The 144,179-nt window shown below is 42.3% G+C and overlaps 1 protein-coding gene and 1 non-coding gene across 3 annotated transcripts; one reads left to right on the forward strand and one right to left on the reverse strand.

Moving 5' to 3' along the window:
• Positions 1 to 1,007: 1,007 nt before the first annotated feature.
• On the reverse strand, positions 1,008 to 1,081 carry trnat-agu (transfer RNA threonine (anticodon AGU)). Its single transcript has one exon. It is a non-coding gene; the product is annotated as a tRNA-Thr (tRNA).
• Positions 1,082 to 1,444: 363 nt separating this feature from the next.
• Positions 1,445 to 108,702, forward strand: marchf6 (membrane-associated ring finger (C3HC4) 6). Of its 2 annotated transcripts, none has more exons than XM_043719241.2 (26): positions 1,445 to 1,618; positions 39,556 to 39,652; positions 42,393 to 42,466; positions 60,052 to 60,195; positions 61,942 to 62,014; positions 63,474 to 63,639; positions 64,390 to 64,609; positions 73,283 to 73,344; positions 74,939 to 74,971; positions 75,882 to 75,933; positions 78,624 to 78,682; positions 79,692 to 79,772; positions 80,864 to 80,932; positions 82,511 to 82,585; positions 83,923 to 84,057; positions 88,407 to 88,526; positions 89,146 to 89,246; positions 89,782 to 89,919; positions 91,031 to 91,235; positions 95,563 to 95,632; positions 96,467 to 96,648; positions 100,443 to 100,577; positions 103,031 to 103,120; positions 103,996 to 104,128; positions 104,960 to 105,095; positions 106,245 to 108,702. In XM_043719241.2, exons 1-26 carry the CDS (start codon positions 1,594 to 1,596, stop codon positions 106,327 to 106,329), a joined length of 2,760 nt encoding a protein of 919 aa, XP_043575176.1. In that variant the 5' UTR covers positions 1,445 to 1,593; the 3' UTR covers positions 106,330 to 108,702. The 2 variants fall into 2 exon arrangements, with proteins under 2 accessions (XP_043575176.1, XP_043575177.1); XM_043719242.2 differs by lacking the exon at positions 1,445 to 1,618 and adding an exon at positions 9,349 to 9,534.
• The last annotated feature ends 35,477 nt before the right edge of the window (positions 108,703 to 144,179 follow it).

The following is a 144,179-nucleotide window of genomic DNA, read 5'->3' on the forward strand; positions in this document are numbered from 1 at the left end:
ACATCAAACTGCAGATTTTGATTTCTCTAGTATACAAGCTCCTGGGGACATATAATGAAGTCTCATTAAATCTGTACTGGACATATTTTAACAAAGACTTTGCATGCGAGTTTGCTAAATAACTTGTCACCCTCTGTACCTTTTCAGCAATTGTTTCAGAAGGACTGAAAAGCTGGTCCCTGACTCCGTAATTATATTAAGTTCCATTAAAAAGAATAACAGGAAGTCATGAATATCTCTTTTCTCCCTGCATAAATATGTCACAGAATATGGATGAGCTGCCAAGAAAATGTTTCCAAGGAGATGACACTGTGAAAATATCTAAATGTAATCTAAAAGAATTACCGGTGTAATAATTTAATTCACAGATATTGACCAGTAAGCAGAACAAACCGAAAAAGATAGATGCAATTTAAGGCACTTGTATATTTTCCTATATATTATAAAAGGTATATTTATTTACACGACTAGCTCCAGGAGACTTATAAATTGTTTCAACAGACTTTTAACTGACCTAAGTTTTAACTGCTGAGATAGAATAAAGAAAAAGTACAGAATGAAGAGAAAAAGAAAATCATTTGCATTTTGCTGCAGTCGGGTCCTGATAAGTAAATGGTAGGAGCTATAAATGTGGTTTTCTGTTGTTTTATGAATTCAAGATTTGAGTTAATTTGCAGAAATTCTCTGCAACGCCTCAACTAAGACTCTTCCACTGTTACAGATGTTTTGCTGAGAAGACTCAAGGCGAAAGAAGAGATGCCGTTCTTGTTATTTCTTTTGAAGTGTTCATCAGCTGACACTTGACCAAAATGAAACTGCACTGGAGCGACCTCACACGGATTGATTTCGGTCACAGATTTACTGGTGTAAAACACATTCAATGCAAGAAAATGCCACCTGAGTACACACCGAAAAATGCTTAATTTAAAATGTAAAAGTTTAATGCATCATCTACGTTGTGAGTGGGAAATTGACAAACAGTGAAGTTGGAGTGGAAAATGAAACCTAGGCACCGCTGGGATTCGAACCCAGGATCTCCTGTTTACTAGACAGGCGCTTTAACCAACTAAGCCACGGCGCCACGATAGCCTTTTGACTCCAAGAGTACAAGACTCTGGTAGATCCGTGCAATTACTTGAAAAATAGTAATATATTAATGATACGCCTTTCCGGCTAGAACATTTATTATGCTACTCTTAAGTTTATCAACATACCGGTGCACCTTTTGTGCATTTCATATGTGAAGAGGGTGGGTACAGTGCTGTCTTTCATGTCATAATGTTTCCTTGCGCCCCCCTTGGCTGTCATTGACATGAGAAAGGAAAAGGAGCAGAGCCCCAGGAGCACGCGCAGCTCCGGGCCCGGCGACCATGGAACCCGGTGTAGCAAAAGCCCTTGGTCAGGTGACCAGTCCCAGTCTGCGAACCTCTTTCATTCACAGAGCCTGTCTCACTCACCTTTTCCTGTCGAATAAGATTCTCGCTGACTTGGTGTCGTTGCAGAATTCTGGGTCTTCTTCCTAACGCCGTTAAATCAGCATCCCTGAGGTTCCTCGCACCTGATTAAGGAAATACAAAAGAAAATTTAAAAAAAATGCTGGAAACGCTCAGCTGGTCAGGTACGTGTATGAATTTAGCTTTCTTACAATTGACATTTTTGACCAGAATCCAAAAACATTAGCTTGCCTTTACTGATGTCCACTGTTTTGTCTTCTAATGTCAAAGAATTGCCGTTGTCCTTCATTTATATGTAATTAAAATTGCAAATATTACAGCAATATTGTTTAAAAGTCAAATACGCATTTCTTAACGTATTTTTTAAAGAAAAATTCAGCGGTTTATGAGATCAGCAACGTTAAAAAACGCATTTGGCTTTACTAAGTTCCAGGAAGGGCTCTTCTAGAAACTTAAGCCATTTTTTTTAATCGCTTCACCTCCCAACTCCATCATGTCAGCATAGCAATGTGCTTGTACATCCTAAGGATCGGTTACTAATAAGCTTCTAAATCAACATCAGTTAGCCCTTAAGAACCATGTATCTCCCATAATGTTTCAGTAAAACATCTTGCATCAGTTACAAAACCCCCATTTATCCGTCTGGCTTTGCATCAAATTGTCATATTTTCCTCTTCACGCATTCTCTGGGTATTGTAAATGTTTTATTTCCTACTTAAATTGCTTTTAATATGACTTTTGTGATGCACCATTAGAATTTGTCTTCTGACCCTTTTCTCATATTCTACACCTGATTACTTTACAACGTTTTTATGAAGTCCTTGCTTTATGTCTGGAATGTACTGCCTAGGAGTGTGGTCAAGACAGATTCAGTTGTGGCTTTCAATGGGGAATTGGAGAGTTAAATGATGCAAAAATATTTGCCAGTCTTTTGGGGAAAAGGTGGGGACTTGGTCTGGCTGAGTTGCTTTTGCAGGAGTTCCCATTGCAGCATTTTAGGCAAACATCTTAAACTGAAATGTTGATCACATTTCCCCTATCATGAGGTCAGAAGTGGGGATGTTTGTTGATGGTTTCACAGCATTCAGTCTCAATTGTTGTTCCTCAGATAATGAAGCAGTCAATGAAATAAGACCTAGACAACATTTCAGGCTTGGGCTTAAGTGAGACATGGATGTCGCTTACCAAACAATCATTTCTCGTAAGATAGAATCTAACCATCTCTCCTTGATATTCATTGCCACTACCATCAATGATTACCACACCATCCACATCCTGGGAGTTACCATTAACCAGAGACTGAACTGAACCAGGCCCGTCAGATAAATACTTTAGCTATAAAATAGGTCAGAAGATGGGAATTCTGCAGTTAATATCTAGCATCCTGATCCTCCAAGGTCAATCCAATATATATAAAGAGACAAATGAGAGGTGTAAGGAAATACTTTCCGTTTGCCTGGTTGAATGCAGTTGCCAACAACACTGAAGAAGCTCTACACCACTTCACACAAAGTTGCCCAACAAATGAAGAAGGGTTATGAACGGATAGAAATACTATAATCTCTAGCAGTATACAGGAGTGTACAGCATGGTAGCATGTGAATGATAATCATTCTACCTCTCAGAGATTGATTAATTAAAGAAGGAAGCATCCACAGTTTCTAATATAACCTTGGGTCTTCTGAACTAATAATTGCTTGGTAGTATAGAATTTAAACATTGATAAAAGTTGACATGAAGTCAAAGCTTTTCATCTTGTATTCATCAGGACTAAAATGCAATGAAATCAAATTTGAAAAGCAAATAACAATTTAAACAGTATGAAAAGAGGATGCTGACTAGCTGTTAGCATGGGAAAGCTGCATGAAATGTTCTCTGTCATGCTTAGTTAACTGATTAAATTCCATCTAGGCAAGTCAATTCAGATTGGTCAGATTGTTGCCTTGGGGATACAGGAAGGATTGGCTGTTTCCAAAACTAACCCATTGAAAATGTTGCAATATATGGAACACGTTCACATATTGACAAAGAACGGTGCCCTGTGTATGGAAAAATATATCTTCTGATACGTGCAAATCAGTCACAGATTCTGACTGATAAATTGGTTTCCAGTTTAAGATTAATTTTTAGCATAAATATTAATTTATATTAAATTGTATCCAATAGCAGAATCACATATAATGTTGGACACTATGTTCAGAATTTTGCAAGCATGGACTGGTTGACCACAGTTGAGTACGTGGCACACAGCAGACAGTCCAAGGCACGTATGGTATGATCTAATCCACCATTTCCAAGGTACGGTCTACATACTTGACAGTTCACTGACACAAACTCATTCCATATTAATCAGTCAGACGGTGTACAGGACATCTCTTTGGCTTCCTGTTAGTGGAGAATACCAATCATGTGTCTACTGCAAAGCACCAGCATGAGACACATAGCTTCAACCTTTGTGGACTACTCATACACGTTGCTACCTATGGTTCACATGTTAAATTATCATGGAGTTAGCCATGTAGTGTCAGAAGATCCATTGAAGCTCCTGAAGAGAAATTTTTGAATCAATCTATTCAGAATTATTACACACCCCTGGAGCAGGTGGAATTTGAACCCAGGTCTCCTGGCTTAGAGGTAGCAACAATACAACTGTCACAAGTGCCCCTGATGTGAGTGAGAATTTCAGCAGGTTAAGTTGCTTGTGTGTTGCAAATTATTGTTTAAATTTACTGGCAGATGATTTAGCTAGATTGTCATATCATTTGTGTCGCCCTTGTTTTGAAGGTTCTCTTGTCGTAGACTGGTAGTGCCCCATCCTCTACATTGGGAGGCCTAGGTTCAAGTCCAAATTACCCCAGTGGTATTTTAGACCACCTCCAAACAGGTTGATTAAGAAATATCTACCCTTGGTTTGAGAGCATGCCTGAAGCCATTCTGACTTCCACTGGTTTGTTCAATAGAGATTATTTACTGACATTGAGAAATTCTGACAAGCAAACTGATGCGCTGGAACAAACATGAATCTACCCAAAAAAATATAGGCTTCGCCCTTATGGCTGCTATGTTGCAAATTAAGCGAACAAAGGGCAGGACTTATACAGTTAATGGTAGGGCCCTGGTTGATGTTGTCAAACAGAGATACCTCAGGGTTGAGGTCTTTGAAAGTTGCTTCACAGATAGTCAGGGTGGTTAAGAAGGCATTTAGCATGCTTGCCTTCATTGCTTAGACTATTGATTATAGGAGTTGGGATGCCATGTTAAGGTTGTGCAGGATGTTGGTGAGGTCATTTTTGGCGTACTGTATGCAGTTCTAGTTCACCCTGCTATGGGAAGGACATTATTAAATTGGAGAGGGTTCAGAAAAGATTTACCAGAATGTTGCTGGGGCTGGATGGTTTGAGTTATAAGGAGAGGCTGGATAAGCTGGGACTTTTTTCACTGTTGTTTAGACAGTGACCTGATAGAGTTTTATAAAATCATGAGGGACACAGATAAAGTGAATAGCAAAAGTCTTTTCCCTAGGGTGGGGTGTTCATAACTAGGGAGAAAGTGAGGTCTGCAGATGCTGGAGATCAGAGATGGAAATGTGTTGCTGGAAAAGCGCAGCAGGTCAGGCAGCATCTAGGGAAAGGGAGAATCGACGTTTCGGGCATTAGCCCTTCTTCAGGAATGGCTCATTCCTGAAGAAGGGCTAATGCCCGAAACGTCGATTCTCCTGTTCCCTAGATGCTGCCTGACCTGCTGCGCTGTTCATAACTAGGAACTACCAGATAAAGTGGCAGATGCAGGTACAGTTACAACATTGAAAAGACATTTGGATAGGTACATGAATAGGAAAAGTTTAGACGGTTCTGGGCCAAAGCCGGCAAATGGGACTAGTTTGGGAAACCTTATCAGTATAGTTGAGTTGGACTGCAGGATCTGTTTTCATCCTGTATGATTCTGTGACTTTAAGATCCTTTTTTTGAGTTTTCTTAAATGTGACAACATAGCTAGTATACATAAATTTGATAGGCTAAGGAGGAGGAACTTTCTTCTGATATTTGCCATACACGTTTATTGATGGCACAATCCCACAAGATTAGCTTTTAGTGCTGATCAAGTCAGCGGAATAAGATTTTAAAATGAGTTGTGCCCTTTAAAATAATATCACAGTATAATAGAATAAAAAGCAATAGAGGTTATTACAAAACAGTTAGTGTTCTAGCGGTATTAGCATTGAGTGTAATTATTGATTAATTGAAGGAGACAGCAAGGAATTTGGTCATTCTACTTTCTGAAATTTTATTCTCTGCACTACCATAGATTGTATGTCACTGGATTTAAAAAGTCAAAACTACTTTTTTTAAATCTCAAGTCATTGGATTTGAATGGAAATTATAGAGGGGCCACCAAAATTGGGTGGATACAACTGCTGAGAGATTTGAGGCCCATTTGGCTGTAGAGAGCCCTTTGAACTTTCCCAATTTAAATCAGGTAAATGTGAATTCCAGTTGTGGGTAACTCCAGAATAATGAACTGTGAACATAAGATAACAATAAACAAAGCAAATAATTTCTTTACACAGTGAAATGAGAATGTGAAACTTGCTGTCACGTAGAATGGTTGAAGAAGATAAAAGTGCACTTAAAAAGGAGGCTTAATGTCCATAGATAGGACAGGGGAATGAGACAACATGGAAGGGGGTAACTAAATTGGGAGGAGGCACTTCTTCCAAATGCTAACTTTTTGTGCTGGAGATTTCATGTAAGTGAGGTAAAAACAATGCCTGCAGATGCTGGAAACCAGATTCTGGATCAATGGTGCTGGAAGAGCACAGCAATTCAGGCAGCATCTGCTGCTCGTCGGATGCTGCCTGACTTGCTGTGCTCTTCCAGCACCACTGAACCAGATTTCATGTAAGTGGCTGTTGACATTATGAGGTAATGAGCTTCAAGGAGGACTTATCAGAAATCTCATAGATAATAAATTGCACTTACTTTTACTTGAGTGAGATTTCAAATTAAAATCAAATGTATGAATGTTATATATCTTTCTTCTTTTTTTTGTACCATCTGTACCTTGTACCCTATGACCAAACTAATGTGTTAGTGAGAACATATCAGATGCATTTCAAAATTGATCAGGTTTGCAAAGTGACTTGTGTGAATATCATTGCTAATATCATAATAATATTTATTAGCTGATTCAATCACCTTTTGTGTATTCTAATGATTTTTGTCCATCAATATATGAAAAAGGGAACATTTTAAGCAAAAGCTATACATCAGAATAGTTTGGGAAATAGTGAGTTTTGAGAAGATTTGTAGCTCAGGTTGGGTTTCTGGATGTAGGTTTGCTCGCTGAACTGGAAGGTTCATTTTCAGATGTTTCGTCACAATACTAGGTAACATCTTCAGTGAGTCTCCGGACAAAGTACTGCTGATGACTCCTGCTTTCTATTTATATATTTAGGTTTCTTTGGGTTGGTGATGTCATTTCTGGTTCTTTTTTCATGGAGTGGTAAATTGAGTCCAAGTCAATGTGTTTGTTGATAGAGTTCCGGTTGGAATGCCATGCTTCTAGGAATTCTCATGCGTGTCTCTGTTTGGCTTTCCCTGGGATGGATGTGTTGTTCCAGTCCAAGTGGTGTCCTTCCTTATCTATATGTAAGGATACTAGTGAGAGAGGGTCATATCGTTTTGTGGCTAGTTGATGTTCATGTATCCTGGTGGCTAGTTTTCTGTCTGTTTGTCCAATGTAGTGTTTGTTACAGTTCTTGCACAGTATATTGTAAATGACATTAGTTTTGCTTGTCTGTATAGGGTCTTTCAAGTTCATTAGCTGCTGTTTTAGTGTGTTGGTGGGTTTGTCGGCTACCATGATGCCAAGGGGTCTGAGTAGTCTGGCAGTCATTTCTGAGATGTCTTTGATGTAGGGGAGAGTGGCTAGGGTTTCTGGACGCGTTTTGTCTGCTTGTTTGGGTTTGTTACTGAGAAATCAGTGGATGGTGTTCATTGGGTATCCATTCTTTTTGAACACAGGTGATTTTCCTCTGCTCTGCAGTGTGTGGTGACTCATTGAAATAATGTTCTGATGCAGTTTATTTTGTGGATGTTGGGATAATTGCTTCTGTAGTTCAATATTTGGTCCTATGTGTTGTTTTCCTGTTGGTGCTGATTTGAAGTTCCCCATTGGCTGCTCGCTCTACTGTGACATCTAGGAGTGGCAGTTTGTTGTTGTTTTTCCTCCTCTTTAGTGAATTTTATGGCAGTGAGGGTATTATTGATGGTCTTGAAGATTTCCTCTAATTTATTTTGTTTAGTGATGACAAAAGTGTCATCCACATAGTGGACCCAAAGTTTGGGTTGGATGGTTGGCAAAGCTGTTTGTTCAAGTCTCTGCTAAGAACCCTGATATCAGAGATCCCATGCATCTTCCATTTGTTTGTCTGTAGGTTTTGTTTTTGAAGGTGAAGTTCAAAATGTATACATCAATCTGCATCAACCTTATCCTTATCTGTATGTAAGGGTATTCGTGAGAAAGGGTCATGTCGTTTTGTGGCTAGTTGATGTTCATGTATCCTGGTGGCTAGTTTTCTGTCTGTTTGTCCAATGTAGCGTTTGTTACAGTTCTTGCACGGTATTTTGTAAATGACATTAGTTTCGCTTATTGTCTGTATAGGGTCTTTCAAGTTATTTGAAGACTTTTCATTTTGTATTAAGCTGAGAACAAAGCAGATAGAGCCTCTCGCCTGAAAGTTGAGATTCCTGACAGCAGCACCACTTTTTAGTATGCCTTTAGTTCAGATATCCAGTTGATTTATTTATCCAAAGAAGAGACTTTAGATTGTAAATGTTGATTTTGTTTTTCTCTCCAGAGGGCTGCCAGAACTGTTGCACTTCTCCATGATGTGGTTTGCCTTGCACTTTGTTTTCGGGTCCGCAATGTTTAGTTTTTTTCTTATTAGTTCATGGAATTGGACATTGCTGCTTGTCCCTTGTTCCTGTTAGGAAGATGGTAGCAAACTGTCTTCTTGAATTGCTGCAGTCCACGCATTATAAGTAGACTAATGCATGTCGTAGGAAAGGAGTTCCGGGATTTTAACTGAGTCATGGTGAAGGAACAGTGATATATTTCCAATTCAGGATGGTGAGTGGCTTAAGGAATTTGTGGGTGGTGGTATTCCCATTTGTCTGCCACCCTTAACCTTCTAGATGGAAGTGATTGTGGGTTTAAAAGGTGTGGTGTGAGGATTGTTGGTGAGTTGTTATGGTGCATATTTTAATTGGTACACACCGCTGACAATGAGCAACTTCATAAGTCACATGACACCTGGTTATTTTCCAACAGGTTTATTTGAAATCACAAGCTTTTGGAGCATTGAAATATCAGGTGAATTGATGACTCTGAAAGCTTGTGACTTCAAATAAACCTGTTGGACTATAACGCAGTGTTGTGTGACTTGCTGACTTTCTCCACACCAGTCCAACACCGGCACTGCCACATCATGGCACTAAGCAACTGTTGTGGAGAGAGTGGATGTGGTTTGCCTTGACAAAGGGTCACTGAACTCAAAACGTAGGCACTGCTTTCTCTTAATAGATGCTGCCTGACCTGTTGAATTTCTCCAGCAATTTAGTTTTATTTCAGATTCCCAGCATCTGCAGGTTTTTTACAATTTTATTTTCGTCGTATGCTGGGTTGCATTCCAGTTAAGAGTTGGGGGAGGGAGTGTAAGCACACCTGAGTTGCAGGTACTGTATTTTGGGGTTTGGGAACATGATGCGGGACCCGTGGCTCCACCTGGAAAGTGTTGCCGCACCTCCGCGCAGGCTCCTGTGGGGGGCGCTGGGTGTGGGAGGGTGGAGACGTGTCGTAAACAGTGGCGGGCGGCAGTGTCGCGCCGCGGGCTCTTCTCGGTTCGTAGCGCCCGCCCTGGCGCAGTGAGGGCTGCGGCCGACAGGAGCCGCCCGAACGGCAGCAGCAACAGAAAGGAGAAGAGGGGCGAGGGCCCGAGGCCTGCGTAGGCCTCTCACACACACACTCTCTCGCTCTATCTCGGCCGTCAACACCGACAAGATGGAGAGCACCGAGGAGGGTGAGAGCGACCGTGGGGTTGCGGGGGAGGAGCCGAGGACTCGGGGGAATTGAACAGGCCGCTCACTGCATTCGGGGAAGGCCCGGAGGGAACGGGGTAGCAGGTAGACCTGGAGAAAGGAAAGCAGCGTTCGCCCAAAACAAAAACACTCTGGCGGCGCGGGAATTTTTCAGTTCAGAGGTTAAGATACCCTTCGCCCCCCTCCCCATTCCTCGCCCCCCCTCCCCATTCCTCGCCCCCCCTCCCCATTCCTCGCCCCCCTCCCCATTCCTCGCCCCCCTCCCCATTCCTCGCCCCCCTCCCCATTCCTCGCCCCCCTCCCCATTCCTCGCCCCCCTCCCCATTCCTCGCCCCCCTCCCCATTCCTCGCCCCCCTCCCCATTCCTCGCCCCCCTCCCCATTCCTCGCCCCCCTCCCCATTCCTCGCCCCCCTCCCCATTCCTCGCCCCCCTCCCCATTCCTCGCCCCCCTCCCCATTCCTCGCCCCCCTCCCCATTCCTCGCCCCCCTCCCCATTCCTCGCCCCCCTCCCCATTCCTCGCCCCCCTCCCCATTCCTCGCCCCCCTCCCCATTCCTCGCCCCCCTCCCCATTCCTCGCCCCCCTCCCCATTCCTCGCCCCCCTCCCCATTCCTCGCCCCCCTCCCCATTCCTCGCCCCCCTCCCCATTCCTCGCCCCCCTCCCCATTCCTCGCCCCCCTCCCCATTCCTCGCCCCCCTCCCCATTCCTCGCCCCCCTCCCCATTCCTCGCCCCCCTCCCCATTCCTCGCCCCCCTCCCCATTCCTCGCCCCCCCTCCCCATTCCTCGCCCCCCTCCCCATTCCTCGCCCCCCTCCCCATTCCTCGCCCCCCTCCCCATTCCTCGCCCCCCTCCCCATTCCTCGCCCCCCTCCCCATTCCTCGCCCCCCTCCCCATTCCTCGCCCCCCTCCCCATTCCTCGCCCCCCTCCCCATTCCTCGCCCCCCTCCCCATTCCTCGCCCCCCTCCCCATTCCTCGCCCCCCTCCCCATTCCTCGCCCCCCTCCCCATTCCTCGCCCCCCTCCCCATTCCTCGCCCCCCTCCCCATTCCTCGCCCCCCTCCCCATTCCTCGCCCCCCTCCCCATTCCTCGCCCCCCTCCCCATTCCTCGCCCCCCTCCCCATTCCTCGCCCCCCTCCCCATTCCTCGCCCCCCTCCCCATTCCTCGCCCCCCCTCCCCATTCCTCGCCCCCCTCCCCATTCCTCGCCCCCCTCCCCATTCCTCGCCCCCCTCCCCATTCCTCGCCCCCCTCCCCATTCCTCGCCCCCCTCCCCATTCCTCGCCCCCCTCCCCATTCCTCGCCCCCCTCCCCATTCCTCGCCCCCCTCCCCATTCCTCGCCCCCCCTCCCCATTCCTCGCCCCCCCTCCCCATTCCTCGCCCCCCCTCCCCATTCCTCGCCCCCCCTCCCCATTCCTCGCCCCCCCTCCCCATTCCTCGCCCCCCCTCCCCATTCCTCGCCCCCCCTCCCCATTCCTCGCCCCCCCTCCCCATTCCTCGCCCCCCCTCCCCATTCCTCGCCCCCCCTCCCCATTCCTCGCCCCCCCTCCCCATTCCTCGCCCCCCCCCCATTCCTCGCCCCCCCTCCCCATTCCTCGCCCCCCCTCCCCATTCCTCGCCCCCCCTCCCCATTCCTCGCCCCCCCTCCCCATTCCTCGCCCCCCCTCCCCATTCCTCGCCCCCCCTCCCCATTCCTCGCCCCCCCTCCCCATTCCTCGCCCCCCCTCCCCATTCCTCGCCCCCCCTCCCCATTCCTCGCCCCCCCTCCCCATTCCTCGCCCCCCCTCCCCATTCCTCGCCCCCCCTCCCCATTCCTCGCCCCCCCTCCCCATTCCTCGCCCCCCCTCCCCATTCCTCGCCCCCCCTCCCCATTCCTCGCCCCCCCTCCCCATTCCTCGCCCCCCCTCCCCATTCCTCGCCCCCCCTCCCCATTCCTCGCCCCCCCTCCCCATTCCTCGCCCCCCCTCCCCATTCCTCGCCCCCCCTCCCCATTCCTCGCCCCCCCTCCCCATTCCTCGCCCCCCCTCCCCATTCCTCGCCCCCCCTCCCCATTCCTCGCCCCCCCTCCCCATTCCTCGCCCCCCCTCCCCATTCCTCGCCCCCCCTCCCCATTCCTCGCCCCCCCTCCCCATTCCTCGCCCCCCCTCCCCATTCCTCGCCCCCCCTCCCCATTCCTCGCCCCCCCTCCCCATTCCTCGCCCCCCCTCCCCATTCCTCGCCCCCCCTCCCCATTCCTCGCCCCCCCTCCCCATTCCTCGCCCCCCCTCCCCATTCCTCGCCCCCCCTCCCCATTCCTCGCCCCCCCTCCCCATTCCTCGCCCCCCCTCCCCATTCCTCGCCCCCCCTCCCCATTCCTCGCCCCCCCTCCCCATTCCTCGCCCCCCCTCCCCATTCCTCGCCCCCCCTCCCCATTCCTCGCCCCCCCTCCCCATTCCTCGCCCCCCCTCCCCATTCCTCGCCCCCCCTCCCCATTCCTCGCCCCCCCTCCCCATTCCTCGCCCCCCCTCCCCATTCCTCGCCCCCCCTCCCCATTCCTCGCCCCCCCTCCCCATTCCTCGCCCCCCCTCCCCATTCCTCGCCCCCCCTCCCCATTCCTCGCCCCCCCTCCCCATTCCTCGCCCCCCCTCCCCATTCCTCGCCCCCCCTCCCCATTCCTCGCCCCCCCTCCCCATTCCTCGCCCCCCCTCCCCATTCCTCGCCCCCCCTCCCCATTCCTCGCCCCCCCTCCCCATTCCTCGCCCCCCCTCCCCATTCCTCGCCCCCCCTCCCCATTCCTCGCCCCCCCTCCCCATTCCTCGCCCCCCCTCCCCATTCCTCGCCCCCCCTCCCCATTCCTCGCCCCCCCTCCCCATTCCTCGCCCCCCTCCCCGCCGCCCCCCCTTCTCTCTCCCCCCCCCCCGCCCCCCCCCTTCTCTCTCCCCCCCCCCCGCCCCCCCCCCTCTCTCTCCCCCCCCCCCGCCCCCCCCCCTCTCTCTCCCCCCCCCCGCCCCCCCTTCTCTCTCCCCCCCCCCCGCCCCCCCCCTTCTCTCCTCCCCCCCCGCCTCCCCCCCCGCCGCCCCCCCTTCTCTCCTCCCCCCCTTCTCTCTCCCCCCCCGCCGCCCCCCCTTCTCTCTCCCCCCCCGTCTCTCCCCCCCCCCCCCCGCCGCCCCCCTTCTCTCTCTCCCCCCCCACCGCCCCCCCTTCTCTCTCCCCCCCCGCCGCCCCCCCTTCTCTCTCCCCCCTTCTCTCCCCCCCCCCGCCGCCCCCCCTTCTCTCCCCCCGCCGCCCCCCCTTCTCTTCCCCCCCGCCGCCCCCCCTTCTCTTCCCCCCCCGCCGCCCCCCTTCTCTTCCCCCCCTTCTCTCCCCCCCCCGCCGCCACCCCTTCTCTCCCCCCCCCGCCGCCCCCCCTTCTCTCCCCCCCCCCGCCGCCCCCCCTTCTCTCCCCCCCCCCCCACCACCCCCCCTTCTCTCCCCCCCCGCCGCCCCCCCTTCTCTCCCCCCCCCCGCCGCCCCCCCTTCTCTCCCCCCCGCCACCCCCCCTTCTCTCCCCCCCCCCCCGCCGCCCCCCCTTCTCCCCCCCCCCCCCCCGCCGCGAAGGAGGTTACCTCAGATTATAATGGGATCTAGATCAGATGGACCAGTGGGCTGAGAAGTGTTAGATGGACTTTAATTTAGATAAATGTGAGGTGCTGCATTTTCGGAAAGCAAATCTTAGCAGGGCTTACACACCTTAATGGTAAGGTCCTAGCAAATGTTACTGAACAAAGGGACCTTGGAGTGCAGGTTTATAGCATCTTGAAAGTGGAGTTGCAGGTAAATAGGATAGCGAAGGCGGCGTTTGGTATGCTTTGGTCAGAGTATTGAGTACAGGAGTTGGGAGGTCATGTTGTGGCTGTACAGGATATTTGGTTAGGCCACTGTTGGAATATTGCATGCAATTCTGGTCTCCTTCCTATCGGAAAGATGTAGTGAAACTTGAAAGGGTTTGTAAGGATGTTGCCAGGGTTGGAGGATTTGAGCTATAGGAAGAGGTTAAATAGACTAGGGCTGTTTTCCCTAGAGTGTTGGAGACTGAGGGGTGACCTTATAGAGGTTTACAAAATCAAGAGGGGCATGGATTGGATAAAATAGGCAGTTTTTTTCCCTGGGGTGTGGGAGTCCAGGACTAGAGGGCATAGTTTTAGGGTGAGAGGGGAAAGATATAAAAGAGATCTAAGGGGCAAAGTTTTCACACAGGGTGGAATGAGCTGCCGGAAGAAGTGGTGGAGGCTGGTACAATTGCCACATTTAAAAGCCATCTGGATGGGTATATGAATAGGAAGGATTTGGAGGGATATGGGCCAGGTGTTGGCAGATGGGACTAGGTTGGGTTGGCATATCTGGTCTGCATGGACAAGTTGGGCTGAAGGTTCTGTTTCCGTGCTGTACATCTCTATGACTGTTTGGCACTTGATTTTATTTTGCACACTGTATATGAAATATGTAGCATTGATAGAGCATGAATAATCACAATTTATTGGAAATGTTTGATTAGTACTTTGAGCTGTTGGGGAAATTCCCTAGATGACTGACAACTCATTGTTCTTAATTGAGCATTTGGGACTTTTTAAAAAATATTTATCTTTTATTTGTGATGAGTAGTTAAATCTAAGTGCCCTGTAGTATGGTATGGTTTTTGTCTGATTGTTTGTTTGGTTGAGGAATATAGGATTGCTGAGCTGAGTTGATCTGGCATTGTGTCTCAGTTGAAGGAAAGTGAAGCTTACATGCCCATGCCCATCCATTCCACAGCATCCACATCCACTTTTAAACTCGAACATACAAATCAAGGCTGATGCTGTTGTGCAGCACTGGAGGAGCTTCGCACTGTCTTTTTTGGATGAGAAGTTGCCTGCTTGGATGAATGTCAAAGATTCCAAAAACAACACTTTCACAAAAGAACAAGGGAGATTTGCCCCAATCTCTTGCCCAAGATGTATCTCTGTATCAACATCACAAGAACAATTTTGTTGGTCAATACCACATTACTGTTTCTGAAGTTTTGCTGTGTTTGATTGTTGTATTTCTACATTACAACAATGACTACACTCCAAACATACTTCATTCGCTGTGAAGTACTTGACGACATTCAATGGTTGTGACAAGCTCTTTATAAGTACAAGTCTATCTTTTTACTAGAGGTCAATCTGTCTGTTCTAGTTTTTTTTTTAAAAAATCCATGATGATTCGATGTGTTTTCAAATTTTGTATTGAAAAGGCTCCTGTTTTTACTACAGCTATTCTAAAACTTAAAAGTGGTGTCAGACTACTTCTGCAGGTGCGAACTGCATTGCATCTCGCAGTTACATTGATTTACACACACATTTGCTGGAACTTCACGCTATATTTTACCTTCCTTCCCTACAAAGGAAGGGTCAGTTGTTTTTGAAAGATGTCTGATTTTTTTTTTAAGTGTTCTAACTGTTGCAACTGTGTTCTAAGTGACTCACCAACTTAGAATTTTAGTCACTGCAAATTGAGCCAAGCAAATGAATTGATGAACTATTTGGTGAAGTGTGATTAAGCAATGTGTGACAATCTAGAATATAGGTATGCAGTTTTAATGTGCATAATGTGTTGTAACGATACAATGTACCTAGCGTATTTGTGATCAGCTGATCTGACAAAGCATCTTATAACCAATTAATATCTTTTAAAGTGCAGTCACTTTTAACATAGGAAATGCAGCAGCTAGTTTGTGCACAGTAAATTCCCACAAACAACAGTGTGATAAAGAGAGGTGATCTCTGTTTTTGTGAAATGTATTGAGGGATAAATATTGGCCAGGACTCTGGGGAGTACTCGTGCTCCTATTTGAAATAGTGTCAGGGGATCTTTACGTCCACCTAACAGATGAGGCCTCTTTTTAATGTAATCCAAAAGGTATCATCTCCAGCAGTGCTGCACTGACGCATCAGCCTAAACGCCAGTGCTCAAATCCTGAATGCATTAAACTTTCTCAACTCCAGTGAGAGTCTGTCAACTAAACAACAGCTGGCAAAGTCAGAATCAGTTTTTAAAGAATGCTGTTCTTTTGTTATAATGTATAAAAAATGCATAATTGTTGGTTTTAACTGAGGTTAATTCCACGTCTTTCCCCTTTGGTGTTCTGCCTTTCTGAGGCACTGAGGTGATTTACGACATTGCAGCTGAGATTAGGTAAATCAATATGTAGGGAGTTAAATCTGGCACCATCAAGTCTGGGAATTTTATATTATTCCAAGTGATTCATTCCACTTATTTTAACGATCAAGCCCTTTAGATACCTTGAGCTGAGATTATGGTAGTGCTGACTATTAAATGGTTTAATTTTAAGTATAGGTAGCTGCCAAAGGACTCAAAATGTCCTGGCTAAATGTACATTCCAGAAGCATGCACCATTTCAAGTTTTGGGCAGGCGAAAGGTTGGAAGAACACAGCAAGCCAGGGACCATCAAGAGATGCAGATGTCGACATTTTGGCTGTCGACTTCTGCACCTCATGAAGCTGCCTGGCTTTCTGTGTTCTTCCAGCCTTCTGTCAGTCTACTTTGGATTCAAGTATCTGTAGTTTTTTTTGTCTCTAACCATTTCAAGTTTGACAGTGATGCTAGATCACGGCTTTTGGAAAGACTTTTTCATGTGACAAAAAAAACAAGATTTCTAGGTTGACAATTCCTTCTCTGGAGGATTCTACTGACGCTGCATGATGATGGCAAAAATACATGATAACGTATTGACATCTTCTCACCTGACGTTATTTAAACATTTTTTTTCAACAAGACAGACACGTTACTTGGGCCCTTCAAGCTGTGAGCTCAGCCTACAAAGTGTTTGACTGATGTTCCCTGTCATTTTCGACAATATATTGGAACTGAGGGTCACTTGCTTCCACTCTGAACTAACAGCAATTGCAGTATCCAGTGATCCAATCTCTGATTATGCAGACTCTGTGTGCAGGTGGTACTTGAAAGTTGGGTGGCATGGTGGCTCAGTGATTAGCATTGCTGCCTCACAGTGTCAGGAACTCTGGTCTGATTTCAGTTTTGGGCCAACTGCCTGTGTGGAGTTTCCCCATTCTCCCCACATCTGCATGGGTTTCCTCCCTGTCTTCCAGTTTTTTCCTACAGTCCAAAGACATCTAGGAAATGTTGATTGGCCATGGTAAATTTCCCCAAAGTTTCTAAGGATGTGCAGGCAATGTGGATCAGCCACAGGGAATGCAGAGTTACAGGGAGGAGTGGTGTGCTCTTAGGAGGGTTGGCGTGGACTCAGTGGGCTGACTGACCTGCTTTCACGCTGTAGGGATTCTCTGATTCACTTGTGTAGGTGAAGTGTTTGGAAATTTGTGAATTTTCCAAAACCTCAACCTCACTTCTGGGGCACATCAGGGACACAGTGGTGCATTCCTGAATGAATCTTCTCCATATTTGGTTGGATGCAAGCCATGATCTCTCACCAGTCAGTGGGAATGTTTAATCTTTTCAGGGGTGTGTTGAGGACCTTCCTAATATATTTCCAATGTTCCACTAGGAGACTTTTGCCTTGAATTCGTTCCAAGTAGAACAATAAAACAGACAGGAATTGTGAAGATCTATTTAATAATGGATGTTTATTTAATGTAATCCAGAAAGATGCAGGTATATGCACTGGAGTAGTTTTTTTGATGGGTTGTTTCCAAACTTCTCAAATGGTAGAACCTGAACTGGTTTTGTAGTTTTATTGGACAATGGTTTGTGTGATCTTTGCCATCAGGTGCACTGATTAAAGTTTTTAAATCATGTGCTTGGTGGTCAGAGAATACATTTGCCATTGAATTATCTCAGATACCAAGAGATTGAGTTTGTGTTAATGCTGTACAGCCCAGAGGTTAGGTAAGATTGAGTTTATAATGTAAAAGTCTGTGAATTCCATACAAGGCTGGATTTTCAGTAGCTTGCAGAGGCTTTTCCAGTGCAACTCATCTGAAATCAGCCAAACTGTTGCAGAAGATGGAGTTTCAAATGTAAGTTTGGTACTGCATTCAGTTTCTGCAATCTTTTCTACTGGTTTAAAAAAGATTGGGCTAGAGGCTGGCCAATGTTGACTTAATCCACATGGCTAGTTTTAATTAATTGCACTAATCAGTATTCTTTTGAGGAACTTTAGGCATAAGAGCTTTTCAGTGTTAAAAAAATCAAATTCTCTACTTTGGGTATTTGAGTAAAACCAGTAATTGGTAAAAATGTTCTGTTTCTTGTCAGTAATTCTCAAAAATGTGAATTTGCATTGCTTAGCATTTTAAAATGAAATTGTTCATAGGATATTGGCATTGCTGAAGAAGTTGGTGTTTATTGACCAAACCTAATTATCTGTGAAAAGGTGTTGGCAGGCTCAGGTTTCTGCCATTCTGGAAGTGTAGATTTCTCTGCTGTTAGATAGGGTGTTCCAGGATATTGACTCAATGACAGTGAAGGAATAATGACCTAACTATCACCCTTACATTTAAAAAAAGGAATAATAAGCAATTATTTCTTTAAATAGTGTCCAATTGCACTGATTCATATAAGATTTTAACTTGGTGATCTTGCAATCATAACTTGAGCCAGTGCAATTTGTGTCTAGTTTGAAAATTCTGCCCCCATATTTTTAAATGGAAAGTTTGTGGCAGATTTGTTTTACACATTGACAAAGGTGATGATATGCATTTGACTTTACTTTTGCAACTATGCTTTGTATAAAGATAATACCTGATATTTCAAAAGCCTGGGACTTTCCCCCGTTACCGTTGAGATAATGGTAGTGAGCTGCCGTTTTAAAGCTGCTACACTCAAAATGTTGGTACACCTATGATGTCATTGTGCAGCAAGTACCGTAACTTTGATCCAGTGACAGTGAAGGAGTGGTGACTTAATTGGATATTGGTTTTGTATGAGAAACTTGGCAGTTGTGGTGTTTCCATGCATCTGTTGCCCTGCCTTCTACAGTCATGATTTTGGAAAATGGTGTCAAAGAATTATGGGTATGTTCATGCACTGCTGCACGTAGATGATATTGACTAATGTCACTCTGCATCTGTGGTAAAGGAAGCAAATGCTGATAGTGGATGGGGTGCTAATGTAGTGGGCTGCTTTGATATTGATGGTGTTGAGCTTTTTGAATATTGGTGGAGCTGCACTCATTCAAGCAAGTGGCAAGTATTCCATCACACTCATACCTTGTGCCTTTTAGATGATAGATGCACGTTAGTAGTGAAAAAGTGAACTGTATACCACAAAATTCCCATTCTCTGACCTGTCGTCACAGTTTTTATGGCGAGTCGAATTCCGTTTCTGCTCAATAGTAATCCCAGAATGTTAGTGGGGAATGCAGTGATGACAATGCTATGTCTTGAGATGGTCATTGCCTTGAATCTGTTTGGTGCACGTTACTGTGGGATCGTGTTCAACTAACAACTGAAATCAATGAGTGGTGAAAATAGCCTCTTTATTCAGCAATCACAGCACAATTTTGAGGCAGTCAGAGAATTCTAAAATACAGTTCTTACAAGAGCCCCTTTATAGACAATTCTTACATATATTAAAATCCATTACCGTTTTTACATTTTTTATCTATAGTACACAAAGGTTTGAAGGACTTCTGTCCTGTGAGACAGGAGATAGGTTAAAACATGTGCTGGGTTGTTACTTCTGATGGAATTGTGTGTCTGTTCGTTTGCTCATATAATCAAGAAGTGTCAGTTCTTTTGTCTTTTAAATTAGTAAATGTTAAAATACTAGGCCTATATGCTCTAAATTAGACATTACAATAAAAAAAGATGTTAAACCGATTACTGCAGCTGTGTGGTGAGATTTATTTACTATTTGCCGGTATGAGTTTCATTCATTCATGCAACTTCGTGCAAATGCTATTTTGTCAGTTAGTTTCTTAAAGGCTAATGGCCCAGTTAAAAGGTACTTAACAGGTACTTACTCTATTCACGTCCAGGAGATGGTAAGGGCTGATTAATGTTATGTTTTGTGGAGACTTGACCGGGATGGTACTGTTCTGCATTTTAATGGTTGGTGAGGGAGACTTATTGGGGATGATATTGTTCTGTATGCTGAAGTAAACATGCTTGTAGCAGAGGCTGATAAGGTGTGGGAATGCAATGATGGGTTTGAAAGGGTTGTTTTTAATTTTGGATTCTACAGGACTGTGGTTTTATGAATGAATGGAACTGTGCTATAATAAATAACAGGCTAGTAAAGGGTTATGAATGAATGAATGGGAGCCTGATAATGAAAATAGCAAATTGGCAAATGAGTTAATGAAGATAGCCTATAACACACTGCCTCATAACACAATATCTCACCATCCCCACTCCCACCCCACCCCCTTGATTCTATTGAGATCTCTTACAATCCTTATCCTAGCTTACAGACTTTCAACAGTTTGGCAACTACACTTCACAAAAAGAAAACATGTACTGTTGAAATAACAATAACAAACATCATGGTGGTCAGTCAGTGTCTGGTCCAGTTTATTGTGAGATATGAATCCAGGCCTCCTTTCCTTGGACCTTGACAGTACTGGTAAGATCCTTGCCACTTCACACCTAAAGGTTCCTTGTGGGTCTTTTTCACAAGAACCCATTCGGTTGGAAAAGTGTGGTACCGTCCCTCCAGCAAGTGGTGCCAGGCAGCCAATACCTGTGAGGGAGCAGAACTTGCAGCATTAGTTAGTACCTGACAGTAAGATAATAAGATGACAGTCTGCTGCATAGCAGGAGTCTGTGTAAAAGTTGGTAGACTAAGCCTCTGCTGCTCTGCAGGCTTCAGTCAGGGCCTGTAACTCTGCTGGCTGTGCAGATGCTCCATGGATAGGCTTCCCAATGTCATGACATTCAGCACTGTCGTGACAGCCCATCCGGTTTTCCTGCCAACTGTAGTTAATATCCATTCCCCACTTGCCTTTCACCTGGGCAGCACTGGGCTGTTTATAAGTGCTGTGTGTTTTTTATTAAAGTCCCTTTTTCCTGTTTGGTACAAGGTGGAGGTATTCCTATAAAAGTGGCGGGTTCTATTTTCAGTAAAGGACAGTCATCCTTGCCTTCTAGTTCTTCCCTTTCTACGTTTCTGCTGGACCATGTTACCCATCCATCTTTGAAATGTAAAGAGGAATTCAGCTGGGTGAGGATATCCATCCCGAGGAATGGCTGAACTACAGGTCCTACCATATAAAGATTACTAACTCGTGGGGGCTGAATTCAAGGTGTATGGGTTTGGTCCGTTTGATTTCAATCCTATCAGCTCCTGCTCCGTGAGTTGTTCTCACTGTCCCATCTAGCAGGACTTTGGTCTCATTCCTCTGGGATAGGCACGCCAATTCTGCTCCTGTATCCAAAAGGCAATGAATGTCCAGGTCGCCTGCCCTCCTGTTCACATGTAGTCTATCTCATCTTGCTGGCATAAAGCCAGTGGGAGCGTAGGGGGCACAGAGTGGGCTCTTTCAGTTTTTTGTCAACTTTAGCAGCTCCTACTGCTGTTGGATGGTTATCTTTTTAAATCGTTCTACGAGATTGGTGTTGCTCCCAGATTCCAGGGTCTCCTTTTCCTCATTGCTTTTTAGGCAACTTCTCCCTTTTCCTTTTTGCCAGCACCACCTGGCCAAGTGGCCTTCCTTCCCACAGACATAACATTTCCCTGGGGTTTGTCTTGGGTCTTCCTGGGGTTACTGGCAGTCTGTTTCATTTGTCCTGCCTGAAGGACTTGCTATTCAGTAGGGGGGTGGCTGGGCCCATCAAGTCATGGTAATTAGTACTGCTCTGGTCCCAATCCGGTTTAGTGAGTTTTAACATTTTAGTGAACTCTGGTTTAACTCTGGCCACAAAAGCAGATTTCAGTGGGTCATAATGGCGATATTCAAAATCCTTGTCATCCTGCACATTTGGGACTTCTGTATATTCTTTCCAGGTCATTCTAAACCTTTCCTCAATTTCTGTGACTTCTGTGGGTTTTTGAAAACAAGCTGTGGCTTTTGTCCAGTTGGTCTTATGTGGACTATACCCTTGTACACTGTTTTATTGCTGTCCAGCCAGCTTGCAGCTTCCATTACTCTCCAAGCGCACCTTTGACTGCCTCATGGAGGTGGCATCCGCCTCATTTAGTTACAATAACATTCAAAATTTGTACACCATTCCACAGGTGGAGCATATATATTCCCCTTAACCGATCTAGTCTTTCCCATGTCTTCATTGGCCCCTTCTTCAGGTGAGACATTTCTTTAGATCACCTGTCTGTACTCTTAGGAGTTGCAGATACTTGCACAGTGTACATTTCAGTCTGCAGTACCAGAACATCCTCCTCACTGTTATCCTCTAATCTCTGCATGACCATATTTTGAATGTTTACTTTCCTGGTTTTAAGGGGCTATAAAAATGATACACGGGATATACAGTCCTCGTCACTTTTCACTGCTAGAGTCCCTCTGTTTCCCAAGGGCAGTAGCTTTGTTTGTCTGAATCCCTTCGTGGCTATCTCGGGCGGTCGGGTACAAATTCTGAGAGAGCTTGGGAACCGGGGAAGAAACTGACCGGACTGTTATCTCATCCTTCAGTTTCTTGTTCTCTTTTTCAAGCTGCTGATTTTTAATGTGAGCTGTTTCCTGTTTGGATCTTTTTGTAACTGTTCTTGAGTTGCTTTTAATTGCTCTTTAAATTTGGTAACTTCACAATCATGGGCTGATCGGGACATGACTTCATTTCTCTGGCGAATTTGTCCCATTAATCCAAGGGACCATTTAATTCTGTCCTTATTTTTCTGTTGGGTGGTTTTCCCCAGACCTGTCTCATGTCATCTAGGGTCCACTGTTCTTGGGGCACATGGTTTCTGCTCGATTTTGGTTAGGGTCTTCCTAATGAGAACAGTACCTCAAGGTAGTTCTGCAACTGCCGCAGCATTTCTTCCACAGTTACGTCAGGAGGGACCCGCCAGCCTCTTGGACGTTGTAGGCAATTGCCTGGGGTCACTCATAATTACCCTAATTCACGTGTTGTAGGCACTTCCCTGCCATAGACCATGTTAGCCGGTCTGAAGTCTAGACGCAGGGGATTCGAAATAAAATAACCAACTCTCAAAAGGTTTGGGATCGCCTTCAGGGACTAGATCATAACTCTTAACAAGGAAGCTTTTTACCCTCTAACTGTCAGTAACCAGTCAGTTTAGCTGGTGTCCCCAGCGATTCTGTCAATTACGCCAAGTTGTGAGGTTGTGTTCAAATAATAACCAAAATCGGTGAGTGATGAAAATAACCTCTTCCTTCAGCAATTACAGCACAAGTTCAAGGCAGCAATAGAATCCTGAAATACTGATCTTACAAGAGCCACTTTTTACGCAGCTCTTACACATATCAAAATCCCATTACTATCGTGCTGCATCTTTTAATCTATAGCACACAAAGGTTTGAAAGGCTTCTGGAAGACAGGAGATGAGTTAAAACATGTACAGAGTGCTGGGTGTTACTTCTGATGGGATTAAGGGTGTTTATCTGATTTGCTTGTATAAACAAGGGGTGTCAGTTTTTTAATCTTTTAAATTAGTAAATATTAGTAAAAATACTAGGCCTATATGCTTTAAACAAGTTAGAAATCTTAAAACGAATAAAGGATATTAAACTGATTACTGCAGCTGTGTGGTGAGATTTATTTACAATTTGCAGGTATGAGTTTCATTCATTCATGCAATTTCATGTAAGTGCTGTTTTGTCAGCCAGTTTCTTAAAGGGATAATGGCCAGTTAAAAGGGCTAAATAATATTATGATGTTTTGTGGAGACACGACAGGGATGGTATTGTTCTGTATGAGGTAAAAGTGAGTACTGCAGCTCCGGGAGATTAGAGTCAAGAGTGTGATGCTGGAAAAGCACAGCATGTCAGGCAGCATTCGAAGAGCAGGAATATCGATGTTTCAGGCAAAAGCCTTTTATCAAGATTCTTGATGAAGGGCTTTTGCCCGAAACGTCAATTTTCCTGCTCCTCTGATGTTGCCTGACCTGCTGTGCTCTTCCAGCACCACACTCATGTTCTGTATGAGATGGTTGGTGAGGGAGACTTGATGGAGGTGAAATTGTTCTGTATACTGAGGTAAACACTGCTTGTAGCAGGGGCTGATGAGGTGTGGGAATGCAGTGATGGGTTTGAAAGGATTGTTTTAAACTTGGATTCTACAGGACTGTGGTTTTGTAAATGAATGAATGAGACCATGCTATTGTAATTAACGGGTTAGTAAAGGGTTATGAGTGATTGAATAGAAACATGGTATTAATGAATATTGCAAGCTGGTGAGTGAATTAATAAAGACCGGCTATAACACAATATCTTGCTCGAGTCGAGAGTGTGCTGCTGGAAAAGCACAGCAGGTCAGGCAGCATCCGAGGAGCAGCAAAATCAACATTTTCGGCAAAGACCTTTCATCTCAATGCACAACATCTCACACTACTTTTAAGCTGAAGACTGGATGTTGACTGCATCTTGCTGCATGAGAGCATAGGCTATATCAGTATCTTAAATGAAATTGTGCAGTGTTCTTGTGATGGAGGGAAGTTTGTTGATAAAGCAGCTGAAGATGGTTGGGTCAAGGATACTCCCCTGGAGAATTCCTGCAGTCATGTACTGCGACTGAGATGGTTGACCTCCGACAACCGCAGTCAATTTCGTTTGTGCCATGCATAATTCTAACCATTAGAGAATTTTCCCCTGACCCTTGTTGATGTTAGTTTTGCTAAGGCTTCTTATTGATAAAGCCAAACACACTAAAGGTGAGTGCTCATTTACAATCTGCCTGTTACAGGGTGGTAAGTTATATGGCAGCATCTGATACATTTCAGTAATGAGTATGTCGGGTATATTTTGATAATTGTGTCTCACCTTTGGTATCTAGCTACTGGGCAGCAAAATGCACATTTCTGATCATTAGAAAAATGATGTCTGTTGCCTGTCACAGAACCCAAGTCAACATTAAATGTAGAAAATCAAAATTGTAGCAATTGTCATCAAATTCACAAAATATGGCTTGGTCATAAAGACACAGGGTAGTTATGGAGTGCTGTTTTTCTGACTGGAGGTCTGTGACCAATGGTGTCCCACAAGGGTCAGTGCTGGGACTTTGTAATATATATAAATGATTTGGATGAGAACGTGGGTGGTCCAATTAGTAAGTTTGCAGACAACATGAAAATTGGAGAATTTGTGAATAGTGAGGAAGGTTTTCAAGGAATACAGCAGAATGTAAATCAGTTGGATGGAGAAATGGCGGATGGAGTTAAATCCAGGCGAGTGAGGTGACGTATTTTGGGAAGCAAATACATAAGGAAAGTATTCGGTAAATGGCAGGATCCTTGGGAGCATTGATATTCAGAGGGATCTTGGGTTGTAAGTTTCCATAATGCTTGTCTTCATTGGTCAGAGCATTGAATATAAATTCTAGCGAGTCATGTTGAAGCTGTGTAAAACTTTAGTTCGGCCACATTTGGAATATCGTGTGCAGCTCTGGTTGCTGCACTACAGGAGGGAATGTGTGGAGACTTTGGAGAATGTGCAAAAGAGGTATATCAGGATGTTAGGAGAAAATGCGGACTACAGATGCTGGAGATCAGAGTTGAGTGTGTGGTGCTGGAAAAGCACAGCAGGTCCAGCAGCATCCGAGGAACATTGCTGATGAAGGGCTTATGTCCAAACTGTTGATTCTCCTGCTCCTTAGATGCTGCTGTATATCAGGATGTTACTTGCATTGCAGTGAATTGTACAAACTTGGATTGTTTTCTTTAGAATGTCAGAGGCTGAGGGGCAACCTGATAGAAATATACAAATTATGAGAGGCATAGATTGGATAGTAGTATTTTTCCCCAAGGTGGAAATGTCTATTAGAGACCAGGGGTTTAAGGTACGGGGGGAAAGTTTAGAGATATGAGGCAAGTTATTTTTGCACAGAAGATTAAAGTGCCCTCGAAAACACTACCAGGGAGGTGGTAGAAACAAATAAAACAAGGAGTTATTTAGACAGACACGCACAGGTAGGAAGGAGAAGGTAAACTATGTGCACGCAGATTGGATGAGTTTAGATTGGCATCATAGTTGATGGAGATTTGGTGGGCTGAAGGGCTTGTTCCTGTGCTATACTGTTCCATGTTCTGAGTGACTCAAATCAGTGTGATTTCTTCACGATGTTTTTATCAAACCTTGCATGCATATACAACGCATACTGCCAACTAGCTCCTCAAACTTTGCACAGATTTCATTTGAAACGGGAGTAGCTGTGGAATATGAAGCAACTGCAAAGTTAATGTAAACGCAAGGTCATCATGGTCCCAGGGGACCTCATTGAGAGAGGCAATTTGTGGTGAGTTTAAGCTGAGCGGCATCACGTTTCCGGCAAGGGCTGAGATTGAGAAGATGGGACCTTGATGGTGACCACAGCTGGTATGGGATGTGATCCTGCACTGTTGGTGTCATTCTGTATTGCAAGCCAACTGTCCAGCCGACTGGGCAACTGACCCCCATTTAGTCATGAAGGAATTTGAGTGATGTGATCTTTTTGTATTTTAGTCTTGCTGCATGTACCAAAAGTAATTACAAGGCTATCTTGTCTCACACAAGGCTATCTTGTCACACACAAATCAATTGATTAAGCTGGAATTAGTTGAGCAATATGTCAAGCCTAGTCTCACTTAGCTTTAAAATGTATTTTTCTGCAAGTCTCACTTTTGTTTCGTGTATTAAATCAGATGAGTAAAATCTATGGTAGTGCACAGAAATTGTGTTTCCATATTAATTGTTGCCTTAACTGTGCCTCAGTTCCTTGTCTCCTGGATTTGTTCTATAAGGGTAATGACTTTTTAAAAAGTTGTTCAATTCCTGTAGTATTGTTGAAGGAGCAGGGTTCATTTTGTTTTTAACCAATGAAGAGCTGAAATTGAGCACTTGATAGTTCAATCATGTCGGGTGTTTTTTTTTCTCACCTCCATACTTGGAGACTAGTAGAGGCTGTGAAAAATCTACTCCCAGGTTTATGACTATTGTTTGCAAACAGCCATGAAGAAATGCTTGAAATTAGACAGAGTAACTCTTCTTGCAAGTCCTTGATAATTCTCCCTAATTTATGATGGAAGGTCCGTGATGTTTTCTTCGTCTGTGTACCACTACGAGGCATGATGATAAGGTTACATCATGTAACTTGGTGATGCAGCAGGTTGAAATGCATGTGCCATTTGAAATAACCAAAACAACTGTGTTTATAAAGCAGTAAAGCACCCCATGGCATTTAATAGGTGTGTTATCAAACAAAAAATTGATACTGTGCCAAATATGATTCAGCAGATGAGCAGAGCCATGGTCTTAAGGTTGGGCATTAGGGAATATCGTAAGGGAGAACAGAGGTAAAGAAGCAGAGTGTTTTGGATGGAATTCCAGAGCTTAAAGCCATGATAGTTGAAAGCATAGCTATTTGTACTGGAGTGATTAAATATAAATCTTCAAAAGGTCAGAACTGGAAGAGCACAGGCGTCTTGAGGTTTGAAATCTTTGTTCCAATTTTCATTCATAAAATCACTGTCTCTTGTTTGACATGTAGTTCCGGAGCAGAGACAGTCTCCCCTTCACTACCTCTCCCAAGTTCTCCAATGAAATCTCTATCCTATTCTGCTAGCCTTTGTACTTGATCATGCTACTTTCATGCTAAAACAGATTGACCTCAGTTAATTTGCTATTGAGGGAATCGTTAGGAAAATTATCTTGTTTTCTTACAGTCAAGGGTTGATATGACCCGAAATAAGACTTGTGCACACTTGAGGGAATTATAGTAATGTTCAGTTATCTTCATTATGCACACACCAAGCTTTGTGAATTATAATAACTATTGAGATCCGTTTATTGCTTTCACCCATTCAATCCTAATATTGTTCTACATATTATTAATTTCCAGCCACGTGTATTTTGCATGTTGTAAATTTCCATGGTGATCTTAACTGCTAGGACTTAGTTTCATACTGTGTAGTCTCTAACTTGGTGGTGTTTTAATGTTGGCTGTTCAGAGATACAGCATTGTCCTGAAAATCATATCTGATTAATAATTAGAGTCATAGTTGTACTACACGGAAACAGTCCCTTCGGTCCAAATCGTCCATGCTGACCATTTATTCTATTCCTGACAACCGGAAGCGGCAGAGATAAACCACTATAAATGCCGGAGGAAACAACACAGAAGCGCTTCACAGGAGGCTCCCAAGCACTGAGGATGTCGCTTAGACAGGGGACGAAACGTCTGCAACACAAATTCCCAGCTTGGTGAATAGAACGACAACAACGAGCACCCGAGTTACAAATCTTCTCAACTTTGAATCCTAAATCAATCTAGTCCCATTTGCCAGCATATCCTCTAAACCCTTCCTATTTGTACTCACCCAGATGCCTTTTAAATGCTGTAATTGTACCAGCCTCCACCATTTCCTCTGGCAGCGCATTCCATACACGCACCAGCCTCTCTGTGAAAACGTTGCCCTTTAGGTCTCATTCATATCTTTCCCCCCTCGTCCTAAACCTGTGCCCTCTAGTTCTGAGCTCCCCGATCCCAAGGAAAAGACTTTGTCAATTTATCCTATCCATGCCCCTCATGATTTAATAAACCTGTTTAAGGTCACCCCTCACCCTCTGCCGTTCCAGGGAAAACAGCCTCAGACTATTCAGACTCTCCCCATAGCTCAAATCCTCCAACCTGGCAACATCGTTGTAAATCTTTTCTGAACCCTTTCAAATTTCACAACATCCTTCCAATAGGAAAGAGACCAGAATTGCACTCAGTATTCCAAAAGTGGCCTAACCAACATCTGTACAGCCACAACATTACCTCCCAACTCCTATTCTCTGACCAAGAAAGGAAAGCAAACCAAATACTACCTTCACTATCCTATCTACCTGTAACTCTACTTTCAAGGAATTATGAACCTGCACTCCAAGGTCTCTTTGTTCAGCAACACTGCCCAGGATCTTACCACTAAGTATATAAGTCCTGCTCTGATTTGCTTTTGAAGTGCATAATCCCTTCTGAAATGATACTGTTACCTGGAGTCATTTATGATCAACTTGTGGACTTAAATAGCATGTGTGAGGAATTTCTCAGTCAAACGGATGAAGCAGACATTAAATACCCCACTTCAGGCCTGCATTTTATTCATCAGTAGATAAATGTTGATCCATTATAGTTGCTACTGGAAGACTGACATAAGCAATTTCCAAAGCTTATTAAAGAATGCACATGCATTTACATCTTTAATGCAGATGCAACCGCCCTCTTCAACAAATGGATACCAGCTAAAGCATACTGAGCCAAGGGCCAAACTGCAATTGGAAGTATGCAACTGATGGATCAGGTGTTAGCGAGTTTTGAGAAGATTTGTAGCTCAGGTTGACATCCTACATCCAGATCAGGTATCATTCTTTGCCAGAAGCATCCTAGGGAAGAACACCGCTTGTTACTCATCAGAGTGTTCAAAAGGCCAACACTGTTAAACCATGTCAACTGTTCGGCAGTCAACTATGAAGAAATCCAAAAGGCCTGAATGATATCAAGTTTTTTTTAACTTTATGGGTTCAGCAGATTGACTGTATGCAATTCCAGAAATGTAAGCTCCTAATGCCCAAAGACTAAGAGAAATACAACTGGTTAAGCTGATGATAATGCTGAGACTTGTGGTGCATGGATAATAATGCTACTGTGGAAGTAGTTACAAGGGTGGCTACTTCAATGAGGCATAGAGAAGCTGAACATCAACATGTTCTCAGTGCTGAAGCATTCAGTAAGTTACCCTCATTGTGCAGCTGTTTTCAACAGGCAACCAGTATCAATGAAAAAGTATTTGAGTTACTGGACTTTGGTTCCCTCTCCACAATTCTTGAAACTTTGTTGAAGGTATAACAACTGTCCTTCTTTCTTGAAAAATGTTTACCAGTGTTTCATGACTTTGGGACTCTTATGTTAAGAAGCTGGCAAATTAGGATTTTTCTCTGCAGAAGAAAGGAAAGACAAAGATTTAATAAGAGATATTCAAGGTCATGTTGGAGTTATTTAGACTAGTTGAAGAGTCATTATTTCCAGTGGTAGAAGATTTGTGCAACCCGTCGACTCCGATTTAAGTTGGTTGGCAAAACAACCAGAGATGAGGCACGGAAAAACATTCTTTTATCCTCCAGGTTGAACTGACCGAAAAGGCAGTGGAAGCAGATTAAATAGTAATATTCAAAAGTAATTGAGTAAGGACTTCAAGGAATAAAACAATTGCAGGGCTAGGGAAAAAAGTAGAGAAGTGGCATCAGTTGGACAGCTTCAAAGAACTGGAGGCACGTGGATTTTCTGAGTATAATTGCATTACTTCTGTAGGAGTTTGCTCTTGCAAATTTGCTGCTGTGCTCTTTACATCACTTTCTAGTGCATGAGATGTGCCAGCATTTAAGATGACTAAAGCGATCCATCCACAAATGTGCCGTGATGCCATTAATGTAAAATATCTAGATGCATTTCCAAAACGTTGTAATGCCCAAGTGACCTTCACTTACCTTGAGGCCATTTTGTCTGGTCAAAGGTGAGAATTGCCAAAGGGAACTCAGGATTAATGTAGCATCATTACTAATGGTGACGAAAGGAAAACCTGAAACTACCGTTGAGTATTCATTCAGAGGACAGAACTTATACACTTAATGGTAAGGACCTAGGGAGTGTTACTGAACAAAGAGAACTTGGAGTGCAAGTTCATTGTTTCTTGAAAGTGGAGTCACAGGTAGATAGATAGTGAGGAAGGCATTTGGTATGTTTGCTTTTATTGGTCGATGCATTGAGTATAGGAGTTGGGAGGTCATTTGCAGCTGTACAGGACATTGGTATGGCCACCTTTGGAGTCTAGTCGGTTCTGCCATAATGCAGGAGTTCCATTCTTGGGCAATATAAGAACATCACATAATTGCAGCACCATTTAAACTAATGGGGCCGGAATCAAATTAAAACCAATGTATACTTTAAAAGTTCACACTATAGAAACACTGCCCCCAATTCATCATGTTATAGCAAATTTGCACTAATGAAACGCATATTATTGCAGAACAATCTGTATTGCACGCAATTCTAGTCTCCCTGTTGTGAAATCTGAAAGAGTTTGGGAAAGATTTACAAGGATATTGCCAGGGTTGGAAGGTTTGAGCTATAGGGAGTTTCTGAATAGACTGGGGCTATTTTCCCTGGATCGTCAGAGGATGAGGGGTGACCATAGGGGTTTATGAAGTCATGAGGGACAAGGATAGGGTAAATGTTCAAGGTCTTTTCCCTCGAATGGAGGAATCGAAAACTCTTTAGTAGGTTTAAGGTGAGAAGGGAAAGATTTAAAAGGGATCTAAGGGACAACGTTTTCGCGCAGAGGGTAATGCATATGGAATGAGCTGCCAATGGAAGTGGTGGAAGCTGGTACAATTACAACATGTAAAAGGCATCTGGATGGGTATATGAATAGTGAGGGTTTAGTGGGATACAGGCCAAATGCTGATAAATGGGATTAGATTTATTTGGGGTAGCTGGTTGGCATGGCGTGTTGGACCACAGGGTTTGTTTCTGTGCCCATATATCTCGGACTCTATGACCCTAATTATTTTTATTGAAGATGGTTATGCTGGGCTTGCTCGTAAATTGTGGGGCGTAGATAAAAATGGACTTTAATTTTGACTTTTTCCTTAGCAACCTTATGTTGAGGATGTGACTGGGATTCCCTATAATCATGGGAATTTTATAGTTGTACATCAAACCTAAGATTACGCAATTTATTATATTTGTTTAAAAACAACACTAATTTTACACATGAGGTACTCCACCTAGCAGTGGCATTGGCCACGAAAGCAGCTTTTCTACATTGCTACAGTGACTACTGTTTAAGTGTTGCTTTGGTGGTAAATCATTTTGAGATGTCTTGTGGTTGTGGAAAGAAATATGCAGTATCATAGAATTTTACAGTCCAGCAGGAAGCCATTTGACCCTGCACTGTTACCCAGCTAGTTTCTAATCTCCAAACTTATTTGTGTAGCCCTCTAAATTTATATCATTTTAAAATATGTATCAGGCTTTTTTTTTTGAAAATTCCTCTGGAACCCATCTCCTCCACTACCACTCTCCTAGGCAGCCCATTCCAAATTCCAACAACTCTGAGTAACGAAGTGTCTGTTCATCTCACTCGTAGCTATCTTGCTGCCAGTCTTTGGAGTTGTGACTCCTGGTTACTGATATATCAACTAGTGGAAATAATACCTTTCTTTACTCTGTCAAAATTATTCATAATTTTGAACACCTCAATAAGATCACTTCTTAATCGTTTCCATTCCAAGGTAAATAAGCCCAATTTCTCTAATCATTCCTAAAATACCTTGTACCTGGTATTATTGTAGTAAATCTCTTTCACATTCTGTCCACGACTTTAACCTCCTTCAGTAAGGGTGGCGCAGTAGTTTAGTGGTTAGCACTGCTGCATCACCGTGCCAAGGACCAGGGTTCAATACCAGCCTTGAGCGACTATCTGAGTGGACTTTGCACATTCTCCCCATGTCTGCGTGGGTTTCTTCTGGGTGCTGCAGTTTCCTCCCACAGTCCAAAGCTGTGCAGGTTAGGTGAATTGGCCATGCTAAAACGCCCATAGGGTTCAGGGATGTGTAGGTTAAGTGCATTAGTCAGGGGTAAATATAGTGTAGGGGAATGGGTCTGGGTGAGTTACTCTTTGGAGGGTCAGTGTGGACTTGTTGGGGCGAAGGGCCACACTAGGGATTCTAAGATGCCCAGAATTGAACACAGTACCCCAAAGGTGGTCTAACTAATGATTTGTAGAGGTGTAACATCACTTCCTTGTTTTTTTACCAGCTGCCTCAATTGATGAACCCAGGGATTCTATAATCTGCTTGAACTGTTTCAACTTGCCTGGCCACTTTCAGAGAATCGTGCACGTGAACTCCAAGGTCCATCTGCTCCTGTACTTCCCTCAAGTTGTACCATTTAAGCCTCTGTAGTCTCCATATTTCTTCAACCAAAATGCATTACATCACATTTCGTTCATTGACGTTCAACTGCCAATGTTTGAAGTTTGGCCAACTTATCATTGTCCCCCTGAGTTGTTCAGCATCATCCTCAATTCTCTATTCTGTCTAGCTTAGTATCATTGGAAAGTTTGGAGATCTTGTCTTCAACATTGTGGTGAAACGGTTAAAAATTATGTCCCAATACATGTGTGAATCTAACCGGAATGGAGGTGTTGCTTAGTCCCGTGTGAATCTTATTACACACCTCCCCGTGTGAATCTTCTTATCTGTATGTAACCAGAATGGAATGTGTTTTTTAGCCTTGCTCTGCTGTTCACATGAATGTTTATATCTGGAAAAGAGTATATCAGCTGGAAAAGTCTCCAGTTCGGTGAGTCTGCTCCGGGGTTACGTTTAACCGCCGAGCGTGGGTTGTTGGCAACCGCTCTACGAGAACTGACGGCTCCCAGTTCCGGTAACATGTAGAGTGAGTATAAGCCAGACCCGTTGTAAGTATGAGACCTGGTTGTGGCGACGCTGCGGGGAATAAAATGCTCATATTCTAGCAGACTCGCCTCTTGGTCGTTTGTTCTGTGTCAGACTACTCTCCTACGAACCTGACCTTGAGAATTTTTTAAAACAAACATTAATCTCCAAATCGTTTATATAAACCAGAAAAAGCAACAGTTGCAATAATGATTCCTGGAGGACACCACTTTCAACTGGTCTCCAATCTGAGAATTTCCTAACTGTGCTTACCCTCTGTTTTCCATCTTTTAGCCAACTGCTAACTCATGCTGCCAAGGATCCATCAATCCCAAAAGTTTCTAATTTGCTAACCATCCTGCCATGTGGTATCGTATCAAATGTTTTCTGAATGTCCAATTATCCAATATCCATTGCACTATTCTCATCCACTGCCTGAGAGATGCTGTCAAAGAACTCAATTGAATTTGTCAGATGTAATCTGCCATGTTGGCTGTCTCATATTAACTTATTTCCAAGTGTATCTTTGTCTTGCCCTATATTTTGTTATCCATCAGTTCTCCCAGGCTGAATGGTCTGTAGTTTCCTGGGTTATCCATTGCCCATTTCATAAACAGTGGTGTCACGTATTCAACCCTCCAGTACCCCAAGACTAATCCTGTGTTCAGATGGCATGAAAAATTTCTGACAATGCTCTGCAATTTACTCCCTCAGAAATTTAGGATGCATTCTGTCTGGGGGTTTGGTGATGTCTTACCTGAATGTTGCCTGCCTTTTTAGTACCCCCTCTTTGTCTATCACTATGTCACTCAGTTGCTCAACATTCACATTTTCAACTAAGCCATTGTCACTATTTTCTAGTTTGGTAAAGAGAAGTAAAATACTCATTTAGTATCTCTGCCATACCCTTAGCTTCAGTGAGCAGCTTACCTTGCTTTTTCCTTATAGGGCCTACTCTATCCTTCACTAATCGTTTGCTATTACTGTGTTTGAAGAGATGTTACTATTTGTTTCAGCACAGCCTTTATTCCAACTTTAGTCAGTCTCCCTGGTCTTTATTGCCATTATTATTCTGGCATGTATCACTGGCCTTTTTCTTCTGTATTTTCTCATCAATATTTTCAGTTATCTAGGATATACTCACTTTGGCTACTCCGTATTAAATGTGCAAATCTCTTTTACCTTAATTGACTTGGGATTTGCTCTGTTTTGGAAATATTTCATTCAGATTTGCTCTGGAAAATTACATATGCACTGATTCCTACACCTGTTTGATAACTAACATTAGTTCTGTTTTATGCAGAAATCTTGCCTCTGCAGATAGGTTCTGTCTACAAAACCTACTTCATGGTGATAAGTATGATATCAGCCCACCCACATTTTTCTACCATGTTTTTGTAAAGGGAAATGCCTCATCATTATGTCTGCTCAGCATTCGCAGAGCTAACTTTGTTAAGGACTGCAGAATGCTCAATCCCAATTATTTTATTACTTGATTTAAAAATCACAACTGCTTTGAAACTCCACAATATTGTGGTTAGAGCCTGTTCTCCTTTTCTGCTTTACAGTATCTGATCTTCAGAGAGACATTATTGGCTGTGAAGTGTTTTAGAATGACCAATAACCATGGAAGTACTATGTCCAAGTATTTCTTTCTCTTTACCTAGCTCTCAGGTGAATGTCTATGACTAACCCATTATGCCCAGTCAGTTTCTGTCCTCCTTAACTTCCCTTTCAACATGGAACAGCATGGTGGCTCAGTGGTTAGCACTGCAGCCTTACAGCACCAGGGACCCGAGTTCACTTCAAGCTTCAGGCAACTGTCTGTGCGGAGTTTGCACGTTCTCCCCGTGATCTGCGTGGGTTTCCTCCAGGTGCTCCGGTTTCTTCCCACAATCCAAAGATGTGCAAGTTGGGTGAATTGAGTGTGTGGTGCTGAAAAAGCACAGCAGATCAGGCAGCATCTGAAGAGCAGGAACATCGACATTTCAGGCAAAAGCCATTTCTGATGAAGGGCTTTTGCCTGAAACGTCGGTGTTTCTGCTCCTCGGATGCTGCCTGACCTGTGCTTTTCCAGCACCACGCTTTCGACACTAATCTCCAGCATCTGCAGTCCTCACCTTTGCCAGGTTAGGTGCATCAGCCATGCTAAATTACCCATAGTGTTCAGGGATGTGTAGGGGATAAATGTAGAGTAATGGTGAATGGGTTTGGGTGCGATACCCTTCGGAGGGTTGGCGTGGTCTTGTAAGGTCAAAGGGCCTATTTCCACGCTGAAGGGATTCTATGAATTTATGAAATGCTCTATCTGCTAAATTCAATTTATACAAAGAAGCTTTCAATTATTGCATTGCTTTTCCAGATGCAATGCTTCTGAAAGTTCAAAAATATCACCTGTAAGGACTGTGCATTTAGTCAGTACAGCGCTTGTTACATGACACCACATGTGGCAATTGGATTACTGCAATAATATCTACTGGTTGCTCCTTAAGTTTCACTAATGTAGGTAGTTCTGGCATGACTTTCAATTTGGCTATAATGTCGCTGAAGAATTAGGGAACTGAGTTTTGGAGAAGGCTCACTTCCATTGGCAATAGCACAATTCAAACGAGGATCAGTTTGGGCACTTTGTCCTGTGCATGCGCCAATATGCACGCCACATTTTCCACACCATTCTACTTATACACCCATACCTGCATGTGTAACGTCGTTGCCAGTCTTTGTGCCGTTCTGCATGTGCACTGAAGATTGCGCCTGTGATCTGCGCATGTGTGATATCAGCACCTGTCTTTGTGCCATACTGCGCATGCACCAATGTTGGTTACCAATAGAGCAACTTTCTATGAGAGGTACTGTACAGAGAATAGCTTTCTTACATTTTTTTAAGTGTACTGTGTTAAATTTACTTTTTTATGGTTTTAACCTTCATTCTGGCTGTGCTTATACTTGGTGTTAGATCTTTGAGTGATTTTTGAGCAATGGTGAGTGATAGTTTTTGTTGGTCTGTCCCAACTCCACTTTTCCCATAGGCCCCATGATCTAATAAGTGATTTTCTATTAAGTGAGGTTTTGCTGGAACACACCTATGGTATTATCGGAGAGCTACTTGTATCACTGTATGTGAATCTTTTCACCTCATTCTCAATCCTTGGCATCAAGCATTATTGCCACTCTCTATTCTTTTTCTCCTGAATATCAGGAGAAGTTCATTTCAGAATCCCCAAGAATTGTCATAGATTTAGAGAGGTAAGAGAACTAAAACAAATGCAAGGAGTCAAGTGTTTAAGGGACAATCACTGCAAGAGGAATATGCAGTAAGACCGACCATATTTGGTAAGGAAGAAAGGTGTTTGCTACCTGAAACGCTGAATAAACAACTCAAACAGTGGATCCGATGGAAGTTGTTTTGAAGCATAAACAAGAACGACTGCAGATGCGAGAGCGCTGAAGAAACAAAGCAAGTCTCGCAACATCTGTAGAGAGGAAAACAATTAATGTTTCGAATCCAATGAGCCTTCTTCAGGATAGAAGTTTTGTATTGTGGAAACACAATCTTACAGGAGATTAATTTGCCAAATAATTGAAATGTGGCTTTAGAGGAGAAAGATCTGCTGAGTAGAAAAAGTAACAAATGAAGTGCTTGGAAGATGTGCAAAGAAATTTGTTGAATTTAATTAGAAAAGGTTAAAGTCCTGATAATATACATATCAAGAGGAAACTGACTTGTGGTAGATGTTAAAGAGGAAAGATTTCAAAGAAAAAGAAGTGAGACTGAATAACTATGTTGGTGGCATGAAAACTGAAGGAAGTTATTTTTAAATGAAAGGAATCTCAAGAAAGATGTAGAAAGACAATTGAGTTGAGGATTTGAGTATAAGTGATGGTGATGATGAAACTCCAATCCATGAAACTATAGAATGGGTTTATGTTTTGTACCATTCCTTGTTTACTCCTGACTTTTCAGACTACAGTTTAGCGAAGGAAAGTAAGATCAGTACAAATGTTCTCTGGTATTATCTTGTTGCATAGTTTTAAGTCCAATAATTGAAGTTGTGATAGCTTTTGAAGAAGTAATCTTAGTTGTTTAAAAAAAAACAATGAGAAAAAGTTATTTGTGATGAATACTAGGCTGTAGTTGAGCTATCACTGCTGTGGGATTGCAACATAATTCTCCTCGACCAAAAACACTGCTTCCTGAGATGTAGTATCCCATTCAACAAAAAACTGTATCAACATTTGAAGCCTAAAACCTCGGCAGTTCTCCAGAACTGAGCATGAAGTTCTTCCACTCTCTTTCTGAAATGGCCGGTAAGTTTAAATCATGATCTGCAGACTCTTCCGTTTTGTGGGCAGGGTGCTACTTGAAGAACCATACAGTTTGGAGTATTGTGTGGTCTCATGGAGGACTCTGCCTCACCACTATGCATTAATGACAAAATTCTTCAATGTCATTTGAATGAAACTTCTCTATTTTGGTTGGCCAGAAGCTGTGACCTTCCATGAATTGACAGGTATATTTGAACTGTTCACGGATACTTGAGGACAACCCTAAAGCATTTCTGTTGCCCCTGTGTGTCTCCTGACACAACAGAGCTCAGTTTAGAACAGTTGCTTTGGGTGTTTAGTGTCAAATAGGAATGACATATCTTGCCAGGGGTAGGTGATTGTTTTGGTGATGAGTATATCCACACTGGGACTGTTGGCTTGGGAGAGGACACTGCTGTTGGATGACGACTGGATTTGGAGAATCTTATGAAAGCACTGTCGATAGTATTTCTCCAATGCATTAAGGTGCCTCCTGCAGGTTATCCAAGTTTCCAAAGCATATAGAATTGTGAAGGGCACTAACATCCAACATTCCAGTAAGCAATTTGATCCCTGGGACTACACCATACAGGTCTGGTTGAAGCAAATTTTGGACCCTGGCTTGTGTTTGATTACTTTTGGTTATCATGCTGCTAAAGATCCTAAAATTGGCTTAATAGTTTTGGCCAGAAATAAAAAAATCAACTAAAATTGCTCATTATCAGTTGATTTGTTGGAAAGCTCAAATAAGATCAAGCTTGGCTGTAATGTTACATTGATTGATGAGGCCCACATAGTAAAATGGAGTAACGAAAAACTCTAGTGCTCATGATTTCAGTTTGGTTACTCCTGTAATCACCAGGTCACAGAATGATTGCCATATGTTGACTTTTTTTTATCTTACTAAATGAAAATGATTTATTAAAATTGAAAATGCTAGAAACATTCAGTGCGTCAGGCAACATCTATAAAACTGAATAGACAGCTTAATAGTTTAAGCTATGGTTTTCTTTTATTCTTCTAAGCTATTAAAACCTATTACCCTTTGCCAAATTTTCTTCCTTCACATCTCCCTGCAGCCTTTTCTCAACCCTTTCAACTCTTCACATGTTGGCATATGAACTTCATTTTTGATTTCTCTCATTAACAATCTTCTGTTTTCCACTTAAGCAACTTGTGAGTCATTCTAGCAATCCACCTTGGGCGGCACAGTGGCATAGTGGTTAGCACTGCTGCCTCACAGCGCCAGAGACCCGGGTTCAATTCATGCCTCAGGCAACTGACTGTGTGGAGTTTGAACATTCTCCCTTGTCTGCGTGGGTTTCCTCCGGTTTCCATCCCACAGTCCAAAAATGTGCAGGTTAGGTGATTTGGCCATACTAAATAGCCTATAGTGTTAGGCGAAGGGTTAAATGTAGGAGAATGGGTCTGGGTGGGTTGTGCTTCGGCGGGTCGGTGTGGACTTGTTGGGCTGAAGGGCCTGTTTCCACACTGTAAGTAATCTAATCTAATTTGTGATACTGTTAGGTGGCATGTAATTGCAGTGTAGTGTGAAGCTAATTATTTTGAAAGTTTATATTCAAAGCATTTTCTAATGTTATAATCTGTCAATGTCATTAGAAAGTGAGCATGGCTTTATGTTTTTGCATCCGAAAAGAGATGAATGGAGCTTTGCTTAGACTGTTAGACTTTGCAATTGGCACATTTTCACAGTGTGAAGTATTAGTAACACTTTGCTGTTATCAGCTGTGCATCATATATGGCTCAATAATGCACAGTTAGATATCTAGTCGTTTTTTGTTTTTTTTTCTTGATTAACTTTCAGTCTCAGTTAGCCCACATATACTTTATTTCAGTGACTTCAGGCAGTGTTACACAGTGATGCTGCACATAAGTGATTGGAGGTGGAAGAATGAGGTTTGGGAAAGGTCTTACTTGCAAATCTCCTGCAACTAACTTATTTGTCTTGTGCTGCTTGAGTCATTCTAAATAAAAAATGAGGAAGGGTTTTTCATTAAAACAATATTTTTCTGCTCTTTGAATGCTAATTGGGATTCTTCAGTATTTGCAGTTTAGTAAATTTATTTAATTTAACATTTCAGAATAGTTTATAGTGTAAGAGTTTACTGAAACTTAAATACTATAATGCTTTTCTTCTTCATACAGATATATGTCGAGTATGTCGTTCAGAAGGAACCCCAGATAAGCCACTTTACCATCCTTGTGTGTGCACTGGCAGTATCAAATTTATCCATCAAGAGTGGTAAGTTTGATATGTTGCATAATAGACTTTATCAAACAGAATTGTGCAGAACAGTTAAAGTATTGCAAATAACATGAAAACTACAAACAAGTTTCTGTCTACATTGGTTTTCTTGAATACAATTGCATAAATATTTGTACCAACTAATTTTGAAATATGTTTGTAGTTAATTAAAAGTCAAGAGTGTGGTGCTGCAAAAACACAGAAGGTAGGGTAGCGTCAGAGGATCATGAAAATCGATGTTTCGGCAAAAGTCCTGATTCAAGGTTCCTAATGAAGGGCTTTTGCCGGAAGCATTGATTTTCCTGCTCCTCGGATGCTGCCTGTCCTGCTGTGCTTTTCCAGCACCACACTTTGGACTCTAGTCTCCAGCGTCTGCAGTCCTCTCTTATGCGTAGTTAATTTAAAACCTACCCATTGGCAGTAGAGGTGGGAAATTAAAACAATATTAAATGGTTCCAAAGTGATTCAAATTATTCTATTTTGTTTATCTAATGACTGAAGCATTTAATTCTAATTAAATATTTGAATTGTTGCTGGTCTGGGATTTATTCACCCAACCCTCTCTCTCAGCCCAGGAGAAGTAAAATAATGATGATGCATAGGAAAGCCATTCAACACCACCAATGCTGCAGTGCTAGTTGTTTGGTAGATCTATCGAATTAGTTCCACTCCCCTGCAAGATTTAGTGCCAGCTAGAAAATTCTACTTAGTTAATATTTGCATCACAGTCTCCAACATTGTAGCACTCCCTTAGTACCACTTTAAAGCGTCTATCTGGAGTATGTACTCAAGTCTGTAGAGAAGAATAAATTTATAAATTTCTAGTCTGAGTGGGATTATTATAAACTAAGACAAGCTGAGAACTGAGCTGGGGGAAAGCAGTGGCATGGAGATAATGAGGCCCAGTTTTCTGAAGAGTGACAATCTTAAGAAGATTGTCGATCTGGCTTTTTTACGAGTGATGAGTTCAGTGCTTCTGAGTGAAGTACAGCGCCTCAAATAGAGCTGTACTTTTATTTTGTCATTTTGGTTCTTTGTACAGAGGGTGAACTCTGCCCCCTTTCAAGACAATCAGCTGCATATTTTAAAATTAAAGGCGCTGATGGTCACTTTGACAGCTGCTGTCAAACCATGAGTGCATTAACTATGTGTGATGTTAGGAGCTGGAACTGCAGTGTGTAGGGGTAGGAGCTGGAGGATATGATGTAGAATACTAGATAAATAAGATGCTAGCTAGGATTGCATACCAGGCAAGTAGGGTGCCAGCCAGCTAGGTAAGGGACCAGCTACTAAGTGGATAGGATGCTGTGAGAAGATGATAGGTGGGTGGTTATGTGATGTAATGTTTTGGGGGTGGGGGGGGGAGGAGGTGTGCTTGCATCCTTCATCTCTTCCCTTATCATTGCAGTTTGTTAGACCTTTTTGGTCCAAAATTTCTCCCAATCCTCAGACTTTAAGTAATCTGTAGCATTCTTAAAAGTCACTTTTCTCTTGCGGATTTGAGCTTTGGAGAAATGTTATCAGCAGCAAACCTTGTAATATTTATTTAAACACTAGCCATTACCTGTCTACTGTCAAATTTTTGCCTATTTTGCAAATCATCGATAGCCAATTGTCCTTCATACCCTCATAATTTCCTTTTGCTCAGATTTAAGACTCTAGTTTCAGAATGAACAATGTCACATTTGTGCAAAATTCTCCCATAGTGTGGTTACTATTTCCCAAAAGACCTTGCTCAACACCAAATCCAAAATTGTCTGATCCATAGGTGTTCCCGAAACCCATCTTGTGTACGCTCTAGGGATTGGTACTCTACCATAGTTGTGCAAAATTGGTTCACCCAGTCTATATTGATCTTGTGCTGAATATTAGTACTGCAGTTCAGTGTTCTGTTAACAAGTCCCACCAATATGGACTACCCTGTGTTGTTTCCAAGCTCTGCCCAAACAGATCTGACATCTTGAGCCTTCTCTCTAAATCCTAATCAATAATGAGTAGTTGTCTTGTCTGAGTAGAAGTGCCTCTTTTTTGTTTCTTTTATGTATTCTGTCTCAGCATGTTACTCGGTGAGTCTGCTGTTAGGTAAGATTTTTTAAAAATTTCATCGTTGAGCTGTCACTTATTCCGAAATTTGAAAAATTCCAAATTCTGAAAACCAGCTCATACATTTTTTACATTACTTACAGTGTGGAAACAGGCCCTTCAGCCCAACAAGTCCACACCAACCCGCCAAAGCGCAACCTACCCAGATCCATTCCCCTACATTTACCCCTTCACCTAACACTACGGGCAATTTAGCATGGCCAATTCACCTAACCTGCGCATTGTTGGACTGAGAGGAAACCAGAGCACCTGGAGGAAACCCACACAGACACTGGGAGAATGTGCAAACTCCACACAGTCAGTCGCCTGAGGCGAGAACCCGAGCATTTTGGATAAGGATTGTGTAACAGTACTGCAGTTTATACAAGTTGCAACTGCTGGAAATGAAACTAAACTATACACTGTTAAATATCTGCTTGCATGTAGTAGATACTGTGCAAATATAGTGTGTACAATGAGGATTCATTGAACAAAAATTAAAACAAACTTTATTAAAGAATGCATGTGGGAATAATACTGCTATTTTTTTTTATGGTATGGGAGAAGCTGTCTTGTTGGAAAATTATTTCTTTTTTTGTAAAGAGGAGTAAATATCCACGCTTGACAGTATTAATATTTTTCACTTTCTTTCCAGTTTAGTTCAGTGGCTCAAACACAGCAGAAAAGAATACTGTGAATTATGCAAACACAGATTTGCTTTCACACCAAGTAAGTACAGCGGCTAAGATCTCAGTTTTGTGTACTTTTTGAAGATTGTTCTGGTCCTGCTGATTTTCTGTCAATAATTATCTTAAGCCACACATTCCATACAGCTGGATGGTTGATCAAGGAACTTGCTTTGAGCCATTGATGGCCTGTTGTGGTCAGTTAGTTGATTTGCTTTTGTGTCCTTCCATATAGTAGTAGTATGGTTGGGATCGAGAATTTGGCAATGTCGGTTGTCAACTCTTGCGCTCTTCAGTACTGTTTGTTCAGGCCATGGTTTGAAATAGAGCATTCAGATTTCCTTTTGGAGATTGAATAAAGTGCTTGTATATTAAACAGTTGAGTTTCCATATTTTCACACATCAAGTTAACTTTGATTTGATCACAAAGCAGTATTGGGGGTGTTAGTTGGGGTTGCCCTGAGTTCCAGCAATGGAAACTGTTAACAGTTACAACTGTATTTTTGCTTTAGATAGCATAAACGGGATGAATGTAAACACGACAGATTATCAATGGTATCCAAACATGGCAAACGCTATATACTCTTGATCACGTCTTTTTATCTTGTTCAAATTACATACATGTTTCAATTTTGAACTGCAGTCTTCACAGATTTGTATTTGTTTCAAATTGGCATCAGGCAGTTGTGTACATATTATCATTTGGTAAGACTAAGGTTCACTAGTGGTTACTGGAATTGTCCAGAATAGAATTAGAAGCTTATAACTGGTCTTAATTCTTTTGATGAATATAGCGATGCTTTCTCAATATATGTTTGTATATCCAATGCAGAAATGGGGTAGAATGTCCCAGCAGGAGTTAAATTTAGAACCTTGGAAGCCATGATACTTTGAGTATTATGGAATGAATGTATGGTTACTAAATTTTTTTCAAAAGGGAAACCATCAACTTCACTGGATTTTTTCATACTTTCTATATCAAATACAAAGGAATTACCAAGATGGCATGTCATATCAAGCGCAATTAGGGACGGGCAATAGATGCTGGCCAGCCACCGATGCCCATGAACGAGTAGAAGGTTCATGTGCAGCTACAAAAATTGGAATTCTCATTTATTGTAATGAGGAATATAATATAAAATTACGAAAAGTTTGCTATATTGGTCAGATCACATCTGGAGTATTGTATACAGTTTGGCCTCCTTATTTAGGAAAGGACATGCTTGCATTAGAATTAGTTCATTCCTGGCTCACTTGAAAGATCTGGTGTTGAGGGCATTTTGTTTTTAGACAGTTGGAAATTTCCAGTGGATTTTAGAAGAATGAGAGGTAATTTTATTAAAACAGTTAAGATTATCTGGGGACTTGATAAGGTGCATATTGAAAGGTTCTTTTCTCATGTGGAAGAGACTAGGATGTCTTCCCATGTGGAAGACATTTAAGATGGTGATGAGGAAAGCATTTTGTTTGAGTTTCTAAACTGTGGAATTAATTCCCAGAGAGCAGAAGGAGCAGAGTCGTTGAAAATTAATACAGAGAGCGAATCTTGACTACAAGTGAGAGTTTCAAGGATTGGCCAAAAAGTGGTTTTGAGGCCATTGTCAGATCAGCTTGATCCTATTCAAGGATGGAGCAAGCTCAAGGAGCCAAATGGCCTACTTTTGTTTTTCACTTGTGTGTTTATATATTATCAAGTAACTTAAGCTTATATTCCTCATCTTCCTCTTCAACTTCAGTTGTTTTCTGAATGTGTCATTTAGTCATAGAGATGTACAGCAAGGAAACAGACCCTTCGGTCCAACTCATCCATGCCGACCAGATATCCCAACCCAATCTAGTCCCACCTGTCAGCACCCAGCCCATATCCCTCCAAACCCTTCCTATTCATATACCCATCCAAATGCCTCTTAAATGTTGCAATAGTAGCAATCTCTACCACATCCTCTGGCAGCTCATTCCATACATGTACCACCCTCTGTGTGAAAAAGTTGCCCCTTAGGTCTCATTTATATCTTTCTCCCCTCACCCTAAACCAATGCCCTCTAGTTCTGGACTCCCCGACCCCAGGGAAAAGACTTTGTCTATTTATCCTATCCATGCCCCTCATAATTTTGTAAACCTCTATTAGGTCACCCCTCAGCCTCCGACGCTCCAGGGTAAACAGCCCCAGCCTGTTCAGCCTCTCCCTTTAGCTCAAATTCTCCAACCCTGGCAACATCCTTGTGAATCTTTTCTGAAGCCTTTCAAGTTTCACAACATCTTTTCAATAGGAAGGAGACCAGAATTGCACGCAATATTCCAACAGTGGCCTAACCAATGTCGTATACATTCGCAACATGGCCTCCCAACTCCTGTACTCCATACTTTGACCAATAAAGGAAAGCGTACCAAACACTACCTTCACTATTCTAGCTATCTGCGACTCCACTTTCAAGGAGCTATGAATCTGCACTGCAAGGTCTCTTTGTTCAGCAACACTCCCTAGATCCTTACCATTAAGTGTATACGTCCTGCTAAGATTTGCTTTCCCAAAATGCAGCACCTGACATTTATCTGAATTAAACTCCATCTGCCACTTCTCAGCCCATTGGCCCATCTGGTCCAGATCCTGTTGTAATCTGAGGTAACCCTCTTCGCTGTCCACTACACCTCCAATTTTGGTGTCATCTGCAAACTTACTAATGTACCTCTTATGCTCGCATCCAAATCATTTATGTAAATGACAAAAAGTAGAGGGCCCAGCACCGATCCTTGTGGCACTCCACTGGTCACAGGCCTCCAGTCTGAAAAACAACCGAACACCACCACCCTCTGTCTTCTACCTTTGAGCCAGTTCTGTATCCAGTGGTTAGTTCTCCCTGTATTCCGTGAGATCTAACCTTACTAATCAGTCTCCCATGGGGAACCTTGTCAAACGCCTTATTGAAGTCCACATCCCAACCCAATCTAGTCCCATCTGTCAGCACCCGGCCCCATCCCTCCAAACCCTTCCTATTCATATACCCATCCAAATGTTTCTTAAATGTTGCAATTGTACCAGCCTCCACCACCACCTCTGGCAGCTCATTCCATATACACACTACCCTCTGTGTGCAAAAGGTTACCCTGTAGGTCTTTTTTATATCTTTCCCATCTCACCCTAAACCTATGCCCTCTAGTTCTGGACTACCCGACAAAGTCCAGGGAAAAGACTTTGTCTATTTATCCTATCCATGCCCCTCATAATTTTGTAATTTGCCATGGCAGGAAATATGCTGCTACTCCTATTCTTTTCCTGTCATTTTGAGTGACTAACTTAGATCAGTAATGATTTTTGCTACTAGTCAGAAAGCATATCATAATTTCAATGCATAAAGAGCGGGTAGTCTGGGGATTTGGGTTTTTTACTCGTAGAGTAATAGCGACTGATATGGTGGGGCCTGATTGCAGGGCTGGGTAAATCTCTGGGAAAGGAAGAGTTGTATTAGTCCTGGGAGCTGAGCAGGGGCACCCTTCCCTTTTGCATGCTAAGCTCTTGACAGAGTCCAGCTGGATCCACTTGTGACTGAGAGGTATCATTGATTTAATCAGAGGCCACATGGTTTAGTGCTGAACGAGGAATATTTAGTTCACAGCAAGGAAACATTGCTTTATTTTGGAGGCATTTTGCTGTGGTTAGTTATTTTTAGGAAATTTAGTGATGTAAAGGCTCTTGTTTCTCGGGGAGGATTGAATGCTGTCGTGAGGTATTTGTTGGATTTTAATGCTGTGGTGGGCTTCATGGGGGATAGGTTTGATCATGTGGTGTGGTATGGTATGAATGTTATAGATGGATTTAGATTTGTGATGAGACTTGGGGGTATTTAATGATGTAGTCAGAAGTTGTGGGGTTGTTTTGGAGGTGAAGAGCTCTGGTCTTGTCTTAGGCAGTTTAGTATGGAGGTGGCATTTTACTTATGGAGTTAAATTGCTTCAGGGTTTATTTTACTTTGATTTGTCAAAATTGATGTTCTATTAAGGGAAATTTTTGGCTAGGTGAAGTTTCATCAGCAGAGTATATCTGGAGGCCCAGGGAGTGGTACATCCAGAGATCAAGATTACATCTACATCTTTGACCTGGATTCTGTGGATTGATATATTTCTACATTCTCATGAAGAGTTAGTGGTTAAGGAAGTAAGGCAATTCAAAATCTGGAGAGGAGTCATATACAAGCAGTTTGTTTTCCTTCAAGCTAGCACCTTCCAACAGTTGCTGCAGTCAACTGATCTCCGCATGTTTAGGATTTTGTCTTTCTTCCACACATCGGTCAGTGAGGATCAGAGCTGGGTCCAGAGATTGAGAGTTGAAACTTTATTGCTGGAACAGCACAGCAGGTCAGGCAGCATCCAGGGAACAGGAGATTCGACGTTTCGGGCACAGGCCCTTCCTCAGGAATGAGCAGAGAGTGTTCAGCAGGAGAAGATAAAAGGTAGGGAGGAGGGACTTGGAGGAGGGGAGTTGGAAATGTGATAGGTGGAAAGAGGTCAAGGTGAGGGTGATAGGTCGGAGTAGGATGGAGGCGGAGAGGTCAAGAAGGAGACTGCAGGTCAGGAAGGCGGTGCCGGGCTGGAGGGATCCGGCTGAGACAAGGTGGGGGGAGGGGGGATGAAGAAACTGGTGAAGTCCAAGTTCATCCCCTGCGGTTGGAGGGTTCCCAGTCGGAAGATAAGACGCTCCTCCTCCGACCGTCGGGTTGTTGTGGTTTGGCGGTGGATGAGTCCAATGACCTGCATATCCTCGGTGGAGTGGGAGGGGGAGTTGAAATGCTGTGCCACAGGTTGGTTGGGTTGGTTCGTCCGGGTGGCCCAGAGGTGCTCTCTGAATCGCTCCGCAAGTAGGCGGCCTGTCTCCCCAATATAGAGGAGGCCACACCGGCTGCAGCGGATGCAGTAGATGATGTGGGTGGAGGTGCAGGTGAATCTGTGGCGGATATGGAAGTTTCCCTTGGGGCCTTGGAGAGAAGTGAGGGGGGAGGTGTGGGCGCAAGTGTTGCACCTCCTGCGGTTGCAAGGGAAGGTGCCAGGAGTGGTGGTTGGGTCGGTGGGGGGTGTGGATCTGACAAGGGAGTCGCGGAGGGAGTGGTCTCTACGGAAAGCTGATAGGGGAGGGGAGGGAAATATATCCTTGGTGCTGGGGTCTGTTTGGAGGTGGCGGAAGTGACGGCGGATGATGCGCTGTACATGGAGATTGGTGGGGTGGTAGGTGAGGACCAGTGGGGTTCTGTCCTGGTGGCGGTTGGAGGGGCGGGGCTCAAGGGCGGAGGAGCGGGAAGTGGAGGAGATGCGGTGGAGGGCACCGTCGACCACGTCGGGGGGGAAATTGCGGTCCTTGAAGAAGGAGGCCATCTGTGTTGTACGTATTTTGAACTGGTCCTCCTGGGAGCAGATGCGGCGGAGACGAAGGAATTGGGAGAATGGGATGGCGTTTTTACAGGGGGCAGGATGGGAGGAGGTGTAGTCCAGGTAGCTGTGGGAGTCGGTAGGTTTGTAGTAGATGTCCGTGTTGATTCGGTCGCCTGAGATAGAAACAGAAAGGTCTAGGAAGGGGAGGGAGGAGTCCGAGACTGTCCAGGTGAATTTGAGGTCGGGGTGGAAGGTGTTAGTGTAGTGGATGAACTGTTCAACCTCCTCGTGGGAGCACGAGGTAGCGCCGATACAGTCATCAATGTAGCGAAGAAAAAGATGGGGGGTGGGGCCAGTGTAGTTGCGGAAGATGGATTGTTCCACATACCCTACGAAGAGGCAGGCATAGCTGGGGCCCATGCGGGTGCCCATGGCTACTCCTTTTGTTTGGAGAAAGTGGGAGGATTGGAAAGAAAAGTTGTTCAGGGTGAGGACCAGTTCGGTCAGTCGAAGGAAGGTGTCGGTGGAAGGGTACTGGGTGGTACGGCGGGAAAGGAAGAAGCGGAGTGCTTTGAGTCCTTCGTGATGGGGAATGGAGGTGTACAGGGACTGGATGTCCATGGTGAAGATGAGGCGTTGGGGACCGGGGAAGCGGAAATCCTGGAGGAGGTGGAGGGCGTGGGTGGTGTCACGAACGTAGGTGGGGAGTTCTTGGACTAATGGGGACAGGACCGTGTCGAGGTATGCCGAGATGAGTTCGGTTGGGCAGGAGCAGGCTGAGACGATGGGTCGTCCGGGGCAGTCAGGTTTGTGGATTTTGGGCAGGAGGTAGAAACGGGCGGTGCGGGGTTGTGGGACTATGAGGTTGGAGGCGGTGGATGGGAGGTCCCCTGAGGTGATGAGGTTATGGACGGTCTGGGAGATGATGGTTTGGTGGTGGGGGGTGGGGTCATGGTCAAGGGGACGGTAGGAGGAGGTATCTGCGAGCTGGCGTTTGGCCTCAGCGGTGTAAAGGTCAGTGCGCCAAACTACTACTGCGCCTCCCTTGTCAGCTGGTTTGATGGTGAGGTTGGGGTTGGAACGGAGGGAGTGGAGGGCTGCGCGTTCCGAGGGTGAGAGGTTGGAGTGGGTGGGAGGAGTGTGGGAGTTCAGGTAGCGGTTAATATCGCGGCGGCAGTTTGCTATGAAGAGGTCGAGGGCAGGTAGGAGGCCAGCACGGGGTGTCCAGGTGGACGGGGTGTGTTGGAGGTGGGAGAAGGGGTCATCCCATTGACCTCCCATCCACCGCCTCCAACCTCATAGTCCCACAACCCCGCACCGCCCGTTTCTACCTCCTGCCCAAAATCCACAAACCTGACTGCCCCGGACGACCCATCGTCTCAGCCTGCTCCTGCCCAACCGAACTCATCTCGGCATACCTCGACACGGTCCTGTCCCCATTAGTCCAAGAACTCCCCACCTACGTTCGTGACACCACCCACGCCCTCCACCTCCTCCAGGATTTCCGCTTCCCCGGTCCCCAACGCCTCATCTTCACCATGGACATCCAGTCCCTGTACACCTCCATTCCCCATCACGAAGGACTCAAAGCACTCCGCTTCTTCCTTTCCCGCCGTACCACCCAGTACCCTTCCACCGACACCCTCCTTCGACTGACCGAACTGGTCCTCACCCTGAACAACTTTTCTTTCCAATCCTCCCACTTTCTCCAAACAAAAGGAGTAGCCATGGGCACCCACATGGGCCCCAGCTATGCCTGCCTCTTCGTAGGGTATGTGGAACAATCCATCTTCCGCAACTACACTGGCCCCACCCCCCATCTTTTTCTTCGCTACATTGATGACTGTATCGGCGCTACCTCGTGCTCCCACGAGGAGGTTGAACAGTTCATCCACTACACTAACACCTTCCACCCCGACCTCAAATTCACCTGGACAGTCTCGGACTCCTCCCTCCCCTTCCTAGACCTTTCTGTTTCTATCTCAGGCGACCGAATCAACACGGACATCTACTACAAACCTACCGACTCCCACAGCTACCTGGACTACACCTCCTCCCATCCTGCCCCCTGTAAAAACGCCATCCCATTCTCCCAATTCCTTCGTCTCCGCCGCATCTGCTCCCAGGAGGACCAGTTCAAAATACGTACAACACAGATGGCCTCCTTCTTCAAGGACCGCAATTTCCCCCCCGACGTGGTCGACGGTGCCCTCCACCGCATCTCCTCCACTTCCCGCTCCTCCGCCCTTGAGCCCCGCCCCTCCAACCGCCACCAGGACAGAACCCCACTGGTCCTCACCTACCACCCCACCAATCTCCATGTACAGCGCATCATCCGCCGTCACTTCCGCCACCTCCAAACAGACCCCAGCACCAAGGATATATTTCCCTCCCCTCCCCTATCAGCTTTCCGTAGAGACCACTCCCTCCGCGACTCCCTTGTCAGATCCACACCCCCCACCGACCCAACCACCACTCCTGGCACCTTCCCTTGCAACCGCAGGAGGTGCAACACTTGCGCCCACACCTCCCCCCTCACTTCTCTCCAAGGCCCCAAGGGAAACTTCCATATCCGCCACAGATTCACCTGCACCTCCACCCACATCATCTACTGCATCCGCTGCAGCCGGTGTGGCCTCCTCTATATTGGGGAGACAGGCCGCCTACTTGCGGAGCGATTCAGAGAGCACCTCTGGGCCACCCGGACGAACCAACCCAACCAACCTGTGGCACAGCATTTCAACTCCCCCTCCCACTCCACCGAGGATATGCAGGTCATTGGACTCATCCACCGCCAAACCACAACAACCCGACGGTCGGAGGAGGAGCGTCTTATCTTCCGACTGGGAACCCTCCAACCGCAGGGAATGAACTTGGACTTCACCAGTTTCTTCATCCCCCCTCCCCCCACCTTGTCTCAGCCGGATCCCTCCAGCCCGGCACCGCCTTCCTGACCTGCAGTCTCCTTCTTGACCTCTCCACCTCCATCCTACTCCGACCTATCACCCTCACCTTGACCTCTTTCCACCTATCACATTTCCAACTCCCCTCCTCCAAGTCCCTCCTCCCTACCTTTTATCTTCTCCTGCTGAACACTCTCTGCTCATTCCTGAGGAAGGGCCTATGCCCGAAACGTCGAATCTCCTGTTCCCTGGATGCTGCCTGACCTGCTGTGCTGTTCCAGCAATAAAGTTTCAACTTTGATCTCCAGCATCTGCAGACCTCACTTTCTCCTCCAGAGATTGAGAATCTGGGTTCTATAAAACCTTGTCTAGGCTACACTTGGAAGCTGGAATGTGAGAACTTCTAAACTGGCATGAATGCCAACCCACATTCTGCAGCAAGTGTATATAACTGACTAGGAGCTACACAACCTTTGTATCAACATCACTGTTTTACAAGAGATAAAGTTAGCTGTCATAGGCTGTATTTGTGATATCAGTTGAACTGACTGCATGGAGAACGTGCTGAGACCACCACGAGCGTAGTGTATAGCTTTAAGGTTAGAGGGGAAATATTTAAGAGACCTGATGGGTGATGTGTGGATGGAATGAGCTGCTGGAGGAGGTGGTGGAGGCAGGTACCATTATAACATTTAAAAGATATCTGGACAGGTATATGAATAGAAAGGATTTGGAGGGAAATGAGACAAAAGCTGATAAATGAGACTATCTGGTCAGCGTGAATGAGTTGGACCAAAGGTCTGTTTCTCTTCTGTATAACTCTGACTCAGTAAGTTATGCCTTCAGGGTGAATTCATTTTGGGTGTTGGAGCAGTCCAGAATGGTTGATGGCCAGCATGCCATCCAGGACTGGGCAAAATCAATAATAGACATTGCATTCCTGTAAAATGCTTGCCTAGCTAACAATGCTCACATCCTGTGAAAAGAATAATTGTTTTTATAAATGGCTTGGTTGACTGCTGCCTTGGTGATGATGCTCCCAAAGTGATTCTAAGTTAATGAATTTCAAGATATTGTCTTAACCCCATGTTGTTAGTTTAAGGTGTCATAAATAGATCAAAATTATTTTCAAGGACTCTTGAGACCTCTTCACAGATTGCCCTTTGTTTCTCAGGACCTTTTTTTGTTTTTAGATCCTTTTTATTTCTCACTAATGACTTAGTGCAGTTAGAAATATAATTACATTTTAATTTTATGCAGAATACTTTGAATTTCCTTCTTTAAATACAAAAAATAGGAGAGACTATTTATAAACTTTTACCGTGGAATGACCTGAAACCCTCATTTGTGCTCTGATTTGAAGTATTTGACACTCATCTTGTGCTCCTTAATCCTGAGGTTATGTAATGTTCCTCTGAAACGTCTGGAAACGTTTAATTATCTCAAAAATGCTAAATCAGTTTAATTTGCTGTATCGGACTTCATTTACTCAGATGTAAGTGCCACTTTCCTGCTTCCCCCATCTGCAGAGTAATTTTGCTAATGCTAAAACTTTATCCAGGTTGTGTGTTTACTAGCTGGCTTTGGCTTAAATTTCTGGAGCACATCATGCTAACTTCCATTCCTATCCCCAAATTGGGTGTTAACACTTTTGCTTCCTTCAGTCTTCCCTTTTAACAAGCTTAGCATGATCTGAGTGATCAATGGAGGAACAGCCTATTATAACTTGAATGAAAAATATGAATGTAAAATAATAAACCTTATATGATGTAATGTTTTATTCCTGTGTAACTTCTCATTACAAATGCACCAATAAAAGAATGGGGATTTCTTTTCAAAGATCATTATAATTCTAACAATCATTAAGATTTTTGATGCTAGCTACACCTAGAAAGTGTGTGTTCTGCTCGACTGTAAAGTTGCTTTTGGCATAGAATGCTACTGAATCTGTGCGAATTTTGTCCTTTTGTAAAGCTCCCATTCTCGATTCCTTACTTGGGTATCGGGTCGGAGAGATGGGTGTAGTGCTACGTTAGAGAGACGATAGATTGAGAATTAGACTGAGTATTGCTTCTGAAGGAGGCAAAGCCTTCAGATGCAATGTTCTCAGTCCAACACCCAATCATCTCTGAATGAGCAACATGTATATCTGATGATGTAAAAGCTTTTTGGAGCCAGCCTCAGGATCTGTGAAAGGAATGTCAGAATCACAGGAAGTGTTTTCAATGGTGGATGACCAGTTTCAGATTTTCATTTCACTTCCGTTTGCCATTGAAAAGGATAACTGAAAACATCATAAGTTCTACTTCTCTTTCATCCATTGGGGTCAATTTTCTTCCCAAATTGTTGCTCAGTGGGACATATTTTAATTGACAGTCGGGTGCAATCAGTAAAGTTCCCAGTCAAGTGTCAAGCCCAGGTGGTTCAGCATTTCAAAATATTGAAAAGAATGGCTAATGTAATCTGATCAGATTGTTTAATGTGAAACTGATAGCTGCACATCCACACTAAGCTTTGTAATTCTGCCCTAAGTACAAATGTCTTAAATATTGTAGGTTTGTGGGTAGCCCTGTTATCAGATGTTTATCCTAATCCCTTTCAAATAAAGGATCTTAGAAGAGTAAATCCAAGTCAAGGATAGGAAATAATGAAAGGTTAGTAAACATCTGGAAGTGAAAATTAGTTTAATGACTTGGGTGCAGTGCAAAATCAGTTTTGAGGTTGACCAGTATGTTTCCAAATTATAGTGAACCAGCTGTATATTTCTGGTATTTTATGTCCCTCTTTCAAATAAGGAAATGATTTTTTTTAGCATGTAAAGGACAAATTTAGACCATAATCGTGTCAAGAAATCTTCTCTTGACCTTCTCTAAAGGCAACAGCCTCTGTCCTCTAACATATCCGTGTCACTGAAGTATTTTGTCCTTGGAACTATTCTTGTGAATAAATCTGTTCTTGCACCCTGCCTCATGGCTTCACATCTTTCCTAAAGTGTGACGTACAACATTGCGCCAGTTGAGGTCAATCTCCAATCTACAATTTCATTACTTATGTACTCTGGCAGGTGAAACTGAACTCTGATTTTCTGGTCCAGAGATAATGATGCCATTGTTGCACCATGAAACCTTTGTGTCCAAGACCATGTAAACTGTTAATATGACAGCAGTGTTTTGCTAGACTGGAGGTAACAGGGTGGTGTTTGAAGTGTGATAGGGCCTAAGTGAAAATAGCATGGAGGGAGAAGTTAAAAATGCAGAGCACAGTAAAGGCAAAAGTCATGAATTGCACTCTGACAAGCATGGACTAAAGGGAGGGCTTATTGTATGATATATGTTGCATGAATCTGTTAAAAGTGTGAAATGGACCGAAAGGGAGATCACTCTTATTTTGAACTTGAACCTGCAAGCAAATTTCAGGCTTTAGTTGACTGCTGCAAAGATCTTAGCAGTTGACAAACTTGATATCCCTAAATTTGTCCATTTAGTGTCTTGGACTCAGAAGGATAAGTCAAAAGGACAAAACATTATAACTATTCCATGCTCCAGTACACAAGTTAATAATGTTATGGGAAACTTGCCAGTTTTGTTTTTACTAAAATTATGAATTTTTCTGTCTTGCCAAAAAATGAAATTGGTAATGTTGCAAAATGACTTGAATTATCAGCTTATAATTGGAGGTTATAAATGTAATGTTGGCACTTCTTTTCACTAACATAACACGCTTGAGAGCTGTTTGGTAATTTTGCTACCAGGATTTTGGTAAATGCTGTATGAAACTTACTGTATTCAAGAAAACTGTTGAAAAATATCTAAGCCCAAATTTTTTTTCCCAAAAAATTTGCGTTCTATCTGAGGAGTAATTTTCAATTGTAAAATCGGGGTGAATTTTCCCTGATTGTTCAGTGACTAATCATCTAGTGGCAGTGTTGAAAATAATTGAAAAGAATAACAGATTAATATGGTTTTTGTTTGGAGCGAATGGACAATTCAAAGTGCTTTGTAGCCATTGAAGTACTTTGGAAGTGGAATCATTGTTGAAATGTAGAAAATGTGGCAACCCAGTTAGCACTTCGACAAACGTCTCCGAAAAGGATTCTGATAATCAGTTAATCTGTTTCGGATATTGACTAAGGGATAAATAATAACCGGAACACTGGGAGTAATGCCATTTTCTTCCAAATTGTGTCGGAGGAATTATGTACATTCAACCAGAAAGGAAGTTGGGGTTTTCTAATTAACAGCAAATGAAGCTAATGAGACCACAGCTGTTTATAAACATTATGACACCACCTTTGGGCATATTGACATGAATAATCCTGTGTTAATTTTATTAAAATATAATGTTGTATTACTGTGCAGTATGGTAATTCTGAAGACCATAAGAAATAGGACCAGGAGTAGGCTGTTTGGCTGCTTGATCCTGCTCTGCCAATCACTAGGATCATGGTTTATCTGCCGTTAATCAATCTACTTTCCAGTCATTTACCATAACCCTTAATTCTTCTACTGATCAAGAATCTATCCATCTGAGCCTTAAATATGCACAAGGTCTCTGCCCCCACAGCTTTGTCAAGGAGTTCCAAAGACACAACTATCTGAGAAGAAATCCTGTTTGTGAGATCCCCTCACATCTTTTAAATTGCAATGAATGGAGTCCCAACCTGTTTAACTTTGAATATGAGACATACAGTGAATCATTCTAATGAACCCCCTCTGAACTGCCTCCAATGAAGTATCTGTCTTTAAATAAGAGGACCAAAACTGTTCACAGTTCTACAGATAAGATCTCGCTGGAACCTTGCACAATTGCAATGAGATTTCCCTCCTGTTGTAGTTCAAGCACCATGAAATAAGGGCCAACATTTCAAAAGCCTTCCTGATTATCTGCTGCACCTGTGTTAACTTTGTGTTTTGTGCACAAGATCACTCCAAGTCCTTTTGGGACACAAATTTAAGCAGTTTTTTGCTATTTACATTATACTGTTCTTTTGTTCTCCCTTCCAAATGAATGGCAGCATGCTTTCCTACATTATACTCCATTTCCCAGTATTTTATCCACTTGCCTTAACATATCAATATTTCTCTTACCAAAGCGTTTTATCATAGATGGAAATGTGTTGCTGGAAAGGCGCAGCAGGTCAGTCAGCATCCAGGGAACAGGAGAATCGACGTTTCGGGCATAAGCCCTTCTTCAGGAATTATGCCCGAAACGTCGATTCTCCTGTTCCCTGGATGCTGCCTGACCTGCTGCGCCTTTCCAGCAACACATTTCCAGCTCTGATCTCCAGCATCTGCAGACCTCACTTTCTCCTCCCGTTTTATCATAGAAAATATTTAAATATTTCAATTCCTTCATCTCAAGGCAAGATCTGAGAATGTGGTTTTTAAGGAGCTTTATGTCTAACTTTTCCATCTGCGCTGTTGCTGAGGCCTTGGTGATCCACCCAGCTGTGGATTTTTAGATTCACTGTAATCATACCCATTAATGTGGCAGATCTATATTATTTATAACTGCTTTGAAATATGAATGACAATCAGTGCTTCCTGACAATCAAATCTGAGCTGAACAATCAGCTCTTCCATTTTGACCTCATTACTATTTTGAGTGGGAGCAAGTTTCAGCAAATATGTTTTACCAATCCCTGGATGCTTTGTTCTCCCTAGTGTTGGGTTTGTTTTTAGTGAAAATTGAATTTGCTTTTTCACTAGCCAGACCTAAAGTTTCGTCAGTAATTAGACTAATAAAATACTACTAAATGTTGCTGCATAAGTGAAGACGACGTTTGGTATGCTTTCCTTTATTGGTCAGAGTATTCAGTACATGAGTTGGGAGGTCATGTGGCTGTACAGGACACTGGTTAGGCCACTTTGGAATGTTTTAATTAGATTAGATTACTTAGTGTGGAAACAGGCCTTACGGCCCAACAAGTCCACACTGACCCTCCAAAGAGCAACCCACCCAGACCCATTCCCCTACATTTAACCCTTCACCTAACACTACGGGCAATGTAGCATGGCCAATTCACCTAACCTGCACATCAAAGGACTGTGGGAGGAAACCGGAGCACCCGGAGGAAACCCACGCAGACACTTGGAGAATGTGCAAACTCCACGCAGTTGCCCGAGGCGGGAATTAAACCCGGGTCTCTGGCGCTGTGAGGCAGCAGTGCTAACCACTGTGCCACCATGCCGCCCTTGCATGCAGTTCTGGTCTCCTTCCTATTGGAAAGATGTTGTGAAACCTGAAAGAGTTCAGAAAAGATTTTGCAAGGATTTTGCCACAGTTGGACGATTTGAGCTATAGGGAGAGGTTGAATAGGCTAGGGCTGTTTTCCCTGGACCGTCAGAGACTGGGGGGTGACTTGTAGAGATTTATAAAATCATGAGGGGTATGGATAGGGTAAATAGACAAAGTCTCTTCTCTGGGGTGGGGGTGTCCAGAACTAGAGGGCATAGTTTAGGGTGAGAGGGGAAAGATATAAAAGAGACCTAAGGGGCAACGTTTTCATGCAGAGGATGATACGTGTATGGAAAGAGCTGTCAGAGGAAGTGGTGGAGGTAAGTAGAATTGCAACATTTAAAAGGCATCTGGATGGGTGTATGAATAGGAGGGGTTTGCAGGGATATGGGCCAGGTGCTGGCAGGTGGGGCTAGATTGGGTTGGGATATCTGGTCAGCACAGACAAGTTGGACTGAAGGGTCTGTTTTCGTGGTGTACATCTCTGACTCTGACGTTAGACAAGAGGTGCATTGAATTTTAGCTGTAGGGTGGTAATGAGCCTCTGTTAACTAAAGAGATGGTAGTCAGATGTATATTTGAAAGTCTCTGGACTGACCAATTCAAATACTTTTATCATTATTGCATTTATCTCATATTGGTCAGAAACAAATTGATGGTTTTTCCGTTTAAAAACTATTACAGCACAAATTTAACATCAACTTCTTCCATTTTGTACAATGCTGTTCTTTTTCAAACTTAATGTCTTCTAGAATAAGCACATCAAACAATGAATAAAATACATCAAGGCAGTCTAGTTTTTGAAGGTGAGGACGAGGTATGGCTCCTAACTGCCACTGAGAGATCGCAAGAAACAAGCAAATTTATTATGATTTTACTTCAGTTTTTAATTAAAATGCCGATGTATGTTTAAAAGTGGCCATTTTAATTTGCTAGAATGTTGTGTGACATGGAAGTTAATTTATTTAACATTCAACTGTACTGAACTTCCAAATTAATAATTCTAACATGGATTGATACCTTAATCCAACTATAGAGATTTTGTTTGGGCTTATTTGGATTGTACCAAAATTTCGTGTGCATATTGTACTTCCACAGCAATACAGAACAAAACTTGCATTAGCTTTAAATGTTAATCTATTTTCTGTGCTGTGTGGAGAACAGTTTCACAGAGATTTGGATTTTGCAGTTGTAATGATGACAAAACACTATTCATTGCCATTACCTTATGAAAGAGACTTGCAATAACTGCAGGTTTCTGCACATGCTGAGTTGCATATGGAAGTCCTAAAGTTGCTGCAAAGATCTCTCCCCTGCTACCCTATAAGATGCATTGTATAAATCCCTACAAACAGCAAACTTTAAAAATTACTGAATTGATGAAAATGTATTCTTTCACATTATTTTCAGTGTTAAATGTTATGACTAATGCAATACGATTGCACTGTCTCTCAAATCCATTCGTCAATAGGTCATAATATAAAACATTTTTTCTAACGACCAAGAAAGTCAATTAAATACCTTGTCCATATCAGGTCTTAAATGAGATCAATCAATTGGATTTCTTATTAAACACGATTTTGGTTTATTTTCAAAACAAAACTTAGTCAGTGAAGGAACAATAACACACAGTCAGCCCAATAGATGTATTAATGCTTATCCTTCTAAATATTCCAAAATACATATACACACGTTCTCAACCACTTTCCCTCCCTCCCCTCGTTTTCAGTATTGGGAGATATCAGCTGACATCTTGTTCTTAGCAGACTTCTCTCCAACTGAAATAGGTAAAAGAGAAACTTTCTTTCCAAGCTAGTCACTGTTCAAGAATGGCCTCAGCAAGGCTCTACTGTTACCAGTCATGTGATTTAGAAGAAGCTTTGCTTAAAAAGAGCCTTTAAAGAAACCACTCAATATTGATAAAACTTAAAATAAATTATTTTTGCATGGTTCTTCACAGCCTGATTCTTTCATGCCATGTTGAAGAATTTGATTATCTTAGCATTTAAAGATCTCCAAATGTTGCATGTGATTCGTGAAATATAATTTGTTTTTTTACATGTAGCACTGTAATAACACACAGCTAATGACACAACTTCTCTAGCCATGGACAACTTATTTTTTGTCAACTATGGTGAATTCCAGGGAATTTCTTCAAGTGTGTTTCATATTCATGTCATGTTTTATTTCTAATATCTTTGTCCTACTTGTCCACTCACTGGAAAATTTGAAAAAAAAGTCCATTAATTTGTTTACTGTATGGTTTGTATGCTGAGAATTCTTAAATGTGATTGCCCCTTGCCCTGCTTTGTTATTCCTTTTGCTAGATATTGTCGATCCCTTGACTTGGCATCAGATTTCTTTTAACATTTGAGAGGAGTGAAATTCACATGGGTTTGCTATGTTCTTGAGGGTAGGTTTCTTCAAGGTCACGAGCAAGTGCTGAATTTGTGCCAAAGTCGCAAAACATAAACCTGTAACTTTTTTTGACTCTTTCTTTCTATCCACAATGTCAGCTTTAGCTAGAAAGGTTCATTTCATGGGAGCAAGACTGAGTATAAACATTGTCCACAGAAAAGAAAGGACAGTGCATTTACCATTTGAGTTTGGTTTGTTTTTTTGGGTAAAATTATTCTGCAAGTGTTGAATTGAACAGCTCATTTAGCCGATTATGCAATATCTTGCTTGGTGCTATCTACTCTAATTCTCTTGCAGTGCTTTTTTCCTCCGCTTTAAATGCATTACTTAATGTCAGGGATTATAATTGTATTTTATAATTATGGTAAGTTTCTGCTTCACATTTTGTTTTAGTTTAACATTGTGAGCCAGTAGTATCCAATGCATATATCTAATGTTGCTAGCTTCCCTTTAAGTTCAGTTGTCACAGGCCCAAATGATGCAGCAGGTTAAACTTCATAAATTTTTCCATTTTAAAAGAAAGTTGCAGTGTGTGGAACTCCTTTTTCTGGAAATGAATTTTCAAGCTATCACCTTCCTGAGTATTTTACAATGAGCACTTTATATCCAAAAATATATTTCAAAGATGTTAGGCATTCTAAATAATCGTCTTTTAAAAATGGTTTTAATGAATATAAGCTTATTTTTAAAAAACTTGTTTCCTTTCCAGTTTATTCTCCAGATATGCCATCCAGACTTCCAATCCAGGATATTTTTGCAGGACTGGTTACAAGTATTGGTACAGCAATAAGATACTGGTTCCATTACACATTGGTGGCCTTTGCATGGCTGGGAGTTGTACCCCTCACAGCATGTAAGCATTAAACTACATTTAATAGCATTTAATACAGTTTCAAATCATTATTGACATGTACAAATGAAATTATAGTGCATTTTTATATTTTTGAATAGTTTTTAGAAAAGTTGGTTTGTTTTCTACATTTTATCTTAAATTTCCCAATTATGTTCCAATCTGAAACTTTTAAATTTAATGTTTTGCACTAAGATTAAGTTGGTCAATTGAAGTTACATAATGAGTTACAATAAAATTTTGAATGATATACAGTTGATTCTGCTATAACACGTTTCTTCAACACAAATTAGCTTTTAACGCAATAGGTCTATTTGTAGAAAGTGAACTGTCCTTACCTGTATTGGCTATAATGCAATTCCAGTCCCATGAGTTTAAATGGTGCTGCTGTTGCATGATTTTCTGAGAACCTGAGAATGGAACTATTGCGTTCTATCAGAATCAAATGTAGAGTCAAAGATGGCCCTCCAACCCATCATGTCCCTACCAGTTCTTTGTTAAGCCAACTCATTCTTCTCAGGAAATTGGTTCTCCAACTTTATTCATTCAAAAAGAATAATGGAATCTGTTGAATAATTGTGGAAAGTAAGATTGTATTTTTAAATCTTATTTCCTATCCCTTTTAATAGTTTTTCAACGTTGCTTTGAGTCTTGAGACTTGTAGAAGTTGATGAAGCATGTTACAATTAAAGACATTTTTGAGAAAATAAAATTAAATTCATTTCATTTATCTTATCTGAGGTGGCGATTAACTTCCAGTTTGTACATGTTCTACTGAATAAACAAGTCTTGATAAATATTGAACTATCTTAAAGTGTTATAAGATAATTTCCTTCATTGCATCCTGATTTAATCCATTAGATTGTTCACATCTATTTGACAGAACTTGGATATTGTCCATTATTTTAAATGAAAACTTTAATTTGTTCTTAATTCTGCTATGGCTTCTATTTTGTGGAAACTCTTTAAAAGTACCTTTCACTCCCTAGTCTCCATTTTGGCTTTTGTTGAAGCGATCATAGCATCAGTGTGTAGGGGTCTGGGATCGTATTACCATGATGCTGAGGAATGTTCCACTTTGAGCATGCCAGCGAGTTTGATGCACCACCCTCCTCCCCATAACTGCAAAGTTTAAAGCCAGATAACATAATTGAATTGGAGACCACTTGTGCTTGACGTAAAGGTCTGAGACAAAATATGGTTGTCCAAATTGATTGATTCCTCAATGCGGGAACTGTCCTTAGCTGACAACTAATTATGATTTTGACTGGATTATGAAAATGACTACAAAATAGCAGGTTATTCTGCATCTGTATTTGGACCTGAAAATGGTGTATTTTATGTTGAACATCTCTAACGCAGGTCTCCATTTCCCTGATTTCCCTCTCTATAATCGTTTGCAAATCAATTATCATACATAAAAGAAGAATGTTAATATGTGTATTCATATATTCATATTCAAGATGAAATTCCCGCAATGACTTGCGCAGGGTCTTTGGTACATTTTGCCAAATTTGACCTGTCTCTTCACTAAAATTTGACTGTTAGTAGTTATACATAATTTCTTCTACATTTTCTGATTTTCATTTGGAAATGTGCTGAGATCATCATTTTGAAATGTATATGCAAGGTGATGAGTGTGCCAAAATGGTGAATGCTTACTTGTAGGATGAAAATTTAAAATATTCTATTCAGAAAGACAATCATAGCTCAAGTGACATTTCACACTCCCTTTTTTCCTCTATTTAGGCCGTATCTACAAATGCTTGTTTACTGGCTCTGTGAGCTCACTGTTGACACTGCCACTAGATATGTTATCCACGTAAGTTTTTGTTTAAAAGTAATTTTATGTAACAGCATAAGTACAGAAAATATCTAGTTCCTTTAATATATTGAGACTTTAAATATTATTGGTTTCCATTCACTAACTGATTTGAAGTTTGAAATATTCTTGAATACATATGTGGTAACATAATCTTTTCTGTACCAGTTTTTGTATGCTTCCTGAATCATTCTGTACAATAAGAGCTGGTATTTATTCAGACTTTTTTCTATATAAAACCTGATCATGATTTCAGTTTATTTCTATACATTTTCTTCATATAGAGATGTCTCAAAATACTTCACACCAGTTATTTTCTTGAAATGTAGATACCTCTGGTATGGGGAAACGCAGCAATTGACTTTTAAACACTGCACTCCCGTGTGCAACTAGATAATTTCACGGCTAAGCTGTTGTCATGCTGGGTAGAAGGGAAATGTTGGCTGGGACAAAATAAAGAATTAACTCTGTTCTCTATAAACAACAAAAAAAAAGCATACTAATGTAAAGGGGAGGCATACCTGTGAAATGAACTATCAGAGCAAGGAATTATTTTGCCAACAGGGAAATAGTCTACTACTATTTTTCGGGCTGCAAACTGATTTGTCAAGTAAAAATTTATTCTTAGCAGCTAATGTGCAGTGATTATATTCAGCATTTCCCACCGACGTAAAGTTGGTTGTGCAACCTGATGTGATGGAAAGGTTTTAGAAGAAATGTGTCCAATGTTTCATCCTACAGTTCTCTGTCCTCCTGGTAACCACCAGTCCAAAGTGCCGAGCTTTGTTTCCATGTTCGGTCTAATGAATTTCTCGTCTGAAGCACAAGTACCATTAACATAATTTTTAATCCATCGTGCCAGTATGTTAGTGCCATGTTTCATTCCTTTTGTCATTTGTGCTTCCAAGGGAATGACTCTGCATTGCTGACTTGTCAAATGCTACTGTAGTGCATTCAGCTATTAATGATACTTGTTATTTTCAAACAACATAAATGTTATTGCAATGCTTTCGTTTTCCTTTATTTCCTCACCCTATGCAAATCTCCCTTTTGTCAGCAATTTCAATTTGGTTCTGTGAAATCAAGTTCAGAAGGTGTTTTTGAATGAATTCTAGTAATCAGTCCAAGTTAAACACTGGTTTTAAACAATTTCCGATGTGTTGCTTAATTTAACAATTGCACTTTTAGACCTTTCATAACTGATAGCACTTCTGGCTTCTTGTTCAAGGTTAGCCAATTTTGAACTTGTTTATTTTTAAATTTACCCATATGTGGGGAAGACTCCTTTAATTCAGATATGGAGCTACAGGTTTTATGAATTGTAAACTTTGAATCATTTGTTTGAGCCACATGGTATGTACAGATTTGCCCAGTTGTACATTATGCATTAAAATTTCAAATCACTTTTAAGTGTAGAACTGATTCTGCCTATTTAAACTTCTGTTCTGTATATTTCCAGAGAGAATCTGCTGGCAGACTCTTTGCAAGGTTGTTTTGTGGTAACATGCACACTCTGTGCGTTCATTAGCCTTGTGTGGTTGCGAGAACAAATTGTGCACGGTGGAGCACCACAGTGGCTGGAACAAAACCAGGCCCAACCGCCCAATGGAGTTGGACAAAATGAGGTAGGGGCTATAGAAATGAATTTTTGTTTTTGTTGCTGGAAGTAATAAGGAAGATGATGGGCAATGTATTTCAACCTTTACATGTGCTTCTTTCCTCATAATATATATTAACATTTTATTATTTGTATCCTTGTCTTGTCTATATTATGTTGTTCAGGATTTTAAAAAGTGATTTTCTATCTTCTAAAATCAAATTATTTTACATCTTTTAAACATAATCCTTTCAGTTTTTTTACACTGTTACTCTATGTAATTATCCATCAGTCCCAAGCAAAGTGCTCAGTGGTCAAAACATGAATCGTAAACAAGACTCTCTATACTACATTGTGATATTGCTCATTGTAATGCCAACTGGCTACATAGTACAGCAAATTCAGAAGCACTTATTGTTTGGCAAACTTATTACAGTAGATGAGTTATGTTAAGAAAAGGTTGTAGACTGCAATGAACTGCATCATGTAGATACAGACTGAGTAATAGTAATTAAACAAGTAAATATTTCTCTCTGTTTCCATAACGGTCATGTCTCAGCAGCGACGTTAGTACAGTGAATTTAAATGCCCACTTGTTCTTGTGCTGTAATTTGTATATAGGCTTGATGAGAGATACAAAGTTGAGAATTAGACTTTGGGTTTTGACCTTTCTACTCCTTCCCAACTGACCTGAAATCTTTAGAGCAAACCTATAACATTTATTCAAATGTTTAATTATTGAATTTTATGTAATTAATTAGCAATTTCAATCCTGCAGCCTCCAGCAGCTCCCAATGCTGCAGCTGAGAACCCCCAAGCTGCTCAACCAGCCAACCAGGCAGCAGAAAACCCAGCAGCTGGTGCTGCTGGGGTAGCTCCTGTAGAAGCTGAGAATGCCAATGTTCGGGTAGACGAGGGTGAGAATGAGGATGATGAAAATGATGATGAAGATGATGCTGTAGTAGAAGATGGAGCTGATGCCAACAATGGTGCTCAAGGTATTATGGGTATATCAGTAGAATGTGACTTCAATAATTTAAATTGGTGCAAACCTTTCCTCTTCCAAATCCAAGAAGAATACTTTGGTGGTAACGCGTTAGTCAAGAGGTAGGCATAAATCTGTTCATTTAATCAATGATGTCCTTCTAAAAAAACTGTAACTGCAACAAGTGCTTGCTTTTGCATGCCATGTGCCCACCCATGGACAGCCACTTAGTTGTCTTCTGTATCTTGCCCAATGTCAGGATGTGCCTACATACCCAAATTGCTCATGAAAATTACAAATGGGGTTGAACGAGTCCTTTGAGTAAGTTCTTTATCCTTCCTAGAACATTCCTTCTGGCCCTCTTTCCAAAATGTCCTAGTAGTTTGTTGTCAATGTTTATGTTTCAAAGTTCCAAACTGACTCCAGGCTCACAGCAATCTTTTTGACTCTTAACTGCATTTTAAAATGGCCCACTTTGCCACTCCATTGTATCTAACAGCTTAAGCTTCAAAAAAGGGTAGGTTGATTGGCATCAGAAATGTCAATGACAAACTCTGTCCTTTCGACCCTGCTGAATCCTCCAAACTAAGATCTGGGTTTCGTGCCAAAATTGGGAGGATTGTCTTGCTAGTCAAGCAAGCAGTCAGTCATAGCCATACTTTCAGAATTATACTGTATAATAAATGGCCCAGACATTGCCATCACTGCTCCTGAGTATGTGCTGTCCCACCAGCAGGATAGACTGAACAAGGGTGGTGCTGCAGTGGTTGGGAGAGATTTATCCTGGGAGTGCTTAGTGTTGATTCTGAACCCCATGACATCTTAAGGTCAGATATGGGAAGGGAAACTAGCTACTGATAACCACATACTGCACCCCTTCCACTGATGAATCAATATTGTATTTTGAGAACCACGTAGAGGAAAGTGTGTCGCAAGGGCATCCAGGTGTACTTTGGGTTGGGGACTTAATGCCTGTAAGTGTCTCAGCAGTACCACTGCTGACCCAGCTGGCCAAGTCCCTAAGAGCATCTTTGCTAGACTGGGTTTGTGGCAGGTTGTGAAGCAACAACAAGGACAAACATACTTTACATATTCCAATCTGCTTGCTGCAGCTGTCCATGACAATACCAATGAGTGACCATTGCACAGTTCCTTCTGGAGATAAAGTCCCGACTTTATATTCAAGATGCCTTCTATCATGTAGTAATGCATTACCATGCACTAAATGGGATAGATTTCGAACAGGTTTAGCAGTACTGTGGGCCACCAGCAGCAGCAGAATTCTACTTCAATGCATTCTGCAACTTGATGGTTTAGCATTGCAATCAAGGGTGTGACCAGTACTGATTAATTGGAAAATGCAAGAGGCAGCTCCGAGCATTCCTGAAAATGAGCTATTGACCCGGTGAAGCTGCATCACAAATGGCAGAAAATGGATCGGATCTAAAATCTGCAGTCCTGCCACATCCAGTTGTGAATGGTGATGGATAATTAAATAACTCACTGGAAGAAGCATCCCACAAATATCCCTGTCCTCGATAGGTAGGCCCAGCACATCCGTGCAAATGACAAAGCTAAAGTATTTGCAGCAATCTTCAATTGGAAATGTTTAGTGAATGATCCATCTCAGACGGGTCCAAAGTATGTAAGATGCCAGACTTCAGCAAATTCAATTCACTTTATAAGCTATCAAGAACTGGCTGAAGGCGCTCAATACTGTGAAGACAATGGGCCCTGACAACATTTTAGCAATTGAAGAAGTTGCCACACCCTTTGCCAAATTGTTCCAGAAGAGTTAAAAGACTGTTTACCCAATCTCATGAGAAATTGTCCAGGTATGCTAAAGACAATTAAGCAAGTTCAAATCCAACCGGTCAAATAGCACCCTTCAATTTACTATCAATCATCAGTAAAGTGATGAACAGCATATATATATATATATATATATATATATATATAAAAAATGAACAGTGTAAGACAGCACATATTTTCTCTTTTGAGACTCTCCACGGAAATTGAAGTTGAAACTGCTCTGACTGGAACCCCAGGAAGGTGTTACAGTTTGAAAATCATGGATATTGTCAAGCCATGCAATAAAATGTTGCTTTTTAGAAGCTGTAAGAGGAGAATTTGAGAAGAACAGCACTGAGATTATTTCAAGTTAAGGAAATTCTGCTGGTGACAGCCCTCAGATTCATTGAGCAGCACAGTATTCAAAAGTTATGTGACTAGAGTAATGCAGAATGTAACAATCATCCAGAGTCTGCAGATAGAAAGCAACCATCTCTCTCGCCCCCACTCTCTTTCTCTCTCGCCCCTCTCTCTCTCTCGCCCCTCTCTCTTGCCCCCCCTCTCTCTTGCCCCCTCTCTCTCTCTTGACCGTCTCTCTCTCTTGACCGTCTCTCTCTCTCTTGACCGTCTCTCTCTCTCTCGCCCCTCTCTCTCTCGCCCCTCTCTCTCTCGCCCCTCTCTCTCTCGCCCCTCTCTCTCTCGCCCCTCTCTCTCTCGCCCCCCCTCTCTCTCGCCCCCCCTCTCTCTCGCCCCCCCTCTCTCTCGCCCCCCCTCTCTCTCGCCCCCCCTCTCTCTCGCCCCCCCTCTCTCTCGCCCCCCCTCTCTCTCGCCCCCCCTCTCTCTCGCCCCCCCTCTCTCTCGCCCCCCCTCTCTCTCGCCCCCCCTCTCTCTCGCCCCCCCTCTCTCTCGCCCCCCCTCTCTCTCGCCCCCCCTCTCTCTCGCCCCCCCTCTCTCTCGCCCCCCCTCTCTCTCGCCCCCCCTCTCTCTCGCCCCCCCTCTCTCTCGCCCCCCCTCTCTCTCGCCCGACCCTCTCTCTCGCCCGACCCTCTCTCTCGCCCGACCCTCTCTCTCGCCCGACCCTCTCTCTGTGATGACCCTCTCTCTGTGATGACCCTCTCTCTGTGATGACCCTCTCTCTCTCGCCCCCCCTCTCTCTCGCCCCCCCCTCTCTCTCGCCCCCCCTCTCTCTCGCCCCCTCTCTCTCTTGCCCCCTCTCTCTGTCATGACCCTCTCTCTCTCTCTCTTGCCTCTCTCTCTCTCTCCCCTCTCTCTCTCGCCCCTCTCTCTCTCGCCCCCTCTCTCTCTTGCCCCCTCTCTCTGTCATGACCCTCTCTCTCTCTCTCTCGCCTCTCTCTCTCTCGCCCCCCTCTCTCTCTCGCCCCTCTCTCTCTCGCCCCTCTCTCTCTCGCCCCTCTCTCTCTCGCCCCTCTCTCTCTCGCCCCTCTCTCTCTCGCCCCTCTCTCTCTCGCCCCTCTCTCTCTCTCGCCCCTCTCTCTCTCTCGCCCCTCTCTCTCTCGCCCCTCTCTCTCTCGCCCCTCTCTCTCTCTCGCCCCTCTCTCTCTCTCGCCCCTCTCTCTCTCTCGCCCCTCTCTCTCTCTCGCCCCTCTCTCTCTCTCGCCCCTCTCTCTCTCTCGTCTCTCTCTCGCCCCTCTCTCTCTCTCGCCCCTCTCTCTCTCTCGCCCCTCTCTCTCTCTCGCCCCTCTCTCTCTCTCGCCCCTCTCTCTCTCTCGCCCCTCTCTCTCTCTCGCCCCTCTCTCTCTCTCGCCCCTCTCTCTCTCTCGCCCCTCTCTCTCTCTCGCCCCTCTCTCTCTCTCGCCCCTCTCTCTCTCTCGCCCCTCTCTCTCTCTCGCCCCTCTCTCTCTCTCGCCCCTCTCTCTCTCTCGCCCCTCTCTCTCTCTCGCCCCTCTCTCTCTCTCGCCCCTCTCTCTCTCTCGCCCCTCTCTCTCTCTCGCCCCTCTCTCTCTCTCGCCCCTCTCTCTCTCTCGCCCCTCTCTCTCTCTCGCCCCTCTCTCTCTCGCCCCTCTCTCTCTCTCGCCCCTCTCTCTCTCTCGCCCCTCTCTCTCTCTCGCCCCTCTCTCTCTCTCGCCCCTCTCTCTCTCTCGCCCCTCTCTCTCTCTCGCCCCTCTCTCTCTCTCGCCCCTCTCTCTCTCTCGCCCCTCTCTCTCTCGCCCCTCTCTCTCTCGCCCCTCTCTCTCTCGCCCCTCTCTCTCTCGCCCCTCTCTCTCTCGCCCCTCTCTCTCTCGCCCCTCTCTCTCTCGCCCCTCTCTCTCTCGCCCCTCTCTCTCTCGCCCCTCTCTCTCTCGCCCCCCCCTCTCTCGCCCCCCCCTCTCTCGCCCCCCCCTCTCTCGCCCCCCCCTCTCTCGCCCCCCCCCTCTCTCGCCCCCCCCTCTCTCGCCCCCCCCTCTCTCGCCCCCCCCTCTCTCGCCCCCCCCCCTCTCGACCCCCCCTCTCTCGCCCTCTCGCGCGCCTCGCACTCTCGCCCCCCCCCTCTCTCGCCCCCCCCCTCTCTCGCCCCCCCCCTCTCTCGCCCCCCCCTCTCTCGCCCCCCCCTCTCTCGCCCCCCCCTCTCTCGCCCTCTCGCGCGCCCCGCCCTCGCACTCTCGCGCGCCCTCTCTCGCGCCCCCCCCTCGCACTCTCGCGCGCCCTCTCTCTCGCGCCCCCCCCTCGCACTCTCGCGCGCCCTCTCTCGCGCCCCCCCTCGCACTCTCGCGCGCCCTCTCGCGCGCCCCCCCCTCGCACTCTCCCGCGCCCCCCCCTCGCACTCTCGCGCGCCCTCTCTCGCTCTCTCGCGCGCCCTCTCTCGCTCTCTCGCGCGCCCTCTCTCGCTCTCTCGCGCGCCCTCTCTCGCTCTCTCGCACGCCCTCTCTCGCGCGCCCTCTCTCGCTCTCTCGCGCGCCCTCTCTCGCGCGCCCTCTCTCGCGCGCCCTCTCTCGCGCGCCCTCTCTCGCGCGCCCTCTCTCGCGCGCCCTCTCTCGCGCGCCCTCTCTCGCGCGCCCTCTCTCGCGCGCCCTCTCTCGCGCGCCCTCTCTCGCGCGCCCTCTCTCGCGCGCCCTCTCTCGCGCGCCCTCTCTCGCGCGCCCTCTCTCGCGCGCCCTCTCTCGCGCGCCCTCTCTCGCGCGCCCTCTCTCGCGCGCCCTCTCTCGCGCGCCCTCTCTCGCGCGCCCTCTCTCGCGCGCCCTCTCTCGCGCGCCCTCTCTCGCGCGCCCTCTCTCGCGCGCCCTCTCTCGCGCGCCCTCTCTCGCGCGCCCTCTCTCGCGCGCCCTCTCTCGCTCTCTCGCGCGCCCTCTCTCGCTCTCTCGCGCGCCCTCTCTCGCTCTCTCGCGCGCCCTCTCTCGCTCTCTCGCGCGCCCTCTCTCGCTCTCTCGCGCGCCCTCTCTCGCTCTCTCGCGCGCCCTCTCTCGCTCTCTCGCGCGCCCTCTCTCGCTCTCTCGCGCGCCCTCTCTCGCTCTCTCGCGCGCCCTCTCTCGCTCTCTCGCGCGCCCTCTCTCGCTCTCTCGCTCGCCCCCCCCCCTCGCCCCCCCCTCGCCCCCCCCCCTCGCCCCCCCCCTCGCCCCCCCCCTCGCCCCCCCCTCGCCCCCCCCTCGCCCCCCCCCTCGCCCCCCCCCTCGCCCCCCCCTCGCCCCCCCCTCGCCCCCCCCCTCGCCCCCCCCCTCGCCCCCCCCTCGCCCCGCCCCCTCGCCCCGCCCCCTCGCCCCGCCCCCCTCGCCCCGCCCCCGCTCGCCCCGCCCCCGCTCGCCCCGCCCCCGCTCGCCCCGCCCCCGCTCGCCCCGCCCCCGCTCGCCCCGCCCCCGCTCGCCCCGCCCCCGCTCGCCCCGCCCCCGCTCGCCCCGCCCCCGCTCGCCCCGCCCCCGCTCGCCCCGCCCCCGCTCGCCCCGCTCGCCCCGCCCCCGCTCGCCCCGCCCACCCTCGCTCGCCCCGCCCGCCCTCGCTCGCCCGCCCCCCCCCCTCGCTCGCCCGCCCCCCCCCCCTCGCTCGCCCGCCCCCCCCCTCTCGCTCGCCCGCCCCCCCCCCTCGCTCGCCCGCCCCCCCCCCTGCAGTGTGGAAGCGGGCCATTTGGCCCATTGAGCCCACGCAACCCCTCAAAAGAGCATGCGACACAACCAACCTCATCCCTAAAGTGCTGCTTTTCCCATTTGCTAATTCACCTAGCCTTCACATCTTGTACACCATGAGTAATTTAGCAGGTCAGTTGACCTAACCTGCACATCTTGGATTATGGGTGGAAACAAGAGCACCTGGAGGAAACCTATGTCGACACTGAGAATGTGCAAACTCCACTTTCTCAGTTGGCCAAGGCTGGAATCCTTGGCTCTGTACAGCAGCAGTGCTAACCACTGTGCCACCATTTTTTCTGTACTGTTGTGATTGTGTTTATTTGGGGTTTTGAGAGTGTATAGTTTGCATAAAATTAGAAAACTTTTGTTTTCTGCTCTGTGAAACATATTACAATATATTACCTACGTTAATGTTGCAACCTGATGGCAAATTAGTTAATGGTATTGTCACTGGACTGGTAATTCAAGATCCCAGTTCTTGGACATGGGTTTCAATCCTGCCAGGGCATGTATTGACATTTGAATTCAAATAAAACAAATCTGAAATTATAAGCTACCCTCATGGCAACCATATCATCTTTATCAACTGTTGTAAATATCTGTCTCCTTCATTAATATCCTTTAGGAAAGGAAATCTGCCACCCTTGCCTATTATGGACGATGAGACTCCAGACGCAGAGCAGTGCAGTTGACTCTAAATTGCTCTGAAATTTTGCAGCAAGTAACTTAATTCAAGGGCAGCAAGGATTAGTGATAAATCCTTGGTCAATCATTACTGCCCACATCATAGGAACAAAAAATAATTTAAATTGGTCATTTTTATGGTCTCATTGGGATTTTATACATTTTTACATACTGTGATGGCCTGTGGAACAGTGGGCATGATTATTGGCATTTTCCACGGGTCCTGACAACAGCTCCATGAAACGGCACTTGCTTAGCAATCATCTGCTTACTGGTGGGAGTGATGGCGGCAGGTGCTCAGTGGCTCGCACTGCTGCCTCACAGCCCCTGGGACCAGGGTTTGATTCCAGCCTCAGGTGACTGTGTGGAGTTTGCACATTCTTCCCGTGTCTGTATGGGTTTCCTCCGTGTGCTCCGGCTTCCTCCCACAGTGCAGGTTATGTTGATTGTCTATGCTAAATTGCCTTTTAGTGTCCAGGGATGTGCAAGCAAGGTGTGTTAGCCATGGGAAAGGCAAGGTTACAGGGAAATGGTGTGTTTGGAATGCTTTTCAGAAAGTTGGTGTGAACTCTATGGTCCGAATGACCAACATCCACACTGTAGGGATTCTGTGATGCTCTGTTAGCTAGTCAGCTCCTGAACTCATTAAAGCCTTTGTTCCATATATGGACAAAGGAACTGCATTCCAGAGGAGAGGTGACTATTACTGCCTTTGACATTAAGGCCGCATTTCACAATATGGTAGAAAGGAGCCAGAGCAAAACTAGAGACAGAGGGAATCTGGAAAAACTAGCTGCTGGTTAGTCATGTCAGTAACAAAAATCAGATGTTTGTGATTGTTGAATATCAATCACCCCATTTGCAGGACACCTCTATAGAAGTTCCTCAGGTTAATGTCCTAGGTCCAATGGTCTCCAGCAGCATCCTCCAATTAGCTTCCCTCCATCATAAGGTCAGACGTGGGGATGTTTGTATGGTGTTCACCACTCTTTTAGATACTGGAACAGTTAATGCTCAAGACAATATCCAGACTTGGGTAACGTACCAGCCAAATTCTATCTTCAACAAAATAATCTAACCACCATCCCTTGACATTCACTGACGCTACCTTTGTTGAATCTCCCACTACTGGAATTACCATTGACCAGAAGCTGAACTGGACAAGCTTCATAAATACTGTGGCTATAAAATTCTATCAAAATTGTGATAGAATCTCCCCACCTAGTTGGATGAGTACAGCTCTAATAACAGTCAAAACTTGAACTTGCTTAATTGGCACTGCATCCACAAGCATTCATTCCCTCTACCACTGACAGACAGTAATAGCAAGATGTGCCATTTCTAAAATGTACTGTAGAAAATCACCAAGGCTCCTTTGGCAGCATCATAATGCATGGCCACTGCCATCTAGAAAGGCAAGAGCATCAGATATACCACCAGTTATGAGTTTTCCTCCAAATCTATCAAAATCCTGACTTAACATAAAATTACTCCTTCACTGTTGCAGGGTCAAACTCCTGGAATTCCTTCCCTAAATAGTGCATCTACCCACATCAAAGGTGTGATTCAAAAAGGCTCACCCCATCACCTCTAGGGCAACTAGAGATGGACAGTAAATGTTGACCCAGTTTGTTGAACCCACTTCCCCCAAATGAAAAAAAAATCACAAGCTTTCAGCCAGTCCTGTCTTCTGGAGTTATTGCAATTCATCTTGAAATTCTCTCAGCTTATTCCATGTACCCAATCTCATCACTTGAAATTATTCACGGCACTTCCAGGGCTGGTCTTCAATCTGTTTGAAACTTTTCTCCCATTGTTCTGTTTGTACCTTGTTGCTTACAGTCTCATCACAACCTGAGCAACTTTGTTTCTATTCTTATGTGAAATATATTGATTGGAATGGTTAATGCACTCCGAGTCATGAATCACTGGTCTTAGTTTTGTTTGAGTTGATTTTTAATCAGCTTCAGAAGTTACTTTTGCCCCACACCTCTACCCAACAATACACCTTCCCAACTCTTTTCTCTGTCATTTGTTAATGACAAATCTCTTGCCAAAGCAGTTGATGGCTTCAGTGCTGAAGGAGATTACTGTATAAATAAACTACGTTTAGTATATTGGCAATTAATGGATTAAAGCTATTTTTCTCTCCTCAGATGATATGAATTGGAATGCATTGGAATGGGATAGAGCTGCAGAAGAGCTTACATGGGAGCGGGTATGTGATCACAAACTCTACTTCAGTTATTCTTTTACTATAGAGATTTTGAAATTAAAACTGACTTTCTTGAGTGCTTTTAAAAATGTTAATTGCAATAAAATTAAAATAAACAGTTACTTCAGCAGTGAGGGTAAATGGCAAGAATATATTTTGATTTTAAAAATGCAACTTTCCCTTGACCTCATCACCTAATATAGACAACCCGATCAGTTCTGAATCATGAATTGCATTGAAGCACCTAGGTTGTTTTTCAGGCCTGGGAAGGTTTCCAGTCCCTACTGATAGTGATGGGCATCTGAAGTATGCATTTACCAGATCTGCAGAAGGGTAGTCATTCTTTATGAACAGTTGGAATTTCTCCTCCAAGATAGAAGAATTTTATATGAAAAACTAGTTGTGAGTACTAATTCAAACAGGCCAATTATTATCAGCTCATTTTCGTTTGCATACACATGCACAGACCATACATCTGCAATATAAAATCTGTTTAGAGGTGGTCCATGCATCTCTCTTCTAAATATTTTAGATTGCATAGGTAATCATATATGACTGCACCTTCTGGTATTTGTCCATAGCATGATATTGTATACTACTTAGTTTGTTAGCAAACTAAGGTGATGAAAGATATTCAAGCCTTTAAGTTCGCTTCTAGCATGAATTTACAGATAATGTTTAGGGTATGTAAATCAAGATTAATTGAAGATATCACTGGTCATCAATGATTTGCTGCCCTTAGATAAGACTGAACTCTTGTAGGAAGTCTAGCTCACATTATGAGGTTCTGTGAAGGAGCAAAGTGGGACAAGGATGTTATCTGCTCAGTAAAATGAATTGGTCAGGGCTTTAGTGTAACTGGAGCGGAAATAAAATTAACTTGAGATGCAGTGTGAACAACATCTGATATGTCTGTGCATGTGGGGCCAAGTTAATGAAAATGCAACTGTGTTGCAATGAAGTGCGTAGGGTATTTATACATTGGGAAGAAAGTTCTAAGATGGTCTGGTGACAGAAAGTTTGGGTTAACTAATTGGTTGAGAATAATAGTTTGTAATTAGTCCTAATTATCCATTTTGCTCACCAGTACCTTGATGGTTGCAGGTGAATACAATGGGGGCTGAGAGCTGAGGTGTTCTATGATGACATTTGAGCAGCAATCTGCAACTGCAGGAACTTTTTAAACTTTGTAATAATAGTTGTTTATCTAGTTAATATTATGAAATTTATCACATAACATTGCCACATATAGCCATCACCAATATGCAGCTAAATGTCAACACTGAGTCATTAGAGCGGAAAAAGAAGCTATTCAGTCCATCAAGTTCATGCTGTTTTCTAATATATTGGGTCTTCTATATATTTTAAAGTTAATATTGCAATTTGGGTAAAGTTTCGTATGCTATTCAATTTAGAATTGGTTATTTCAAATTGATCAATTAATGGTGTATTTTTGCATTGCATAAATGCACTTAGTTAATTTGAATTACTGTATAACTCAAAATAAGCTTTGTGAGGAGTTAAAAATAAATTTCAGGAATCAAGTCGTTGTGATTAAAACGTGTGCTGTTAAAACTCATCCACTTTTGTTTCATAGATGCTAGGATTGGATGGTTCCCTTGTATTCCTGGTAAGTTTTAAAAGGAGTTCCGTATTTCTAATAAGTCATCTTTCTGCATTCAAGAATGGAAGAGAATATTGCAGTTGATGTACAGGAAACCTTTTATTAATCCCCACTTATGGGGGGAAAACCAAGTGTGTACTGGTTGATTAATGAAGGGCTTTTGCCTGAAACGTCGATTTTCCTGCTCCTCGGATGCTGCCTGAACTGCTGTGCTTTTCCAGCACTCTAATCTAGAATCTGGTTTCCAGCATCTGCAGTCATTGTTTTTACCAAGAGGTCTGTACAATCAATGTAAAAATATACACTAAGTAATAGAAATTAATCCATCACTGTTATACTTTATTTTCACCATATACCATATAAGTTTTATTAAAGTAATTATTTAGAAGTAGAGAACCTTCTCAGTCACACCCTCAACTGACAACTCCGTAATCGCGGAGATTGTGATAATACGGTAAACCTCTGGTATTTCAGGGATATAATGTTTGCTAGTTTATCGAGGTGATGAATCATTGGGTGCCAGTTAAAACAAAATTTGCTGCAATTGTTAATGCTGTCAACCCATTTATAGCTCAGCAGAAATACACAGAAGAGCTTTTGTGTCTTAAGATTTATTAGCTCGTGGTTAAAACTGTAGATTCTTTATGCTTAGCTAGCTTAAAACTATTTTGTGCTTATATTATCAAATGTTTTGATAATATAAGCACAATGTTTTGATAATATAGGAGAAAAGTAACATGGCTGACTTTATCAAAACAAAAATGGTCCCATTTAGGTCTGTAAATAAGTTGTTAGTAAACTTTATCGTTTAAATGTGATAGCTAAAACAGGAATGGTTTAAAAATCCTGCTTTTTAAAAAGCTTTGTAAAGTTGTCATTATTTAATTCAAACTGTCATTTTGTACTTTTCTGACAGGAGCATGTTTTCTGGGTGGTTTCATTAAATACGCTGTTTATTCTTGTGTTTGGTAAGTACCTCTTGATCTAGATCTTGTATCTAATTATAAAATCTTCAAACTAGAGTTGAGTAAGTAGTTTGTTTTATATGCACATCCACCCATGGGAAGTCAATTATGGTAATGGTTGCATCCCAGAACATATCCCCAGTTAATAGTCAAGGCAAAAAGTATAAATGTATGAAAGTAATTTATGGATTCTATTGCATTCTCAATAGCAGAGTCATTGATTCAAAATGCAGTTCTGGATGGGATGTCATCAATGTTCCTTTTGTACTCGTGCATTTTCCTTAAGTAAAGGAAGGAAAAAAATCTCAGTTCTACAAGAATGTAAATAGATATCCTACAAGAGTTACCAGTGCTTTGGGACTGTGTTTTAAGCTGAATCCCTTTTTGGGCTATAGGTTTGTGATGCTGAATACATTCAAAGGGCATTGTTACCCTAGTGACAACATAAACATCTACTAAAATAATGTTGTCAAACAAGGATGAGCAATAACACTGGTGATGTCACACCACAGGTGGTGTTAGTTTAATATTGATCATGTTTGCTGGACAAGACCTGAGAAACCCACATTGCATTGCGTAACGCAATAGTAAAAATGTTTTAACTCTGGGCAAATTGTGGAAGCTGAGATGGAAGTATTGAATAAGCTATTTGACAAAGTGATTGTAGAGTCCTCGTGGCAAATTATAGCTTGTGTTCACCTGATCACCTATCGTTAGATTGGATTGCTTTCGAACCTTTTCAGCATAGAAATTTTGGGAGGTAAGACTCAGTTATTAAAGTGCCATGAACATGTACATTGGTGATATTTTGACTTGAGTCCATCGAAACTCTTAAAACGGGCATCAAATAATGAGTGAACGCTGAAATAACTTGCCTTTTCTCTTGCCTAGTTTTAGTGTGTCCCTCAGAGTTCACCTGTTTGCTGCAGTGTAGCTCTACAGTCTACAGGCATTCTTTTATGTATTTTTATTGTGATTAATGATTTTCCACTGATCAAACTATAAGGCCAAACAACTAAATTTTATTTCATCCTCCCAAATTTGTTACCAATGGGGATTGCAGCACAACAATCAGGAAACTAGATTCCTGGTTCATGGTTTCCACTCCATTATAATGTGTGTGTGGAAAACAATAATCTCGCTGCCTCTGCCTTGATTGAAATCATTTTATTCGACACCAATTGAAGAATAGAGCACTAAACATTTCTTAAATGTGTGAACAACAAGAGGTCTTGGTCTACATTGGTACCAATGACTTTGATAGGAAAGGAAATGTGGTTCTGGAATCAGAATTGAAGGAGCTGAGTAGAAAACAAACAGGGCCTCAAATATAGTATTCTACAGATTATAATCCATAGGACATGCAAGTGAATACAAAAAGGCAAGAATAAGACAGATGAACATGTGGCTGGAAGACTGGTGCAGTAGAGAGATCTTGAGGTTCCTGGGACACTGGTTCTATCTCTGGATAAAATGGCACCTGTACAAACTGAATGGGTTGTCCTGAACAGAGCTGGATTGGATTCCTTGCGGGACATTTTGCTAGTGTTGTCATTAAAGTCTTGAACTAACTTGACATGAATGTGGGAAGAAAGACTATTAGAGGAGTACTGGAATGTACACAGTACTTGGAGAGACAGATAGTGCTGGTATAGAGATCAGAAAGTCAATAAGTTACAATGGAGAAAGGGAGAAATTAATGAAGTCTAAATCTGAGTAACTGCATGTTTCTGTTTGTACAATAAATAAGATTGGGGTGTTATGGGCATAGATTGCCATGTGGAAATACATTGTGGCGATAGGAGATCCAGCTTAAGAAGGACTAGGAGTACTGGATGATAGATATTTCTGGGCATAAAGTGTTCTGAAAAGGTAGGTAAAGAAGGAGAGCATTGCAATGATGGCAAAAGTGGATATCCCAACGGGTTTAAAGACAGAATCTATCTCGCTGGAGCTAAGGAATAAACAAATTACTGTGTTTAGTGTAGTCTATAAACCATCAGCTAGCAGAAAGATGTAGAGGAACAAATTGGCAGGAAAGCTAGAGATATGCCAACGTTATAGAGCGGTTTGAACTGGGGATTTTAATGACCTGATTGTACACTTGGACAGTGGTAGCAGTAAGAATGGAGAGTTAAACATTTCTGGATTGGGTTCAGAAAAGCTTCCTACGGTAGTGTGTCCAGTCTAACTTGAAAAGATGCACTATCGGAACTGGTTCTTGGAAATTACGTGGACCAAGTCGATCAAGTATTAATGGAGGAGCATTTGACAGACTGTTTAGGGTGATGATAGGAAAGAACATTTTCTTAGTGTGGATTATCTAATTAACTGTGGTAAAGCAGAATCAGAAGCTGGCTAGATGGGGTGAAATGAGACTTGTAGTTGAACAATGGAGTGCATTCATTGAGGAGATGGTTCAGGTCCAGTCAAAAAATATTCTGTCAAAGGGGAAAAGGAGAGCAAAACCACTCCAGAGCTGCCTGAATGAAAAAGGACAAGGAAATTAAAATACAGATAATTACAAATGTGATAAAGACAATTGAGAACTAAGAGGGATGAAATAAGGAAAATCACATTAAGATTTGTGCTGCTGTGCTGATACTGCTTTTGTCTATACTTTTAGTGTGACTTATTAGAAGTAGAATTTGTGATTACACGGATAGTAATATTAATGCTTTTGTATGTTTCAGCATTTTGTCCGTACCATATTGGACACTTCTCGGTTGTTGGTTTGGGCTTTGAGGAGTATGTAAGTACCAGTGATATTGTGCGTGTCCTTTTGAGACGATAATAGATAGTTAAACTAAATTCATACAATGTCTCTGTGTCATCTGTAAATATATTTATATTGTGTAAATTAGTACCTGTGCTTGTTTTTTTTTTAATATGCTGTGGTAATCCAGGTTACAGTTTGGTTTTTCCCAGCAAATTGTTGGGAATTTTTGTTTACCACAGGTCATTGTATTTTGAAGAGTTTGGTGCCACATCCAAATACTGTGGTATATTTTCCACACTGCATTGCTATTTTGAACAGCTTTATTTAAAAATAAAAATTATTTGAAAAACCTATGTGTTTTTTTAAAAAATATACTTTTAGTTTCCTGAAGAACTCAGGTCTGTTCTGTCATTTTGCCCTTTTATACCATTGGGTTGCCAATAGATATGAATATCTAGCAGGAACACAATGTAGTAATTAGTGTGTCACATTGATTGTGCTGCATCTTGGGTTGAATATTCCTGGCCTCTCCCTTGCTCATTCAATGTCATTCTCATTTTCCTTCCTATCCCAGATACTTTCATGTGTACTAATATCCCAGTTAGCATTAGCTACCTGAGCACAAACCAGCGATTTAATTTGGACTCTTTTTTTTGTCCTCCCCCACCCCATGTAGTTCACTGCATTCTGCCATCATGAGAACAGTATTTCTGATTAATAATCTGTTTTATAACTGAAGTCTCTTGAATTACTACATAGTTGCATTTTCATAGCTTCTAAATTTATAAAAGTATTTTAACTATATTTTGAAAAAATTGTGAATATTGTGTATTAAGTTATAAATGATGGAAAAACATTGATACTCTCATGCTCAATGGTAATGCTACCATTACAGAACAGTATTAAATCTATTCTTAGACTTAAATATGTGTTTTCTTTATGCAAAAAAATTATCAAACAAAAGATCCTATGATTTTTGATCTTTTGGTAACTTTTATCGTAACTTTATTGATCTTTGTACCAATTGCTATTCTTTTTTCAGGTTCAAGCTTCACATTTTGAAGGCCTGATAACAACTATAGTGGGCTATGTACTCCTGGCTATGACTCTGATAATCTGTCACGTATCCTTATTATTATCAGAATTGGTTGTGAACTCCAAGTAACAATGTAGTCTTCATTGCTAAATGGTAACAGTTTAAGAACTCTAAGTCTGACACCATCCAACATAAAGCAGCCTGTTTGGCATCACATCCACTTCCTTGACCAACAAAACTCTAATAAATGTGTACTATCTACAAGATGAACTGTAGAAATTCACCATTGCTCCTTACACAGAGCCTTTCATACCCATGGTGATTTTTCCATCCAGAAGGACAAGGGCAGCAGATCCATGGAAACACCACCACCTGCAAATTCCTCTCCAAGCTACTCACTATCCTGACTTGAAGTATATTGCTGTTCCTTTAATGTCACTGGGTGAATGTCCTGGAACTCCCTCACTAACTGCATTAAATCGCAGCCTACAGTACATGGGCTGCAGCAGTTCTAGAAGGAAGCTTACTGTCATCTTCTCAAGGGCCACTAGGGATGGTCAATAAGTACTGGCCCAGCCAGTGACACAATCCTATGAGCAAATGAAAAAAAAAGTTACTGAAGGTTATACACCAGTTAATACTCCAGGGAATTCAACTGTGCTGGACTAACCCATTGAACCATTCAGAAAAGCCTTTCAAGCAATGATGGTTCAGCTCTTTCAGGTTATGCAAATGTAGTGAATTATTTCAGTAGCCTGGTCTTTATCTTTTATGCTTTGAGTAGAACCAGGTTAGGTCAGACCAGTTTCAGGGTACAATGTCCTATGTCCTCTCTGCACTACTTTAAAGGCAGCCCAGTAATCAGTAAGGATGGTTATGCAGGCATTCCAGATAGATGCCCAAACTTGGCTTAGTTCCCTTGCAAACATAGAGGCCTTGTTTTTGACTGCCTTGCAAAATTGGTCAGTTGCCTAGTCTGTTGTGATTGGAGTTGTTCAACCTTTACCACCACCCACAGAATGCAGTATGCTATTAAACAAAAATCTAATTTGTAGAACCAGAATATGTAAGTGTACTGTCTTGACAATACACCATTCAAGATTAGGTCCACTCTCTGATATGGTTTGTTCTCATTGTACTGTTTACATAAAGCGTTTGTTTAACTTAACTGTGAACAGGGCTTGGCTGCACTGGTGAAGTTCCAACGATCCCGACGTTTATTGGGCGTTTGTTATATTGTTGTGAAGGTATCGTTGCATTGTTACAACTATCAATGTGTTTTATCTTAGATCTTTTGTTTATGTGTGCTGGTAAACCTTAAAAATACTGTATCCTAATTATGATTCCAAATGTTATAATATTTTTGAAGGTTTCAAAAACAACTTTTTATTGAAACTCCGCAGTGAAAAGATTTGATACAAAATACAAAAAAGTGCTGAAGGTCTGTCAGGATATGGGGAGAGAGAAAGCATATTTTAGGTTGACCTTTCATTAGCACGGGGGAAGATGATGAGATGTATTAGGTTGTAAACCAATCAATGGGGAGATTGGAGAAAAAGAATAAAAGGTCCTGGATAGACTGGAAAGCAGGAAAGATTGATGTGGGTTGATGGCGCAAGGCCAAAGGAGCGATGCTGAAACAGGTAAAGAAACAAAGGATGGGTCTGGAGGATTGTGAATGACCAAATGCTGAAAAGCTGTTGTCTGCCAGCAAAAGTAAAGAAAATTAGAAAAACCAAAGCCAGGAAGGAATAATAGACAAAGGTTATGGTCAAAAATTGTTGAACTCTGTTGAGGCTAGTAGGCTGCAAAATGTCTAAACAAAAAAGGTGTTTTTCTTCATTGTGCTTCATTGGAACAACCTCCAAAAGTTGAAGATAGAGAGCTGAGAATTACAGGCACTGTTTGTCCTCTTCCTTTCAATTGCTTTACAATGTTTTACATCTGTAAACGCTAATGAAAGACTATCAAACTGAAATGTTATATTTCTTCTCGAATATGACCTAATTTGCTGCACGTTTCTATCATTTCTGCTTTTATTTCTATTTCCAGTGTTGATTGTATTTTGTTTTTGGCTTCAGGTATAAAATATATTACCCATTGAATTTGCTTTTATTGTCAGTAATAAATTGACCTCAATAAAATCTACTATGTTCTCTTTTGTCATTGCTATCCTCAAGCCTTTAAAAAGGTCATTAGCAAAAACTTCCTTATTATCTTTTCAAACAAAAAAGGTTTTTGTTCATTATCAATGAATAAAGTCCCACACTAAGGGCATTCTGATTTTAGCTGAAAATGTGTTGCTGGAAAAGCGCAGCAGGTCAGGCAGCATCCAAGGAACAGGAGAATCGGTGTTTCGGGCATAAGCCCTTCTTCAGTCCTGACAACGAGTTTCAAACGCCCACAATCCTCTGTGTGAAGTACTTTTGCTGCGTGTATCCCCCTTAAACTTTCTACCTTTCTCCTTGAAAGCATGACTGTTATTGAATCCTTCACCCAGGGAAAAAGTGCAGTTGTTTTGAAAGCTGCTTTTCCCAAAGATCCCAAGCAATGCAACAGCTTATAAAACACCAATTACTGCTCCTTGAATTTGAGAAAATCTGCTCCAACAATGAAAGTACCTCAAAAAAAAGCAGCTCTTACAGCCACAATTTTTTTCCTGTCCTCCGTTTTGGATTACCCACAGTTGCAGCAAAAAGAATTATAATTAATAAGATTTGCTCAAGTGTGCATAATAGAGTTGTCTAATGTATAGATGGAGATTGTGTTTAGCCAGTGATGTCTTTATGTATATTATACAGAACATCATGGTTTTGTTTATTTAGGTGTCCTTGCTGGTAGTTGTGGAAATTGGTGTTTTCCCTCTGATATGCGGCTGGTGGCTTGACATCTGTTCACTCGTAAGTTGCTTCATGATAATGAGCTTTATCAGTGATTCATTGGAACAGTAGTTCTTGAAGTTTTAACCTGTATTTTTAAAAAAGTGTTTTAATCAAGTATGTTTTTAATTTGCTGTTAAACTTGTTGCACATGCTCATTTTCAAATCTCATTATAACTTCACTCATTCCTGTATCCATAACATAATCCAGGTCCACGATCTCTGCACTACACCAGTCTGGTCTCTTGAACCCACCTGATTTTAATCTCCACCAATGGAAAACCTCAACAGTCTTAATTACCCAGGAGCATCTTAATGGAAATTTAGCTCTGTCATTCTTGAGTAACAGGCACTCTGGCTAATCCATTTGCCCATATGTTTCTGTATTGACAGTGACTGACCATTTCTCCACCCCACCTGCTCTTAAATGGAGCCCAGCTGTGTTAATCTGAGTGAAGAACATTTTAGCTACTTGAGCTCCTCAACATGCGCAAAATTAGTTAATCAACACTGTTCGGTATGATTTAAGATCATTTAAGTTGAGGCTCATCTTCGCAATATTCTTATTCTAATTAATTTTTTTGTATTGGGGTAATACTTTTCTTTTTGACAAGATTAACTGTATGAAACTTTCTGTGGACCCCTGTTTAAAATGCCTGCTTCAAAAGATGACATGGACTGAATGGTTGGCTGAGCTTAGAGCCAGTAAGAGAGTTTAGGTCCAGGATTGTTTATGCTGTCTTGTGCTTCTCTAGTGCATTCTGGAAAGGATTGAACATTTTCAGTCTGCCTTGGTTTTTTTTGGGATGGATAGCAAACTGTTTTCTGGATTCTTCTGCAAGACTGTTCTGACTCTGTACTGGGTCTTCTGTTGAAGCCGCCTCGATGTGCTTGTCATTTAAATGAACAACTGATAAACAATTGCTTTCTTTTGCTTGATCTCTGACATGTAATTGAATTCTGCATCCTTACAACCATACTTTATGGCATATCTCAGAACAGTGTCAATGTACAAATGTATAATTTAACCTGATTGTGTTACACTTGCATGAATGTTGCTAATCCAGGGAAAAAAGCTGTCTGCTCACAACAAAAATTAAGGACTTTATAAACCTACAGGAAACCAGAAATAAGATTTCATAATTTCAGATTTACTGAGTGAAAAGAAAGCTAGCATTTGTAAATGAAGCAATGACACATCTAAAAGGACTATTAGGTTCTTAATAGTGAAATGGATATTGACTTTTAATCATTTTTTGCCTGGATTAAAAAGTGTATTTTTAAAAATTGGGCTATCATGAAATCTGGATTAGCTGCAGTGATGGGTCTGATATTTTGCTGATTTTAATCTGCTCCAGGAAATGTTTGATGCTACATTGAAAGACAGAGAGCTGAGTTTTCAATCTGCGCCTGGAACCACAATGTTCCTCCACTGGCTGGTGGGGATGGTCTATGTGTTCTACTTCGCATCTTTCATTCTTCTACTCAGAGAGGTGAGCAGATGCTAATTCAGCCATTCATAGACTTGAAGTTCTGCTGGGATTTCTGTAATGAAGTTATTGATTCCTACATTCCTTTTAGGAGATGATTGAAATCTAATGGCAACACAATCGTGGCCACCTTCACAACGTTTCTCAATTCTGCTTCACAGTGCTTGAGTGCCTTGCTTGTGTCTCCTTGTTGTGTTATGCTTATATCGTTTGAAAACAGCTTGATTCTGCAACTTCTGTGTGTTCTCAGCCGAGTTAAAGTGTGTCAAGCTTTTTTTGTATCAGGCGTCTGTCGCTGAATTGCAACATTTTTCTTGCTTTTAGATAAACCATGCACTGAGGTTTTTCCTGCTCGATGAACAAATATTATCTTGTTCTTTTATTTTCTGAGCTAGGCATTCACCAAGAGGTTCACGAGTGCTGTTGGGCAGGGTCTAAGTTAATTTGGCAAGGTGATGGGCACTAGATTGCACAATTAGAAAGTAGAAACAAAATAAAAATATGGGTTAGGTAAGTTGGAGAGTAGCACATTAAGAAATAGTATGGAATTTGGAGGCATGAACAACATACAAAAATTTAAATATTGCTGCAAAAAGACACTTTTTTTGTATGCAAGTCATTGTTGCATAGGATTTTCAGTCGGGCTTGCAATATGGTGCACTTATGTGCATTGGAAGTGACATAGTTAATGTTCAAGGCCCTGTTCTTTGCAGATTGTCCTCAGTAAAGGCCTCACCTTCATCCGACTACACTCCTGGATCAATACATTCAGCACACAATGCGACATTGAACATTTCTTCCGCCTCCTGGCTTGCTTTTTCCATCAAGACTCCTGTCCACCCTCCGAGGACGACGACTCGTGCCTCCAACACGGTGCTGGCCTGTTACCCACCCTCGATCTCTTCATTTCCAACTGCCGCTGTGACATAGACCGACTCAACCTGTCCACCCCCCTCACCCACTCCAACTTCTCATCCTTGCAACACGCAGCCCTTCACTCCCTCCGCTCCAACCCCAATATCCCAATCAAACCAGCAGACAAGGGGGGCTCTATGGTAGTTTGGTGCACCACCCTCCATACGGCTGAAGCCTGGCACCAACCCACAGATAGCTTCTCCTACTGCACTCTCGACCACGGCCTCACCTCCCATCACTAAAGTGCCTTCTCCCAGACCATCCACAGCCTCATTACCTTTGGGGAGCTCCCATTCACAGCCTCCAATCTCATAGTCCGGGAACCCCGCACTGCCCAATTCTACCTCCTATTCAGAATTTACAAATCTGACTGCCCAGGTCGACCCATTATCTCAACCTGCTCCTGCACCACCGAACTTAGCTTTGCATACTTTAATACTGTCCGGTCCCCCTTAATCCAGGAACACCCCAACTACCTTAGGGTCACCACCCACGTCCTTCACCTTCTCCATGACTTTTGTTTCCCTGGTCCCCAACGCCTTGTCTTCACCATGGACATTAACTCCCTGTGCACATCTGTCCGCTATAACGAAGGCCTCCAAGCCTTCCACTTCTTCCTCTCACCCCAACCCAACCAGTACCCTTGCACTGACATTCTCATTTGACTGGCTGAACAGGTCCTCACCCTCAACAATTTCTCCTTCCAATCCTCCCAACTTCTCCAGACCAAAGGCGTAGCTATAGGTACCTGCATGGGCCCCAGCTATGACTGCCTCTTCAGATATGTGGAACAGTCCATCTTCCGCAACAACACCAGCACAATTCCCCACCTTTTCCTCCGCTACATTTGATGACTGGAGCGGTGCTACCTCATACTCCCATGAGGGGGTTGAACATTTCATCAACTTCACTAACACCTTCCACCCCGACCTCAAGTTTTCCTGGACCACTCAGACACCTTCCTCCCCTTCCTGGACCTCTCCATGTCTGGCGACCGACTCAACACTGACATCCACTACAAACCTACTGACTCCCAAACTACCTGGGCTACACCTCCTCCCACCCTGCCTCCTGTAAAAACATTATTCCTTATTCCCAGTTCCTCTGCCGCATCTGCTCCCAGGAGGACACATTCCACCATAGAACATCCCAGATAGCCTCCTCCTTCAGTGCCAGCAATTTCCCTGTGGTTGACCATGCCCTCCAAAGCATCTCCTCCACCTTTGTCCTTGAACCCCACCCCTCCCAACAGAATAAGGAGAACACTCCTCTGGTCCTCACCTTTCACCCCACCAACCTCTGTATATTGCATTATGCTCCACCATTTCCGCCACCTACTAACAGACCCCACCACCAGAGAGATAATTCCGTCCCGTATCTGCACTTCAGAGCGACCATTCCCTTCACGACTCCCTTGTCAGGTCCACCCCCCCCCTGCCGCCCAACCACCACATCCGCTAACCCCAACCCACTTCCCCCTCATGCCACAAAAATTGCAAAACCTGTGCCCACACCTCCCTCCTCCCCCATCCAAAACCTCAAAGGATCCTTCCACATCTGCCAGAATTTTACCTATACCTCCACAAATGTCATCTACTGTATCCGTTACACTCTATGTGGACTCCTCTACATCAGGGAGACAGGATGCCAACTTGCAGATTGTTTCAGAGAACATCCGTGGGACACCTGCACTAAACAACCCCAACACCCTGTTGCCGAACACTTCACCTCCCCCTCCCACCCCACCAAGGACATGCAGATCCTGGGCCTCCTCCATCACCAAAGTCTAACTACCCAACACCTGAAGAAGAACGCCTCATCTTCCACTTGGGGCGGTCCCATCGCATGGGATCAATGTAGATTTCACCAGTTTCCCCATTCCCCCCCGCCCCACCTTATCCTAGTCCCAATCTTCCAACTCGGCACTGCCCGCTTGAATGGTCCTGCCTGTCCATCTTCCTTCCCACTTTTCTGTTCCACCCTCCTCTCTGACCTATCACTTTCATCCCCACCTTCATCTAAACATTGCATTCCCAGCTACCTTCCCCAGCCCCACCCCCTCGCATTTATCTCTCACCCACCTTGGCCCACCAGCCTCATCCCCGATGAAGGGCTTATGCCCAAAATGTCGAATCTCCTGCTGCCTGGTCAGCTGTGCTTTTCCAGCACCACACTCTCGACTCTGATCTCCAGCATCTGCAGTCCTCACTTTTTCCTAGATAGGAAGAATGCATATACGTACTGCCCATTCCAACTCAAAACAATAGGTGCAATCTGGGCAATATTGTGACCAATCTGAGTCAATCTGCCTGGTTTAAAACTTAAACAAATCTTGGTAGTTAATTATCTGTCTTCATTAACTGGTGAATTCTTCATGGCACCACCTTTACTGATCAAAGCCTATTTGGCAGCCAGTTAACACTTTTAAAATAATATTGCCATTTGATATGCCATTTGAATTGTCATGTTGAGTGTAAGGTAGAAAGCTCTCAAATACCCAAATACAGGAACGTCTAAGATAATTTCAGTGCATGTGTGAGTATGCATGAATCGTTGTAAATCAGGTTGACGAACTGCTGACACAAATAGGTGCCTGGGGTATTGCTGTGATAATGCCGACATGGGCCAAAAAGAGAGTGATTGGATATTTGACTTTCTTGAATGCAAGTTGTTCTGGAAAGATGCAGAATGAAAGAAAGCAAAGTGAAGCATTGGTAATATTGATTAATAATGTTGCAGTCTAAAGAAAGGATGTCTCCTGGAGTGGGTGCATACCAGAATGTATTTGGTTGAAGTTAACAAACATTACTGGTGTCACTACAAAACTTGGTGTGTTCTATTCACTTCCAACTAGTCGAATGGATTCTGAGAAATTTTCAAGGAAATTTGCATCGGTATTCAATAGGTGCACGATAGTTATTTTTTTAAAAATGGCTTCTCCCAATATAAACTGAATGCTGGAAATGCAGAGAGGGTGAAACATTTCTGATCTGTTCATAACCTTTTGATAATTTCCAGCCTGATGGGGAAGGAAGCATTGTTAGGGCTGGTTCTGAGCAATGAGATGGAAGTATCAGGAAAGGGAACAAGACCATAAAACTATGCAGTTTAGATTGACCATTTAAAAAGAGCAAATTTGTTCAGATTTTGACCATCTGCAGATATTGCTTTTAGTTTGAATATTTGCTCTCAAATTTTTATTTAAAAAAAGATTATGCTAAATACTGTTGATACTTTGCTATACTATAATCGATGTGATTAATCCAGAGTGATTAAAATTTAGAAACTTAGCTATTCCTTAGTTGGGGAAACCTGATCAACCACACAGCTAATTGACAACAGTTTTGAATTTTGCTCAACTGAATTTTTTGAAGCCTCCTGCCTCTTTCACTACTTTATTGATGCTCCTAAGTGCTGTGTATAATGTTTTGTTTCAGGTGTTGAGACCAGGTGTCTTATGGTTTTTGAGAAATCTGAATGATCCAGATTTTAATCCAGTCCAAGAGATGATTCATCTACCTATTTATAGGCATTTCAGACGCTTTATATTGTCTGTGGTAAGTACAGTATTAATGTTTGATTAATCTTGAAATTAAATTCTTTATTCTAAAGAGAGAATTTAACTTAAGAAGGAATGCACAATAAGAAATTGTAGCCGTGTGCAATTGAGTGGGCAGATGTATTAGGTGAAAAAGGGATGAGCAACCTCTGGCTCAAGAAAAGTTTGTTTGGAAACACTGAATTTGGCAGTATTCAGGTGAGTATGATTCTGTGAAGTACACATAGTGGAGTGGTGTGTGTGAACGTTGAGCTTTTGAATATTTTAATTTTTTTTTAGTTGTCATTGTAAGAGTAGGTGGAGATCTACCAAGGAAATAATGGAAGCTTGTAATTCCATCAGGGGTTTTAGTCGTAGTTGATCACTATTTTTCAACAATTGGGCTTCAGAGAAGCGTTTTGAAAGTTAGTGGAACAAAAGTAATTTTTTTTGTTCAAATACTCAATCTTTGCAAATCTATCTGTAAACGCAGGTATACTTACACAAGTTTCATGTAAGTAGGTTGGCAAATATCAGACAGAATCTAAGTATAGAAATTTGAAGTTATGTAAATCTGAAAACTTTATTTTAATTTTTTATGTATAACTTGATTAAGATTCTTATCTTATTCTTTGCAGATTGTCTTTGGCTCTATTGTCCTCCTTATGCTTTGGTTGCCAATTCGTATTATTAAGACTGTACTCCCTGATTTTCTACCATACAATGTAATGCTTTACAGGTAATGCCTGTTCTTATCTATACTTGCCGGCATAACAACTTGTAACCTGTATGCACACTTCACTGAAAGTTCTGTGACAGCTGGGATCAAAGTCTTTTGAGGGCTTCTCTTGAGATTTTGTCAATGGCTACTTTTTGATTTTCAAGAACTGCTTTTTCATTCTCACTGATTAATTTGTATCCAGTGTATTCAGTGCCATGAAATTGGTGTGTAATTGCGTTCTTTGCTTTCTTGTTCACCTTCCCATTTATGATGGATTCCTGTGGCCAAGACACTGCAGTGAGTTTAGTAAGTGTTATGATCCCAGACCATACCAGCAAATTTTGCGACTGATCGAGGTCTAATAATCATTATTTGTAAATTAGACAAAAATGAAATCCAGGAGTTTGAAGAGAAGGGAAAATTCAAGAGGAGAAAATGAAAGTTCTTGGCTATCAGCTGATCGGAAAGATTTGTACCTTTTTGTGTTCTAATTTGCAATCTTGTTAAATGTGTATCATTCGTTTAGTATTTGCTTTTTTTGGTTTCTCTGCAGTGATGCCCCAGTCAGTGAACTGTCTCTAGAACTTCTGCTACTGCAAGTTGTATTGCCAGCTTTACTGGAGCAAGGACACACTCGACAATGGTTGAAGGGTCTGGTCCGAGCTTGGACAGTCTCAGCTGGATATTTGCTGTACGTAGTTCTAACGTTTTCTATTTGGTAATATTTGATACGGTAAGAATTTGGACTCTACGTTAGGTCTTGTTCACAAAAGATTCATGCAGGCACACATCTGAGTGTTTAGGATAATACTTTGTTCGCAGTAGGAAATATTTACTGTGATTGAACAGTCTAATGTCATGATATTGTTCCCTTATCCAATTTATTTTAAAGTGGATTTTCTAAGTGATAACATTTGGATTTCAAAGTCCAGACGAGGTGATGGAGGCTGGTACAGTTACAACATTTAAAAGGCATCTGCATGGGTATTTGAATAGGAAGGGTCTACAGGGATATGGGCCATGTGCTGGCAAATGGGACTAGATTAGTATAAGATATCTGGTCGACGTGGGTGAGTTGGGCCATAGGATCTGTTTCTGTACTGTAAATCTCTACGATCCTCTGACTTAAGGAAGCTTTCACTCATCTTAGAAATTAGGTGAGATCTAATTGCTGTGTGCTGATTGCAAGCATTGGTGCGTGCTGCTGTGCTTGGGGAAAGCTGCTCATGTTAAATTAGTGATTGCTGGCACAGGTTTCTCCTTTCACACCATCAGTTTTAATCTAGCTGTAAGTTGAGAGAATTGCTTTGCATCCATCAGGGTAGGCAGCTAAAAACTTTATTCGTGCAGACAACGCACCAGAATGAAAAATAACTGTGTCCCTTCACATTTAATTTTAAATGTTACTTGATAAACGAAGTGATCATGGTATACATATCAGACTATGGTAAATGTTAATTGTAAAAAAAAAAGGCTTTATGCAAAGAACAACACACCCTCTAAAGAAACATAGAATCACCAATAGCAGTCTCTAGATGAACATATTTAATTGTGCATGTGCAAATTCCACAATTTTCAGTTTCGGGAGCAGTAATGCTCATGATTTTTTGATCTAGTCTATCCAGGTACAGAAATTCTGATGTGTATCACTGATAGACATCTTTAAGAATAAATTCAGCAGAATGAATACTACATAGACACAATAAGTACCGAGTAAATCCATTTGCTGCAAAACAGGTTGTATAAAACTTCAGGATTTCTTATTGTTTAATATCTTGAATGCATTTTCTTCATGCTAATAGGGACCTCCATTCATACTTGCTCGGAGACCAGGAGGAAAATGAGAACAATGCGAACCAACAGGCAAACAATAACCAGCAAGCTCGCAATAACAATGCCATCCCTGTAGTAGGGGAAGGACTTCATGCAGCTCACCAGGCCATACTGCAGCAGGGTGGGCCTGTCGGCTTTCAACCCTATCGGAAGCCTTTACAGTTTCCTGTGAGAGTAAGTGACTTCTAAAGTTTCAACCTTGGTTTAATATTTAATTATCGTCAAAATTCTTTAACGAGATAAGCATAAGTGTAAATTTTTTGTATCTGTGTGTCACAGGATTATAAATGCTTGAAGAGTAAATTCCTGCTTTTAAAAAGGACCGATAGATAGAGTTGAAAGTTTACTCTTACACAGGAATATGGAGTAGTTATTGTCTGTTGTAGTTTTGAAGAATGAGAGAGAGCGAAATGAGTAGAACTTGTGAATTAAAAAAAAATGCAGTCACTGTGATGGAGCTAAAAAACAAGCCTGCAAAAGCCAGTGGGAGATAGAGGAACAGATATGTGAGCAGATCATAGTAAGATGTGGGTGATTTTAACTTGTTCAGTACTGACTGAGCTCCTTTTAGTGCCAAGGTCTTAGATTGGAGACAAAAAAAACTGCAGATGCTGGAATCCAAAATAGGCAGGAGGCTGGAAGAATACAGCAAGCCAGTCAGGAAGTGGAGAAGTCAACATTTCGGATGTAGCCTGAAGAAGGGTTACACCTGAGAGGCCTTAGATTGGGCAGAATTTAGTGCAGCCAGAATAGTTTCAAGAAACTATGTGTGGATAGTCCAGTTAAGGAAGGGGCCATACTCGACCTTGAATTGGGAAATGAACCTAGCTGATGGAAGTTTTAGAAACTATAATCATAACATTAATCCTAAGTTTTAAGATATCTATGGATGAGGGTAAGATTGGTCCACAAGTGAAAGTGTAAATTGGGTGAATTACAACCATATTAGGCAGGAAGAGGCGAAATTAGATTGGGGGAGATGGCTGTTGCAGCACAATCCACATCTGATAGTTGGGAGTCTTTTAATAACAGTTGATTGGAGTTTAGAGTCAGCATGTTCATGTGAGGATAAAAGATAAGGATGGCAAAATTTTGGAACCCTGAATGATAGTTATTGAAAGGTAATTAAAACGGGAAAGGAAGCATATGTAAGGTTTAGGAAACTGAAATCTAACAAGGCCTTTGAGGAAGATAAAGGAAATAAGAAAGAACTTAAACAATGAGTTAAGAGGTTGAAAAGGGGCCATAAAGTGTCCGTGGCAAGTACGATTAGGAGAGTCCCAAGGCATTTCATCCATATGTTCGGAGCAAGAGATTAGCTAGGAAATGGGTAGGTCCACTCAAGGGCAAAGGGAATTTGTGTTGAGCCAAAGGAAGCGGGTGAGGTCCTAAATGTGCATTTTGCATCAGTATTCACCAAGGAGAAGAATATGGACAGTGATAAAACTAGGGAGGGATGTGTTATTTTGGGACATGTCAATATTGAGGAAATGGATGTCTTAGACAATTTTAAGACAGATAAGTTAAGGGCCTGAAGGGATCTATCCTAGATACTGAGGGAGGCAAAGGAGGAGATTGCTGGGGCCTTGACAGAGATCTTTATATCCTTTTTAACCACCGGTGAGGTCCTAGAAAACTGGAGAATTGTCAGTGTTGTCCCTTAGTTTAAGAAGTGCACAGAGATAATCCAGGAAATTATTGGCTGGTGAGTCTTGCATTAGTGGTGGGGAGAATATCAGGGAAAATTCTTAGAAACATACTATACTTGCATTTGGAAAGGAATGGACTCATTAGGAATTGTCAGCATGACTTTATGCAGGGGAGGGTTTTGTCTCCAATTTGAGTTCTTTGAGAAAATGACAAAATTAATTGGGGGTAGGGCAGTCCAAGTCATTCTGATACAACGCACGTTTGTCAATGCGAATTGGCTACAACGCTAACTTTGTACTGAACAGGTATAGCAGTTTTCCATGGCACAATTTTCTATAGTGTGAGGTTGCAGAGGAATGCAACTTCAGCGTTAGACCAGAACTAAAACGTTTGACAAGGTCCCTCATGGTAGGCGAGTCCAGCAGATTGAGTCATGTGGGATTCATGTTTTGTTGGATAAAAAATTGGTTTATAGAAGGCTGTGGAAGGGTGTTTATCTGATTGGATGTCTGTGAACAATGGTGTTCAGCAAGGATTGGTTCTGGGATATCTGTTGTTTGTAATATATGTAAATGTTCAGGTTGAAAATATATGTAATCTAAATAGTAAGTTTGCAGCCAACATGAAAATTGGTAGCGTTTAGGAGAGTGAGGAAGGTTGTCAAAGGATAGAGCAGGATATGGATTGTTTGGCGGAGAAATGGCAGATGAATTTAATCTGGACAAATGTGAAGTGATGCATTTTATGAGGTCAAATGCAAGAAGAAAGTATGCAGTAAATGGGAGGACTCTTGAGAGCATTGCTATTCAAAGAGATCTAAGAATGCAAGTCCACATCTCCCTGAAAATGATGACACAAGTGGATATGGTGGTAAAGAAGGCATACGGCATGCTTGCCTTTATTGCCTGCATTGAATATAGAAGCTGGCAAATTGTGTTGCAGCTGAATAAACTTTTAGTTAGACCATATTTGGAGGGGAAAGTATAGAAGCGACATGGAAGACAATTTTTTTTCCACGGGGAGTGGGTGCCTGGAATGCATTGCCAGAGGGCTTGGTTGTAACAGATACGATAATAATGTTTGAGGCATTCGGATAAATGCAAACAGGTAGGCAGCAGAGGGATATAGGCTATTTACAGGCAGATGGGCATGGCATCGTGGTCAGCACAGACCTTTTGGGCTTAAGGGCCTGTTCCTATGTTATAATTGTCAGCATTGACAAAATAATTTTGTCTGAATTAATTTCTGAATTCCACTACAAATCAAAGGTGTCAGAATCTCTAGAGCATGTGTACTAGGTTTTAACTAATGCTGCTGGTGCGTGAGCACCTGATCCTGTTGTCTTTCCAGTTCATTAGTATGGGTATCTAACATGTAGGCTGCATCACATCCCAGTTCAAATTTCTGCTTTACTTTGTGGGTAAGTTTGACTTTCCAGTGCATCGCAGATGTGGCAAGTGGGAAACCTTTTGTGTAGGAATTTCTCACCTAGCTCAGTTAATAATTAATCTGCTTTATGCTCGAAGTCATGGTCTCAAACCACTCATTGGGAGGTAATTTTTTTTTAAAATTACTATTGCTTACTCATTATTCTTTGGTAAGTGAATAAATTGTAAACTGGTAAACAATTTGAAAATGGCTGCAAATACCCAAGGATGCTTCTGATTGGAATTTGTGTTTGTAAAGTTACCATAGTCCCAGAGGGCTTGGAATTAAATGTTTTGGCATGTATTTTACTCAAATTTGTTCTCATTAGAGAGACAGAGAGGCGACTGGTAGTGACTTTAACCGGAAGGTCGCTACGCTTCAGATTCATGGTAATCTCAACCGGTGCAGGAGTTGAACTGTTGGCATCACACTGCATCACAAATCAGCTGTCCTGACGACTGAGCTAATTGACCTTAATTAACCTTTATAAAGTTAATCAATTCATAGTGTCCTTTTTTTAATAACTCATTTTTGAAAACATGGCTTGATGGTCGGCATCATGCAATTCTGCTGATTCAGGGCATCTGATTTTTATTTTTTAAAAATCAGTAGCACTATCTACCAATTATTTAATTTTCTAGGAAATTGGTGGGTAGCAATGAAAGTAGTAAATAGTCCATTATAGCTTTTGAGAGTTATTTTCAGTGATTTCAAAACATATTTCCACTGGGGGGGTTGGGCATGTCATCAAAAACAAATTTGAATTTACTCCTTTTCTATTGTAATAAAATTGAACTAAGTTACTGCTCTTAAATGAGCCAGTGAATATATTTCAATGGAAAGAAGAAAACAAATTATTCTATTTCACTGCACTGGTGCATGCAAGATTTTGCATTTGTGATAATGCAAAAACGCTTTTTAATCAGAAACTTGAACTCTAGTTTAACTGATAACTTCTCGGTTGTGTCCAATGCGGAAACTCTAGCCCAAGAACTCAATTTGTTTTGTGGCAGTAAGCCAGCATTTAAAATTGAGTTAAAAATCGCACCATGCCTGTTTATAGTCCAACAGGTTCACTTGGAAGCACTAGCTTTCGGAGTGCTGTTCTTTCATCAGGTGGTCAGGAGCAGCGCTCCGAAAGCTTGTGCTTTTAAATAAACCAATTGGACTATAAACTGGTGTGATTTTTAACTTTGTACACCCCAGTCCAACACTGGCATCTCCAAATCATTGAAAATTGAACCTGCCCTCCCTTATTGAAGTTTCAATGGTATACAAACTTAAGAGTTCTGATGAAAATATTGTAATTTGCTTTCAAGCCAGGTCTGTACCATTGAAGTATTTTGATGTAAGCATTCTCATTGGCTTGGAAATAAATGTTTTGGCATGTATTTTAGAAAAATTTATTCCTTATTTCATCTAGATTCTACTACTGGTAATTTTAATGTGTGTGACGCTGTTGATTGCCAGTCTCATCTGTCTCACTTTACCAGGTGCGTGAATATTTACTATCCCTTGAAATAACTCTTATGAGCATACTTGCAGTTTATCATAAAACTTCTCCAGAATGTATTCTTTCCTGATAATCCTCTCATATTTTTATACAGAGTATGTTGTATTTATTACATACCTTAAAATATGTTTACGTGCGGGGGTTTCAGAGAGCAGTGAATAGCAGTCATATGTCAATAGTTCTTTAAAAATCTCTTAGCCACCTCTAATAGTGTGGATTTCAAGTTTCAGGCATTTGCTTGTAGCTACCAATAAATGTTCTCCAAGATCTTGAGCCACCTCGGAATGTGGGTCACCATTCCAAAAGTAACATTGACACATTAGAAGTGGATTTGAAAAATCATCAAAAGTGGGTGTATGTACACAAGACTGAGGAAAATTTAAGGAATTAAAATTTTGGAGTCTACATGATTAAGAGGAGCCTTAGGTGGGTTTTAAAATGGAATATTCAAATGGTATTGATTGGATGATAATTAAGATGAATTGAATACCACGATTCAGTAGAATTTAAAATAACAAAATAATTAGGTTCCATTTTGCTCAATATTAATGGTTGTTTAAAATGATCTTCCAGGCAAACTGCAATTAATGGCCCTTAGCCATTCAGAATGTGGGTTTTAGTTTGGGTGAATTGTGATTCCAGACATCTAAGCTTTAAAAGCTCCAGTTGAATTGTTCAAAAGCCGATGTTAGTTTAAGTCCCGAAAGATGTTCCTAGGCCTTTTCGTCTTGTTGAACTGTAATGTAGTTAATTTTACCGTGTTTTGTATTGCATTCAAGCAGTCACACCCTTCTGGCACTTATTTTGTTTCCAGTTTCAGCAGGCCGTTGGATTATGTCATTTTGGACTGGGAGTGCCAAAATCCACGAGCTATATACAGCCGCCTGTGGATTGTATATCTGCTGGTTGACTATACGAGCAATTACAGTGTTAGCAGCATGGATGCCACAGGGGCGAGATGTTATTTTTCAGAAACTAAAAGAATGGTCCCTCATGGTGAGTCAGTTCACCTGAATTTAAATTGGTCCTGTTTTTGCTTACTAAGTACATATTCAGGAGATCATAGAGTACTCTAGAAAGCTTAACTATTGCTGTCATTGAGGCACATAGCATGGAAATCAGAAGGAGTTTTTTAAAGTAAAATGTTAAATCTAATAATTCTATAAAGTAATAATTTAAAAATAAGTTCACAGAATTGGCACAGTTGGCACAATTATTCTTGGTTCTGTCAGCATATTATGATGATGACTCTGGCTGATGTCAGAAGGCAAAGTCATATATACAGGTCTGGCTAGATAGATCATATGTTGATTTGTTTTGGATTTAGCAAAGTAGTCTTTCACTGAAATATAAACACACAATGTTGCAGATTTTGCTTTGACAATAAAACTAGTTTATTAACAGAAGCAATGAAAACCAAGTGGAAAAATAGAATTATCTGGAAGGTGACAGCCTAGTGGTATTATCACTGGACATTTAATCCAGAGACACAGGCATTGTTATGGGGTCTCAAATTTGAGTCCCACCACAGAAGATAGTGGAATTTGAATTCAGTAAGAAAAACTGGAATTAAGAGTCTAATGATGACCATGAAACCATTGTCAATTGTCAGAAAAGGCCACTTGGTTTATCAATGTCATTTAGGGAAGATTATGCCACCTTCGCCTGGTCTGGCTGACATGTGACTTATATTGACTCTTACTGCCCTTCATGATGAGTAATAAATGCTGGCCTAGCCAGTCATACCCTAATCCTGTGAATGAATAATAAAAGACCAAACCATCCACCTGTAATAAAATTCAAAATTTTAAAGGGACAACAACTGTCCGTGTTGTATATCCTGGGTACCTCTGGTATATAATAGTCTCTTCAGGGTCCCTGTATCTAACAGCTTGGTAGATTTAAGTAACCTGTGACCATAAGATTTTAGAATAGCATTGCAAATAGCTTCCTGAAATTGTCACATACCTGAACTTAAATGCAGTTAGCTTTAAGCTACCTGTTTGAGGTTTTATCCCAACGCTTCTAGTCTGGGGTTAACTATAACACTTCATTCTAAGAGCCTAGTTCACTATGTATTCTTTCTTCTCAGGAGCACAGGTCCATACAACTGTCCTGTTCCAAGGATTTCAGAGGACTGCTGAAAACTCAAATTAAAACTGAAACCAAAAGCCTTCCTCTTTAAGCTATGAAGTTTCCCTTGAGCTTCATAAAAATCAAGTTTCAGATCTCTAACAAAGCTTGAGTCACCATTATTTACCTTGCTGGGTCGCAATACAGTGTAAGATAAACAGAAGTCCACCAGTGGTGCACAAAAGCCCGTTCACTGTAAAGCCAGGTCTCAAAAACTGTTGTAAAACTAATCACAATGGTTACTGTAAAGCATAAATTAGTTATTGACTTCAGACAAGCAACATCCACTTTTACACTGACTCAAACCTAAACTTCGAATAAATGATATTAAATAAATATAATCCTTTGAATTTTTACACTTTTATTTTTAGGGTGCCCAGCGAAATATTATTGATAGTATTTATTACCGCAGTCACAGATATGTGCATGTAATGTTTTTGGTGGACGTGGGAATATGGCACAGAACTATGGAGTCTTGGCACGTTGTGTTCTATGTTTTTAAAATGACTGCAAGAGCAGGTCAGAGACTAGGAATTCTGAAGCAAGTAACTCATTATCTGACTCCCCTGTCCACCCTCTACAAGACAGGTTAGACTTCTGTTAAAATACAGTCTGCTAATCTGAATGAGTGTTGCTCCAGCAACTTTGTAACTCCAACTTCAAGACAAAGTAGCCCACTAATGGGCACCCTATCCACCGGCTTAAGAGTTCACTTCCTGCAATAACTGCAAACAGTTGCAGCAATGTGCTTTGAGATGCAATGTGGCTACTCACCAAAGCTCTTTCAGTGGCACCTTCCGAATCCAGTGCCAAGCAGTAGGCACCTGACCATACCATTGTGTTCTGTCCAGGTGAGGGGTAAATCTGTTCCTGTTTTTTTTTTAACCAATGGCCATGATAAAGATTTATGTACTGTTTAGTTCACAGCAATATCACAGTACTTGTTAAATGATAAACTATATTGATTTTTTTGGAGCTGATTGCACGGTATTTTTGAGTGAAAGAAAAAGGAATTCTAGTGATTCCTAATCCTGAGGACAAAGATAATAAAACTCAGCATCAAAAATTCACCAGCACCGATATAAACATTTGAAAGGGGAAAGTATATAGTACAAAAAGGAAGATCAATTTGTACAATTTCAGGAGCTTTCTTGTTCAAGTCCCACCTTCTCCAGATGTGTATCATCACATTACTAAACAGGTTGATTCAAAAATATTTTTTAAAAATTATCCTTTGTGTACTTGGTGTTAAATTTTAACCCAAGGCAACAGTTGCTAATTGGAAGGTAGCTGATGCAACAGCCAAAGATGGTTGGGCTTGAGACTGTACACTGGAGAACTCTTAGTCTCTTGTGATGCAATGGTAGTTTCCCTACCTCTGGACCAAGAGGCCCAGATTCAGCTGCTCCAGAGGTACGGGATAACATTTCTGAACAAGTTGATTGGGCACTGTCTACCTTGAGACGCACTTGCAGAGATGACCTGGAGATAATGTGACTGATCTCCAATAGCCGCAACCATCTTCTATTGTGCTAGGTATGACTCTTACCAATGGTGAGTTCCCCCCATTCCCATTTATTCTAGTTTTGTTCAGGCTCCTTGATGCCACACTCTAAGGTGACGGAATTCAACCCACTGTCCATGTTTGGTTCAAGACTGTAAGGAGATGGGGAGCTGAGTGACCCTGATTTAATCACAATGTTTCCTTGCTCATGTTTGACCTTTTGCCATCAGACTTTGTGATCTGGAGTAAATTTCAAGGAATCCCAATGCAGCTTCCTTCCACTGTGTATACCACTGTGCCACCACCTCTGTTGCGTCTGTCCTGCCATTGATGATCTTGTCTCACACATTGTATATAAGGTATTGTAGAGTTATGACCAAGTCAGGTTGTTGCTTCAGTAGTCTGTGAAACAGTTCTTAGTTTTGCAACTATTTTCATAGACTCCCTACTGTATGGAAACAGGCCCTTCAGCCCAACAAGTCCACACCAGCCCTCTGAAGAGTAACCCACCCAGACCCACTCCCCTACCCTATTACTCTACATTCATTTACCTCAGACTAATGCAGCGGAGCTCCCAGAGGAAACCCACGCAGACATGGGGACAATGTGCAAAATCCACACACAGCTGCCTGATGCGGGAATCGAACCCGGGTCCCTGGCATTTAGAGGCAAAGTGCTAAACACTGAGCCACTGTGCTGCCCAACCCCGAGCTATTAATCATGAAGACTTTGCAGCATCGACAGGTCATTTTCAGTGCTATAGTTGACACTAGGAGATCTGTCCAGTTTTGTTCCTTATGTTTTGAGTCTCTACCAGCCCATATAACTTTTTAGGGCATTTCAATATGGTCAGCCATATTACTGTTCATCTGGACACTGGTGAACCATTTTGGTTTTAACAATGATCGGCAATGGTTTCATGGTCATCAATAAACTTCTGCTTCCAGGTTTTTACTGATTCCGTTTCCACCTTCTGCCATGGTGGGATTTGAACCTGGCTTCACCGAATTTTGCCTAGATCTCTGGATTACTAAACCAGCAATACCATTAGTATACTTCCTCTAATACACTTCCCCAAGTATATTTACAGCTGACAATTGGAGAAGAATGTGACTGAAAATGCATGAATAGTTTTGTTTTGTTTTCTCTGCAGATCGTTAAGACACTAGTAGTGGCTTTGCTTCTAGCTGGAATGGTACCTCTTCTTTTAGGACTCTTGTTTGAACTAGTTATTGTCGCCCCCTTGAGGGTCCCTCTGGATCAGACACCACTCTTTTACCCATGGCAGGTATGTGAAGTGCCTTCAGTATATTCTTTGTCACGTTGCCTACACAAAATAACTAACACATCCCACAAAACATATTGGCAGAGGAACTATGGAAATAATTCAAATTGATATCCGTTTAATGTGAACATAAATTATATCTTCATTAGGCATAAGGTCTTAAAAACAGGATGGAAACTTTTTAGAACGGTTTTTAATATTTTATAAGTACTTTAATCACAGAACAACCTCAGTTATCCGAACTCTCTTATCCAAACAAAATACTCACCCATCTCGTTCAGGTAATCTAGGTGGTTCTGTATATACTAAAGAAAAGCAAGCTTATCTGATCATTTGTTTTGTGCCTGTTTTAGAACCTTTGTGTCGGACCCTTCCACTCTTAGCTCAAATCTATTGCACTCTAGTTTTGGACTCCTCACCGTAGGAAAAAGACCTTGGCCATTCACCCTACCTGTGCCCCTAGTGATTTTAAAAATCTCTAAGATCACCTCTTAGCCTCCAATTACTTCTGGAGAAAAGAGCCATAACCTATTCAGCCTGTACCTATGACTCAAACCTTCCAGTCCTGGCAACGTCCTTGTAAACCTTTTCTGGGATATCTCATGTTTAACTACATCCTTCCTGTAGAAGGGCAATCAGGATTGCATGCCATATTCTGAAAGTGGCCTAACCAAAGTCCTGTACAGCCGCAGCATGATGTCCAAGCTCCTATACTCAACGTTCTGACCAATGAAGGCAAGCGTGCCAAGCACTACCACCACACCACCCTGCCTACCTGCGACTTAACTTTCAAGGAACTATGCACCTGTACCCTAGTTCTCTTTGTTCTGCAACACTTCCCAGGGCCATACCATTAACTGTGTAGGTCCTGCCCTGGTTTGCCTTAGCAAAATGCAATACCTCACATTTATCTAAATTAAGCTCCATCTGCTGCCACTCAATGTCAGTCAAATCGTTTGGTTTCTTTCAGCACAGCATCTGAATCAGTTTCTGGACTCCTATCATTAGAAACTACTTTAGACAGAAATGCAGAGTCAGAGAAAAATAGCTTGCATTTCTTCCTTACTTCCTCTGAATACTTCAGAAAGGATTACAAGACGCAGATTAAGCATTTTAAAAAGTGGGCAGCACGATGGCACAGTGGTTAGTACTGCTGCCTCACAGTGCCAGAGACCCGGGTTCAATTTCCACCTCAGGCGACTGACTGTGTGGAGCTTGCACATTCTCCCCGTGTCTGCATGGGTTTCCTGTGGGTGCTCCGGTTTCCTCCCACAGTCCAAAAATGTTCAGGTTAGGTGAATTGGCCATGCTAAATTGCCCGTAGTGATAGGTGAAGGGCTAAATGTAGGGGAAGGGTCTGGGTGGGTTGCGCTTCGGCGGGTCGGTGTGAACTTGTTGGGCCAAAGGCCTGTTTCCACACTGTACGTAATCTAAATGTGCGGTTTACATATTGCTGTGCACTTTATATCCAGTGCATTATTTTTGATATCCAGTTTTGGAGACACATGCAGCTTGTATTTTTCCAGTGTTCCATACAAGACAGTCAAATTCCAGTTGATCTGCTTCAAGCAGTGTTTGAGGATGTAGTGAAAAGGAACATTGGGTGTACTCTGGTTTTCTGAAAGGTTTTATGGAATTTTCCCATGCAACCAAATGGACTAAAGGGAATTTCTATTTTAATGCCTCATCTAAGAGATCCAAACCTGTGACAAGAAGGCAGTGTTTCTTCAGTGGTGCACTGGGCAGTTTAGACTACTGCCACTCAAACTGAGCTAAAATGTTTGAGAAACTATTCAAGGGTGCATTAAGCTGCCAAGCTGTTTCTAGAACCAGATATTTTAAGATATTAGCAGCTGACAGTTGAATTTACACCAGTCAACTCGTGATCATACTTCCAATCCCTGCCAACACTGCTTTTTGGTTATCATTCCATTAGTTTGTCTTCCTTTATGTGCAAGTCTGGGTCATAGCTGCAATGGTTTATGGATCATGTTACAGCAGAACTCCATGCTGTCTTTCAGGCTCCTGCACATCTGTACTTTTCTGGTACAAATCTTGAGATCACAATTGAGAACTCCTGCTATTTATACCTTTATATATTATAACTTTTCCTCAATACAACTGAAGGACATAAAAGCAAACTATATCTCTACTGATGAGTTAACATAAACACAGAATTACATAAACCTAGTATGATTTCTAGAGGCTAACCAACACTTTACACATTGTATAACTAAATTTACAATGAAAATGGCAAATCTTCCAGTTGATTATGCCTCTTGGTTACTCCTTTACAGAGAACTTAATCCAGTAAGTATTGTGATTTGAGTCATGTTCAGGTTTTGAAGATGTTCCATTCGGGAAAACAGTTTGTGGGAGGAATGGTCTTTCTAATTAAATATATAACCACTTGTTGTTCCATTTTTTTGGATTCTGATATTTTGTTTTTGTAACAGGATTGGGCTCTTGGTGTTCTCCATGCTAAAATAATTGCTGCTATAACACTGATGGGACCTCAGTGGTGGCTGAAAACTGTCATTGAGCAGGTAAAATTGAAAAAAATGTATGTAGTAGAAATTTTAGAGGAAATAATTTGCTTTGTTGCTGTCATAGAGTCATAGAGCTCTATAGCATGGAAACAAACCCTTCGGCTCTATCTGTCCATGCTGCACAGTTTTCACAATTAAACTAGTCCCAATTGCCTGCAGTTGGTCCATTTCCCTCCATACCTGTCCCATCCACAAACCTGCCTAAATGTTTCTTAAATTACTATATTGTACTCTCTTCTATTACTACCTCTGTCAATACTCAATTATTTTCCAAATCAGCAACTGATTACAATGTCACTGTTGCAGTTAGTATCAGTATTGATAGAAACTTGTAAAATGGAAAATAATTTTCCTTTGTTACTGTTGGGTACTGAAGGAGCTTTGTTGTTAATTCATTTAAATTTTTTTAAATTTTTAGTTTGCTTTAATGTGTTCAGGCAGAGACCATCATTGCAGTGATTCTAAAGTACTACTTTTATAATAGACTTTACATATTCAAGCTCACATCATTTTGAGTTAGCGCTGACTACCTTTGATTTCACTGCCACGTACGCAAGCTTTTTCTATAAAGTCCTAGAAGACATAGGTTATATCCAGAAATTGTTGGCAGGTGTGACTTTATAAACAGGGGCAAACAGGTCTATATCGGCAATTAGAATGCCTCTTAACTTTTATTGTTATTCTTGACCCTTCTCGGTAAGGCTAGGAAATCAAATGTTGCCAGTTAATTACCTTGAGGTTGCATCGCACCTGTCCTGCACCAGTAGGTTTTCATACTTGTTTACATTAAGTTATGTTTCTAAGTAGTAGAATTAACACAATGCTGCTTGTATGTGAATGTATAAATCAGCATAAACTTCCTTTTTTTTTAGGTCTATGCAAATGGAATTCGAAATATTGATTTGCATTTTATAATTTGCAAACTTGCAGCACCAGTTATTGCGGTGCTGCTGTTATCACTCTGCCTGCCATATGTCATAGCTGCTGGAATTGTACCCCTACTGGGTAGGTACTGAATCATTTGCCTGGGATTGCTTGCTTAAAACTATTTGTTGGAATGACTGCTTGCTTGACAGTGTTTATTGATACATTATTCTGCTCGAGACCTTCTGGCTGTCTGAGCTTTTCTTTATTTAGATGCTAAAGTTCAAAAATGGAGTGTAAATTATTACCTCGATGTACTTTCTCCATTATTATGTCGTGAAGTCACTGCTATCTTGGGTATATTTGTTGAATAAATGTATCCAGCAGCACGTATTGTAATATTTGAAGCCATCTATAGATAAGACAGTATAAGTAAATCCTTTTCATTTAAACGTTTATAGCCTGTATGAATATTTCATAAAGTTGCCAGGTAATGGTTCACATCTTTGCATGGGACAAACTAATCATTTTAGCTTTGTCACTAAAACAATTTCTGCTTTAAAATATTGAAATAACTGAATTAGTAGGCATGATTAAACTGTTTAAAGAATCTGAAACGCAAAAGTAGAAATTACTGGAGAAACTCAGCAGGCCTGGCAGTATTGGTGGAGAAAATGTAGAATTAATGTTTTGAGTCCAGTGACTCTCCTTAAGAGCTGTTTTCGGTCAGTGTTTTTTTTTCTCTCCACTGATGCTGCCAAACTGGAGTTTCTCCAGCAGTTTCTGCTTTTGTGTGTTTTAGGTCTCCAGAATCCGTTGTTAATTTTTTTGAATAAAAAAATCTGTTTCAAACTTTGCCAGTGATTTTGAATCATACACCAGAAATAAGTTGTTTGATTTTCAATTTGTTTGTGTATGCAATGTATTCAGTATAAATTTAATTTGTCCTTTTGTTCCCACTGCAACATGTAGGTGTAACTACTGAGATGCAGAACTTAGTCCAGCGTCGAATTTATCCTTTGCTTCTCATGGTTGTGATACTGATGGGGGTCCTGTCCTTCCAAATCCGACAGTTCAAGCGCCTCTATGAGCACATTAAAAATGACAAGTAAGTGTACATTACTGAATGGCTCACCATTGACCAGAGAATAAAAATAGTAAAACATTTGTATTATTTTCTCAACATGAATCTGTCCAATCAAAGATCTGAATGTAGTTTAATGCATACTTACGATTGAATTCAATGTTGTTCACTTACTAATGAAATGTTAATGTTAAGCCACAGAAATTTCATCTGTTCTTGAGATTAGATTATAGGCTTGCACTCTCTTATTCATGGTTTATTATAATATGTGAAAATTTGAATAAACTTTTTGTAGGTTTTTGATTTGGCAGTATCTTTGGGTAACTGGGTCATTTGAGACCCCATTTGTGCTATCCCTTTTTCATGTCACCAGGGTAAGGATCCCATGGTCAACAGTGCATTTTTGATGTCTAAGGCGCTAAAACCTCAAGGTACAATGACTTCCTATAGGCAGTATAATCTTCAGAAAAATGACTATGATCTCTTAAGCATGAGGAAACAACCAAGAAACTGCACTATGTATTCCTTTTCCCACTCATATTTGTGAACATTGTAATCATTTAAAACACAATAGGAAAGTGCTGCGTATTGAGGTGTGGAGAAATGAACAGTGAGACTGCCCTTGGTCTAGATCACCACCACTTGTACAGTGCATTTGTGTGCTGCTCAATAATGGGAACAGAAGAGCGTTGTTGTCTTGTCTTTACTGGTTTGTTGAAACTGGTGTAGGCAATATCTCCCAGGAATTCAAAAGGATTCATTAAATGAAGGATGAGTCTGTGTTTCTGGAATGATTCCATCCTAGATGGCAATCAGAATTGATGTCAATATCTTATGCACATTAGGAAGATGTATCTTAATTTCCTGTTATCCTGTGATGTCGAGAAGCACAAAGACAATTTTTTTTTAAAATTACTTTTTAAATCTGCAAGTGTGCAAGTTGTAGAAAGAGAAGGGTGGTCTGGATTTCTCCATTGGACTGTCTTGCTGATGCACACTACATAAAATAGCTCGTTATATTTATGTCACAAGTGGCTGACTCGATTAATTATGTGGCTAAATATTTTTAACAGTATCTTCCAAAATGTGCCTCAAGTATTATCTTATTATTTAAAAACATTTACTTGCTTTGTTGTAATGTTTGTATCCTTTTTTGTTTTATCTGAAACCTAGGTATCTTGTTGGTCAACGGCTTGTTAACTATGAGCGAAGGACGGGTAAACAAACCATGACGGCATCGTCACCTTCTGAAGAGTAGTGGATGTTGACTGACCCTGCCATCCCTCCTGTGTGCTCTTCCTCCTCCTCCTGCCCGCCCCCTTCTCTTCCCATCTTCACATGCAATTTTTGCTAATGTCCAGCAAAAAGAGCCCAATATTGTCCTGTTTTCTTCCCCAGTGTTGTTGATGATAACTGTATATGTGTAAATAGAATGAACATTCTGAGCCCCTTAAAGATAAATGAATGTGCATTGTAAATCTTAAAATATGTATATTAATTTATTAAATGTAGTCATCACTTTATTTGAACTGTTGTCCTACATTTTGAGAGTGACAATGGCACAGAAGCAATACAGTGAAGATGTGTTTGAAGACTTCATGAGCTCACTTTTTTTTAAAAAAAAATGTTCATACTGACTGGTGTATTAATACTCTGAAATAAGAATAACTCTTTAACAGGGAAAAGCAAAACAAACCTATCAGTGCATTATACCAATTACATTTCTCTATATGATTTGTCATCTTAACGCAATAGTCATACTTAAATAGCATGACCATTTCAAAATTTGTTTGGAAGAAAATCCTTTTGAGATCAACAGTATTGCAATCTATAGTAGAGCATTATACTGGTAATACCTCCACAGAAGCTCTTTATAGGTTGATGTATATTTGACAACAATATATTGTTCTCCCTAAAATCTCCATACAGATGTAATTCAGAAGTATCTCTGTTTTGAAATCTCTGATGCCATACCTTCATTTGCTGTCTTTTCAGCAGTGTAAAGAACATTTTTGGTTAAGATTCAGGCTGTCTAGCTCAGGCGGTGACATGACACCTTGTAATTCATGGTACCTACACTTTGCTAAAAATTAGATATCTGAAAGATTTTAATCTATGATCTTCATTCCATAAACCCCAAGCACTGTGAATCAGTGTGTTCATTGAGTTTATATTCTGCAGAATATAACAGTGAGCAGCTGGTGATACTACCTTTACTCCTGGTGGACTAGGGTGTATTTCACATAAGACTATGTGTGTGTGAGGTGTAGAGAACATTTCATTTTGAACTTAATTGTTAAAAGACATGCTTAAAAACAATTTGTCACTTTAAAACTATATCTTACTAGGTAATGAAATCTAATATTGGCTAGATCTGGACACTAGTTAATGCAGTTTTCCCAAATTTGATTATATTTGTTCGTATATTTTAAAAGAATCTGCCAAAATGACGTGTATACAAGCTATTGTTTAATCTACAACTTTATTTTCACTGCAAGTACTAGTGAAAAGATGATGCATTATCAAAAGATGAAAAATTATTTTTTAAATATTATACAATGCAGCTGATTTAAACGTGTAACTGCACTTGTGTGCAACCATATTATGCAGCCTACCTACAGTAAGCACTCAATACTAATGAAATCTTGCAATACTGACTAGAGTTAAAATTTCAAAAATGATAAAGTCCAAGTTCATTTCCTCTAAGCCAAACTTTTTTTCAATGAATCAACCCCAGCACTTTCAGGTGTGTGCACGAAATGATTTCATTATCAGCCAGAGGCGCACAAGCCTTTTGTAAAGGAATTATTCCTTTTCTTAGTTCAGATCGTCCTTGACCATTAGAGCAGATGAGTTTCAGCATCAGCTACTTAGTCTAGCCTCTGTTGGAGGCTCAATAAGTCAACTAATATTGTGATTCAGATTAAAACTTCCCAGTCAGCAATCCAGCGCTCTATCAACTCACTACTGACTTCTCAATGAATGTCATTTTTGTGAACTTTGTTCTTTTCTTAAGGACAATATCATGTCAGTTTCCTGATTTCAAAACAACTTGTCTTGAAGATGTAAACAATTGAAAAGTGAGTTCATGCAGTAAAGAGTAGGTTCACCCTTTTGCTGCTTGCACAGAATTGCTTATCCTGTTGATCATGGGCTATCTTCTCAGTTCAGAGCTGCATGAGTATAAATCTAATTGAAATAGTTGTCAGTACAAGTACTGGTCTTCATTGCTTTTCCTTGTGATAGCATTTGGGAGGGTCTGTTGAGGTGAGGAGATGTTACCATGGTGTTTTTAAGGGGGAGGGGGTGAACTGTTTTAGTTTCCATAATTTTGCCATGCTTCTAATAAGCATGTGTCTGCAATGTAATGTTTGCGGATGTTGCTGACCACCTGAAAATTTGTCCAATTTGTATTTTGTATCTGGATTGGAATGATTTTTCCAGCCGATCAAAGAAAGCAAACCTCAGCACTGGTGAACAAATGAAGATGACTTCTGGGATGTACTGAAATGTCAACTGTAAATGTAATTTTTATTTTAACATTTAATACAGATATTAAACTATTCTGGAAAATTTTTGTATTTACAAAGGTGACATTTAGGATGGTATCATAAAACCTTTAATATAATGATATGTTGTAGATGCTTTCTCTATTTGCACCCACTTTGCAGTACATAACGAAAGACTGTTACTCTGCATGATTTTTCTTTCCTAGTCATTTCCTGATCATGTCCATGGCTATCTCAACTGAGCACATTTAGCCTAACATTCATTCTTATGCAGTTTCAGCATAATTAATTCAAGCAGCAGCTCTGACTCTTTCTCCATGTTCACCAGGAATATACTTGTTCTGACTGAAATTAATTCAGCACGCCCCAGGCAAAAGTGGTTTTAATAAATTTGCTGATCATTAAGTTGGCCCAATAGAAGGCATACAAGACAAGTAAGAAGTCATGTAGAATATCAGTAAATATGACATTTGTAATCTTAATACTGTCCCATAATGTTGTCTCTCCTTTTTCAACATTTAAGATTCACCTAGTGTCTTACTCCTGAAATTGCATCAGGTAGGATCTATAATCTTGTCACTTCAAAAAGTTTATAGGAAAGTTATCTTAGAAGATCAGACATGATCGTATTGCGTGGCAGAGTGGTCTCAAAGGGCCATAAAATCTGCTCCTTCATCTACCAACAAGAGAAAAATTTATCAAGCCTTCTAATCATTGTCGTAGTGACACTATTTGCTTTAATTTTAGCTCTTATGCAGTACCTAATCAAATGCCTTTTGAAAATACAAACCTAGAACACGCATCATTAAAATACTATAGCCAGGGTAATATCAGTGAAACTTTCCCAATACCTTCCCCGTCTTTTCTCCATCCCACTTTATCCAAAAAACCTGTGAAATCATTTCAGAATGATGAGAGTACTCTTGAAAGAATGCAGAGGGATTCATTGGCATGTTTCAAGGAATGAGGGATTTTTGTCTTGAGGGTAGTTTGGAGAAGATGGCCTTGTTCTTCTTGGAATAAGAGGTTCTGGGAAGATTTTATGGGAGCGTACAAGGTCATGACAGGTTTTTGATAAACTTTCTGTTGGCTCGTCATGCAAGTGATAAGGGCATAAATTTGAAATTTTGAGTAAGATGCAAAGTACGTGAGGAAGGACTGTTTTATGCAGTACCTCCAAGATTGGTCAAATTGGCAAAAATTATTTCAAAAGAGAAGTGGATGGGCACTTGTGGGGAGTGGAGTCTACATGTATGCCACAATAACACTGACTCTTAATAAGGAGCTAATTAAGTACATAGTATTTGTTTAGTAAGATTATTTTGGTTTATTGATCTTGCTCAGTTTAAGTTTAAAGGATTTTTCCGTATTCATTTATATTTCTGAGCTCCTTTCACAACAGTAGCAACTTCACACAGACTGGCAGTGTTCAAAGAATGCAGGCTCTCACTATCTTCAAGAGGCAACTAGGGAATGAATAAGATAAATGTCAGCCTTAACAGTGACATCCATGAGATGTAAGATTTCAAAAAAATAAAATGCAAAATTCTGCATTCAATCCATGTCAAATTAGCAGGTTGTGAACAGTTGACTGGGGGTGGGGACAGTTGACGGACATTGCTTAGTTTTAACCACTGGGTCATGAAAACAAAATGTTATTACTTCAAGGGATGATGGAATAAAACTTAAATGATGTCACACAAATGACTTACTGGCGATATCCAAATCAGACTAAATTTGATGATTTTCCCAAGCAAAGTCAATGTGGACAGATTACTGAGAGCCATTTTTATTGCATGCTTTCTAGCCCTAAGACATCCTGTTGTAGGCATAAAAATCATGCTGATAGTTGGGAGGGATTGATGTTAGTGAGCAACGGTAGGCAGTCTGCATGCATTTGCTTGTATGATATAACACTGTTTCCAGAATGGCTTGAGCCCTGATGAAGAATGCTTTAGGGCCTTGCTGTTAGAGATCTACAGCACGGGAAAAATGTTCTGTGGCCCATAATGTCCATGCTGCTCAAAAGTAATCATTTGACATCGTCCCATTCCTGCATTTTGTGCTTGATATGGGAGACTGTTCTATGATCAGTACTGAAGAATTTTGCCTGGATAAGTGTGAACATTCATCAGTTTAGACTTGATTACAATTAGTCGTCATTTAGTAATTCTTCTGTCTTCATGATTGAGAATTTTACTGTGAAACTGACTTTAGAGCTTGAACCTTTACCTGGCTGACTCATTCATAGGTACCTTAAACACTTTTGTCAGAATCTAAAGAAGCCCAGAACTAGTATCTCATATTGAGAGAAAGTTAACATTTTTGGTTCAACTATATTTAAAATGTTAACTCAGTTTCTCTTTCCACAAATGTTGCCAGATCTGCTGCAGCAATTTGTTTTGATATTGCTGGGTTTACAAGTATAAATTTTTGAGACTATTCAGGATCTTTTAAACATGAGTCAAATGATCCCTCGTTCTAATGACCTCCAATGGATAACAGGTCCAGCCTGTCCAAACTTATAAGGCAACCTTCTCATTCCAGGTGCTTATCTAGTAAACTTCATCTGAACCATCTCTATTTCAGTTGCACAACGGGATAAAAGCTGTACATGTTAGTGAGCCCACATCTCAAACACTGTCAAACAGAAACATTACAACCTTCTTATGCTCAACTAAATTGTGGCTTATAGTCTACCACTTTCTGACTTTCCTGTCTCATGCCCATTTCTTCTGATTACTTCATCTAAAAGTCCATTGATCTTTGACTTGAGCACATTAAATTACTGCACATCTACAGCTCTAGGTTAAAGAATTATGAAAATTCTCAAACATTAAATTTCTTCTCAGTCCCACATAACTGACTTCTTTTCCTGAGACTGTGCCTCCGATTCTTGACATATCACATTTTCTGTGAAAATCCTATTTTTAATTCAAAGTTTGGGTGAAGATTTGTAGCTCGGGTGCTCGTTGGAACCACAACACCTATTTTTAATGTTTGTTAGATCACCTCATTCTCTTTAAGCACAGGGAGAATAAGATGTCAAACATCCTTTGTTTCATACATTCCAATGGGTTTTACATGTTTTTCAGCACTTCAGGAGGGCATTGTGGTCTTTTTTTCATTGATTCTTCATAGTGTTCCAATCTTCAGTGCATCACTCGTAATGTGGGCTTATTTCCTGCCATGTGCCAGTCTGCAACACTCATCATCAGCTGTTTGCACTGAAAGGCAATGGACAAACCAATGAACATCTTTCACCAAGTTCATAGTGTTCCAGCAGCTGTACTTGTTCCACTCAAGTTGCTTCCAGGGACCTATAATGAGGGTATTGACGCAGTGTGAATCTCAATGAAAACCACCGCGCATCTCTACCTGTATGGCAAAACCACAACAGCCAATTTAATGACAGGGCACAATGTTGATGAGACTCGAGATTGCAGGAAGGCTCTGACAAGAAAGGCCCTCCTTCTCAAAAATTGAGCTATGGCTTGATGCTAATCTGCCAAATTACTAACTGATGGGAATAAAAATGTGAAGTGCTGGCAATTAGATCTGGTAGCATCTATAGAGAAACAGTTAATGTTTTGAGTCCAATATGACGACTTTGGAATCAAAGTTCTGTTCCAAAGTAGAATTATATTCAACTTGAAACATTAACTTGGCTTCTCATTCTGCAGATATTGCCAGATTTGTGTTTCTTTCACACTTCGCTTTTATTTCAGATCTCCAGTATATACAATTATTTTGTTTTATTTGACTGCAAGGAATATAGGCAGAGTCTACTCAATATTTCTGTGTAGGACAATTCCTCCTATCATTAGTCGAATGAACTTTAGTTAAACTTGTTTTCAGACATGTATGTTTATTGAATACAGTGCCAAACCATAATCGTTCAACTTTGCTCTCACCCAGTCACTATAATTCCAGCAAGACTTATTTACTCTCTTACCCTAATTCCTTTGGGTTTTCTCCGGGTGCTCCGGTTTCCTCCCACAGTCCAAAAATGTGCAGGTTAGGTGAATTGGCCAAGCTAAATTGCCCATAGTGTTAGATTAGATTAGATTACATTACAGTGTGGAAACAGGCCCTTCGGCCCAACAAGTCCACAGCGATCCGCCGAAGTGCAAACCACCCATACCCCTACATTTACCCCTTACCTAACACTACGGGCAATTTAGCATGGCCAATTCACCTTACTTGCACATCTTTGGACTGTGGGAGGAAACCGGAGCACCCAGAGGAAACCCACGCAGACACAGGGAGAACGTGCAAACTCCACACAGTCAGTTGCCTGAGGCGGAAATTGAACTCAGGTCTCTGGCGCTGTGAGGCAGCAGTGCTAACCACTGTGCCACCGTGCCGCCCAGATGTAGGGGAATGGGTCTGGGTGGGTTGCGTTTCAGCAGGTCAGTGTGGACTTGTTGGGCCAAAAGGCCTGTTTCCATACTGTAAGTAATCTAAATCTTTGTGATAAAGGCTAATATATAATTTGCATTCCAAATTGTTTACAATGCCTACTTTATGATTTATCAACCAAGGAATCTTAAACCATAATATCTATTTGTCATAGTTTGTTACTGGTTAACAAATATTCTTTTTTTTAAACTTTTCCTTCCAGCATGGATAATTTGACGTTACCCATATTATATTCCAACTACCATTATCTTGTCCTTATACTTAACCTGTCTGTATCCTTTGGTAGATGTCTTGCATCTTTGGCAAAACTTAATTTCTTTACCATCTAACTTCATTTTGTCCACAAGTCTGTCGACTTTACACTTGGTCCCCTATGAAAACCATTGATAGGCTGTAAATGATGGGTTCAAATAGTAACCTTTGCAGCACTTCAATAGTTAAAACTTTCAAACTTGAAGATAAACCATTTATTCTTCCACCCTTCTGTCATGATGTTCCTCTATCCCATGAGCCTCCATTTTGTCTTATAGCCTAGTGTGTGGAATCTTTTAAATAAACTATGTCACTGTTTGTGGTGCTCTTGTCTCTGAGTCAGATAATTATGGATTTAAGACTAACTGTAGGGCTTGAGTGCAAAAATCAAAGATGGTACTCTACTGAGTGATGAGGCACTGCCATACTGTTGAATGTGTCATCTTTTGGATGAGATGTTAAACTATCAGATATCCCATCACAATATTTTGGGGAAAAAAAGCAAGGAAGATGTACAATATCTTCGCCAAAAAAATCTCTTAATCACATCGAAAATCAGGTCTGGTTATCATTACCATGCATTGGTGAGTATCCGCTGAGTTTAATTTGGCTATGGCATTTCCTACACTAAAATAGTGACTGCATTCATAGATTAGAATATGCCTTGCAATGTTCTGTGCTCATGAAAGGTGCTATGTATATTTGAAGCCTATCAAATACTTTTGTAAAAATACAAATGTATTGACTCCTTATCTTCGTTAGTCCTTAAAATCTCAGAAAAGCTCAGATTTGTGAAGCACATTTACACTGTTGACTGACTCAACACTGTTGACTCCATCAATTCATTATTGTCATTTTAAGCATCCTGTTACCACATGCCTAATAATAGAAGTGGAGACGATGCCAGTCTGATGTTAAGCTAGCTGAAGGACATGTCCACATTTTTTCCTCCTTTTTTAAGTCAGGAGTTTATGTCATAACTTCAAAATTTGTGGGGACTATTTTGAAATGTAGGGATTCGGAAAGATCAAAACCAATGCACCTACCATCTCTCAACACCTTTTATATATGCTACAATTATGATCAAGGGTTTTGCTGGTTTTAAGGCTCATTAATTTCTCTATTACTATATCTGGGGCAGCTCAGTGGTTAGCACTGCCGCCTCTCAGCACCAGACGACCTGGTTCATTTCCAGCCTCTGGTGACTGACTGACTGTGTGGAGCTTGCACGTTCTCCCCTTGTCTGCATGGATTTCCTCCCACAATTCAAAGATGTGCAGGTTAGGTTAATTGGCTATGCTAAATTGCCCATAGTGTTCAGGGATGCATAAATTTGGTGCATTAATCAGGGGTAAAATGTAGACTAACTGGGAATGGGTTTGGTTGGGATACTCATCGGAGGCTCAGTGTGGATATGTTGGGCTGAAGGGCCTGTTTCCACACTAGGGATTCTATAACTATCAGTTCTTTATTTCCATTAAGCTCTTGCCCATACATTTTTAGAATGTATTTGCTTCAACCATCTCTGCCTTCTTCAGTGGTTCTCACTATCACAGATACCAGCCTGTAGCCAATTCAATTCACTCTACATAATGTCAAGAAACAGTTGGAGGCACTGGATACTGCAGAGACTACAGGCCCAGATAATGATCCAGCAATAGTACTGAAGACTTCCCCTAGCTAAGCTGCTCCAGTACAGCTACAACACTAGCATATACCGGACAATATGGAAAATTGCCCAGGTATGTCCTGTTCACAAAAAGAAGGACCGATCCATTCCAGTCAAGTACTACTCAATCAGTCTACTGTTGATGATGAGTAAAATAATGGAAGGTGTCATCAATAATGCTATCAAGCAGCACCTGATTAGCAATAACCAGCTCAGTGTTGCTCAATTTGGGTTCTGCAAGGGTCACTTGGCTCAAGACCTCACAACAGTCTTGGTTCAATCATGGACAAAAGAACTGAATTCCAGAGGTGAGGTGAGAGTGACAGCCCTTTACATTAAGACCATATTAAATCGAGCATAGTATCAAGTAACCCTAGCTGGAAATAATAGGTATCCAGGAGCAAACTCTGTTTGGAGTAATACCTGACATTGGAAGATGATTGTGGGTATTGAACGTCAGTTATCTTCACTCCAGGATATCTTTGCAGGAGTTCCTCAGGGTAGTATTGCAAGCCCAACCAACTTCAGCTACTTCATCAATGACCTCCTCATTATCATTAGGTCAGAATTGGGGATGACTGAATCCATTGTCAATTGTTAAAAAAAAATCTAGTTCACTAATGTCCTTTAAGGAAGGAAACTGTCATCCTTACCAGGTCTGGCCTACATGTGACTCCAGACTCACAACAATGTAGTTGACTCTTAATCACCTGGACAATTAGGGATGGAGAATAAATTCTGGCCTAACTAGTGACACCCTCATCCTGTGAATGAATAATTTAAAAAAGTTCTCCTTCAGTAGGAACCTTGTATGGACATCTTGTTAATGCATAGTTTAGTCACCTTGGATCTAAACATAGGCATGGAGTGTCATCTTTCTTCAAAATGTGTGAAGAGGATTCACTAAACAGTGTGATGGTCAGCTTTATAAATAATGTTTTCTTTAACCATGGAATCCAATTCCAGTGTGAGCTTAATCTGAATGTGAATGCTGATTTACGAGGAAGGTCAATGCTGGATTGGACATCATCTTTCTGATGTAATACTGCCTTTAAAGTTACCAATAGAATCAAATGGTAGAGGTTGGTTGGGTCATTGATTGACTTTGTTGTGGTCTGGTATTGGAACTGCCATGTTGGTTAGCTTATGGAATTTGTTGATACATAGTTCAGTGCGTGCTGGTGGACCAATGATAAGAGGCTTCGCTATCAATGGTGGAAATGTTTCTGGTGTCTATACAAGAAGCAATATTGACATTTAGAAGTGTCAATATTGGTATTTAGTGCATGTTGCTCTTTCAGGATATATCACTAGGCTGTGGGTAAAGACCTCAGCCTTTCTGACAGCACCAAGGTAGTGTGTCAATTTGATATCATGTACTGTTTGACCGGGGTCTGTAAGCTGTAACATTGCAGTCAAGTCACGTTATGGACATCATTGACATGATTGCATGCCACAGATGGAAGTTTGGAAATATGTTTGGCATTGTTCATTGATTTGTGTTTTCCATATGCTCCTGTGGAGAATAGTGTTTCACTTTAGCTTTCTCCAAACACTTTGATATCTTGCAAATTTTAGCCCAATATCCACTTTAAGATTATAGCTGAATGAATCACAAAATGCTGGACAGTGTTTTAGTGGATGAGATCCACGTCTTGTACAAGCTTTGGATATTTTACTGACTGGCTGGACGATACAATACTTGCTGCAAAACAAGAGTCACCAGATCTGCAGTTCTACATTTTAATGAAATTTTAGATACATGTGAGGTACTGCATTTTGGAAAAGCAAATCAGAGCAGGACCTACACACTTAATGGTAAGGTTTGAGTGAGTGTTACTGAACAAAGAGACCTTGGAGTGCAGGTTCATAGTTACTTGAAAGTAGAGTTGCAGGTAGATAGGATAGCGAAGAAGGCGTTTGGTATTCTTTCTTTTATTGGTCAGATCATTGAGTATAGGAGTTGGGAGGTCATGTTACGGCTGCACAGGACATTGGTTGGGCCATTTTTGGAATATTGCATGCAAGTCTGGTCTTTTTCCTATCAGAAGTATGTTGTGAAACTTGAAAGGGTTCAGAAAAGATTTACAAGGATGTTGCCAGGGTTGGAGGATTTGAGCTATAGGGAGAGGCTGCATAGGCTGGGGTTGTTTACCTTGGAGCGCAGAGGCTAAGAGGTGACTTTATCAAGGCTTATAAAATCATGAGTGGCATGGATAGGATAAATAGACAATGGGGTGGGGGAGTCCAGAACTAGAGGGCATAGGTTTAGGGTGAGAGGGGAAAGATATAAAAGGGGCCTCGGGGGCAACTTTTTCACACAGAGGCTAGTGCATGGATGGAATGAGCTGCAAGGGGAAGTAGTGGAGGCTGATACAACTACAGTATTTAAAAGGCATTTGGATGGGTATATGAATAGGAAGGGTTTAGAGGGATATAGGCCAATAGTTGGTAAATGAGACAAGATTAGATTAGGATATCTGGTTAGCATGAATGAGTTGGACCAAAGGGTCTGTTGCAGTGCTGTACATCTCTATGACTCTATAACTTTTAATGCATCAGTGGGTTAATCTTTAGATTTGTCCAGAAGTACCTTTCTGGAAATATTTGATAGGTATAGAAGCAATGATCAGTTCTACCAGCCATACAATTAAGTTAGCATTGGTAAAATCACATTCCATACCTTTGCCTTGACACCTACCTATGAATTGTTCATATTTTCGCCATGCTGTTGATAGTATGACGTAAACTCAAGCCTGTGAATCCTGAAATTGATGTGGACCTTAAGCTGATCTTTTGAAAATTGGAACATTTTGTCAGGACTTTTGTGATCAGCTCTCAAAATAATGGAGAATTTTATTCTTCATCCCCCAAGGATATAAGAATTTTGAATGCCTAACTTTCTTTATCAATTATTTGTTGATCCAAGAAGTGAAGACTCAATCTCTCTCTTTATTTGAATTTCAAATATTTAAAAGGTCACTGGACTGTCAATCAATGTTTAGATGTTTGCTTTCAATTCCTGCAGTGCTGCCTTGTGTTCTTTAAAAATGTCAGAATGAAAATCAATATTGAGTATTATACTTTGTTTATTTTGTGTTGGCTTCACCTTTTTTTTTCTGTTGTAGCTTTATAAATAGTAGGTTTGTGCCCTAATGTGGTGTTTGTGCCAAAAAGAGTAGTGATTGTCACAAACCACTTTGTTTTCATGTTTATTGCTACCTTTTCAAGAAGCAATGTGGCATAATAAACTGAGGTCTGGATACAGGTAAGACCTTTTTGATATAGAAACTTGTTTTCTTCCCCCAGAGTTTTTACCTGTATTCTCCTCTGTTTTGCTCATTCTCTTAATTTCCTTGTTGTATCCTAATTTCTAAAATCCTCCAGCTTACTACACTTTTGTCAACATTTCAAGTTTCTTCCTTTATGACTATCTTTAACTTTTTGTTAACCATGGCTGGACCACATTTCTCGTAGGTCTTTTCTTCCCAAATTGGAAGGGGTGATGGTTAGTCTCTCCTTTATTGAATATGGTCATTGCTGGCACTTGTGTGGCACAAATGTTACTTGCTACTTGTCTGCTCGTGATTAGATTTTGTACAGGTCTTACTACATACAGACATGAACAGATTCAGCATCTGAGATGTCATGAATGAGACTGAACAATTTGTTGAGATCATTATCTCAGACACATGTTCTGCTTTGCAGGCCGGTCCTTGGCTCAATACATAATGATACTTCATACTGAGCTGGGTTTTTTTGCCCTTTTTACCATGGTCTTGTTCCATTGAACTCCAATCCAGGCTGAGTGGAGAGGCAGCTACCAAGTTTACCCCAGCTGAAATGGGAATCAAACCTGGACTGTTGGCATCATTCTGACTGCATGTTGTGTTGTCACAAATTATGAATTTTCTGTAAGTTTATCATTGGTTATTTGTCTTTTATGTCTTTTTCAAATCAATTGCCAATTGACTTTATACACTTTATCTTTTATATCTATGTAATTTCCTTCTTTCACAATCATGGCTTAACTAAGTCACTTTCAAACTCCAAATAAAAAATAATTTGTCCCCAGAGGTTCTGTTATGACACAATTATGAATTAACCATGTATCATTACACAATATTTAAAATATTCTGCTCTGGAGAATGTTCTTCAACATACCCCGTAAATGTTTTTGAAAACATTTCATGAACTCAACTTTATACATCTGTGCCTTTATCACAGGTATTTGATCTACATACAGAATGGGCAACCTGATATTGTAGTGAGAGGGTACCTTAGTTTAGACTCTGATTGATGCCACTATTTCTGTGAGGGAGCTTTTGAATTACTCCCATATTTTTCTGCCTTATGTCTCATAGCTCCATCTAAAATGTTTTTAAAGGTTTGTTTTCAGAATGTGGGTGCTGTAGGTGAGTCCATTATTTATTATCCATGCCTAATTGTCCTGGAAAAACTGGTGGTGAGCTGCTTCCACAAACTGCTGCATTCCTTTGAGTGTAAGTGCTCTCAGGAGAAAGTGAGGTCTGCAGATGCTGGAGATCAAAGTTGAAACTTTATTGCTGGAACAGCACAGCAGGTCAGGCAGCATCCAGGGAACAGGAGATTCGACGTTTCGGGCACAGGCCCTTCTTCAGGAATAATTCCTGAAGAAGGGCCTGTGCCCGAAACGTCGAATCTCCTGTTCCCTGGATGCTGCCTGACCTGCTGTGCTGTTCCAGCAATAAAGTTTCAACTGTAAGTGCTCTCAGAAAAGAGTACCAGGATTTTGACCCAGTGAAGAAATGGTGATGTAGTTCCTATGCAGAACGGTGTGTAGACTGAGAGGAACCTTCAGGTGATGAAGCTCCCATACCTCAACTTCCCTTTTAGTAAATATCATGATTTTCAAAGGTGTTGTTGGGGGAGCTTCAGTGAATTACTGCAGTGCATTTTGTAGATGGCACTCACTGCTGCTACTGTATGTTGGAGGGCAAAGTAGTGAATGTTGAATCTGATGGATGGCTTTCCAAGCAATAGGCAGATTGGTCCTGTAAAGTCTTGTTAGAGATGAATGCATCCAGGCAAGTGGAGCATGATCTATCACACTTCTGATTTGAGGTTCAGTGGCTAGTACTGCTGCCTCATAATGCTAGGGACCCGGATTTGATTCCACCCTCAGGTGAATATCTGTGTGGAGTTTGCATGTTCTCCCCATGTCTGCGTGGGCTTCCTCCGGGTGCTCCGGTTTCCTCCCACAGTCCAAAGATGTGAAGGTCAAGTGTATTGGCCATACTAAATTGCCCATAGAGTTCAGGAATGTGTAGACTAGGTGGATTAACTATGGAAAATCCAGAGTTACAGGGTCTGGGGGAGGTGCTCTTCGCAAGGTCAGTGTGGACTTGATGGCCTGTAGGGTTTCTATGATTCTATACATGGTGGACAGGCACTGAGGAGACAGGAGGTGATCTATGTGCTGCCTCCTAGCCCCTGACCTACTTTTATAGCCACAATATTTATATGGCTGGCCCTGTATAGTTTCTGGTCAATGATAACCTGCAGAATGTTGGTATTAGGGGATTCGGTGATGACAATGCCATGTAAGGTGTGATGGTTAGATTCTCTTTTATTGAAGATGGTCATTGCTGGCACTTGTGTGGCACAAGTGTTACTTGCTACTTGTCAGCTCATGATTGGATTTTGTACAGGTCTTACTAAATACGGACATGAATAGATTCAGCATCTGAGGTGTCATGAATGAGGCTGAACAATTTGGTATCATCAACGATCATCCACACCTCTGACTTTATGATAGATGGAGGGTCATAGACGAAACAGCTGGAGATGGTTGAAACTAGGAAAGAATGCTGAGGAACTCCAGCAGAAATTTTCTGGGACTGCGATGATCTACATTTGACTATTTGAGATCACCTCTTTTTTTTTCTCTCTACAGTCTCTTCCAAACTTTATTACCAGGCCAACTCCCACCTGTTCCAGTTTGCCTGCCCCTTATGAAAGTCAAATATCTGGTAATATTAAACTCCATATAACTGCTGATAGAATTGTGTCTCAAGACATGCGTAATGCAAAAATAGTCACCTTGTACAAAAACAAACCACATTAAATTGACAGTAACAATTACTGTGGCATCTGTGTGTTAGGCATGGTTAGGGAAAGTCTTTGTTCACATTGCCGTGAGCAGATCGCTGACCCTGGCATCACACAATTACCCCAGGTTATACATGCTGACATCCTATGCTGAAGTTCACTTGCAAAGGCTTGAATTGCACTGTGTTTTGAATTACATTTGACAGGGCAAAATGAATAGTTGCGAATACTATATATATATATATATATATATATATATAAAACACTTAAATTACACGGCACTGAACGTATATGAATTGTAATGAATTTTTTATTGAATTATACTGAACAAAACTCTCCTAAGATATGTGTAAAGGTTTGTAGCTTGGGTGCTGGTTGCAGTTGTTGTGGGTATATTTGCTGAGCTCGGAAGTTGGTTTGCAGATGTTTCATCCCCTTTCTAGAGACATCCCCAGTTCTCTGGAGCCTCCTGTGAAGCCTTGCTGTACCGTCTCAGAATTTATTTTGTTTCGTTCCCACTTCTTAAGTAACGTCTCCATAACGGAGATGTGGGTTTAACAGGAGGAATGGTTGTTTGATGTTCCAGGGTTTAGAACGTATAAAAAGAACAGGGAGGGTGGAAAAGGAGGAGGGGATGTAGCATTGCTAATCAGAGAGTGCATTACAGCTACAGAAACGAAGGTTGTTGAGGAATGTTTGGAACAGTTTGTCAGGATTTTTGGTGAAAGTGATCACAAGTGCCTCACATTTAGCATAGCCTTGGAGAGTGAAAGGAGCAGTTATCGAGGGAAGATATTTAATTGGGGAAAAGGAAATTAAGACGCTATCAGACAGGAGTTGGGAAGTACAGACTGGGAGCAATTGTTCCACAGAAAGGGCACAGCAGACATGTGGAGACTATTTAAGGAGCAGTTGCTGTGAGTGATGCACAACTTTGTTCCTCTGAGGCAGGTAAGAAGGGGTAAGATTAAGGAACCTTGGATGACGAGATTAGAGGAACTTCTTGTCAAAAGGAAGAAGGCAGCTTACATAAGGTGGAGGAAGCAAGAATCTAGCACAGCTTTAGAGGATTACAGGCTTGCGAGAAAGGAGCTCAGAAATGGACTGAGGAGAGCCAGGAGGGGCCACAAAAAAGGCTTGGCAAGAAGGATTAGGGAGAACCCAAAGGCATTTTACTCATACGTGAGGAATAAGAGAATGCTCAGGGAGAAGATAGGGCCGATCAGGGATAGCGGAGGGAACTTGTGCGTGGCGTCTGAGCAGATAGGGGAAACCCTAAATGAGTTTTTTGCTTCAGTTTTCACCAAGGAGAGGGAATTTGTAAATGAAAACTTAGAGGAGCTGGGATACAGTCTTGACCAAATCAAGATTAAGGAAGTTGATGTGCTGGAAATTTTGCAAACATTATAAGACCATAAGACATAGGAGCGGACGTAAGGCCATTTGGCCCAGCGAATCCACTCCGCCATTCAATCATGGCTGATGGGCATTTCAACTCCACTTACCCGCATTCTCCCCATGGAGACAAGTCCCAGGGCCAGATCAGATTTATCCTAGGCTGCTCCGGGAAGTGAGAAAAGAGGTTGCTAAGCCGCTGGCGAGGATATTTGCCTCACTCTCCACAGGAGTCGTACCGGAGGATTGAAAGGAGGCGAATGTTGTTCCACTTTTCAAGGAGGGTAATAGGGAAATCCCTGGCAATTACACACCAGTCAGTCTTACGTCTGTGGTCAGCAAAGTTGTGGAAAGAATTCTGAGGGATAGGATTTATGACTATTTGGCAAAGCATAGTATGATTAAAGGCAGTCAGCATGGCTTTGTGAGGGGCAGGTCATGCTTCACAAATCTTATTGAGTTCTTTGAGGAGGTGTCAAGACAGGTCGATGATGGTAGAGCAGTGGATGTGGTGTAAATGGATTTCAGCAAGGCATTTGATAGGGTTCCCCATAGTAGGCTCATTCATAAAGTCAGGAAGTATGGGAGACAGGGAGATTTGGCTATCTGGATTCAGAATTGGTTGGCTGACAGAAGGCAGAGAGTGGTTGTAGATAGAAAATATTCTGCCTGGAGGACAGTGTTGAGTCGGGTCCTGCAGGGCTCTGTTCTTGGGCCTCTGCAGTTTGTATGAAAAATGTGGTGCTGGAAAAACACAGCAGGCCAGGCAGCATCTGAGGAGCAGGAGAATCGATGTTTTGGGCATAAGCCCTTCTTCAGGAATGAGGCTGGTGTGCTAAGCAGGCTGAGTTAAAGGGTAGTGGGGAGGGAATTTGGGGGAGGGGCACTGGGAATACAATAGGTGGAAGGAGGTGAGGGTGGGTGATAGGCTGGAGAGGGGGTGGGGCAGAGAGGTCGGGAAGAAGATTGCAGGTCAAGAGGGCGGTGCTGAATCTGGGGATTGGGACTGATAAGGTGGGGGGAGGGGAAATGAGGAAGCTGGAGAAATCTACATTCATCCCTTGTGGTTGGAGGGTTCCTAGGCGGAAGATGAGGCGCTCTTCCTTCTGGCATTGTGTGGCGATGGAGGAGGCCAAGGACTTGCATGTCTTTGGTGGAGTGGGTGGGGGAGTTAAAGTGTTCAGCCATGGGGCAGTTGCGTTGGTTGGTGCAGGTGTCCCAGAGGTGTTCCCTGAAATGTTCTGCAAGTAGGCAGCCTGACTTCCCAATGTAGAGGAGACCACATCGGGTGCAGCGGATACAGTAAATGATGTGTGTAGAGGTGCAGGTGAATTTGTGACGGATATGGAAGGATCCATTGGGGCCTTGGAGGGAGGTGAGGGCGGAGGTGTGGGCGCAAGTTTTGCACTTCTTGCAGTTGCAGGGGAAGGTGCAGGGAGTGGAGGTTGGGTTGGTGGGGTGTGTGGACCTGACAAGGGAGTCGCGAAGGGAGTGGTCTCTCCAGAACGCTGATAGGGGTGGGGAGGAAAATACATTCCCTGGTGGTTGGGTCTGTTTAAGGTGGCGGAAATGACGGAAGATGAGATGATGTATCTGGAGGTTGGTGGGGTGGAAGGTGAGGACCAGTGGGGTTCTGTCCTGGTGGCGATTGGAGGGGCGGGATTCAAGGGCGGAGGTGCGGGAAGTGGAGGAGATGCGGTGGAGAGCATTGTCGACCACATACAGGTCCTTGGCCTCCTCCATCGCCAGACCCTGACCACACAACACCTGGAAGAAGAGCGCCTCATCTTCCGCCTAGGAACCCTCCAACCACACGGGATGAATGTAGATTTCTCCAGCTTCCTCATGTCCTCTCCCCCCACCTTATCTCAGTCCCAATCCCTGGATTCAGCGCCACCCTCTTGACCTGCAATCATCTTCCTGACCTCTCCGCCCCCACCCCCTCTCCAGCCTATCACCCTCACCCTCACCTCCTTCCACCTATTGTATTCCCAGCGCCCCTCCCCCAAATTCCCTCCCCCCTACCCTTTATCTCAGCCTGCTTAGCACACCAGCCTCATTCCTGAAGAAGGGCTTATGCCCAAAACATCGATTCTCCTGCTAATCGGACGCTGCCTGGCCTGCTGTGTTTTTCCAGCACCACAGTTTTCAACTCTGGTCTCCAGCATCTGCAGTCCTCACTTTTTCCTCTGCTCTTTGTAGTTTTTATAAATGATTTGGATGAGGAGGTTGAGGGGTGGGTTAGTAAATTTGCAGATGACACAAAGGTTGGAGGTGTTGATAGTATAGTGCAGCGCGACATAGACAGATGCGGAGCTGGGCTGAGAAATGGCAGATGGAGTTCAACCTGGATAAATGCAAAGTGATGCACTTTGGAAGGTTGATCTCGAACACTGACTATAGGATTAAAGACAGGATTCTTGGCAGTGTGGAGGAGCAGAGGGATCTGGGTGTGCAAGTACATAGATCCCTCAAAGTTCCCACCCAAGTGGATAGGGTTGTTAAGAAAGCATATGGTGTCTTGGCTTTCATTAACAGGGGTACCGAGTTTAAGAGCCGCGAGGTTTTGCTGCAGCTGTATAAGTCCCTGGTGAGACCACACTTGGAATATTGTGTCCAGTTCTGGTCGCCCTACTATAGGAAAGATACAGAGGCTTTGAAGAGCATGCAAAGAAGGTTTACCAGGATGCTGCCTGAACTGGAGAGCTTACCGTATGAAAGGTTGAATAAGCTCGGACTTTCTCTCTGGAGAGAAGGAGGAAGAGAGGAGACCTGATCGAGGTGTACAAAATAATGAGAGGAATAGATAGAGTCAATAGCCAGAAACTTTTCCCCAGGGCAGGATTGACTGGTACGAGAAGTCATAGTTTGAAGATATTAGGAGGAAGGTTTAAAGGAGACATCAGAGGTAAGCTCTTTACGCAGAGAGTTGTGAATGCATGGAATGCATTGCCATTTGAGGTGGTGGAAGCAGAGACATTGGAGATATTTAAGCGACTGTTGGACATGCACATGGATAGCAGTGAGTTGAGGGGTGCGTAGGTTAAGTTACTATATTTTACATTAGGATTCAGTCTCGGCAAAACATCGTGGGCCTAAGGGCCTGTTCTGTGCTGTACTTTTCTATGTTCTATGTTCTTCCGGTTGCTCGTTGCAGTGGTTGGTATATTGGCTCTAGGTCAATGTGTTTATTGATGGAGTCCGTAGAAATGTGCCAAACTTCTAGGAATTCTCTGGCTGGCCTCTGTTTGGCTTCTTGGATTTATGACAGCACATAAACCAACAGCCACGCTCAGGTAACAACTCACCAGAACAAGGACCCAATACTCATCATGTGCAGGACAAACGTGGAATACAGGATTCCATGCAGAGTCTGCATGAAACACTATATATGACAAACAGGCAGACAACACATTCATGAGCATCAACTAGCTACCAAACGCCACGACCAGCAATCCAGAGAATCTAAACACACAGATGACAAGAGCCACAATTTCAACTGAACAACACAACAATTATAGGACAAGCCAAACAGAAGACAGTCGAAGAATTCCTAGAAGCTTAGCAAATTTCCATGGACTCCAACAATAAACACATTGATCTAAACCAATATACCTATCACTGCAACGAGCAACTGGAAGTAGCGGGAATGAAACCAAATAAATTCCAACCTACACAGTATAGCAGTGCTTTGCAGGAGGCTCCACAGCACTGAGGATGTCCCTAGAAAGGGGACAAAACATCTGCAAATCAAATTCCCGGCTTGGAAAACATACCCATAACAACTGCAAAACTCTACTAAATTGTATACTGTACTGAAGCGCCTTGCTCCAAATTACACCAAACTGAACTGTATTGACCTCCACAGACTTACTGTATCAAATTGTTTTGAATTATACTGTATTGAATTGCATTGAATTGTACTACATTATGTTGCGTTGTACTGAATTATATTGAACTGAACAGTATAGAATTATCTAGAAAAAAGTGAGGACTGCAGATGCTGGGGATCAGAGCTTAAAAATGTGTTGCTGGAAAAGCGCAGCAGGTCAGGCAGCATCAAAGGAGAAGGAGAATCGACATTTCGGGCAAAAGCCCTTCTTCCTCATTCCTGAAGGAACTGTATTGAATGGAACTGAATGATTACTAAATTCATCATTAGCAATCACTCCCTATCATGTATGATTGTCCACCTAGGAAAATTCCATATTATGGGTCATGGGTACTGTGGATCCTTGCATGACTGATGAGCCTGATCCTAGAGCCACATCTCCAACACATATTTGGTAGATGTTTCCAGGAAGGTAGAATTGTTCCTTAGCTTTGAGATTGCTGGCCTTACTTTCTCAGATTCCTTTTCCTCTTGCCAACTGGTGTTCTTGAAGGATTATGTCTTTCTATACCTCCAAGTTGATTTCTGAATGAGAGTCTCCCAGGCATTGATGTTGCATCTACATTGCATGTTTTGAGGGGAGCCTTCAGAGAGTCTTTGAAATCATTTCTTTGTCCTCCTGTCATTCTAACTTTCAAAAGTTGATTGGGGGCAGATGTTCATAGGTAAAGGGACAGCTAGAAAATGTGAAGCCTTCAAAAATGAGATAACGAGAGTCCAGAGGCAATATATTCCTGTTACGGTAACAGGCAAGGCTGGTAGGTCTAGGGAATGCTGGATAACTAGAGAAATTGATATTTTGGTCAAGAAAAAGAAGGAAGCATATGTCAGATATACATAGCAGAGGTTGAGTGAATCCTTAGAAGACTATAAAGGTAGTGGGAGTATACTTAAAAGGGAAATCAGGAGGGAAAAAAATAGGGTTAAGGAGAATCCAAAGGAATTTTATAAATACATTAAGGACAAAAGGGTGACTAAGGAGAAAATAAGGCCGCTCAAAGATCAGCAAGGGAGCCTATGTGTGGAACCGCAGGAGATGGGGGAGATCCTAAATGAGTATTTTGCATCAGTGTTCACTGTGTAGAAGAACATGGAAGATACAGAATGTGGGGAAATAGATGGTAACATCTTAAAATGTCCATATTTCAGAGGAGGTGCTAGATGACTTAAAACATATAAAGGTGGATAAATCCCCAGGGACTGATCAGGCGTACCCTAGAACTCTGTGGGAAACTCGTGAAATGATTACTGGGCCCCTTGCTGAGATATTTGGATCATCAGTAGTAATAGGTGAGGTGCTGAAAGACTGGAGATCAGCTAATGTGGTGCTACTGTTTAAGAAAGGTGGTAAGAAAAAGCCAGGAAACTATAGACTAGTGAGCCTGACATTGGTGGTGGGTAAGTTGTTGGAGGGAATCCTGAGGGATAGGATTTACATGTATTTGGATTGGCAAGGACTGATTGGGGATAATCAACATGTCTTTGTGCGTGGGAAATCAGGTCTCACTAACTCGATTGAATTTTTTGAAGAAGTATCAAAGAGGATTAATGAGGGCAGAGCAGTGGACGTGTTCTACATGGACTTCAGTAAGGCATTCAACAAGGTTCCCTTTATGGCAGACTGGTTCGCAAGATTACATGTAATACAGGGAAAACTAGCCTTTTGGATACAGAACTGGCTTGAAGGGAGATGACAGAGGGTGGAGGTGGAGGGGTGCTTTTCAGACTGGAGGCCTGTGACCAGTGGTGTGTCACAAGCATCAGTGCTGGGTCCACCGCTTTTCATCATTTACATAAATGATTGGCATATGAACACAGGAGGTATAGTTAGTATGCTTGCAGCTGGCACCAAAATTTGATGTGTAGTGAACAGCGAAGAAAATTACCTGAGAGTAAAATGGGAACTTGGCGAGATGGGTCAACGCACTGAGGAGTGATAGATGACATTTAATTTAGATAAATTAGAAGTGCTGCATTTTGCAAAGGCAAATCAGGGCGGGATATATATACTTAATGGTAAGGTCCTGGGGAGTGTTGCTGAACAAAAAGACCTTGGAGTGCTGGTTCATAGCTCCATGAAAGTGGAGTTGTAGGAAAATAGGAGAGTGAAAAAGGCATTTGGTATGCTTTCCTTTATTGGTCAGTATACTGAGTATAAAAGTTGGGAGGTCATGTTGCAGCTGTACAGGACATTGGTTAGGCCACTTTTGGAATATTGTATGCAATTCTGGCCTCCCTCTTATTGGAAGGATGTTATGAAACTTGAAAGGGTTCATAAAAGATTTACAAGGATGTTGGTTTGAGCTATAGAGAGAGGCTGAAAAGGTTGGGGCTGTTTTCCCTGGAGCATCAGAGACTGAGCGATGACCTTATAGAGGTTTATAAAATCATGAGGGGCATGAATAGGATAAATAGATATGGTCTTTTCCCTGGGTTGGGGGTTTAGGGTGAGAAAGGAAAAATTTGAAAGGGACCCAAGGGGCAAGCTTTTCACACAGAAGGTGGTACTTGTGTGGAATTAGCAGCCAGAGGAAGTGATGGAGGTTAGTACAATTACAACATTTAAAAGGCTTCTGGAAGGGTACATGAATAGGAATTGTTTAAAGGAATATGGGCCAGTTATTGGCAAATGGGGCTAGATTAATTTAGGATATCTGGTCGGCATGGATGAGTTGGTCTGTTTTCATGCTGTACACCTCTATGACTCTAATGCCTTCTGTGGGCTGGACGAAGAAGATTTACTCCAGCATCCTAAGCACATGGCCAGCCAAGTGGAATTGGTTTCGAATGATAATGACCTGGATCCTGGTGCTATTTAATTCCTTCAAGGATGCTGATGTTTGTCCATCTGTCTCCCCAACTGATGCAGAGAATTCTTCTCAGACGGCATTAATGGTTTTTATAAAGGGCCCTGAGATGATGTCAATGTAGTCTAAGTTTCGGCTTCACATAGAAGAGTTGGAGGATAACTGCCTTAAATACAAAGATTTTGATAACAGCAAAGATGTCACAATTGTGGTAGATGATCGTCCCTGGGAGCATCTTGGTGGTGTTCACAGATTGGATTACTGCATTGATATCAGCCTGAGATAAGAGGTGGCTCCCTGAAACAGGGAAGTGTCCTACATTTCAGAGGATTACTCTGTGGATCTTAATAGAGGGATTGACCAGAACTTGCCCTGGGATCGGGTGAATCTGACTTGAGTCTTCTTGAAGGCTTTGAGGCTGAAACCAAACCTTACAGAACTAAATTCAGTTGTACCAAGTTATAGTGCACGAAAATATGTGGAGCTGAACTGAATTGTACTATACTGAACTGAATTAAATTATACAGCATGGTATTTGAACTACATTGAGTTTAACTGAACCTTTTTGAATTGCATTGAATTATACTGCACTGAAATATATGGAGTTGAACTGTATTATACTAAGTTAAAAATCACACAACACCAGGTTATAGTCCAACAGGTTTAATTGGAAGCACACTAGCTTTCGGAGCAACGCTCCTTCATCAGGTGATTGAAGGAGCGTCGGTCCGAAAGCTAGTGTGCTTCCAATTAAACCTGTTGGACTATAACCTGGTGTTGTGTGAGTTTTAATTTTGTACACCCCAGTCCAACACCGGCATCTCCGAATCATGTATTATACTACATTGAATTGAATTAAACTGCACTGCATTGCACTAAATTGAGTTGTAACGAATTATTCTGCACTGAAGTATATGCAGCGGAATGAATTATACGACAGCAGACTGAACTGTACAGCCCTGACCAATATTGAGTTGTACTGACCTACTTGCCATTGCATAGTCCAAGTTGTTCCAGCTCAGTCTCACACATCATTGTGCGTGACGTCAGCTAACATCCGCGTGCTGCCCGGTAACCGAGCAACCAGACTAACACAATGGTTGCCCGAGTAACCGGTGTCCTATGGCAACACAGCTTCCCGCTGGCCCCGCCCACCAGAGCGGAGCGGCCGGAGCCGGGCAGGTAAGGTGGCAGCTGGTAACTGGCCATCACTGTTTCCCTGGGGCCGGCCGGGCCTCTCATACACTCACAGGCAACACACATTGGCACAGTCAGGGTGGGGGGGCATCACGTACAGCGTGGGGCTGTAGAATGAGTCCGTTCTGCCCATTGTGCCTCTGCTGGCAAATCCCACTTTCCCTTTTCCTCACCCTTAGTCCTGTAGGTTACATTTTAAACGCAGTGAGGATTTGTTCCTCTGTCATTTCTTCAGGCAGTGAGTTCCAGATCTACACCATCTCTGGTAACTCCTCTTCTTGAAGAATCTGAGGTTAAGGGCCTAATGATGACCATGAAACCATTGTCATTGGCAGAAAAACCCAACTGGTTCTCTCATGTCCTTTTAAGGAAGGAAATCTGTTATCCTTACCTGGTCTGGCCCAGACATGACTTCAAACCCACCGCATTGTGGGTTGGCTCTAAACTGTCCTATTGCCAATAAATGCTGGCCTGGCCAGAGACACTTATATCCTGTGAGTGAATATATAAAAAAAACCCTACGAGGTTAAGGTCACCATGTTCATCCTCTGGGGTGTTTGGATGGCTGCTCAGGTTGATCAGTATCTGAGGGGTTCTGCTGCACAGAGGACAGGATACCATAGGCAATTGATTTTTACATGATGTGTTGGCTTGAGATTGCCTCTCCTTGGGTTTTCTCAGCCTCTGATATGCACTGGAAGGAGACCACACCACTTTTTATTTGGTTGTGCCAGGTGTTCTTTCCTGAGTGAGCTTCTCCCAGGTCAATTTCAAAAATTCCTTGTAGCGTGGTCTTTGAACCGCATAAACTAAACCCCTGATCCATGCTCTCCTCAGAAACGATGCTTTGGTAAGTCAGTGTTAGACCAGCCCAATTTGGTGACTGTCTCAATTTGTTGTGGATGCTAAGCCTGCCAGCTCAGGTCAGTATCTCAGTGTCTGGTACATTGTCATGGTCTTCCAATGCTTTCAAAGAGAGCTGAGGTAAAAGTGGTTATGTTCTGAGGCTAGTACTCAGTACAGCTCTTGCTGCATAGATAGAGCAGAATGGGCAGGACCTATTGCTCTACAGAATTTGCTTATTTGTTGCTATTCATTCATGGGATGTGGGCATCGCTGTCAGGGCCAGCATTTACTGTCTAGTCCTAGTTGCCCTTGGGAAGATGGTCGTTAGCTGCCTTCTTGAACCACTGCAGTCTGATATGGAGATTTTTAGTTCCAGATTGATTTTCAAAGTCTACCAAAGGGTATGCTTGTTTTGGCAATTTTTGCATGTGTCGTCATCAATCAAAACAAGCAGAGAGAGTGTGTTAATTGAGGGGTTCTGGCTTTGTCTAAAACCTTTGAGTTGCAATCGCACCTTCCTGCAGCAGACTGGTACGTTAGTTTTCGTTGATTGTAAGGTAAATAGTGATGAAAGCAGAGGATATCAGTGAGATTTCATTCGAGCCAATTATCAGTGAACTAAGTGGGACAATAGTAATAATAGCTGGGACCTTTCTGATAAAGGGATTTAGGGTGAATCAGTGAAATAAGGGGCTAATATTTATACAACTTGATATTAGTGAAAAATGCTATATGTCAATAAAGTGGGGCACTGATGCAACAATGGAGTGTTCATGGAATTTGCAAATGTTGAGATTCAGAGAAATGTAGGTGTTGTATTAGAATCACAGTAAGTTAGTATCAAAGAAAAAGAGCAAGTAGTTTGCTAGTCTCTGTTAGCAAAGGGGTTGTAATTTCAGAGTAGGGAAATCTTTCTGCAATTCTCTAGGACTGTGAAGAGAAGACATCTGGAAGTATTATGTAGCCGAAGGAATGATTTGCTTGCTTTAAAGGCAATGCAATTGAAGCTCACTCAATTAATTATTGCAATGAAAGGATTGTCCTATAACAAATAATTATGTAGAATGGGTCTATATTTTCTGGAGTTTTGAAGACTGGCTTGATTGAAACATATAAAATTCTTATAAAGGATAGCCATGGCAAAGTTGTTTAACACTAAAACTGGGGGCCATAGTTTCAGAAAAAAGTTGGCCCTTCAGGACTGAAATGAGCAGAGATTTCTATAATGAGGGTTTGTGAATCTGGACTTCTTTATCCCAATGAGCTGTCGATCCTCAGTTGATGAATATATTCAAGTCTGAAATTGATAGAATTTTGGGCAGTAATGGAATCAGGAATATGAGGACAGGACAGGAAAATGGAGTTCAAGTAGAAGGTTTAACCCTGATTTTACTGAATGGGTGGAGCAAACAAAGGCCTGATAAGAAATAGGAACAGGAGTCGGCTATTTGGCCCCTAGAGCCTGCCCTACCATTTAGTAGGAACATGGCTGATCCCGACATTCTTTATGCCCACTTTCCCTGCCCTTTCCCTGGAACCTTAGTTCCTCAACTGATCAAGATTGGATGACTCGTGCTCTTTTTTCCTATCTTTACATGGTGTAACTCATATAACAAGGGATATCAGTAAAGCAACAGGGTGTCACTGATATAAGAGGAATATTGGTAATGCAATGTTGTGGTACTGATCTAGCAAATGCAGTCATAATAACACATATCACTGGTGTAACAGGGACATTTCTCAAATAATGGGGAGTTACTTATAAAACAGGGCATTGTGATATAATCTGGAGTTGTTACTTATACAACAGGGACATTAGTGAAGTTACATTACCCCAGTGACCAAACTTCAAAATACTCCATTGGCTTAAAGGCATTTGGGATGTTTTTGTTGTATTTCTTGCGTTATTGGTATGTAACAGTTTAAATAGTATGGATTCACTATGCCTGAAAATTTCTTCAACATTTAATTTATAGATCTAAATAGAACTCTCTGAGATAACAAAGAATGCACTCTCCTTCCAACATTGGTTCTGCTGACAGCACAGGATAGATGGTCATATGGTGTCATTCCTAGTCCTTGGCTTATTACTGTAACTAGTTCTTAAAATCTCCAAGCAATAACCAACATATCTCTTTTTTTCAAAAATAAAATCACAACAATTAAGAGGGAATATATGCATGCATTAGTTGAAAATCAATTTATACAGAAACAAGACTTGACAAACTTGAGATTTTATGAGTCTAAGAGTCTAATGACAATCATTTCAGGTCGTGTGATGGCACAGCCTTCTGAAGTTTGAATGTTGTTGACTTAAAAATGTCTTAGAGTCTTGCATGTTATTAACATATTGTATGTTGTCCTGATTGTATTCCACATCTTTGGGTTTTCAGAGTTTAGTTTTGTGTATGTTTGGGCACAATTGGAATATTGTACAGTTCCATGAGTTAGCTTCTGTTTCTCCTCAATGTTGCTCCATTCAATGTAGGATCTAGGCGTACGGCACATTATGGTACCTCTGTGGGTAACACATATCTTGAGGAGAATGACTCTGATCTGTCCTATGTACAGATTAGGCAGTTTCATATTTACACAGCGGTCATGCATCACTTTCATTCTCCCTCTGTGTCTTGGAGGACATAAAATAGTGATTGCTTGGTAGGTTCCTAATTTGTCTTCCAGTTGTAATCTCTGTTGGTCACAGTAAGCCCATGTCCAAAGCTGTAGCTATATTTGTTTCAAGTTTGTAACAGATATTGAAATGATATATCCCTGTATTTTTACTAAACGTCATTGTAGTTCAATTGGTAACTTGTCAGTGGTTTGTGCCAAATAATTTCCAATGGTTTGTGATCTCTATCTGCAATGAATTGCTAACTGAATAGGTATGTTTGGAACAACATTCCCTTTAAGCACCGTGGCCTTTGGGAGATTCCACATATGCAAATCAGTGTGCTTACACATTGGCTTCTGTTTTTGGAAGTTTGCGAATAAAAGGGAAATCTTGGTATGGAATCTTGTGATACCAAACACCAGAGCAACTATTTCACACTTAATGTTGGAAAGAATCAGGTTGAGATTGTGATTGACCATAGGATATAAATGCCTCTGGTTTGCTATCTTATGTAATGCAGCTCCTAGCTCTTTCTGAGATGCATCGATTTCTAAGGTTGTCTTCTTTCTTGAGTCATTCTACTGTAGGATGTACGCTTCTGATGACAGTCTTTCTTTGAGTAATTCATAAATATGTCAATCCTCTTATCATACATATGTGTACACCTTTCCTTAAGAGTTTTCTTAGCAATGATGCTTTTTCAGGAAAGTTTTGTACATATGATGCTAGGAAACTAAAATATTCTTGACCTTTCTGCATGTCTCCTTTGTCTTGATATGTGCTTTACTTTTGAGATTTTGGAGAAGATTTGTAGCTCAGGTTGTGGATCAGATTGGAAGTTTGCTCACTGAGCTGCTGGGTTTGTTCTCAGATGTTTCGTCACCACACTAGGTAACATCATCAGTGAGCCTCCGGTGAAGTGTTGGTGTTCAGTCCTGCTTGCTATTTATCTGTCTCGGTTTGTTGTGGTGGTGATATCATTTCTGGTTCTGTTTCTGAGAGGTTGGTAAATGGAGTCCAAATCTATATGTTTGATAATGGAGTTCCAATTTGAATGCCAGTCCTCTAGGAGTTCCTGTGTGTGTCTTTTTTTAGCGTGTCCCAGGGTGGATGTATTGTCCCAGTTGAACTAGTGTCCCTCTTTGTCTGTGCGTATGGATACCAGTGATAATTGGTCATTTCCTTTGGTGGCTAGTTGGTGCTCATATATCCTGGTTGCTAGTTTTCTGCTTGTCAGTCCAATGTAATGTTTGTTGCTGTCCTTGCAGGGTATTTTGTATATGACATTTGTTCTATCTTGTTGTTGGTATAGGGGTCCTTTAAATTCACCAGGAGCTGTTTCAGTGTGATGGTGAGTTTGTGGGCTACCATGATGCCTAGGGAATGGAATGGTCTGGTCGTCATCTCTGAGAAAACCTTTGAGGTTTTCCAAGGCATAAAATTGTCCTTGGCTCATCTGAATATCCAGTTCTGAAAGCAACACAGGATTTTAAAATAATACAGTAGTCCTGACGCTGTGGAAAAAGAACTATATGAATGCAAGATCCTTGGGTTCTTTAATAGGATGATACCAAAACAAGCGGGACATTCAACAATCAATTCTTTTATAATGTGGGCATTACAAGCATACCATTGTGTTACTCATGTTGTTACTGGTATAGTGGTAACATCAGTGATATAACATGATGTGATGAGTATGACAAGAACATTAGAGTTATAACATGGTGTTATTGTTATAACAAGATATTTATGCTATAATGGGGTGTTAGTAATAAAATAGGGCATCAGGGAAATCATAGGAAATTTGCCTTATAAGTGGGATATCAGTGATGTAATAGGTGATAATGGCAAAATGCTATTAATGAGATATTAGGTACAACGGTGATCTTGTAGCATAACTGGAATATTAGTGATGTAACTATTATTTGTACAAGAGGTCAATAGAGAAATGGACTGTTTTTGGTAAACAGGGATGTTATGCTGAACCTTGTGTTTCTTGGCTATGTGTTGTTTAGAACATAGAACAGTATGGCACAGTACAGGCCCTTCGCCCTTTGATGTTGTGCCAACCTTTTATCCTACTCTAAAATCAAACTAACCTACATACCTTTCATTTTACTATTATTCATGTGCCTATCCAAGAGTCCCTAATATATCTGACTCTACGACCACCAGTTGCAGTGTGTTCCATGCACCCACCACTTTGAGTAAAGAACCTACCTCTGACATCTCCCCTAAACTTTCCTCCAGTCATCTTAAAATTATGACCCCTTTTGATAGCCATTTCTGCTCTGGAAAAAATAGTCTCTGGTTATCCCCTCTATCTATGCCTCTCATCATCTTGTACACCTCTATCAAATCACCTCTCATTCTTCTTCGCTCCAATAAGAAATTCCCTAGCTCCCTCAACCTTTCTTTGCAACACATGTCCTCTAGTTCAGGCAGCATCCTGATAAATCTCCTCTGCACCCTCTCTAAAGCTTCCATATTCTTCCCATAATGAGGTAACCAGAACTGAACACGATATTCCAAATGTGATCTAACCAGGGCTTTATACAGCTGCAGCAGGTCCTCGCAGTTCTTATACTGATTCCCCCTGCTAATGAAAGCCAACACACCATACACCTTCTTAACAACCTTTTCAACTTGGGTGGTAACTTTGAGGGATCTATGGACATGGACCCCCAAGATCCCTCTGTTCCTCCACACTGCTAAGAATCCTGTCTTTAACCCTATAATCTATATTCAAATTCGACTTTCCAAAATGAATCACTTCCACGTCACACTTTTCCAGGTTGAACACCATCTGCCACTTCTCAGCCCAGGTCTGCATCTTGTCAATGTCCCGTTGCAACCTACAACAGCTCTCCACACTGTTCACAAGTTCACCAACCTTTGTGTTATCAGCAAACTTAGTAACCCGTCCTTCCACTTCCTCATCCAAGTCATTTATAAAAAATAATAAAGAACAGATCCCTGTGGAACACTACTGGTCACTGAGATCCAGGCTGAATACGTTCCACCTACTACCATCCTCTGTCTTCTATGGGCCAGCCAATTCTGTATCCAGGCAACCAAATTTTCCTGTATTCCACGCCTCCTTACTTTCTGAATGAGCCTACAATGGGGAACCTTGTCAAACATCTTGCTAAAATTCATATACACCACATTCAGTTTGAGTCCAGCTTTTTGGAGGGTTTTCCACTGTAAAGCATAGCAAGATTTCTCACCATGCCTTCCCAAATGAACCTCATTAACTAACCAGTCTGCCTTTATGGTGTCCCTCCTGCCCAAGTCTAGCTCCATTTTACCATGCACTGTTTCCAGAATAACTTGGTACTCCCTGGATATCCAATAAAGGACAGGCATTCCTTGAGCCAATCTTTAAAAGCTGCTCTGCACCCAGATGAGTATTGGCAATCCAGCATTGTCCCTTAACAGCAACAAATGGCTCAGCAACCACAATATCGCAATGCTAATAGCTCATAATGACATGATTGATATGCCTTTGCACCCATTCTCGCACCCTGCTTGCTGTTTAACCAACAGGGCACACAGCTTACCCATCCTTAGCCACATCCCATCTGAATGTCTTCTCCAAGTCAACACTACTTTATAGCCAATGCCCAATGGAGATCCACAGCTTGTCATTGTCCAGCAGGGGAACGGTATATACAGGCAAACAATTAGACAGTTTCAAACATCAGCTTTAATTAACACTCAGCAAAAAGGAAACACAAATGAAACAAATAGAGGCTGCAGTTCACTCCCATCAAACGCTGGCATGATGATCTACAACTACATTTTACAGGCAATTATGGTCTGTTGCACCCAGTTCTCATCTACTGAAACCCGAGTTTTGACCAGGTGCTGTTTGTCTTGTGGATGTCGACACTATTAAGCTCTGTCAGTCTCAGGGAGAGCTTTCTCCTTCGCAATGTCCTCATCCTCCTCTTGGGAAGACTACTCCCATTCTCAACATCTATCTGCTTCAATTACCTGCTTCAATTGTACAGATTCTGGATCAATGGTGCTGGAAGAGCACAGCAATTCAGGCAGCATCGAGGAGCTTCAGCAAAATCGACGTTTCGGGCAAAAGCCCTTCATCAGGAATAAAGGCAGAGAGCCTGAAGCGCGGAGAGATAACCTAGGGGAGGGTGGGGGTGGGGAGAGAGTATCATAGAGTATAATGGGTGAGTGGGGGAGGAGATGAAGGTGATAGGTCAGGGAGGAGAGGGTAGAGTGGATCGGTGGAAAAGGAGCTAGGCAGGTCGGACAAGTCCGGACAAGTCAAGGGGACTGGAAGTTTGAAACTAGGATGAGGTGGGGGAAGGGGAAATGAGGAAACTGTTGAAGTCCACATTGATGCCCTGGGGTTGAAGTGTTCCGAGACGGAAGATGAGGCGTTCTTCCTCCAGACGTCTGGTGGTGAGGGAGCGGCGGTGAAGGAGGCCCAGGACCTCCATGGCCTCGGCAGAGTGGGAGGGGGAGTTGAAATGTTGGGCCACGGGGCGGTTTGGTTGATTGGTGCGGGTGTCTCGGAGATGTTCCCTAAAGCGCTCTGCTAGGAGGCACCCAGTCTCCCAAATGTAGAGGAGACCGCATCGGGAGCAACGGATACAATAAATGATATTAGTGGATGTGCAGGTAAAATTTTGATGGATATGGAAGGCTCCTTTAGGGCCTTGGATAGAGGTGAGGGAGGAGGTGTGGGCACAGGTTTTACAGTTGTACAGAGCAGAGCACACCTGGGTGTAGCATGCCAGGATGATTAGCCCCTTCCTTATATCTTAATGAGGCCCATCCTTGTCCTGTAGACTCTCCCTGTGCGTGGTGGTAATTATTCCTAAGAACTCTACCTCCTATAGTCTATCATGCTGGTATATCAGCCTATCCCCATACACCTTGAGTTTCCCTTGTTCTCACCTCTGCATATGTCTCTCTCACCCCACCACTCCCCTCACAACCTTTGACTCCCCTCCTCGTTTGGCAGTAATCCTTCCACTGCCCCTACGTGCCCTTGTTGCATCCTCCTCAATAATCAATGCAGAGAGTCTAGGATTGTATTTGCCCCAAGACCTGACTGACTTCCGATGAGTAGCCCCTTGGTATGACTGACTGGACTCCTGATTGCTGTCATTGCAGCTCTCCAACTAATGAAAGATGACTCCGCTGACTGCTTGTGATAGCCCTACAGGGCTGCCTGTTAGCCACTCCCAGGATTGTAGTTTGACAGATCCCCTCACCATGCCCAGCCCAAGCAAACAAATAGCCATGACTAAGCCTCTGGATTGTGTGCAGACTATGCCCGTAAGTGATGGAATCGGCACCCCCACCCTGACTGATAGCATTCCCCCTTGACTGTACTGAAGAGCAGTCCCCACCTACTTTCCAACATGGCTGTATAAATGGGTACTGTGTTTGCCATGCAGATATTTGGCACATGGTGTGGGTGCTGGATGAACAGCATGATGTGCCATAGACAGGGTGGTTAAAAAGGCACTTGAACGCTTGCCTTCATTGCTCAGTCATTCAAGTATTGGAGTTGAGAAGTAATGTTGAGATTGTACGGCACATTGGTGAGGCCTTTTCTGGAGTGTCCAGTTCTGGTCGTCCAGATATAGGAAGGATATTATCAAGCCAGAGAGAGTTCAGAAGAGATTTACTGGGATGTTGCCGGTATGGAAGGTTTGAGTTATCAAGAAAGACTGGATAGGCTGAAACTTTTTTCACTGGGGCGTAGGAGGTTGAGAGGCGACCTGATAGAAGTTTATAAAATAATGAGAGGTATAGATAGAGCTATTGGTACGATCCTTTCCCTAGGATAGACGAGGGGGCACACTTTTAAGGTGAGAGGAGAGAGATTTAAAAAAGACATGAGAGGCAATTTTTTTACACCGAGGGTGGTTTGTGTTTGGAATGAACTTCCTGAGGACATGGTGCATGCGAATACAATTACAGTGTTTAAAAGACATTTGGATAGTTACATGAATGGGAAGGATTTGGAGGGATATGGGCCAGGAGCAGACAGGTTGGATAAGTTTAGTTTGGAATTATGTTCGGCATGGACTGGTTGGACCAAAGGGTCTGTTTTTGTGCTGTATGACTGAGTCTATGTCTGCTCCCACCGGACAGATACCTATTGACAAACATGACAAGCAACTCATCTGTGCAAAACAAAATCGTCGATGCAGCAGTACTGATAGCCTTTATGCTTTGATTGATGTGGCACATTGTAATAGACATGGCATGGCATGGATGCTATTAGCATGCAGGTGATTGAGCGTTCAGAGCAAGTGAGTAGCTCTGAGGATCTGTACTTCCTGAGTGTCCTATAAATGGATTGAAGAGATGCCATGAGGATCATGATGTGTTGGCAGATGTCAGATACCAATGTCTGTGGATGAGCAGTGGGTGTAGCTTTTGCCCATAGGTTGTGCCCTGAGATGCTAAAGAATTTAACAAGTTAGAGCCCCCCTTAATTCGCAACTCACAGCTGCCTAGCAAGTAACACCTCATGCCATATAGCAGATGCATAAAGGGTATAGCAAGTTGCTTCCAATGTTGAGAAAGCCCTCACTGGCTATCTCACACAATCCTGTCATGTCTCAGTCTCACCATCGTCCATGTTGGTTAGGCCCCTATAAGATTTCACCTACTATTATTATTATTATTATCATTATTAGGGCATGTGATGTAACAGTATTGTATGTGTACCAGAGGCATTGGTAAAATGAGGAGGTTGGAGGTTTTTAATTCCTGTAACAGAGGCATTAGTAACAAGATTGGAGGTTATTGGTAAATTAGAGTATTGTAATATAATAGGGGCTGTTGCTTATTCAACAGTTAATAAAATTATATGGTATAATAAAATTAAAACCCCAGATGCTGGAAATCTAAAATAAAAACAGAAATTGCTGGAGGAACTCATCAGGTCTGGCAGCATCTGAGAAGAGAAAGCAGAGTTAATGTTTTGGGTCCAATGACCCTTCTTCAGGGCAAAAACAATGGAGCAGCGCTGCTGGTGGGCAGTGCTTACAATTCATTAATTCTTCAATTAGTCAAACAAGGGATTTGTTGATGGGTTTTTGAAAAAAATTCAAAAAAGCAATGGAATACCATGGGTGATTTGGTGATGGAGTAAAACAAACATTCAGCTTTGGGTAAAAGCACTCCTGGATTTAAAAACAATAAAAATGCAATGGACAAAAAAATGAAGTGAAACAAAGCCTAGTGTTGGGTTGGAAACAGAGACCTCATTTTGAAATCAGAAAGTGTTTGGTGCACAGGAGTGGGATTGAGAAAAAACTCATAGGCAGGGTCCTGGTGAAATTTTGTCCTCAAAGAGAGTTCCATTGATACCAAAGCATGGAACAGCAAAAGTGTCATGTTCCCCCTCACCCCTCCCCTCCCCTTACTAAACAACAGTAGTTAGGGGCAGTCAAGATACTGGACTACTTGGTTTGCCCCTGTCTCACTCCACAGAACAAATGATTAATGCTGGAGGTGCACTGAGATCCTGTATGTCAATTGCCTATTTAATGGCTTCATCAGTCTAAGGTCTGGTAAGCTACTTTACCTGCAATGTAGATAACAGGTTGAGGAAGGTAATGGACTAGCCATCCCCTGTGTTTAAAGAGCATTTCTAACTTCAGGTTCTCAAGCGCAGCAAATTCGGGGGAACAAAAATTTGTTACTTGTCATATCTTGTTACTAATTGTCAGGCTGATGTCAAATAGGCTTGAGAAATAGATTTGACTCACAATCTGCCATCTTGGAATTTGTGACCAAATCCATATTTTTAATTTCACCAACCTCTTCAGAGTTGATATAACACACCTCTGGAACGGGTTAGACTTGAACCCAGGTCTTCAGGCTCAGAGATAGAGGCACTACCACTGCACCACAAGCTCTAGTTAATGACTCCATCCCCTCATTCCCAGCTGAGCATGTAATCAGCTACACAAAGGACCTGCCCCAATTTACTATTCTTTAAAGGGGCAGCCACACATCTTTTTTGTGTGATGTAGATTAGATTAGATTAGATTAGATTAGATTCCCTACAGTGTGGAAACAGACCCTTCAGCCCAACCAGCCCACACTGACCCTCCGGGAGGAGAGTAACCCACCCGCCCTCTGACTAATGCATCTAACAACTATGGCCAATTTAGCATGGTCAATTCAATTCACCTGACCTGCACATCTTTGGAATGTTGGAGGAAACCAGAGTTCCCGGAGGAAACCCATGCAGACACGGGGAGAATGTGCAAACTCCACACAGTCACCCAAGGCTGGAATCGAACCTGGGATCCTGGCACTGTGAGGCAGCATTGCTAACCACTGAGCCACCGTGCCGCCACTACTGTAGAATTTTGTTTGCTGGTGCAAAGTCAGTGGCAGTCCTGTGGTCTGTGTTAATGGAGGAGTTTTGTAAGCCTTTTGGATTTGGACACAGGCAGCACAGTGGCTCAGTGGTTAGCACTGCTGGCTCACAGTGCCAGGAACCCATGCTCAATTCCAGTCTTGGGTGGCTGTCTGTGTGGAGTTTGCACGTTCTGCCTGAGTCTGTGTGGGTTTCCACTGGGTGCTCTGGTTTCCCCTCACAGTCCAAAGGTCAGCTGGATTCTATAATTTATGAAGGAGGTGGTGTTCAATCTTGAAACTTAGGTCAGAAGAATTGGGAAGACTGCCAGGAAATCATAACAGGGCCATTAACTGTAGTAAAGTTATAGAGTCATAGAGATGTACAGCATGGTAACAGACCCTTTGGTACAACTTGTCCATGCCGACCAGGTATCCCAAATTAATCTGGTCCCAGTTGGCCAATCGCTCTAAGCCCTTCCTATTCACGTACCTTTTGAATGTTGTACTTCCTGGCAGCTTATTTCCGTTTTAAATCTTTCCCCTCTCACCCTAAACTTACGCCCTCTAGTTCTGGACTCTCCCACACCAGGGAAAAGACTTTGCCTCTTATCCATGCCCCTCAGCCTTTTATAAACCTCTGTAAGGTCACCCCTCAGCCTTCAATGCTCCAGGGAAAACATGCCTAGCCTATTCAACCTCTCTCTATAGCTCAAACCCTCCGACCCAGCAACATCCTTGTAAATCTTTTCGTAACCCTTTCAAGTTTCTCAACATCTTTCCGATAGCAGGGAGACAAGAATTGAACGTAGTAATCCAAAAGTGGCCTAACCAATGTCTTTCACAGCCACAGCATGACTTCCCAACTCCCATTCTCAATGCACTGATAAATAAATGCAAGCATTCAAATGAGTTTTTCACTATCCTATCTACCTGCAACTCCACTTTCAAGGACTATGGACCTGCACTCCAAGGTCAGCAGCATCCCTCCCAGGTCAGCAGCATCCATCCCCCGGACCTTACAATTAAGTGTATAAATAGTGTCTTGATTTGTCTTCCTACCTCACATTTATCTAAATTAAACTCCATCCGCCCATCTGATTAAAGTCCTGCTGAACTCTGAGGTACCTTTCTTTGCAGCCACCAATTTTGGTGTCATCTGCAAATTTACTAACCATACCTCCTACGTTCACATCCAAATCATTTATATAAATGACGAAAAGCAGTGGACCCAGCACCGATTCCTGTGGCACACCACTGGTCACAGGCCTCCAATCTGAATAGCAACCCTCCACCACCACCCTCTGCCTCCTACTTTTGAGCCAGTTCTGTATCCAACTGGCTAGTTCTCCCGGAGGGTTGGTGTGGAATTGTTGGACCGTAGGGCCTTTTTCCACACTGTAGGGAATCTAATCTAATCTAGCCTTACTAACTAATTGCCATGAGGAACCTTGTCAAATGCCTTACTGAAGTCCATATAAATCATGTCCACTACTCTACCTTTATCATTCCTCCTTGTTACTTCCTCAAAAAACTCAATCAAGTTAGTGAGACATGATTTCCCAGACACAAAGCCATGTTGGCTATCCCTAATCAGTCCTTGCCTATCCAAATACATAAAAGTCCTGTCCTTCAGGATTCCTTCAACAACTCTCCTGCCAGTGATGGCAGGTTCACTGATCTGTAGTTCCCTGGCTTTTCCTTAACCACATTTTATAAATAGTGACACCACGTTAACACCAATATCCAGTCTTCCGGCACCTCACCTGTGGCTATCGATGCAAGTATCTCAGCAAGGGGCCCAGCAATCTTTTCCATTGCTTCCCACAGAGTTCCAGGGTACACCTGATTACGTCCTGGGGATTTATCCATCCTTAAGTATTTTAACACATCCAGCACCACCACCTCTGTAATATGGACATTTTTCAAGATGTCGCTGTTTATTTCCCCATGTTCTCTATCTTCCATATTCTTCTCCACAGTAAACACCGATGCAAAATACTTGTTTAGTATCTCCCCCATCTCATACGATTGCACACATAGGTAACTCTTCG

This window comes from Chiloscyllium plagiosum, unplaced genomic scaffold (genome assembly GCF_037043375.1).
Source record: "Chiloscyllium plagiosum isolate Xiang-an unplaced genomic scaffold, Cpla_swu_hap1 HiC_scaffold_34, whole genome shotgun sequence".
NCBI classification, from domain to species: Eukaryota; Metazoa; Chordata; class Chondrichthyes; order Orectolobiformes; family Hemiscylliidae; genus Chiloscyllium; species Chiloscyllium plagiosum.

What these genes read in the sequence shown, in the direction of transcription:
- marchf6 (XM_043719241.2), top strand. Translation starts at nt 1,594, where the DNA reads ATGCTGGAAACGCTCAGCTGGTCAG. An exon ending in AGTTGTACCCCTCACAGCAT is followed by an intron (nt 60,196 to 61,941) that starts GTAAGCATTAAA and finishes TCCTCTATTTAG; the next exon opens with GCCGTATCTACAAATGCTTG. An exon ending in TCATTCTTCTACTCAGAGAG is followed by an intron (nt 84,058 to 88,406) that starts GTGAGCAGATGC and finishes GTTTTGTTTCAG; the next exon opens with GTGTTGAGACCAGGTGTCTT.